General features: G+C 47.8%; 1 protein-coding gene and 1 non-coding gene across 2 annotated transcripts; both read right to left on the bottom strand.

Moving 5' to 3' along the window:
* Positions 1 to 11,310: 11,310 nt before the first annotated feature.
* TRNAQ-UUG (transfer RNA glutamine (anticodon UUG)) lies at positions 11,311 to 11,395 on the bottom strand. The gene has a single exon. It is a non-coding gene; the product is annotated as a tRNA-Gln (tRNA).
* A 34,361-nt stretch (positions 11,396 to 45,756) lies between these two features.
* Positions 45,757 to 97,314, bottom strand: DCLK3 (doublecortin like kinase 3). Its single transcript, XM_053904041.1, has 5 exons — positions 96,824 to 97,314; positions 72,384 to 74,218; positions 54,182 to 54,314; positions 51,034 to 51,201; positions 45,757 to 48,938 (listed from the first exon to the last, which is right to left on the bottom strand). Exons 1-5 carry the CDS (start codon positions 96,888 to 96,890, stop codon positions 48,745 to 48,747), a joined length of 2,397 nt encoding a protein of 798 aa, XP_053760016.1. The 5' UTR covers positions 96,891 to 97,314; the 3' UTR covers positions 45,757 to 48,744.
* Positions 97,315 to 118,744: the final 21,430 nt, after the last annotated feature.

Genomic DNA, 118,744 nt, shown 5'->3' with positions numbered 1-118,744 from the left:
GCATGTGAACTGGCCCAAGGCACGTACCTTGCACAAACCACCTTCTGCTGGTGCACTTACACACTTGCCTGACACGTGCATCCTCCCTATATTGTTGGGAAGACGAACAATCAGCAGCTAGTTAAAGCTGATTTTGTGACTGTCCGAAAATCTTGCACAGTACTACATCAATATACACATATATAAGTAAATAAATCTGTCATGTCTTTAAAATGATGATAATGATGATGTTGGTGATGATGATAATGATTGATAATGATGATGACACCTCCCGCCACAAGATCAGAGTATAGTGAACTATTTTACCACCTTCTTATAGAAAGTAAACACAGGAAACTATACAATATGGACTTTTTTCAGCAATTATGCTTCCTATTCTCTCCACTTCAGATACCCTAATGAGATGCGATAGTCCGTATAGCCAGTGGGCATAGGGTGGGTGATATGCAGAGGATAGGGTGCTCAATAGGTTCCATAAATATTATAGTGTTCAACTTGGAATTAGTTCCCAATGAATTGAACATGGGAAAGTAGAGAACCATTCATTTGAACATTTGCAGTAAACATCAAGAAGCCTAGTTACGTACAATTATTTTTTTCCTGTGTGTCTCAAAATATCCCGTTTTGAACCAAATGAAAATTTTAAAGGAGTTTTAGGTGCAGAATACAGATAGTCCTTTTCACATAGTACTACAGACAATTCTTGAATATTTATTTTATATTGAAAAAAGTTACTTACATCGCTTTATTATGTAAAATTGGCAGATGCAGTTATGTGACTTCAAAGGAATTTCATAAAGTCATAAATTCCTCAGCCTCTGCCTACCTATCTCAAGCATCCCATGTTTTCTCACCATTACTTATCCAACTATGTTTTATATTAAAAATAATGGCAACGAGAGAAGGGAACCAGACCTCCTGTACAAAAACAAACCCATATTTCTCTTCTCAAAAAAAAAAAAAGGAATTGTCTATCTCCTTGGGAGACCAGGCCGTTCTAATGAATTACGAGGTTCTGAAAAATCCCAAACCTCTTTTCAACCTCAAGTTGATCATCTGTGTGACTCATTCACAGTAAATCTATGCCTGGACATATTTAATTTTAACCAAATGGTGCCTCATTATCCCCAACCTGTAACTACGCTGAAAGCTCAGCCAACCTCTCGCTTTCCTTTGACGACAAAGTTGCCAGAAATACAGTCACTTCTGAGTGACCTTTTTATCACTCTTTGGCTAGTGATTACTCTCAGACTCCTCTGCCTTTGAGATTGTGTTCTTGCTTTGAATATGTGTTCTCCTCTCCTCTTCTTTCCCTGGCTGCTAGCCCTCCACCTTTGCACACACATCGGTCCACAGACTCAGTTCTGGCACCACCCTCGATGCTTCCCTGCAAAACCAGAGAAGTCCAGGGGCTGCCAGTGGACTTGGGAGACCAACTTCTTCAGCCCCGAATTTTAGGTAAAGGCTGAATGCCATCCCCTCTCCCACCAGAGGCCCTTGAGTACCTGAGTTTGACCGTCCCGTCTGGGGGTCTGGAACCAAGAGGGAAATTCTGCTGTGGCCCCCCATGACTTGCAGACTGAGTCGTGCTTTCCCACCTCCTTCAAGACAGTCCAGTACTGGACTAGGTCTTATTTCTCCTCATTCAAGCTGAATGAATGACTACAGCCAGAACAACTAACTGATCCTCACATTGTATCTGTGCTGTACCTGCCTCGTCCTCCAGGACACGACGCACTTCCGGTAAACACGGGAAACTATACAATATGGACTCCATGACCTGCTGCAAGGAGAGTGGCCACGTTCTTGCTGAGACAAAGCTGAAGAGTGTGATCCTCACCAGGACCCAGGCCACTTCTCTGTGACAGGCTGTCTCCCTGCTTCTCCTGAGAGGACCCCCACTCCTTCTGCCCTCTTCATCACTCCTGGCCGTCCACCCCCCCCCCCCCGCCCCCTTTGCTCCTGACATGCTCCATAGCTGGCGTCTCTGCCTCACCAAGAGTAACCACCACCTGGGGGACCATCAGATAGGGTGTCAGAGAATACGTCTACCAAAGGAGAAATGGCACCGAATTCAGGCCTTAAACTAGGGTAACTGACCCTTGGCAGAAGGCCGTGGAATCTTCAAAGCCCAAAATAAACATGGTAGCTTGTTGGGGCACCAATCTTACTGAACAGCAGTAACTTCAAACCTGTTAAATATTAAAGTAGGAGTTAATGTGGCGTAAAATACGGGAGGCATATTCTTTTTTTTTTTTTTTTTTTTTTTGCATATTCATTTTTAAAGATAAAACCCAAGATTCGTAGAAGATTTTGAAATCTGGGTGGAAAATATCAGCACGATTCCAGACGGCTCACATCACATCTCGCGCCAACCCTTTACCCCTAGGGGCAGGCATTCACTCTTTTCAATACTGGGAACACTGGAAACACCAGGCCGTATGACTGCTCCCCATTGTTGAAGGTAGCTCCTGTTGACAGGAGTAAACTTTACATCTTATAGATTTGGCTCTTTCCTCTCCAGCCCTGCCACCGACCATCTTCTTGAAGACATTGGATGTTGTGCTTTTGAGAAGAGTTGCAGGGCTAAAGTGGCTTCAGAGTGTTTTCCTCTGGCCTGACATTTGCAGTGGCATTATTTTGCGTGAGGGTTGCAAAGAAATTGATAGCTCAATGATAATTATGGATCATTATAATTTTTCCCCTTTTTTGCTCTATAAACATAGCTGCGATGAACGTTCATATCGTATCTGCGTCTGCATCGTTAATTATTTCTCTAAAGATAACAGGGGAGGTGGCTTTTTCTACAAAGTAAAACTTGACCTATTATTTCTATATTTCTGTTTTGACAAACCGCAGGGCTAGGCCGTGAGTGTGAAATAATTCTCTTGTGCCAGAAAGAAGAACCTGTGACTACCGAGGTTGGACTGAGGTTTCTAGGGTATTATCTTCAGGTCCCCTGGCCATATCTGACCACAGTCCAAATCACTCGAATCTCCCAAATATAATGAGAAACAAAAGTAAGGAGGAGACAGATGTAGGGAAACTAGAACTGGGTCCCAATGCCAAGCCTCTACCGCCATGAATTCCAGTTACTTTTAGTGCTTTGTGCTACATCTAGCTCTAATACCAAAACCCAGACGAATGGTATGGATAAAATTACCGCAGAGAGCAATGCCCTTGAGGGCCACACGAGAAGCTGAAATTGAACAGACAAAATTACACCTTTCTTTCTCAAATTGCAGGTTCTTTTAAAAATATGGAATAGCACGAGAAAATGTGCATGTAACCCATGCAACAATGATATGTAACCAATACTTGTCTCGTTCTTTCCGTGCTCATCCTACAAGCCCACACTCCTGGTTTCACTAGCTCTGAGCATCACCTCCGCCCATAAAAACTGAGAGAGCATTTCATGACACCCCGGCACCCTTTCCCCATCCTGGGAGTGCCTGTTGAATATGTATACTGGTAGGGGGAAGGAACTCAAATTGACATCGGTCAAGTACCAGTGTGCTGGTGCTTCGTACTTGCTGACCATTTTATTCTCACGACCGCCACAAAAATTAATGTTCTTATCGTCACCTTCCAGTTAAAGACACCAAAGGTCATGGTAGGCGTGGATGTGTTGAACAGGTATTAAATTTGACCTGCAGTCCCAAACACGACACAGATACACGATTGTGGAGGCTGACGTACGGGGTCTTTCTAAGGTAGTCATAAAGAAATAAGTAGCCAGGAGCACAGTCATGACCCATTGAAATAGAGATCAGTGTGGCCAGAGTTCAGAGAGGGATTGCATAGAAAATTATGAGAAAGCCCAGAGTCCATCGAAATCTCACAGATGCCCTGTCTGCAATCTTGTTTGGGGCCAAATTATGGCTCTCGATTTATCTGATGAAAGGTAACTCAAGTAATTTTTCAAGGTCAGCATAAGCAGCGCAATCCAAGCCATAGCTCTGTTGCCCCTGAACCGCAACAGGAAATAATTGCACCACATCTAGAGCAGCTTTGCAGCAAGACTGAAAAGAATGTTACCCCCTCTGCTTCCCAAATACCTCAGAAAACAGCAAAGACCAGAGGAATGTGGCATTGCGCAGAACAGCAAAATAACGCAATAGTGTGATTTTTATTTTCAGGTTGTTTAAAGACATCACCTTGCCTCAACAAGCTTCAGGAACTGCCCAGATGGATCCTTTTTTCTCATGACTCATAAATTACACAGTTCGCTGAATCTATAATTCACAGAAACATATCATGGTGTCAGCCTCGTAAATGCCAATGCCAAGCCACCAGCGCCTTTCATTAGATGCTGTGATTATGGCTTAAATGATTTCATAAACATATTGGTTGTTTCACATTTGGTATGAGGCTGTCTCAGAGCCCCTGCAATCTGTCATCGCTGTTAATGAGATATCGACCTCCTTGTAATCCAAGCAAATAAAATTCTCCTTTGAATGTCGGCCAAGAAGAAACTCCAGAATTTCTGCAAATTCCTCTCAAACACCATATGAAGAATGGCCTCAGAAAAAGGGCCAGCAGCATGACCAGATGACAAGGGTCACATCAGTGCAACATAAAGTGATGACTGGGCTCCTTTCTCTCCCCAAGGCAACAAGAACCACCTTAAACAGGTGAAGCCCTTAAGGTAGGTTTCTCCAACATTTCACTTGAAGGGTCCCTCAGAGCAGAAAATGGTGAACTCAACACCCACTAGTCCTGGAGGTAAGGCCTCTAGATCCTACCATAATTTCAAAATGTCCTAGAAATCTTGTGGGATACCTTTTAAATTGTGTCATATGTCTTGCACCCTATTCCACAATATATCCAGACTTAATTTAGTACTTAAGTCAAATATTCCAGAAAGAGGAACAATGTTTATCCCGAACATTGAGTAGGCTCTAGCCTTCACTCACACAAGAGCCCCAGGGATCTACATACCCCCCTTTAAGATCTTTAGTCTTAGGGAGTTTCCTGAAAGGATCTAGTTTCCCTTACTATCCAAAATGGGGGAATTGCCATGATTGAACACAGTCTGTGGTTGCAGAGTATTCTAAACGTCTTCTTTCATAGATGAATTAAGCCATTCCTCTATATTCTTGCCAGATTTCATTTTCAAATGCTGCCTTTGTGTTGCTGTTGGTAGAGCATGGGGCAAAGATCTAGATCACTGGAGTTCTACATACGTGTCTTTTTTAACAGTGAAATTACAGGGTGGGTGGGACTTCAAGAAGAAAGGCCAGAAAGCAGATCAGATGCACTAACCTTCATGTGTAGAACAGTGTTTAGATGAGGGACTCCAGGGTCTTTAAAGGTCTTTGTACCCAAGCATCTGTAAGATATCCTCCAGTTGTATATAACTATGGTGGTGGCCTTCAAGCTTCTTGTTCACATGTTACCCTAAGAGAAATTTGAAAAACACTGCACCTAGTCACACATTTTTCTTTGTAAATTTAAATAATTGCAAAGGATAGAATATCCAGTATATGTATTGATATTTTTGAAATCAGACTATTACATCACTCATTTAACTATTTCCAATGGAAATTACATATCACGTGATTTGATATTAACTCCCACTATTTTTAAAAACTCTCATATTTAAAAACATTTTTTAACGTTTATTTATTATTGAGAGACAGAGAGAGACAGAGCATGAGCAGGGAAGGGGCCAAGAGACGGGGAGACACAGAACCTGAAGCAAGCTCCAGGCTCTGAGCTGTCAGCACAGAGTCTGACGCGGGGCTCGAACTCACAAACCCAGAGACCATGACCTGAGTCAAAGTCGAACGCTTAACCAACTGAGCCACCCAGGTGCCCGAAAACTCTCATATTTTTAAAAAATACATGAACAAGCTCTTGTGTTCTGGTGTCTTCTTTTCTTGAATTTGTATTTTCATCCTATTTTCTCCACAGAATTTTATCTAAATGTGACTCTATATTTTATTCTTGAAAGTTCTGCATTGATTACTCTAATATTGTCCTTTACAGCAAAACAGGTATACAAATAGAAGTTTTGATTCATGTATTTCATTTGGCATACATCTCTAAGTTCATTAAACAGGTTTTGCTATAATAATGCTACATAACAAATAGCCCCAGAATCTCAGGGGCCACAATAACAAATATCTATGTTTCTTCCTTAAGAGCTTCTGGAAGCTCAAGCACCAGGACATCTGAACTTGGCTCTAGATCTTGGTTGGGTTAGTTCTGTTCTCCGTCCTTCTTTCACAAGGGCCACACGGGGCATTTTCTTAGCATGGATGACAAGTTCAAGAGGTGAGATCAAATCACACAAACACATCTAAAAGCTTTACTTGCATCACACCTGCTAAGATTCCATTGGTCAAACCAGGTCACATGGTCAAGTTCACCATCAGTAGAGTGGGGCAATGTACACCCTTCACTGCAAGGATGATGAGTGAAGCACTGAGAACATAAATCCAATTGATCATTTAAGATTTAAAAACTTTCTTCTGGTTGAATTACCATTATAATTATTGAAAATAAATATCAAAACAATAAAAATATATTATAATTTCTGAAAAATAATTGTTAAACATAAATAACAATTTTTATGGAAAACACATCTTTAACGATATGAAATTTTATTTATTTTTTATTTTTTATATAATTTATTGTCAAATTGGTTTCCATATAACCCCCAGTGCTCATCCCAACAGGTGCCCTCCTCAGTGCCCATCTCCCACTTCCCTTCTCCCCCACCCCCCATCAACCCTCAGTTTGTTCTCAGTATTTAACAGTCTCTTATGGTTTGCCTCCCTCCCTCTCTGTAACTTTTTTTCCCTTTCCCCTCCCTCTCCCCCATGGTCTTCTGTTATGTTTCTCAGGATCCACATATGAGTGAAAGCATATGGTATATGTCTTTCTCTGCCTGACTTATTTCATTTAGCGTAATACCATCCAGTTTCACCCACGTTGCTACAAATGACCGGATTTCATTCTTTCTCATTGCCAAGTAGTATTCCATTGTATATATTAACCACATCTTTATCCATTTGTTAGTTGATGGGCATTTAGGCTCTTTCCATACTTTGGCTATTGTTGAAAGTGCTGCTATAAACATTGGGGTACAAGTGCCCCCACGCATCAGCTCTCCTGTATCCCTTGGGTAAATTCCTAGCAGTGCTATTGCTGGGCCATAGGGTAAAGTCTATTTTTAATTTTTTGAGGCACCTCCACACTGTTTTCCAGAGCGACTGCACCAGTTTACATTCCCACCAACAGTGCAAGAGGTTCCCGTTTCTGCACATCCTCACCAGCATCTATAGTCTCCTGATTTGTTCATTTTGGCCACTCTGACTGGCATGAGGTGGTATCTGAGTGTGGTTCTGATTTGTATTTCCCTGATGAGGAGTGACGTTGAGCATCTTTTCATGTGTCTGTTGGCCATCTGGATGTCTTCTTTAGAAAAATGTCTATTCATGTCTTCTGCCCATTTCTTCCCTGGATTGTTTGTTTTTCGGGTGTGGAGTTTGGTGAGTTCTCTATAGATTTTGGATACCAGCCCTTTATCCTATATGTCATTTGCAAATATCTTTTCCCATTCCATCGGTTGCCTTTTAGTTTTGTTGATTGTTTCCTTTGCAGTGCAGAAGCTTTTTATCTTGATGAGGTCCCAATAGTTCATTTTTGCTTTTAATTCCCTTGCCTTTGGAGATGTGTCGAGTAAGAAGTTGCTGCAGCTGAGGTCAGAGAGGTTTTTTTCCTGCTTTCTCCTCTAGGGTTTTGATGGTTTCCTGTCTCACATTCAGGTCCTTCATCCATTTTGAGTTTATTTTCATGAATAGTGTAAGAAAGTGGTCTAGTTCCATTCTTCTGCATGTTGCTGTCCAGTTCTCCCAGCACCATTTGTTAAAGACACTGTCTTTTTTCCACTGGATATTCTTTCCTGCTTTGTCAAAGATTAGTTGGCCATACGTTTGTGGGTCCAATTCTGGAGTCTGTATTCTATTCCATTGGTCTATGTGTCTGTTTTTGTGCCAATACCATGCTGTTTTGATGATTACAGCTTTGTAGTAGAGGCTAAAGTCTAGAATTGTGATGTCTCCCACTTTGGTTTTCTTCTTCAATATTACTTTGGCTATTCGGGGTCTTTTGTGGTTCCATACAAATTTTAGGATTGCTTGTTCTAGCTTCGAGAAGAATGCTGGTGCAATTTTGATTGGGATTGCATTGAATGTGTAGATAGCTTTGGGTAGTATTGACATTTTAACAATATTTATTCTTCCAACCCATGAGCACGGAATGTTTTTCCATTTCTTTATATCTTCTTCAATTTCCTTCATAAGTTTTCTATAGTTTTCAGCATACAGATCTTTTACATCTTTGGTTAGGTTTATTCCTAGGTATTTTATGATTCTTGATACAATTGTGAATGGGATCAGTTTCTTTATTTCTCTTTCTGTTGCTTCATTATTGGTATATAAATATGCAATTGATTTCTATACATTGATTTTGTACCCTGTGACTTTGCTGAACTCATGTATCAGTTCCAGCAGACTTTTGGTGGAGTATAATGATATGAAAATTTAAAAGATATATCCTGTATCTGCATAAATATTATAAACACCAAAACAGCAAGAGTCAGTATTAATTTCTTAACTAATTTTCATTTTTATAGACAAAAGCATTGAGAAACTTTGTTTACATAACTATAGCTATAAAGAGATTTGTATAGCAGATGTACTCAATTCTTTGAACTCTTTGTTATATACCAAAACTCACATGGTGATTCACCATTAAAAACTAATTTTACCAGGGCCACTTGGGTGGCTCAGTCAGTTAAGCATCTGACTTCAGCTCAGGTCATGATCTCACAACTCGTGAGTTCGAGCCCCTCATCAGGCTCTGTGCTGGCAGCTTAGAGCTTGGAGCCTGCTTCAGACTCTGTGTCTCCCTCTCTCTCTGCCCCTCACCCACACATGCTCTATCTCCCTCTGTCTCTCAAAAATAAAAAAATGTTAGAAAAAATTTTTTAAAAAGATTGTGGGGCGCCTGGGTGGCTCAGTCAGTTGAGCATCCAACTTCGGCTCAGGTCATGATCTCACAGCTCATGAGTTCGAGCCCCGCATCGGGCTCTGTGCTGACAGCTCAGGGCCTGGAGCTGCTTCTGATTCTGTGTCTCCCTCTCTCTCTCTACCCCTCCTCTGCTCATGCTCTGTCTCTGTCTCAAAAATAAATAAAACATTTAAAAAAATTTTTTAACTAATTTTAGTGACCTATATGGTGACAACTTAATTTCAGTCTTCCTTCAATTTTGCTGAAAGCAAAGAATAGGAAACTATGTTTTTTGCAAAATATTTTATTACACAGCCATTATATTTATTTACTTTTTCAGTTTCTAGAATGTACATGTAAGAGATTTTATCAGGACCTGTCAAGTGACTGTTAATTATATCTGGTTATTCCTGATACTATCATTATGGTCGCCTTGTTTAACACAGTATACTCAAAAAAGGATGGGGAAATACAACATAGCTAATTTTAACTCAAATTTGCTAAGGCAATGTTTTGTGAGGGGATGCTTTTACTTTATAATTAAACTTGTAGCAGCAGGTAAGCTATTTTCATATAATCTGATGATAATGCCAGCCCTGACATTAAACCAATCACCAAATCAGAGTTCCTTTCTATGAAGTTAGACAGTCTAACTTCATTTTTCAATTCAAATAGACATGTTAATTTAGGACCCAATGACTCCTATCTCAATTTGGAATACAACAATAGTCTAGATTTATTAATATTGACCAATTTAATGGCATCATCCAATGGTATATGCTCTTTGGAAATCAAACTTTGGGTGTGCGGAAGATGGTGTTCCCAAATATAAGGAGGATTTAAACCACAGATATGAAGACTAAAACTGGTGTTTGCCCAGGCATTGAAACACTCAGTGAGGAGAGAAACTTACATACTCTTTTTGGCAATTCCTTCAGCAATTTTTTTTTTCTCCTTCTACCTTCTTTGTCTTTCTCTCTTTTTTCTATGGAGGGAATATCATCATGCAATGAATTTTCTATTTTACAAAAATTAAAGATCTTTATCCCTATTATCCTATTTTACACAGCTGAACATGAGATTCAAGACTCAAGGGATCTTGCTTTCAACGCGCAAAGAGACTGATCACCACATTACCATTAACCATTATCACCAGTCCTGGTTGGCAGAATTCTAAGATGACTGTGAACTAACATTTGCTCTAAGTCCTGCCCTTTGTAAGTAGGTGGAACCTGTGAATGTGGTGAGAGATTCCTCTCATGATTGAGTTATGTTATATGGAATGGTAAACTTTAAGAAAGGGTGATGGTCGGGGCGCCCGGGTGGCTCAGTCAGTTGGGCGTCCGACTTCCGCTCAGGTCGTGATCTCACGGTTCCTGGGCTCGAGCCCCACGTCGGGCTCCGTGCTGACAGCTCAAGCCTGGAGCCTGCTTTGGATTCTGCGTCTCCTTCTCTGTCTGCCCCTCCCCTGCTCACGCTGTCTCTCTCTGTCTTTCAAAAATAAATAAATGTAAAAAATAATAATAATAAATAAAATAAAAGAAAGAACGGGAGACGGTCCAGATGGGCCTCACTTAATTACGTGAGTTCCGTAAAAGCAGAGAGTTTCCTCTGGCTGATGGCAGAGCAGGTCAACAACCCAAACATCTGGAAGATCCCACTTGCCTCTGTTGGCTTGAAGATGAAGAAGGCTGTGTGAGAAGACCCTACAAGCAACTTCCAGTTGCTGAGCGTGAGCTCCCACCAACAGCCAGCAAGAAAACAAGATCTCGGTCCTACGACCGCAAAGGACTGGCGTCTACCAAAAACCTGAATAAACTTGGAGACTGAGTTTCTTTTCCCCGGAGCTTCCAGGTACCAACGTGCATGTGCGCCCCTGAGCAGAGACTGCAACCATGCCTCCCACAGAACTGTGAGCTAATAAGTAGGTATTGGGTTACATTTCTAGATGTGTGGCAATTCGTTATGCAGTAACAGCCGGCCGATATCCCTGTCGTGGATTTAAAATAAGTGTAGTCACACGAATATAATAAGATCAGGGGGAAAAAAAATTCAAGAAACTTGGTTTCTCCTGGTAATTCAGTGACTAGACATGAACTTATACACCCTGCACGTGCTAGAATTGGCTTAGGGAAGGAGTTACCTATTGACAGGTTGCACAGTTGCTTTTTTTTTTAATGTTGAACGTTTATTTAGAGACAGAGAGACAGAGCACAAGTGGGGGAGGGGCAGAGAGAGAGGGAGACACAGAATCAGAAGCAGGTTCCAGGCTCTGAGCTGTCAGCACAGAGCCCGACGCGGGGCTCGAACCCACCAACCGTGAGATCACGACCTGAGCCAAAGTCTGGCGCTCAACCGACTGAGCCACCCAGGCCCCCCAGGAAAACACGGTTGCTTTCAAATAGTATGGGTCGTTGACGATCACCCCTTCTGATTCTTGATTTACAAATATTGAACTTTTGAGGGGAGAAGCAAAGCTTCAAACCCAAGTAGTAAATGCTTCGAGAGCCAAAGAGGACAAAGGAACAGGTTGTTTTTTTTTTTTTTCTGTATATCGCATTTGCATTGGAAACACGGGGGTCACTAGGAATATTCACAGTTGTCATGTTTACGTCCAAAGTTCACACGCCACCTGTTCGAAAGGTTCGGTTGCTAAAAGAGAAAAGTCAAACATGTAAAAACCAAAAAAAAAAAAAAAAGTAAGATGGCGGACGTAAATCTCCAGTTTTAGCAGCTCGGCAGTAAATAATAGGGAGAAGGGTGAATATGTCCTGAAAAATATCTTTAACTGTCATTCCTGGGATAGTAAATTCAACTAACTGTAAAAACGTGCCTCTCAGAGAAATGGCTTTGTGAAATGATTCTCCAGGAAATGTGAAACTTGGTACGTTCGTTCCATCAGGAGAGAATTTAAAGCCACTCATCCGTTGCCAATTTACAGATAATGAGAGATGAGGGTCTGTATCAATAATAACAGATACCCAGCAAAGGTCAAGTTGCTTCCAGGACGACAATGCCAAAAAGGAGCCCGGTAGCAGATCCCAGATCCCAAAACATCCTAGCCATAGGGAGGTTGCTGGCTCACAAGGCAGGCTACCGTAGCAGAAGAGGAAATTTCTCCGGGAAGAATCCTCCCAAACCTTCATTCTAATCTTCAGTGGTCTTAACTTCCTTCCACTAGAGCTATCTAGTTATAAAATACCAACAGAGATATATGTCTTTATACCACATTTGTTATATTTATCTTTGGATGTGGTTCAAGAGCAAACCTACATCATGGACCATTGAAAGAATGTAATCAATGCATCATGCATATTGAATGAATATCACGAGTTCAACTTCTGGAAATGTTTCCTGATTTATGTCCCCTTGCCAGTAAGGCAGTTTCTCTGCCTGCACCAAATCTATTATGCCCAAAAAGAGAGCGGGGCAAATGTTGTATCCGCAAAGGGGATGACGTGGTGGCGGGGAGCCCACGCCCAGCCAGAGAGAAAGGGAGCCCACCGAGTCAGCTCTGGAAGACTCGGGCATTTCATAGTATCTTGCAGGTGAGGAGGCTCTGGAGGAAAGCTGGATCTGTACGTAATAAGAGAAAGAAGTGAGCTTTTCTTTCCACATCTGAGTATGGTCTGAGTAAATCTTGACAGTAGATTGGACAGAGGGAAGGGGGGGAAGAATGGAGTCACCAATGGCCCACAGCAGTAGAGTCAGAATGAACTCAGAAGGAGTCAGGGTTAGTGCCCAGTTTGTGTTAAGTGATCCACCTTGACCGACTAGTCCTGCTTGCCTGGGAATTTTCTGGTTTTAGTGCCCTGTCTCAGGAAAGCCCTCTGTCCTGCGTGAATCCGTCTGTATATATCAGTGTGCAACTGTGCTTTACGAGTGACTCTAATAGGAAATGCAAGACAGAGGAATTTAATTAGATTAGATACCCATTTAACACAGATTTTAATAATGTGGCATTGCTAACCTTATCTTCAAGCTTAATACTCCTCAATGGATACTCATTTAAACTGCCTTTTGAGAAGTGCTTACTGTCAGAGTTTTGGCATGAGGTCTGATTTCTTAAGCCCAAAAAAAAAAAAAAAAACAAACCACAACAACAACAAGAAGTCTTAAACTCACCTACATTGTCCTGACAAATCCTTAAGATAACACTCTTTACATTAATTGCACCAGGATAACATACATATCTGTTAATTTGTATTTCCTTTGGCTGCAGGACACCTGAAACATCCAGAACGGGGGGACCAGCAAGCTGGAATCACAAAGGCAGTGACCACAAATGCATCACTCTCATGACTACATTGGGCAGGAGAGGAGTGTGGGAGGAAGGGGTCAGCTTGCCATTCCATCAATGTCCTGTCTACATGCAGGAAAAAAGGAGCAGACGGAGGGTAGGTAATGGAAGAAGGCTTGAAGGCCCTGCCTCCTCCCATGCCCACTGCCTCCAGCTAGAAATGTGAGCTTCTAGAACTGATCAATAATGCGCTTTTCTCCCATCATCCGAAACCAATAATAAATTTACCGACAGCATCACTGCAGATTATGACTACTTTTAGGGAAACGTGTCCCCTTAAGTGAGTCACATTAATGCAAATGCCATGTGGAAAGGGTCAATATATAAGAAGAAGAAGCTCGTTATTAACTAAGCTCATTTGAATTCTAGGCCCGTACTCAGGATTAGTTTCTCTCGTTTCACCTCCCAGTCCCCTGGGAGATGCGATCACTAAAATACAATGGCATCAAACCACACGAGTAATCAAAAAACCAAAATCGTTACCTTCCAGGAAAAATACATTTTTTTGTAAATAGATTTTGTATATATTTCCAGTACATACATATATTTTGGAGACAAGAGATATGCTCACCTGCTACAATCTTGGGCTCTGACCCAGTGAGAAGCGAAATGGGCAGTCCCATGACCTTGTAGATAAAGGACACAGTGGACTGATGGTCTCTCTCCAGAGCAAAAATGCAAAGCGTTGTCAAGAAAGCGTGTCTTTTCTATTTCAAGTATGAGGAGAGGGGCTGTGGGCACAGCCTCAGATTGGAGAGAGAAACGAAAATGGAAAGGGCGGCCACAAGGTTCAATCCTGCTAACACTGCCCGTAACCACCATGCATTTTCAGTACACAAGACCCTAAGGGGACATTTGCTGCCAGTGCTCCACCCAGATCCCCTGGATCTTCCCACTGGTTACACATGCCCTTTCCCAGATTCTGCATCCCTCACTCCTAACAGTTTACCTCTGGGGGTCTCTTCAGAGTGCTGCCCTTGAGCTATTAGAGCTGCGCAGTTACAACATAAAGAAAGAAGACCAGAGGCTCCCAGGGTTCGTATCCTCTCTACACAGACCATGGCCAGTGATTGGCAGGTAGACAGGTGTCAAAGTCTAGCTCCCTCCTTGAGGGTGCACACATTCTGCTGTGTGGTTTACACCCCAGGACCCCTCTCAGAATTGAGTTGAAGCGGGACTTCCCCTGACATCACACCTTTGCTTGGCTTCCCATACTCCCTCTCCTCCATCTCCTGGGAGAAATTCCTTCATAAATCACTTGTACATGAATCCTTGTGTTGAGATCTGTTTCTGAAGACCCAGGACTTCATTCCAATGTTTCTTTTTTGGAGAAAGGGATCTAAAGTTAGATGTGATAAGCCCGCATAAGCCTCAGTGGTATTTCCGATGGAAATGCTGATTGAATTTTGTGTGCAAATTTTGGTACCTGAGAAGAGAAACTAGACATAGCCAATGAGCCAGCTACTACCTTCCATGTAGAATTAAAGTTCTGTATCATTCATAATTATTAAGGGGAAAAAATATCAATCCAGATCACAAGGTGACAAAAGAACCAATCTTCTACAAAGGTGACCTCGAGGTTCAAAGTTAGGCTGCCTTCCAAGAGCTCAGAGAAGGAAAGTGCCAGCCTTTCCCTTTCTTCAATAACATTGAACACGTCAAGTGTTGTTGTCATACCTAAGAATATAGGCCCTTTTTCCTCCCAGTGCTGTCCAAAGATGGCCACATTCAATGGGAAAATCATGGGATGGGCTGGAATCAAAACCGTTGTTGTATACCAGCAATGAACAATTCAACTTCGAAATTCAGTAAGAAATACTATCACACTACATCCAACAAACGAAATATGTGGTTATAAGTCTAGAATAAAATATGCACTACCGATGCAGAAAAGTTATGAAACTCTAATGAAAGCAATGAGAGAATACCTAAGAGATATTCATAATCATGCATTCGAAGAGTCCGTGCATGCTATTGGTATTGGTGAAAAGAATACAGCTATAGATCTTTGGGGAAGGATACAGAGTACAGAAATAGATCTACACAAATAATATCATACTGTAAAGAGGGATGAATAGGTGAAGCACAGGGGATTTTTTAGGGGGGTGGAACTATTCTCTAAGATTCTGTAATGGTGGACCCATGACTCTATGCATTCATCAAAATGCACTGAAATTTACAGAACAAAGAGTTTACTGCATGTAAAATTTAAAAGTTATTTGGAAGGTCAAGAGAATCCTAGAATGGGAAGCAGAATATATTGAAATAACCTAAATGTATTTACAAACGTAAGAAATAACTTCACTAAAGGGGTTGGAGGGGAAAGATGTTGACCTGAGTGTCTTTGGAAATGAGTAGAGTGGGTAAAACTAAAGGAAAACACACACACACACACACACACAATATACATAAGCACCGTACTCTGGCTGATAAAGTAATTTCCCATAGGAATAATGCGTTAACAATTCTGATTCTGCATACATATATCCTGGACTTGAACAATTAAGTAAATGGATGGCAGATGGGGAGCCAAGTTTCTCACTGTCGGTGTGGGGAGTTACAGTTAAGATTAGAAAGGAGGCTAGAACGATCCATGTAGTAATAGAACACAGTTGGAAACACCAGTATGAGCTTACTGGAGCTTCATATAGATCCAGATTGTTCCACAGAGAATCATGTATGGGTATGCATAAATAGATGGGTTAGTGTATACACACACATCTTCTTGCTCAGTCAGCTTAGAAGACCTGGCAATGACACCCTGGTGGCAACTAGCACACCCGGCCCCCAGATCTTGGCTTCTAACCTCATTCTCCAATCAAAGGAACCAGGGCTCTTTCCTCGGGAAAATGGGTGGTTCTGGGCCTAGGGCAGAAAATACACAAGATGAGCTTAAAGCACTTTGTATCGTCAGCAAGTAAGGCGGTAGTTACACAACGATGGGAGTGTGTGAAAGGGACACAGGAGTCAAGTGAAAGGACTCCTCATAGAGCTGGAAAAATTGAGCAGCAAAATTAAGTAGTATCAGACTATAACCCAAAGTATGAAGTAACTGTCCTTTGAAAAAAGGATTTTATTATCTTTCGAAAGCAAAGGAGAAGACTTTCCCAGATAAACAAAAGCTGAGGGAGTTCATCACCCCTAGACTTACCTTTAATGGTAAAGGGAGTCCTGCCAGCGGAAATGAAAAAACAGTAAATACCAAAACAAAAACATGGGAAAATTAAAGCTCATTGGTAAAGATAAATATATAGGCAAATACAGAATATTATCATTCTGAAGTGGTGATCCGTAAAGCACCTCTTAAAATTTTTTTTAAATGTTTCTTTATTTTTCAGAGACAGAGACAGAGTGTGAGCAGGGGAGGGACAGAGAGAGAGGGAGACACAGAAGCCGAAGCAGGCTCCAGGCTCCCAGATGTCAGTACAGAGCCCCACGCGGGGCTCGAACTCATGGACCGTGAGATCATGACCTGAGCTGAAGTCAGACATTTAACTGACTGAGCCACTCAGGCACCCTTCATAAAGCCCTTTTAATTCTGGTAACTATAACTCTAAAACTGTGTTAATTGGATACACAATATATAAAGATGTAATTTGTGACATCAATAACATAAGACGGGGCAGGGCAGGGAGGTGTAAAAGAGCAGAGCTTTTGTATACAAGTGGAGTTAAGTCGTTATCAGCCTAAATTGATTGTTACAATTATAAGATGTTTTACATAAGCCCCCACGGTAACCACAAAGAAAATACTTGTCAAAAATACAGAAAAATACAGAAAAAATACAAAAATACAGAAAAGGAAATAAGAAAGAAATCAAAGCATGTCAATACTCCCCCCCAAAATCAATGAAACCTAAAGGAAGGCAGCAAGAGAAAAAAACAGGGAAAAAACAACTACAAGATAGACAGAAAACAATAATAAGTCCTGCCCATCAGTAACTACTTAAAACATAAGTGGATGAAAGTACTCGATCAAAAGAAAGAGTGGCTCAGTGTAAGCAAACAAACAAACAAGATGAAACTACACGCCACCTTCAAGAGACTCACATTAGATGCAAAGACACACAGGCTGAAAATGAAAAGATAGAAAAAGGTTTCCTGTGCAAATGGTGACCCAAAGAGAGCAGAAGTGGCCATACTTACATCGGGCAAAATAGACTTTAAGTCAAAAAAAAAGAAAAAAGAAAAAAGTCACAAGAGACAAAAAAAAAAGGACATTATATAATGATAAAAGGATCAAGTGACCCAAAAAAATAACAATTATAAATATATACGCACCTCACATCTGAGGTCCCAAACACACGAAGGAAATGTTTCCTTCAGTAGGAGATTTTAGTAGCCCACCTTCAATGACAGCTAGAAAAACCACAGAGAAGGTCAGTAAGGAAACAAATGACTTACACAATACTAATTGGATCTACAGGTGTAAACAGAACTGTCCATGAACCAGCCGCAGGGGCTCGCATTCCACTCAGGCAAACACACAGAACGGTCTCCAGAGAGATCACATGTTGGGCCATTAAACAAGTCTTAACAAATGGAAGAAGATTGAAATCATACCAAGTATCTTTCCAACCGCAGTGGAATGAAATTAGAAATGAATAACAGTAGGAAAACTGGAGATTTCACAAATATGTGGAAATTAAACAACGCAGTCTTGAAAAACAATGGGCTGAAGAAGAAATCACAAAGGAAATTCGAAGATATCCAAGACAAATGAAAACAAAAACACAACATACCAACACTTCTGGAATACGACAAAAGCAGTTCTAAGAGAGAAATTTACAGCGTTAAACGCCTATATTAAAAAGGCAGGGATCAACTCAACAATCTAACGTCACACTTTCAGGAACTAGAAAAAAAAAGAACACACTAAACCCCTGTTAGCAGAGTGTAGGAAATAATGAAGATTAGAGGAACAATAAACAAAACGGAGAAAAAAACAATTGATAAAACCAGTAAGAGTTTCGTTCTTTAGTAGATTTGCAAAATTGGCAGGTCCTTAACTAGATCAACTAAGAACAAAAAGAGAAGACTCAAGGGGTTCCTGGGTGGCTCAGTGGGTTAATGGGCCCAACTTCGGCTCACGTCATGACCTCATAGTTGATGAATTTGAGCCCCACATCAGGCTCTCCACTCAGCACAGAGCCTGCTTTGGATCACCTGTCTTCCTCTCTCTCTGGCTCTCTCTCGCTCTCTCTCTCTCTCTCAAAAATAAGTAAACATGTAAAAAAGTAAAAGAGAAGACTCTAATAACTAAAATCAGAAATGAAAGAGGAGACATTATCACGAATACCACAGAAATGCAAAGGATCATGCAACTTTTATGAGCAAATATAAACCAACAAATTGGATAACCTAGAAGGAATGGATCAATTCCTGGAAAAATACAGTCTACCAAGACTGAGTCATGAAGAAAAAGAAAATCTGAACAAATCTGTAACTGGTAAGAAAATTAAATCAGTAATCAAAATCCTCCAATGAAAAAAGTCCAGGACCAAAAGGCTTCATTAGAGAATTCTACCACACATTTTAAAAAAAGGTTTTTTTTAATCCTTCTCAAACTCTTTTTAAAAGTTGAAGGTGGAGGGGGTGCCTGGGTGGCTCAATCAGTTAAGCATCCAGCTCTTGGTTTCTGCTCAGGTCACGATCTCACGATTCGTGAGTTCGAGCCCCATGCCAGGGGCTGACGGCACGGAGCCTACTTGGGATTCTCTCTCTCCCTCTCTCTCTCTCTGCCCCTCCACAACTCACTCTCTCTGTCTCTCTCAAAAACAGTAAAATATTAATAAATAAATTGAAGATGGAATACTTCTAAAATCTTTTATGAGGACAGAATTATCCTGATAACCAAAGCCAGACAAAGGTACAAGAAAAACAGCAACAACATCAACTATAGCCCATATCCCCGATGAACATTGGTGCAAAAGTCCCCGACAAAATACTGGCCAACTGAATTTAACAGCACTTTAAAGGGTCATATGCCATGACCAACTGGGATTTATCCCTGGGATGCAAGTACGGTTCAAGATACACAAACAAATCCGTGTAATATACCACAATAACAGAATGAAGGGCAAAAATCGCATGGTCATCTCAATTATGCAGAAAAAACATTTGACAAAATTCAATACCGTTTTATGGTAAAACACGCAACAAACTAGGAATAGAAGAAAAGTACCTCAACGTAATAAATGACATATATAAACAGCCCACAGCTAACGTCCTAAGCAACGTTGAAAACACTGAAAGCTTTCCCTCTAAGATCAGGAACCAAGTAAAGATGCGAACCCTTGCCACTTTTATTCAGTGTAACACTAGAAATCCGGGACATAGCCACCAGATAAGAAAAAGGAATAAAATCTGATGAAATCGGAAACTAAGAGGTAAACTTCCCTCTGTTCGTAGATTGTTGTTGCTACAACACAGATGAACCTCGAGGTCATGACGCTAAGAGAAATAAGCCAATCACAAAAAAGACAAATAGTACAGGATTCCACTTACAGGAAGTACCTAGAGTAGTCAAATTCATAGAAAGGGAGAGTATAATGGAGGTTGTCAGGAGCTGCAGAGAGAGAGAGAAATGGGAAGTTGTTGCTTAATAGTATAAAGATGCAGTCATGCAAGATGGTAAACTTTCACAGATCTGTTGTAAAACAGTGTGCATATTGTTAACTATATCGTACTGTATACGTAAAAACTGTTAAGATGGTAAATTTATGTTATGTGTTTTTTCCTACCATAAAAAAATGTATTATTATTTCAGTGATTATGGGGGTATAAATGATACGGTAAAAAGGTAGGGCTTCAAGAACTTTCCATTAACTTGAAAGAACTAACAAAACTGAGAAACCACTAGCCAGTCTGATCAAAAAGAAAAAGGAAAGGACCCAAATAAATAAAATCAAGAATGGAGGAGGAGAGATCACAACCAACACAGCAGAAATAAAAACAATAATAAGAGAACATTATAAGCAATTATATGCCAATAAAATGGGCAATCTGGAAGAAATGGACAAATTCCTAGAAACATACACACTACCAAAACTGACACAAGAAGAAATAGAAAATTTGAACAGACCCATAACCAGTAAGGAAATCGAATTAGTAATCAAAAATCTCCCAAAAAACAAGAGTCCAGGGCCAGATGGCTTTCCAGGGGAATTCTACCAAACATTTAAGGAAGAGTTAACACCTAGTATCTGGAAGCTGTTCCAAAGAATAGAAATGGAAGGAAAACTTCCAAACTCTTTCTATGAAGCCAGCATTACCTTGATTCCAAAACCAGACAGAGACCCCACTAAAAAGGAGAACTATAGACCAATTTCCCTGATGAATATGGATGCAAAGGTCTTCAACAAGATATTAGCCAACCGGATCCAACAATACATTTAAAAAAATGATTCACCACAACCAAGTGGGATTTATACCTGCGATGCAGGGCTGGTTCAATATCTGCAAAACAATTAACGTGATTCATCACATCAATAAAAGAAAGGACAAGAATCATATGAACCTCTCAAGAGATGTAGAGAAAGCATTTGACAAAATACAGCATTCTTTCTTGATAAAAAGCCTCAAGAAAGTAGGGATAGAAGGATCATACCTCGAGATCATAAAAGTCATATATGAACAACCCAATGCTAATATCGTCCTCAATGAGGAAAAACTGACAGCCTTTCCCCTAAGGTCAGGAACAAGACAGGGATGTCCACTCTCACCACTGTTACTCAACACAGTATTGGAAGCTTCGCCTCTGCAATCAGACAACACAAAGAAATAAAAGGCATCCAAATCGGCCAGGAGGAGGTCAAACTTGCACTCTTTGCAGATGACATGATACTGTATATGGAAAAACCCAAAAGATGCCACCAAACACTGCTAGAACTGATTGATGAATTCAGCAAAGTTGCAGGATATAAAATCAACACGCAGAAATTGGTTGCATTCCTATACACCAACAATGAAGCGACAGAAAGAGAAATCAAGGAATCGATCCCATTTACAATTGCATAAAAACCATAAAATACCTGGGAATAAATCTAACCAAAGAGGTGAAAAATCTATACACTGACAACTATAGAAAGCTTATGAAAGAAATTGAAGAAGACACAAAAAACTGGAAAAAGATTCCACGCTCCTGGATAGGAAGAACAAATATTGTTAAAATGTCCATACTACTCAAAGCAATCTATATATTCAAGGCAATCCTATCAAAATAACACCAGCATTCTCCACAGAGGTAGAACAAATAATCCTAAAATTTGTATGGAACCAGAAAAGACCCCGTATAGCTAAAGCAATCTTGAAAAAGAAAACCAAATTAGGAGGCATCACAATCCCGGACTTCAAGCTATACTATAAAGCTGTAACCATCAAGACAGTATGGTACTGACACAAGAGCAGACACTCAGATCAATGGAACAGAATAGAGAACCCAGAAATGGACCCACAAACATATGGCCAACTAATCTTTGACAAAGCAGGAAAGAATACCCAGTGGAATAAAGACAGTCTCTTCAGCAAGTGGTGCTGGGAAAACTGGGCAGCAACATGCAGAAGAATGAACCTGGACCACTTTCTTACACCATACGCAAAAATAAACTCAAAATGGATGAAAGACCTCAGCGTAAGACAGGAAGCCATCAAAATCTTTGAGGAGAAAACAGGAAAAAACTTCTTTGATCTTGCCCACAGCAACTTCTTACTCAACACATCTCTGGAGGCAAGGGAAACAAAAGCAAAAATGAACTACTGGGACCTCATCAAAATAAAAAGCTTCTGCACGGCCAAGGAAACAATCAGCAAAACTAAAACGCAACCGACAGAATGGGAGAAGATATTTGCAAATGACCTATCAGATAAAGGGTTAGTATCCAAAATCCATAAAGAACTTACCAAACTCAACACCCAAAAAACAAATAATCCAGTGAAGAAATGGGCAAAAGACATGAATGGACACTTCTCCAAGGAAGACATCCAGATGGCCAACCGACACATGAAAGAATGCTCAACATCACTCTTCATCAGGGAAATACAAATCAAAACCACAATGAGATACCACCTCATACCTGTCAGAATGACTAACATTAACAACTCAGGCAACAACAGATGTTGGCAAGGATGCGGAGAAAGAAGATTTTGTACTGCTGGTGGGAATGCAAACTGGTTCAGACACTCTGGAAAACAGTACGGAGGTTCCTCAAAAAACTAAAAATAGAACTACCCTACAACCCAGCAGTTGCACTACTAGGTATTTATCCAAGGGATCCAGGTGTGCCGTTTCAAAGGGACACGTGCACACCCATGTTTATAGCAGCACTAGCAACAATAGCCAAAGTATGGAAAGAGCCCAAATGTCCATCGATGGATGAATGGATAAAGAAGATGTGGTATATATATACAATGGAGTATTACTCGGCAGTCAAAAAGAATGAAATCTTGCCATTTGCAACTACGTGGATAGAACTGGAGGGTATTATGCTAAGTGAAATTACTCAGAGAAAAATAAATATCATATGACTTCACTCATATGAGGACTTTAAGAGACAAAACAGATGAACATAAGGGAAGGGAAACAAAAATAATATAAAAACAAGGAGGGGGACAAAACATAAGAGACTCTTAAATATGGAGAACAAACTGAGGGTTACTGGAGGGGTGCTGGGAGGGGGATGGGCTAAATGGGTAAGGAGCTTAAGGAATCTACTCCTGAAATCACTGTTGCACTATATGCTAACTAATTTGGATGTAAATTTAAAAAAATAAAATTAATAAATTATAAATAAATTTAAAAAAGAATTGTACATTCATGGGTTATTTTTCCTGTAGATATTTTAGATAAGAGCTTTTTTTAAATAGTTCTATCCTATAGTCGCAAAATTAAATACCACTGGGCTCATTTTAGTGAAATTTAATAAACTGTATCATTTTATTTCACATGGCTGTTGGGCCACACTAATGCCCATGTTTCCCTTTCACCACCAGCTTATTTCGTAGCTCCGGTCTTCTCACACATTCTTATCACTTTTGTCCTGCTAAATACCCACCCGTGCTGAGTACTCACCACTTGCCGCGCCCCAGCTCTTGTCCACCTGTCCCTGCCCTGCCCTTGACCCCAGAAGGCTGACCTTGGTAGAAAGTATCACCCAGACTCTTTTTCCCTCGGGCTTCTGTTGGCAAATGGAGGTACCACCAAGCAACTGAAGGGCAGGGGAGAGAAGTTACGTATTTAATCCCTAGCTCCCTCCCAGCTAGCAAATACCTTGACGAATGTCTGCAAATGTCTGCACCAAGTTACAGCTCCTTTCAAACAGCTCCTCTCCGACAGTTATAGGTCTTGCCAAGTTGCTATTACCATCCCCCGCCCATCGCGGGAGGCAACTCCTTCCCATTGATTTGGGCCTTCCACGCATCACCATCTTTTGTCGGTGCCTTTCACCCTAGGTACCCTTTTTCGAACACTCACCATCTCACTAATCTCTCCTAAATTACATTGGCAAGTGCCATCTGTTTCCTGTAGGACCCTGCCCAATCCACCGCTGGTACGATACGGCAAGCACAGAGCCACCCCAACGAAGTACAACGTTTTCCTACCTTCACGGAGCAAGCACCACGTTAGCGCCAACATCTCTCCCCACATTGCAAACCAAGCTTCCCCAGAAATCGATCACATCATTTCCAATCTGCATTATGAAAGTTTGTGCTAGAGAGAAATGTCCGTACGGTGAAATCCCGCCACGAAGGACTGAGTCTGCAGCAAGGAAGAAATATTCCAATGTCAGAGAAGGCTGACAGCGACGGGCGGGTGGGGGGCTTGCTGGAGGAAGCCAGCCTTCAGCAGGTGGTGTCGGGGTAGGTCCGAACCAATCGTGAGGTGTTAATTCAGGCTGTTCTGAACGGCTGGCCCTAAGAGGACAGTTCAGAGCAGGTGACTCTCACAAGCAACAGGGCAACAGAGGGTCCTCATGGTGATTAATGAGAGTCTCGGCGCCTGACTTCCTAAACTCACAAAGAAAATTAAATTTCCCACCAGATCTCTCTCCTGCCTGGGGCCAGAGAAGCCACTTGTTCATCCCCTTGAGATGTAGACAGAGAAAACAGTTATCGTAAGAATATACAATTACCTGGGTGTCTGGGCCTGCGTCACACTTCTCTCCAACTGCCAAGCCTCAGTCAGCTAAGCCACAACGGGGAAGGGGAGAGGGGCAACCCGCACCAGGCCTCCTACCAGGTGCAGAGCACCTTGCCCACATCGTCTCCTTCAGGACGACGTTCCACATAACCCGGCAGGATGGCCACGGATACGGGAGCCCTCCCGGCCCTCCTGAGGAAACAGAAGTCAAGAGGCAAAGCCACCCTAGTTACTATGCCAGGGCTGTCGAATTGTGTCCTGCCTTTCCTAATCCATTTATCACAACAGAGCTGGGGGGGTTGGGAAAGGGGGGACTGGAGGGTAGGTGTGAGTCGGCGAAGCACAAGAGATGTTTAGGGTGGTGAAACCATCATTCTGTACGAAACTGTAATGGTGGGTATATGTCTGTACGCGTTTGACAAGACCCACAAGAACTGTGTGACACAAAGAGCAAACCTTTGTGTAACTGGGGATTATAGTTGATAGTAATGTATCAGTGTTGGTTCATTGAGCATAACGAACGGACCACACGAACCCAAGAGGCCAACTACAGGATAACCGTGCTTGTGGGAGAGGGGCGAGGGGAAGGGTTGAACAATGAGTACCCGGAACTCTGTGTACTATCCGCTTAATTACTCCGTAAATCTAGACCTGTCTTGAAAAAATAAAGTCTATTAACCAGAAAAAAATTGTAATAATAATAATAACCCCACACACTGCCCAGCTGCCCTGCCTCTTGCCTTGTAGAGCATCTGGTCTTTCTCCCAATGGAGGAACAGGCCATGTTGTGACCGAGACTAATGACTGATATATACATGCCAGACGCGGGGGATGGTCCAGCGTCAACACGTACAGCCGCAACGGAGTGTCACAAGATGCTGAGAAGCCAGTGGTGAAAAGTGGGAGGAAACCTCCTGGTCAGACATCTCTGAATTAAGGCTGAAGGTCGTAATGACAGGAGGACTCCTTCCCGATAACACTGACAGCAGGTGGCAGAAACTGGGAAGGGCTGTGAAATGTTCCTGCGCTTTGTTTCCTTTTGGTTTTTGATTTATATGTGCTTCATTCATGAGTGAATATTTCTGAGGCAGGGACGAGATAACTGTGTCCAGACTCCCATAATGTAACCGTCATTATGGTGTTCAAAAAATAATAATAAATAAAAGCCTTAAGATTTTCGGAGCCAGACCTGCCTCTGGATTTTTAAAGATATTCCAGGAACCCAAGGAGTTCCTTAAAAAAGTCTCGTGCTGCTTTGGGTTCTCACAAGGGCAAAGCTGAGACTGGGGTGCAGCCAGTTTATCAGAGGCGTGACCCCAGGAAGTACAGGTGAGGGGTGGGGAGAGACAGGAAAGGAAGGAAAATCGATACAGGAAGGATAAAAGGGCTTAATGTGGGCAACTGATTGTGGACAACAAAGAAACGTCCAGACTCTCAGAAAGAATCAGATAAGGCCACTCACGGGAGGACAAGACAAAAGCAAGACCACTCCATAATCATGACTAGGCACAAAGGTAAGGACGCTGTGTGATCACGAAAATAATCAAATATCCCCTTTTTTTCTGACATAAGTGAGTCCTGCTCCTTTATCAACAACACCCCGAGCTCTGCTTTGCTGGTCCTGCCTGTTAGATAAAAATTCTTAAAATACCAACTCATCAAATTGCCTTCAGCCCCCAATTCAGCACTCAATTCAGGGGGAAAAAAAAACCAACTCGCTTCTTACAATCTTTTTCAAAATCACCCAACGTAAGTCCACACCTTTATCTACAAAAGTCTCTCTCTCTCTCTCACAGTTGCCCATGGTTTGTGTTCTCCCTGTTGAGGCAAACTAATCAACCTCGCCTTGCTTGACTTTGGAAGGGGTCCTGTGGTCTTTGGCTGATGGACATTGACACCGATAAAAGATGAATTCCTGAGTTAATTTCCATTGTGGGCCGCTGGGATTCAATGCCAGTGTGGACTCTACAGAACTGCATAGGACACATCTCAGAAGTAATTGTGCCAGAAGATGGAAGGCACCAGAGAATTCGTGGCGGACTCCCATTCCCTTTCCTTGAGGGTCATCCCTGGGGCACTAAGTCCTCGGCGTTTTTGGGTTGTGCCTGCGTGAGGTTGGGCAGCCTCCCCGGGAATCCCCGGGACAGCAAAACAGAGAGACATCTCGAGTTGTGCTCTCAAATGTGTTCTGGGGACGCTGACAAAGTCTGTGGAAGTGTCCATCAGAGGCGTGCTGATACCAGCTGGTCCATGGTGCGGGGTCCTGTGCTGGGGACAGTCCCCATTAGTGATAATCCCCCTTTGACAGATGCAGAAACTGAGACTCGGGTTGGAAATGTTGAACTGGGGGGCGCGTGGGTGGCTCGGTTGGTTAAGCGTCAACTCTTGATTTCAGCTCAGTTCATGGTCTCATAGTTGGTGAGTTCAAGCCCCTCGTCAGGCTCCGCAGTGACAGCGTGGAGCCTGTTTAGGAATCTTTCTCTCCCTCTCTCTCTCTGTTCTTCCCCTGCTTGTGTGCTCTCTGTCTCTCTCTGTCTCTCTCTCTCTCAAAATAAATGAATAAACGTAACAGAAATGTTGAACTGGGGTCAAATGGCCTTTCTCTCAATGTTAAAAAAACAACACGGCTAAATTTTTTTTTTTTTTTTTTTTTTTTTTTGCCAGAGACACATTTCTGTTCATCTCCCCTGGAAGTGTTTCTATGATCCCGTAAACAAAAAAGAAATGTGTTAAGCCCCACTTCTCACTTTATCACATTGCAGAATGGGGTTTGGAGATTATCTGCCATTACAGACCGTCTTAAGGAGTGTGTAAAACGCCGTGGAGCAGTGGTTTGGAAACTCCTGCTAGTTGTGAAACCCTTTTTTTTTTCTCTAGAGGGAATTTTATGGGAAACATATAGCAGAGATGAGGCCCAGAGCCTCCCTACCTCATGACCTCAGTCTCCTCCAAGAATGCCCAAACTCCATACAGCATAGGAGTAAAACAAAAAAACAGAGACAGAGACAAACCATAAGAGACTCTTAAATGCAGAGAACAAACTGGAGGTTGCCGGAGGGAGGTGGGTGGGGGGGATGGGCTAAATGGGGGATGGGCCTTAAGGAGGGCCCTTGTGTGGAAGTGATGAACCACTGGGTTCTACTCCTGAAACTAACACTACATTGTATGTTAACTAACTTAAATTTTTTAATAAATAATTAAAAAAAAAAAAAAAAAGAAGTAAATCGAAAACAAAAGACGGGGGCGCCTGGGTGGCTCCGTCGGTTAAGCATCTGACTTCAGCTCGGGTCATGATCTTGTGGTTTGTGGGTTCGAACCGCACTTCAGTGTGTGGAGCCTGCCTGGGAATCTCTCTCTCTCCCCTTGTCTCTCTGCCCCTTCCCCACTCTGCAATCAATTAACCAATTAATTAATTAATTAAAACAAAGCAAAAAAAAAAGATGTATTTGTCTAGGGGGTGAGCAGAGGAGGGCTATAAAAAGTTACAGAGAAAGGTACCGAAGGAATCCCTTTACATCTGAGTGCCAAGCTTAGGGTAATGCAGAAGCAGCGATGTTTTCTATACAATGCACAGAAGAGTCTCGTTCACACTGTGGTAGATTACATTTGGGGGGGGGGGTATTTTTTACACCTTCCTGTAGCCACACCCCTTCCCATCTGACTTTGCAGTTCCCCTGTGTAAGCATGAGTGAGTGCATTTCCCCGCCCCTTGACTTTGGGATCAGCTACAAAACTTGCTTTGGCCAATGGGATCTTAGGAGATGGGACACAAAGCCAGCTTTTGCTGGGGGGCCCTCCCTCTTGTATTTCTGCCCCTGCCATGAGAAAGACGTGCCCTGGGTGGGTTGCTGGTCCAGAGAGGATGAGACACACTGCCAGAGACCCAGAGACTCGAGTGAGAACTGGAGTTTCCCTAGCCATCACGGACAAAGCCTAATGGCTCAGCCATGCCCCGCTTTGGTTAGACAACCTTCAGCCAACTGGTGATGCATAAACAAGTCAGGCTGAGATCCACAGAGGCATCTAGCTGACCCACAGATGCAGGAGCCGAAAAATGCTTTCTGTTGTATGCCACTGAGATTTGTTTGTGGTTGCTTGTTACACAGTGATAGCTGACTGATGCACTCACCATGCTTCTCTCTCCAAAAAACTCAAGGAATTTTGTCAAGGAGACTTGTCAATTTGTGGACAACCATGGGCACCTGGGAGCTTAATTATTTGAGGATTAGGTCTCCCTTCTCCTCATGGAAGGAAGGGCAGGACAGTGCTGGTGACAAATGTGGAAAAGGCCTGTCTCTAGGTAAGATAATATGTACACATTCCTCCTGTGTATTTGATTTGGCCTAACTGTCCCTACCTAGAAAAAGCAATGCTTTTTCCTAGACGTGAGAAGCATTCTAGGAGATTCTGAGAAACCTTCAACCAATCCTGGGAGTTGGCCAAAAACTTCTCCAGAAAACTAAACATCCTGAGTCCCAAAACTTTAGACTCTCTTACACACACCTCCCCCCAACACACACACACACACACACACACACACACACACACACACACACACCTTTCAAACCTAAATATTTCTATGGCTTTGCATTGCACAGGGATAAAAAACACATTCTCGCCATAGAGAATTATTTTATAACAAATCTGTCTTCTTCAACATACGAAAACTCAGGTTTCTGGACCCATAACCAAAAGTGTGTCGTGAGTACATTTAACACAATTTAACTCCAATTTGAAAATGTTGGCTGACCCTTAACTCTTTCAGAAGGTTAAAATGGTATAAGCCTCACAACTGTTAGCAACTCTGTTATTAGGGGGAAAACAATGGTACAATTCAAACATTTCAGCCCAAGATCTTATCTCCTTTTCGTGACAGCTGGTTCCAGGCAGGCTTGGGCAAAGTAGCCATAAACATTTATTGCTTCCCGAAGCCAGGAATCAGTGCAGTTACCTATTGAAAGAGAGACATGGCTGTTCCCAGAACTGACATTCAAACCCTGACCACCTGTTTCTTTCTCACGGATGGAGAGTTAGGCGGACATGAACCCAGACTGCTTTGCACCTCCAAGTGTGGCCACAGCCCTGACTCCTGCCCCCAGCCCACCGGCGTGTGTCTCAGGTAACCCAGGAAGAGACGGTCCCCCTGAGTCTCCCATGTGATGAATCAGGACATTTCAAGGCAGCGATCTGGAGGGCTCTTCAAACCCTTAGGATGATTTTCTTTGGCCTTTTAAGGCGTATATAGAAACATGGACTTTATGAAAGTATAAAAGTGTTCCTTTTTGCATGTTTACAGAGTATGTGCACGGGCCCCTCCCACAGTTGCACCCCAGCCTTCGGTGTCCTGGAATCTGAACCTTTCCCCATTAACAGACCCTTCCTCTGACCCCCCAACGGCCTCAGCTCATCCCTCCCATGGTCCCTTATCCAAGCTCTAGTCCATGCCTGGGTCTGTCCATCCACGCTCCCTACCACCCCGACCTCGGGGGGCAGGGTGAGCAAAGTCGGGGAGTCTAGGTAAGGATCAGGGCAGAGCTACATGCACACTTTAGAGCTTATCCACGAAGCTTTCCACTGCCAGGAGCAAGAACATCTTGTTACAGTGACACCGTCCTTATCTCGCCTGACAGAAACATCCCATTTTGAGAGACTAAACCCAGCAGGGCAGAAAATGAGAAAGATACCAAACCCAGATTGTCTGGGAAAGCGTTTATCAGGAGCCGATACAACACGGATCCCTCAGGTACAGGGTCAGGACGCAGCAGCCAGACTGCGCTTTGTACAACGGAGGTCATTCCTGATCAGAGCCAAGCTGGCTCCCCAGGCCCAACACACGGTGCCCTGGGGACACGGGCCCATCGGGGCCTCCCCGCGGAGTGGCCCACAGCGACGCTGCTCACAACGCCACCTGGTGGCTCCTTGACGATGGACCAGGCTGCAGAGGCTAAACATACGAGCGAAACCTCAAGGAGGACTCAGAAAAGTCAGACTTCGCTCTGTCTTCAGTTATGTCTCCCACCTGCTCACTCCTGTTTAATTGTCCGGATTTTCCTGGTTCTGGTGATGGGCGCGGTGAGAAAAAAACGCCGCCAAACCTCGGTTCCGTTTGAAATAAAGCCATTTACCCATTTTCTTTGCTGGGGTGCCTTAGACACCCCGTCAGCCAGACCAACCCTGCAAGGTGCCCGCCCACGTGGACGCTGCGTTGTGTGAGGCTTTCCTCCTGGTCCTCCCCCTCTTTGCAAAGGCTGGAGAGCCTTACCTGGCTGCCCCCCGGGGACTGCAGGGTCCTTTTACCCTTCGGATGCGATCTCCAAGGGCCATCCTCAACCCAGAATGAAAATCTACGGCTGCCAAATTATTCCCTGGCCAGTGGCACAGCTTGGAGTTCTCTTTTTACCTTTTCCAGGCTTCTTTCAAATACGTGAGAGCAAACCTCTCCTTACAACTCATGTGCATCGTGGGTTAAAACGCCACAAGGAGACGAGACCCAGCTCTCCTCAAAAATCTTACTGCGAACCCGAGGAGATGGGGGGGGTGGTAACTGAACAGTAATGTGGCTGAAGACAGATGCCCCAGAGAGGATTATGGTGCTGGGAGGGCATGTTGTTTCAGCTCAACTGGGTTCGGGAAGTGACTATTTCCAGGTAAAAATATTCCCTATGCCCCTGCCATGAGAATCCTGATCGTGCCAGAGAAATCACAAACAATGGGGGGTTTGGAACATTCTGCAGAGTGAGCATGAGAGAAAATTCTAGAGCATCATAAGCAAAACAGGCCATCAGGGTACTGTAAACACTTGCAGGGTACTTTTTTTTTTGGAGATATTAGCCTATGTTTTTCTAGGGCTGTTTTTATCTCCTTGGATTTCATGCAAGTAGCCTTTGTAGTTCTTCTCTTGGGGGATTTTTTACAGAACAGGATACAGATGGATCTTGAGGTTAGAAGCTTGTCCTCCTCCAGTGCTCTCTAATGGACCCCTGATAAAGAAATACGAGGTGTCCCAGACGTGGAGCGGACAGAGAGAAGCGAGGAGAGCGTGCAGGGCAAGGGTGGGAATATCTATGAGTCCCACATCTATGATGTTGGGAATGCCTGAGTCATGGGGACAGCACTCTGAGGCAGGTGAGCAGGGAGGTGGGGTGGGTAAGTCATAAGACCTCAAGGGGATACTAGGACGGGGAAGCTAGACCCAAGGACCCAAAGCTCAAAGCCTCACCAAAGGTTCTGGTGTTCCAGGCTGAACCTGAACAGGCCCAATGGGCTGGGACAGTGCATGTCTCAGCATCAACCAGTGTGGACCCATGACCCATGATGGGAGAGGCCCCCTTCGCTTTACCCTTGGGAATAACCCCAGGACCCTGACACAACCCCAGGATAGAGAGATGCCCACGGTAACACTTGGGTGAAACTTCCAGTCACCCCAGCAGAATGGAGTTCAGCATTAGAAAACAAGAAAGGTGGGGCGCCTGGGTGGCTCAGTCAGTTAAGTATCCAACTTCAGCTCAAGTCATGATCTCACCGTTCGTGGGTTCGAGCCCTGTATCGGGCTCTGTGCTGACAGCTCAGAGATTGGAGCCTGCTTCGGATTCTGTGTCTCCCTCTCTGTTCCTTCCCCGCTCGTACTCTGTCTCTCAAAAATCATAAGTCAAGACTTTAAAACATTTTTTAAAAAAGAAAAGAAGAGAAGAAAGGCGATCCTCCCCACACACCCTAGTTAAAAACTCAGATTCAACCCCTCCAAACATACTGACAGGAAGCAGCTTTGCAGGAACCTACCACCAGCATTACAGAGACCCAGGAGGAAATCGAAAATGGGGACTGGAGGCACAGCCTCAGAAGTATGGGATTAAAATCCAAGCGTTGAAAACCCAGGGCCACACGCAGTGCCCACAGAGGACCTAGACAGGCCTGGTGTGGACCACGCGGGTGAGGGTGGCTCCCAGGCTGTTAGGGAGGGCCGCCTGGAGGCATAAACCAGACCTGCGGTTTGCAGCAACAGGTGTTTGGTGTGGCCCCCTTGTCTCCTGAGATCTCAGCAACGCCGGCCAGAGCATCGTCTCCTACAAGCTGTAGGAAGGACGGTGAATTCCTGGGGTTGCACAGCCAGGGGCTGCCCCTCTTAAGAGATCCAGGAGAACTGACAGGGTCGCTCATGTAAGTCTTTGTCCCTTTCCAGACAAGCCTTGAGACGGTGACTTTCTTTCCCTCGGATACAAATTGTATGACTCCATCCTCCTTAAGACTTAGATCTATAGTCAGGTTTGTCCTCCAAAAGCAATTACATGGTTGTCAAAACTCATCAAGCTGAATACTTAAGACTGGTGCATTTTATTGTATATTAAATAGCCCTCGACTTAAAACACACACACACACACACACACACACACACACACACACACACACTTGCTATGGGCATCTCTAAAATCTGGAAACGGACAAATATATATGTCATCAAAGACGCCCTCAGTCTATAAAAATGCGACTGCCACACTTTAGGACACTGGAAAGTTGGATTAGGTTAAGTAACACCGAACCTATGTAATATTCTCGTTCTTGGTGTGGGCTCCCTCATTCTCAGCACTAGGAATTACCTGGGTAGGAGAGAGCAGGTGAGCAGCCCAGAACACAGGGCTGGGATGGTACTGGGCATACAGTTGGGGCTATCGTGGAGGAAAACATTCATTATGTTTTAATTTTTTTTGTTTTTAAGAACTTGAGGGGGACGGGAAAGAGCTAAGCTCATTACCCGCTCACCGTGCCCCCTTGAGCAAGTTTATTTCCCCTCCCTGGGCATCAGATGTTCAAATGTAAAAGAGTTAAGACGCAGAAGGTGATCTCTGCATCTTAAATTTTATGATCGAGTCTGCATTTTATCTGTCTTGAAGCGCTCACGTGGCTTGCATTAAAAATCATATAAGTGAGGCATCCTGTAAGCGACCGTCCCTAAGCAGATGCTGCTATCCCAAGTTTCTGAATGGAAACTCAAGGCCACGTAGCAACTTGAAAATGAAGTGCCTGATGACCGCCACCCCCGTGAAGAAAAACGCACGTGTTGGATTTCCATGTTGCTAAGGGGGAATCACCACCCCTGCATTTTCACAGACTCCCTAGACTGGTGGAGGGCCAGAGCAGACCCGCGCCTTTTCCTTAGCACTAGAACTAACCCGCCAACCTACAGGTGTGGGGTTCTGGAGTAGACCAGGGCCAAGTAGCTGGCTGCCTGTGCTTAAGAGGGTCCAAAAATCTCCTGGCAAAACCATCAGCAGCGAGGGAAGGGCCAGGACTGCTTTCATAGGCTAGAAAAAAATTGAATGCAACCTAACGACCAAACCCCAGCCCCGTCACCAGCCTGTGCTGCATGAGGCTAAACGTGGCCCAGATAAGGTTATCCCAGGGAGAGTGTTTTTAAAGATAAAAAGACAACAAACCTACTGCAATGCAACACCGGCAAATTCTATCCAAAGCTGACCGACGCGCCCTGCGCTGCAGATTCCAAACGTCAAGAGCGCCACCTGCTGCCCAAGACTGGGAAAGGTCTGGTTTGTCTGTCTGCCTGTCTGTCCAGCAACGTCAAACCGAAAGTTGCTTTCATCTCAAACTGGATGGGATGCTCAGGATCCGAAGGCTCTCTCCCAGATCCGTGAGCTGTTTGTATGTTTTCATGATGGCCTAAAAACTTCCTGCAAACTCATGCCGGATCAGGGGACTGATAAAATCATCGAAACAGACGCCTTTGTTTTGCATTCGTGAAGATAGTGCTGGGAAGTTTGTGCCCGGTGCTCCACGTTCATGGAACAGAACAATGGTGGGCTAAGTGCTCAAGGAAGGGGCCCAAGGGCTCAGCTTCGAGCTCCATAGTGATGGTAGAAAAATGGGGTAAAAACAGAGGCATCACAGAGTTCACGATGGTAAGTACACCTAACTCCAAAGAGTGTGGACAGGACAGTAAGGACCGTAGCTGCAGTGAAGGCAATTTAGGGGAAGCAAAACATCACCCACGCCAACAGGTTGCCATAAATTATGACGTAGCTTTATTTGAAGTTAATTTGCAATTTTGTTTTGCTTTTATGGTTGAGTATGAATTATAAGCTTAAGAAATGGATATCCAGCGTTGTCTGAAATATTTATTAAATTAAATAAAATGATTTACTTCTGACTCCTTCTAGCTGCTCTTCTCATTTCTACCCCTCACCCCTCCGTGCACGACGGGCGTGGGCGGAGAGCTGCACGGCTGCACGGTACGCGGCTCCCGCCAGAGGCTCCCGCCACGGCACCCTGCAGGCTGGGGAGGGGAACTTGACCTTGGCAGCTTTGGTCTGCTCAAGGGGACGTGATGGGGAAATGCCCAACAAAAAAGAGGCACTCCCATGGCGAGACGGCTCCCTCTATGGACAGAAAGACTCTCAGCCAGTGTCCAGTGTTGTACAAATGAGACCGGTCTGAGCTGTGCAGATGAGCAAGGGGAAAATGAGCAGAAGGGGAGAGGGCAGGGGAGAGGGCGGAGGAGGGGCAACAAAGCGTGAAGGGGAGGGGGAGGTGCAGGCTTCCAGTTGTGGAGAGAGTAAGTCACGGGGCCGAAGGGTGCAAAATAGGGAATATAGTCGGTGGTACTGTAGCCCCGCTTCAGGGTGACAGATGGGAGCTACGCCAGTGGTGACCCCAACATGATGTACAGTCTTATCCACGCGTTACATTGTACACCTGAAGCTAACGTAACATTGGGTCAACTGCGCTTCAATCAAAAAAAAAAAAACAACCTCACTGGATCTACAAAGTGACTCCGCGGTTTAGAAGCAGTGGCCCGTGGTAATTAAAATAGGGTATATCCGGGGCGCCTGGGTGGCTCAGTCGGTTAAGCGGCCAACTTCGGCTGGGGTCATGATCTCACGGTCTGTGAGTTCGAGCCCCGCGTCGGGCTCTGTACTGACAGCTCGGAGCCTGGAGCCTGTTTCAGATTCTGTGTCTCCCTCTCTCTGACCCTCCCCCGTTCATGCTCTGTCTCTCTCTGTCTCAAAAATAAATAAACGTTAAAAAAAATTTTTTTAATAAATAAATAAAATAAAATAAAATAAAATAGGGTACATGGGTTAACAGGTGAACGAAACTCAATATAGTCGACATATATTGATTTATATGTTGATTGATTTCATGCATCAGAAAAACAAATTTCTTTAATCCAATGGGGTACTTAAAAACTGAGAACAAACTGAGGGTTGATGGGGAGTGGGAGGGAGGGGAGGGTGGGTGATGGGCATGGAAGAGGGCACCTGTTGGAAGGAGCACTGGGTGTTGTATGGAAACCGATTTGACAATAAATTTCATATTAAAAAAATTTAAAAAACACAAAAAATAAAAAAAGGAATTGAATGGGGTAAGTCGAAAAATTATGTCAGGGCAGCTGGCTAGCCACCGGGGGGGGGGGGGGGGGGGTGGGAAATAAAATTGAATTCCCTACCTAATAAAGATATACATAGGAAATAGTTTTAATATTTAATCCTGACGTTTGGGGTGGGGGGTGCCCTCTAGGCAATGTGTCAACATCAGAACCCAAAACAGACAAGATCACAAGATCGGGGAGTCAGAGCACTGGAATACCATCAGGTTTCTTTGAAAGGGAGGCTCACCACGTGTGTGCCCCCGAGCACCGGACAGCAAGCAGGAGATGACACTCAGCGATGGCCCTGGAAGTGCCAGTTCTCTCCTGCCCAGCCCACACCGTCCTCTTGGAAAATCTACCCTCAATTCCTCCTCCGGAAGGTGCCATGTGCCTGCCCCAGCATCGCACACAGCTGACGGGGCTAGGGGTGGACACCTGACCTAAGCAGGCTACCAGAATTCCTTTCCCAGGAATTTGGAGACAGATCCCTGTGGCTGAGTCAGCCAGTTCTGAGGGGACACGCTATAAGGTCACGGAGAGTCCGGAGCCAGAGCTGACACAGCACATGCACCCCTGTGAGCCAGCAAGCCCCAGAAGCTGGGGTGAAGCGGGCTGGTACGCAGGGGAGGAGAGGACACCCAGCCAAGGCTTAGCTGGAAGCCCCTGGTCCACGGGGAGAGGCTGGAGAGTCTGTGCAGGTGACCTCTGGTTCCCATGCGACCTTTTCGGTGGGGCCCCCATGACCTTGCGGTAAGCACCCTCTCTCCCTGAGTCGCTTGGGGGGCGCAGTGCCCTTGCGACATCACGATTCCTGCTGGGGATGCACCTTGCACGGATGTGCATGCTACCCGCTGCCGTGAAGGAAGGAAGGAACAAGTCAGAGCTAAGGGAAGCGGGGGGAGGAGAGGTCACGGCCAGCTCCATTCCGTTTGAGGGTGATCAGACCGAACAATGGAGGCAGAGCCTGAGAAGACCAGACCCACGTGCAGTCACTCAGAGCCCGCAGAAGGTGGCCCGAGTCCCACAGCCTGGCCACGGAAAATACTCAGAAGCCACAAATGTAGGACAAAACGTCCCACGGTGCTTCTGCTATTTTCAAGGGAGTAGGCAAAGCAGAGAAAAAACAGCAATGTTCAGCCCTCGAATGATTCTTAGGAGGGCTGAAAAGCCGTGCAGGGCAGTTTGAAAGCGGCTGCCTCGCAGTTACAAAGGCTGGGCCCTCTGATTCCAGGCTGGGGAACAGCCCTGCTGACTTCTCACAACCTTCCCCGCTTTCCCTGGGACTGGCTTCCACCCCCGAGGGCAAGTTTAAAGAAAGAAGCACCATCAAAGGGATCACCCTCCGGTCTGAAGATGCTGGTGCCTTTGGGCCAAAGACAGGCCTTTTATAAAAACAGAATCAAACTCCTGCGATCACATTTTGGAGAATGGAGACGCTTCTGGAAAAAGGGTTTGCGTTTTTGTTTTTTAATGAGGGCAAAGGGGCAGCGCAGCCACAGCCAGAAAGCAAGCAGGTGAGCCTCAAAGAAATGAGGAAAACGGAAGTAAGAACCTTCCAGCAGGGAAGGGTCCACGCTCGATCCTGCTGTGATGTTTCTTGCCAGGGATGCTTTGTCAAGTGGCCGCATCTCCGCAGCCAAGAATCTGAGCTGAAAACAATTTGGGCGGAGGTGGGTGAGGATCAAGCATCTTCCTTGTGCACACCTGCCCACCAGCTTCGTGTGTCTGGAAGCACAGACGGGAAAGCTGGAACGCTTTTGCGATAGAACCCCACCCTCAGCCTCTGTGTGGCTAGATGTGCCTTTTTTTTTTTTAATATTTATTTATAATTTCTTTTGAGAGAGAGAGAGCGCACAAGTGGGGAAGGGGCAGAGAGAGGGAGAAAGAGAAACCCAAGCAGGCTCCATGCTGTCCACGCAGAGCGCAGAGCCCAAAGTGGTGCTTGAACTCATGAACCATGAGATCATGACCTGAGCCGAAACCAAGAGCTGGATGTTTAACCCGACTGAGCCACCCAGGTACCCCTACATGTGTGTTGGCATATTAATTGATGGTTTGTCCTCCCTGAATTGCCCTCCCTCTTTCCTTCAATTCAAGCTGGTTCTCAAGGTACATGGCAAGACAGAAAAGACAAGTAAACCGTACGATCTTCTGGTTTTGTTTCCAAAAGCCATGGTCAGCTGTAGGGCGAGGCAGGTGAGGCTGCAAAATTTAAGGAGTCACCAAAAAAAAAACCAAACAAACAAACAAAACAAAAAACCAAAAAACTCGGAAATCAGGGTAATTAATATTTTAATGCAATCGTTTAAAAACTCGAAATTAATACCCTAAAAAATCTGCAATTTTTAAGGTGCACCCTTAAATTTAGCAGCTGAGATGGATCCCCATTCACTTCACCTTAATCCCAGCCCTGCCCAGGGGAGAATTTGGAAGATCTATGGAGGGTGTAAGGAAGGAGAAAGGCGCTTACAGAGAGAAAAGGAGAATCCCCCTCCCCAACCATTCCAAGTGGTCCTTCCTGGCTTGAGGAAATAGAATCCTATAGGCTCCAGAAGCCCCAGGGACCCAAGTGGAGGGCCACTGGCGGGTCAAGACTCCAAAGAAGATTATGGACTGTTGAACAAAGGATTCCCAAGCCCTAGGGTGGCAAGGGAGCAGCAGACAGGTGGGCTGGGACGGAGGTGTGTCAGCAGTAACTGATCATTGAAGCCTGCCGCCCTTGACGTGACATTTCACAAGCCCCCAGGGCTGTGATCCAATGCGGAATGAATGGCTGAGGTCACTGCCCACTGTACCCTCAGCCAGCAGACTGGGAGGACACGGTCGAAACGTCATTCAACTGACAGAAAATAAAATGATGCACATCCCTTGTTTCAGACTAATATTCATACCAGCTGCCTCCAGATAGGGAAACTGAGGTCAAAAGGTTAATGAAGCAACTTGCATTACGCGCAGATTAAAAAAAAAAAAAAGATTGCATGAAACTCCATTTGATGGAGAAACATATCGACTTCAACATGTCAATTTAAAATGACTTCCTGGGGCGCCTGGGTGGCTCAGTCGGTTGAGCGTCTGACTTCGGCTCAGGTCATGATCTCGCGGTCCGTGGGTTCGAGCCCCGTGTCGGGCTCTGTGCTGACAGCTCAGAGCCTGGAGCCTGTTTCAGATTCTGTGTCTTCCTCTCTCTCTGACCCTCCCCCGTTCATGCTCTGTCTCTCTCTGTCTCAAAAATAAATGTTAAAAAAAAATAAAATGACTTCTTTAGTTTTAGCAAGAATGCTTATTAAAGTATTTCCTGTTTCCAGAGTTACCTCCATGATGCTCCTGTATAAATCTCTCTGTCAAAGGCCAGGGAGCCCTGGTGAGGGCTGGCGTGAAACGAGGACAATCTAAGAACCGTCCGTCTTCCCCACCCCCACCTTCCTCCCACCAAAGTTCTTCCGGGGAGTTGGAGCAGAGAATGTATACACATGCTTCCTTCTTATCAGATCAAGGGAGGGCCCAAGATCTCTCAAGCGAAATCTACTTTCAGATCTTGATGAAGCTATTGGCTTTCTGTTGACATAAATTACACGGATACCACAACAGACAGAGCATCATTTTCCTCTGTGCTGCACGGTTTTTATAACAGCAGCTGGGTTTCTCAACGTAATTTTTCTTAAGGTCAAATATTCTTTTCCAAGTATATTCGGTGATATGAAACTTGTCAGAACAAATCTAGATATATCTTTATGTTCTCGTATTATTCAATTCCCAGATTCTATCAGGAAGGTAGACAAGGAGGAAAAAATATACCGTTAACAACAAAAGAAATATCTGAGGCTGCTCTGTATGGTATCTGCGTACAACAGAAAGAAGATAACCCACAGGAAAGAGAGAAATCTCCGCTATTTATTCCAGTACCGCTGCTTTCTTGAAAACAATTAGAGTTTTCACTGCAATTCGTTTCCAGATTCTAGGACACCATCACTGTGGGGTATACCCTAGGTTTAATAAGAGCTTTCAAGGGGCAAAGGAGCCTATGTTAAGTGCTCATCAAGCGTAGAATGCACTCCAATTAAAGAAATGTCACCATATGGAAAAGTATCCCTTTTAGAATGAAAGAGAACAGCCATGGAGATTCTATCTCACGGCGACTCAGCTCTTGGTATTTGCCATTAGAGGGACGGCCACGGTGATCCCACCCTGACACCAAAGGCAAAGTCGTAGAACGTAGGATCAAAATACAGAAAAGAGGAGAGGTCTGCGTTCCCAGGTTCTCCAAGCAAGATGGCATGGAGGGAACGGCCATGGCTTCCACAATTATGGGTTCAGATCCCAGCTCTGCCGCTTACCACCGTGTGACGGGGGTCCTCAGGGTCCTCATCGGTAAATCAGGGATTCCTTCGTTCATGCAACAAGTATTTATTACGAGCTTCAAATTGTCCAGGCACTGGTCGAGACGTGGATGATACCTTCGGGAACAAAAGAGAGAAGGTCCCGCCCTTCGCGGTGCGAAGGACAGGGAGGCGCAGACGAGTAGACAAACGAAGCGCTGCAGACACTGAGAAGCTCCTTTAGTGAACTTGAGCGAAACAGGCGGATGGGACGGCGTCTCGGGGAGGCAGCTTCTCAAGGAGAGAGCATTTGAGCTGAACCCTCAAGGGCTGGAGGAAGATCATTCCAGAGAAAGCAAAGAACCGGTGCCAAGGCCCAGAAGGCGCTGACTGTGCTTGAGAAGGCACGACGACGTCTGTGCGAAGGACAGCCGCGCTAGCCCCTGGGAGAGGGGTGGCAGGGAATCGGGAGGTTAGTTTCCTTCCGCTTCCACAGGCCACAGTGAGGAGCTCGGTTCAAAACATAGTAGGAAGCCATTTTTAAATGGCGGTGACATGATTGAATCCCTGCTTCAAAAATTCGCTCTGGCCAGGGATGCAGGGTGAGACAATAAAGCCTCTATCCTGTGGTTGTCTGGGATTCGCTGAGAAGATATCAAGGGCCTGTCACAGATCCCGGCTCTGTGTCCGTGCTCCTAAATGCCCACCGTTACTCATTACACACATGGAACTCTGTGAATATCTCCTCCGTTCCACTTAATACGCTGCATGAAATGATCGGCTTTGGGGCCTGTCTCCCCCACAAGATGGAGCTTCTTGACAGCTGATACGATGCCATATTGCACAAGACGCCATTGTATCCCGGGGCCTGGCACAGGGCGGGACTCAGGACAAGCACCCTTATCTTGACAAGCTGAGGAAGACCTGAATGCACACATGATTTTTTCCTGATGACTGAGGAAGGAGCCCACATCGTTCCTGCCCTTCCACCGTGAGTGTTAAGAGGCGGGAATTCAGCTTCGCAGAGGTGAGTGGTCCGTAAGGACGGTTGGTCCTCCATGCTGGGCACGGGAGATGTGGTAGAATGCCATAGTGGCCGTAGATTCTACCCCCCAGGAAGCTCCCACCATTGAGAGGTCAAGACTGTTTCCTGGCCCCTTAAATCCGAGCTGGCTGTGTGAATCGCATCAGCCAGAAAGGTAGTGTAAGCGATCGCACGGAGTTCCAAAGCTGAACCTGAAGAGAACTGAGAGCTACCAACCTCGTGCTGGGGACCCGTCCGCTGCCATGTTACCAGGCCCAGGCGGGCCTGCGGGAGGGGGAGCAGCCACACGGACTGAGGAGGACCCAGCCATGTCACCTACTCTAACCAAGAACAACAAAGCACTGCCTAGGTCAGGGCCGCCCCGCCCAGCCCAGCCCACAATCCCAGCCCAAAGCCATTGAGTTTGGTTGTTTCGCAGCAAGTGTTAACTAATATAGCAGACTTGGGGTAGAAATCCAGGGTAAGTCAGCAGGGGAAGAAAGGCCAGTTAAAAGCGGGAGAAAATACAAAAGGCAGTGAACTCCAAAGCATGAATTAAATGCCAGACTCCTCCTGGGGCGCCTGGGTGGCTCAGTCGGTTGAGCAGCCGACTTCGGCTCAGGTCACGATCTCGCGGTCCGTGAGTTCGAGCCCCGCGTCGGGCTCTGTGCTGACAGCTCGGAGCCTGGAGCCTGCTTCCGATTCTGTGTCTCCCTCTCTCTGTGCCCCTCCCCCGTTCATGCTCTGTCTCTCTCTGTCTCAAAAATAAATAAACATTAAAAAAATAATAAAAAAAAAAAAGAGTCCGACTCTTGATTTCAGCTCAGGTCATGACTTCACGGTAGTGAGATCGAGCCTTGTGTCGGGCTCTGCACGGAGCATGGAGTCCGCTTGGGATTCTCCCTCTCCCCCTCTCTCTTTCTGCTCCTCTCCCACTCGTGTGCTCTCTCTCTCTCTCAAGATAAACAAATAAACATTAAAAAAAAAAAGAGCACGATGCCTCTTTTATTCCTAAATGCAAATGGCACACCACCCTAAACCATTTTAGAATGGAGAAAGTCCTCATAGCCCCCTGCCTCGCTGAGATGGCTGAATCCTCTCCACCAGTGCCCGTGACTTGTCCAGTTGGCCAAGAACCTGTCCCTCTACAGCAAAGCGCCCTGCCAGGCCCCTCCTACCTCCCTACTCGTCTATAAACACCTGAGCTTCATCAATCCTAAGATGTCCATGGTGGCATCTGCCCTTATTCCCCATCACAACGACCAGAATTCCCCTGCCTCGCTGGACTGGAAGAGATAGAAGCCATCATTTTTCCAAGTTCCCCAAATCAGTCTCCAAAAACCATGCAGGCAGAAGCCTCGGGACTCAGTCTCTCTGGGCCACGTGAAAGCTGTCACCAAATGGGCTCCCCTCTGGGGATCGCACGTGCTCTGACTCCACACGTCGGTGGAAATAGACGGGAACCCCAGTAAGCAATAGTCCCGGGGGATAACTGAACAGCAACCAACAGCAAGCCCCAAAGGCCACAAACGAGTTCCACTGTAATGCCCTGTGGACTCACAAGAGCCATAAAACCTCTCCAGAGTTACTTTGATCCAGTTTTTCTGGTCATCTTTGTCACCCTTACCATGCCCCTGCCCCACCCCCCATGGCTCTGGGGGCTGAAGGGAAATGTCAGCCAGTGGACCAGCTTCCGCATCCCCCCAACCTCACGCCCACACCACGAGCGCCTTCCCCAAATCCTGGAGGTCCTGTCTCCCAGGTTCCTGTGTGTGGCGGCACCCCCACAGCATCCTGTCAGCGACCCAGAGGTCGCCCACAGTGGCTGCTACAGATGCCACCAGCTTCCTGGGACTCTGCGAGAAGGCATCCCCCAGACGTGGAAGCTTTAGCCCCAAACAGGCCAGAAGTGGCAGGGAGTTAACACATCAGGAAAATCCCCCCACCAGCAAAAGACACGAGCTGGTGGTTAAAACCCCAGCTGTCTTGCCCAGGAATGGACTGATTCTGACACAATTTACACGGTGCCTCGAGGAGCCCCTAGTAGACAAGCCTCAGTTGCCCACAGCAGTCCTCAGGCATGGACACCTGCTTTCTGGACCTTTCTCCCTTCCCAGACTCCCTCCCCCACTCCCACCACATTTCTTGGGATGGCCTCCCATAAACTATCCATCTAAATCCTGGCCTCAGCCTCTGCTTTCGGGAACCCCATGCCCCCAGAATTTTCCCAGATGGGGTTAGCCTCCTCCTCTCCAGGCCAGAAGCCTCACCACCTGCTTGAGCTTCCCTTCACTCCACAGCACGGCCCCAGGGCTGGAGCCCAGTTACTCGCACGGGCCCTGAAAGTCTTGCTGACACACTGGAAGTAGTTCTAATCTCCCCCTTGGAAGAAGGGAAACCACAGTTGAGTCTGTGACCCCGCTCTGAGCTTGCCGGTCCCTGGATTCTATCACCCGGCCAAAGTCACCAGGGTCCACTCACCCGGGACGCCTGGACCCAGAGCCATTCTCTGCCCTGGTCCCCTGGGGTTAGCCTCAACGCGGGCAGCCAAGTATCGGGGGCTCCATTCCAGGTCTGGAGGGGAAGGTCCCCCGATGCAGCTGCCCCCTGCTCTTACTAAACTGGGTGCGAGAAACTCACAGACCGTTTCCCAGGAAAGCGGGCTCTGAGGGGAGATGGGTGTGTGGGAAGCTTCCCGGGGACTGTTCTCGGTATCGACACGTTTCAGGGAAGGGGTGTAAGCCACACAGAACCCAGTAGAAGAAAAAATGTGGTCCCACAGGGAGATATGGGAAGGCCCTGAACGGCTGTCCTGAGTTGAAGCAACGGGTCTGGACCTTTGTAATCCACAATGACCAGCCACTGGACACGAGCTGCCCCAGGGCTCACATGAGTGTAAGTGAGGAGATTTAGTTCAGCCGAAGGCAAGTCTAGAAAAGCAAGGGCTAGAGTCCAGGAGCAGGGCTCATAACGCCACACCGTATCCATCACACCGATGTTAGAATATTCGGGGGGCGGCACGTTCAGAGACTGCTCTGCCACCCGGAGCAGATGAGGGCCACAAAGTGACTGCCTCATGATAAGCCCTAAGGAGAGGGCACAAGCCACTTGAGAGCCCCCCCGCCCCGGGGGCTTCTGCACCAGAGGCACCTCCCTGGAAGGACCGACCATGACTGCTAAGCCACCTTGAGACCCACCATCAGCTCTCAACCAACCTGCCGGTGGGGTGGGTCTCGTGAGATGCCCCAGATCCGGCGATACAGGGACTAGTTTCAAACGCGGCCTTTCTGCTCTCACGAAGCAGGAGTGGGAGGGGTTCGTGAAGCCTCTGGATGAGTACCTCTGTTGCGGAAACGAATCTGCCCGGAATCACTCATCCGCAGGCACTGAGGACCCAGCCTTGCAGGATCAGAGCAGAGCGGAGGCTGGGAACTAAAGCGATGGCCCTGGGGTCCATACCTGGCAGCTGGCGAGTGACATTGAGGAAGGGAGGTCACTTCTCTGAGCCACTGTCTCCCAGATGATTAAGTGGGGCTGATAACTATACCTCCCCATGCTATTGGTTTAAGGTTAGAACGAGATACTTAATAGGCATTCACGCCAAAAGCTATAAAGTGCTGGGGCATCTGGGTGGCTCAGTCAGTTGAGCATCAACTCTTGATTTTGGCTCAGGTCATGATCTCGGGGTCGTGGGATCAAGCCCCGTATCGGGCTCCATGCTGAGCATGGAGGTTACTTGGGATTCTCTCTCTCTCGCTCTCTGTCCCTCGCCCCTGCTCGTGCATATGCGTGCTCTCTCTCAAAAATGAATAAACATTTAAAAAAATGCTTAATTCAGAAGCCATGAAGTGCTACACAAATGCCAGAATAGAAAGCAGCTTCTGCGTTCCTACTTTTTGGGTATGGCCAGAGAGTAACATTCTAGCATTAAAAAACAAAAGTCATGTGGGAATCCCTAAGGGAAAAGAGGAAACTTTCATGCATCTCTGTGAGAAGGTAAAGTAATTCAAAATCAACGTGGCCATATCCTCTACACGTGAGAAGTGTAAGTATCCTCTGTGTGTAAGAAGAGAATCTCTCCCGTGTCTCTGGGCACAAGGACACGTATACACAGTGGTGAAGGCAGTGTGTTTGTTAACAATAAACAACGAACAAGAAACAACCTTAGGGCCCATCAGGAGGGGAACCAAGGAGGTTCAGTGGCTAGATTTAAGAAACACTAAGGAAGTAAATTCAATGGGGATGGGCTGGATTTGAGGTGGCAGATGGAGGGATCGAGGATGATGCCAGAGTTTTGAACTTGCCCAGCAGACCCGTTCTGTGCGATAGGGAGCAACGGAGAAGGGCCAGGTGTAGGTGGGGTGATGATCACACATTCTGGCCTGGAGGAACTTGAACCTACACGTGGATGTGTCACAGGGCCGGTAGGACAGACGGTCTGAGCCGAGAAGCCTGGGCTGGAGACATCCTGGGGGAGGCAGGCAGACGATCACCTGCAGATCTACAGCCAGTGAAACTGCCAAGAGAGAGTACGGGGGCAAGGAAGAGGGTCTAGGACTGGTCTTGAAGCAACTGCAACTATATTTTTTAACAGCTTTATTGAGGTGTAAGTGACACACAATATACAGCACAAAGTGAAAAGTGCACAATTTGTTAAGTTTCGACGTGTGTGCGCCCACAGACCCATCATTACATTCAAGATAACAAGCGTATCCCTCACCCCCAAAGTTACCTGGTGTTGTTCCTTGGGGACCCCTCCTCCCTCCTGTCCCCGGGCAACCCCGATCTGCTCTGTGGCTTAGTTTTCAGCTTCTAGAACTGTAGGCAAAAGGGATCACAGAGAACATAAGCTGCTTCGGTCTGGCCTCTTTTGTTCAGTCTAATCACTTTTCACGTTTTTCTTTTTGTCCGTGTTGTGGCTCGTCTCGAGAGTTCACTCCTTGTTATTGCTGAACTGTAGGCACCGCATGGATGCACCATAATTTATACATCACCAATTTACGGACATTCAGGCTGTTTGTACGTTTGAGCTACCACAAACATAGCACCTATGACTATTTGTGCGTAAGCCTTTGTGCGGACACACACTGTAATTTCTCTCAAAAATACCCAGAGGGGGAATGGCTGCATCACACAGTCGGCATACGATTAAAGGAACTGCCAAGGTGCTCTCCAGAGGGGGAGGACCACTGAAAACGCTCCCCTGCCCCTTACGATAGTTCCGGTTGTGCCTGGGAGGCTCAGGGTCAAGCGCCCGACTTCGGCTCAGGCCACGGTGACCTCGCAGTTCGTGAGTTCAAGCCCCGCGTCGGGCTCTGCGCTGACGGCTCGGAGCCTGCTTCAGATTCTCTGTCTCCCTCTCTCTCTCTCTGCTCCTCCCCCACATGCGCTCTCTCTCAAAATAAGTGCATATTAAAAAGAGAGAGAGAGAGTTCCGGTTGCTTCAAATCCTCACCAACGCTTGGTACGGTCAGTCTTTTCACTGTGGCCATTAACTTCTAGCCATTCTCATAGGTACACAGTATTACGTCATTGTGGTCTTAATTTGCGTTTTCCTGATGTTTCATCCTGATGATGAAACAGCTTTTGGCAACTGGAAGGAGGCTGAACCTGGTACAGGAGGCCCAAAGGAGAAGACAGAGAAGCGGGTAAGAAGATCAGAGAAACGTGGCATCACAGAAGTCAACAGGAGAAATGGCTCAGAGACAGTGGTCAGGAGAACCACCTGATATCAACCGACGCTAACGCGAACTGAACGTTCTCACTTGGACTTAGCGCCTCTGGTGACCTTCCAGGAGCAACTGGGCTCCAGCTTCCAGCCTCTTTCGATGTTTGCGGAACAAGAGTCCATGTACCGAGCAGCATCCCCTCCTCAGGTGTGTGGGTCCCAGCTCGCCCTTCGGAGCCCCGTCTCCTGGGAAGCCAACCGTGGGACGGAGATGGGCAGATGTTGTATCAGGGCGTGGTCTCCCCTGTCACCTCCGAGGACAGAAAGAAGCAAGCCTGGGCCAGGCGGATGCTGGGCTGGGAAGCAGTGTCACCGAAGGGCTCAGCCGATGCCCACGAGGAGCCCTGAGGCTGGGATGGCCCTTCGGCATTGTCCCCACGGGGGTGTGGGGGCTGAGCCTTCGTCCCCTGCGTGGACCAGTCATTGGACACAGCCTGCCCCGGGAGGGAGGTGTGACGGCTGAGGGCTGCCAGCCCCACAACCTGTTGGTTCCCTTCGGTCTTCAAGGGGGTTCAGGGCGGCCTACTCAGCATCCGCAAGGCGATTCTCCTCCAAGTTGCCAGGTTCTCATGGCCCAGGCTCTTCCTTCGGTTCCCCACCCAGGATCGGAAGCCGCTTCCTGCCGTTACCGTTGCCAAATTACTTCAGAGTCTCCCGGGTGTTTTTGTAGGTTTCAACACCCGGTTGAGCGATTCCTTACACTAAACGCTCTCTCTGGCTCCTCCCGTTTTCCCGATGTGCATCCTTCACCAGATGACTCCGGCATCATTAGGGAAGGAGGGGGCAGGGGGCGAAACCCACACTTGGGGGCTGGTTCTGTGTCCCACTGGCCGAGTTACACATAACCCAGAAAGGTCCATTCGGGAAACAGGAGAATTACGTTTTGCTTTCAGCTCATGCGTATCCCGCCCCCGAGTCATCTGAAAAGCCCAGCGTTTCCACCCAGAAACCTGGACTGAAATAATCAGAGCACACGCATCCCGTGCCCTCCGTGTGTCTGCCCTGCAGGTAGGAACGTGCCTGAACTCTCTGAGCAACTTCGAGCCTGAGTGTAATCCACTGACTGCATCGCTGACATATTAATGCACTAAATGGCTCCCGGGTGATCTGAAAATGTTAACACAGTCGCAGCCTGAGTGCCTAACTTCATGTGGAAATGACTCAGGCTCAGGTACACTCGGCTGAAAAACAGAATAAAGGGGTACTGAAGGGGCAAGAATAAATCAACGATTTCTTTTTTTTCCATTTCTCCGACAGCATCAGAATGGATTTTCAGGACACGCTGGACAGCGAGACGAGCACATCCCAAATAAACGCGTCCTGCCAGTTAGTCAAGTGTCCGTCACAACATTTACATGTAGTCACATCGGTCTTAGGAAGCATGTCTAAACTAGAATTCCCAGGCTCCCATCACCAGCATTAAGAAGCAAGCAGAATACAACCCACTTCTGTCCGTCAGAGCACGTTTTATTAACAGAGAAAGAGCACGATTTGCCTTGTTAACCTCACAGGGGGAGTTCAGATCCCGGCAAGCACCACTCAGGTAGTATACCATGGACTGGGTTACGAGGAGGAGGCAAAACACAGCATTATTACCAAAAAGTCCTCACCGACGGCCTCCCCGCCCCCCGCCCCCAAAATGTATTAAAGTCTCCAAATATACAAATCTAAAAATATGGTACAACATGTAGCATTAAGACTCAAGTTTGTTTTTGTAAAATATGCTTTAAAACATACGAAGCGTTTCTCCCCCTCTCCCGATTCTGTCTGTCTCCTGGACTTCTAGCTCCTTCTCTGCCCTTGGGGGAGAAGGGCGCTGACCGGCACCCGAGGCGGGGGCTACAAGGCTTTCTCCGCAGACCGCCTGTGCTGGCTCCGCGCGTGCCCCTCACTGCTGGGGGGCACCTCCCTTGGTAGGGTCGCCGAGCTAGTCTTTCCCGCCGTTTCAATCCAGGGGTGCTGAAGGACCTGGTGGGCGGTGTAGCGCTGTTTGGGGTCCACCACCAGCAACCGGCTCACCAGATCTTTGGCAGCTGTTGAGGTGAGAGAAGGAGGGGGGAAAGAAGTGAATGCGGGTGCCTCCGAAACGGTTCTCCCCACGCAGGAGGTAAGAGCACAAACATCCGTGTCAGCACCACGCGAGCTACGCTGTTGCCGCGCTGCCCCGCAGAACTTTCCGTGACGTTGGGAACCTTCCAGGTCTGCACTACCCACTGGGCGTCTGAAATCCGGCTACTGAGACCGGGGAACCGAACGTTTCTTCCGTTTACCTTCAGCTACTCTACACGTAAAGTTCCGGAGCCACGTGCAGCTACGGGCTACCATGTTGGGACAGCAAAGCTCTAGAGGACGACTGTTCATTTCTAGAGTCACAGGCCAGGCCCCACCCGTGATAGCCACGGCGCCCAGTGCAAGGGAACAAATGGGGGCCACCTACCATATGTCCATGGATCTTAAGTTGTGAAATCGATCGTCGGGCTGTTAAGGAAAATATGTTCAATCTCCTAGATTGGTAAATATGCCTTCGCATTGACAAAACTGAGAAACGTGTGAAAGAAACCGGAGTAAAAAAGAGCACAAATTCAAAATGCACTTCATTTTCTGCCCAAGACCAGGAGAAAAGATTTCTCCTCCTGGGACTTGCTGGCTCTCCCTGGCCAGCTCCCTGAGCCTCCTTTTCAAACATGTGAGAACCTTTCTTGGGGGATGACCCTTGGCTCTCCATCAGCTGCTCAGCCACCAATCAGCCCCGCCTCCACACCCCTGTCCAACCACCTCTTGGGCATGGAAGCCGCAGGATTTCTCCTGCCCCACCCACTTCAAGCTCCGCCAACAAAGTGCCCTGGTACCCATCTGGCCAGCATCACTCCGTCAAGGTCCTCAAAAGACTCAGCAGCGAGCAGGTCAGGCTTAAACTGGAAATTCTCGGACTCACATGGACAGGTGTGGACCACTGGACACCTGGCCACATGTCCAAGGTCTCTCTACCCCTCTGAACAGGCGCCCCTTGGCTCACTGTGGGGAGTGGCTGGGAAAAGAGGTCTCCCCAGTCTTGGGAGTGGGCCTGAGCCATTTGGCCAGGGGATTCTGGGGTCCTGATTAAGGGATCTAGAAGCGGGGGGAATCTGGGCTCTGGGGAAACACATGTCCTTGACTCCAGAGTCTCCTCACTCTGTGGGTCAGGTGTAGCCAGAGCAGGGCCCTCTAAGGTATGGGGCTCAGGGCAGGGGCCACCATACCCAAATCTAAGGACACTGCTGCACAGAACCTTCTAAAATGATTTTCAGCTCTTCAGTTCCCAAGTCGCCGTTGGCTTGATCAGCTCAAGACCCTCACTCCACCATTTTTTCAGGAAAAAAATGAAGCTTTCTCCTTCCCTCATCTCCCAACCCCAAGTAAGGAGACTGAGGCTGGGGGTGAGGGCAGTTTGATAACTAATCTTAGATGACGTGGTCAGAGGAAAATCGAGGCAAAGTAAAGTTATCACTGCTACGTTGTAAGCTAAAGACTCACAGACTCAAACTCCCTGAATGTCTAGTTCCCAATTCTACAAGGTCGCTGGGCGATACCAACCAATCAGTAGCAAAAAGGGGGAAAGTTGCATTTGAAAGGGCCAAAAAGACCCCGCATGCTTCTGTTCCACTGAAAGTAGCTGAGGCCTTCACGCCCTACCTGCCAGAGCCCCTGTGTCCCAAGTATACCCCTCCAGGACCCCTGGCTGTTCACGAGCGAGATATGCACTCCTAGTCTGTTCAACTCACAGCACGTCTATATACGAGAGGACTTGGATCTTTCCAAATGAGGGATCTGCGTTGTCAACATTCTTCCGTTCTAAGGGTCCTCCGATGCCTTAAGAAAAAGTATCTAGTGACTGCAACCAGCGGTCAAACTTTTTCACTGAACCTAAAGCAAGTCATGTTTTCAGAGTGCCACACAAAGAAATCTTCAGGAAGCTTCCAGGAGACAAAGGAGGAGGCACCTGTCAAGGGCCCGCGGCTGTGCCCAGTTCTGTAGTGGGCCCTCTGCGCGTCTCATTCCACACCTAAAACCTGCTTTGCGGTCAGAACCCAGGACAGGCTCCAGCTCCCACGTCCCCTCTCCTCCTGCTCGGGGAAGCCCCAATCTCACCGTCAGAAATATTGTCCCAGTAAGGGGCCAGGAACTCGAAGCGGCCCAGCTGGATGATGTTGAAGAGTTCGTCCTGGTCCCGCTCCGGGCTGCGGAAAGGGGGGAAGCCACACAGAAGGATGTAGAGGATCACGCCCGCGGCCCACATGTCCACTTCCAGCCCGTAACCTGTGCGACAGGCAGAGACACAAGCGAAACGGAGGCCAGGCTGGGTCAGATGTGAGGGGAGAAAGAGGGGAGAACTGGGGTTTCAAGGTCACAGAGACCTCAGCTTTCGATAAGCACCAGCCACGTCTAAACAGGAGGGTCGGCTTTGCTACCAGCTTCTATAAACACGGGTCTGCACCTCTGGTACTCAACGTTTGGTCCTCGGACAACCAGCAGTTTGTGATGTTTTATTACCGGTCTGTGATAAAGATCGGCACAGAAATTGAAAATAATTGGAAACTCAGAGCAATTTGTCACGACTGTGATGTCCAACCACATGATCGAGGACACATCTCCATGAAGAGAGTATAGACATCAGAGTTCGGGGGTTGTCGAACACACGTGGTAACTCGCATGTGGCACGAGCAGTGATCTAGTCACCCTGTAGCAGGGTCCCCATTATATTAGAAAAGTTAAAACCTTCACCAGAGATGTTTCGAGAAGGCTTGGTCTGCACCAGCAGCCTCTGCGTCCTAGGCATTCATTGTCTCCTCACAGTTAAAAAGTACTTTTACTGGGGCGCCTGGGTGGCTCAGTCAGTTAAGCATCCAACTTGGCACAGGTCAGGATCTCACGGTTCGTGAGTTCGAGCCCCGTGTCGGGCTCTGTGCTGACAGCTCGGAGCCTGCAGCCTGCTTCGGATTCTGGGTCTCCCTCTCTCTCTGCCCCTTCCCTGCTCACACTCTGTCTCTCTGTCTCTTAAAAATAAATAAACGTTAGGAAAAAATTTAATATGTATTAATATAAATTTTTTTACTGACTCTCTTCTATGATTATAAAAAGACTGACATTACTACTTGTATCTCCCATGAACACACGTTTCACACTTATATTTTCTGTAATAAAATTAAAATCACATTGTCCATATCTTATACCTTATTTCACACACTTAATAGATCATGGTATTTCCTATATAGGAATTTCCCATAAAGAACATTTAAAAATCTTTAAGGAATATGATTTCTAAGAGCTGTTAGTATTCCCTTGATATAATAAATCCTCTCTGATGTAATGTACGTGTTCCCTAATTTTTTTACACTGTAAGTAATTCTGTGGCGAACATCCTTACCTATTAAATATTTATGCACCTCTCTTAGTATATGCTTGAAATAACTTTCTGCAAACTAAATGCGCAAAGAAATAAACAATAACGGTTTTTGCTAGAACTGCCCAATCGTCGTCACAACACTCCGTAAACAGCAGTATATACATCTGCAAACACTTTGCAACTTTTTACCTTTGGAAAAGGAAAACTGTCTACAGCTGTAGGTTGGAAGTTATTCCAAATTAGTAATTCTTATGAATTCATTATTAAGCCCCAGAGCAATGTTGTCAAGACAAATCAGCAGAAAATTATTAGAGAAACAAATCATTCCTGACCTCTTTCTGGCCCACTTCACTGGTCTTTTCTCAGTTCTGTTCTAGAATTCCTGCTCAGGAGGGTTTGGTTCGGCTCAGCCTCCCATCTTGAAATCTGCCCCCCGCCCCCCCACCGGCCTCCATGACATAGTACTTTCCTCTTCCTCTTCCTGCCTCCACTGCCTTGTCCCCCGCTAACCCATCCTTCTCTCGCTCATCCCCCAACTCCTGGCCTCCCTCCAGACTCTTCCCCCAGATGCCCTTGCTGGTACCATGAGGGGCTCGTTACCTCGCCCACTCGGACTGCCATTCCTGAGTCGAGGAGTCTCAAAAAGGCACGGTCAGCCCAGGACTTGACCTCCCCACCAAGTGGGCAACCCCAGTGTCCGTTCTCACATCGCTACCAAGTCGGTGCATTTAAAATTTTAACCTATCCACCCCCATCTCCCCAGGCAGCTTTCTTTCTAACACCCGATCTTAGCTGGTACCAGCACCAATGCCGAGGTTTCCCTAAGCGTCCAGGTAGACTATCCGCATCCCTTCTTCTCTTACCCAGCTCATCGACACCTCCACTAACATTGTCTCTTCTGCTCAGCATTCTCCTGTCTGTCTCCACACCGCCATGGCTACTCTGCCTGGCCACGCTGAGTCCAAATTCCTCTCCTCAGCCTCCCCGCTTGTGGAGACCCCAGGCTCCACCCCATTAAGCCAACTGAACTTCCCTCTGCAACACTGAGAAGACCAGTCTTCCTAATGTCTCTACTACCCAATCCCCACGCACATTCCCATCTCCTTGTCTTACCTTTTCCCCATGCTGCTGCTGGGAAACTCTCTCCCCTCTCCCCACCAACTCCACAACCCATCCAGAGTCTCCCCATCTTCCCCACCAGCCCCACAGCCCGTCCAGAGTTTGCCCATCTTCCCCACTGACCCCACAACCCATCCCGAGCTTTCCCATCTTACATACGGGGCCTAAATGGATCTCTCTCAAAGTGCCATGGGGGCTAAATGGTCATTCATGTATTTGGAGCCATATAATAATAATAACAGTCTCCTTTTATACACTTTACACAATGTGTCACTAAAACCGTTCACAGGATCTTCATACTGTATATACAAACTGGTAATAAATATTACTCACGGGGTTTGAAATGGGACACCTTGTTCCTTAAAATGCAAGGTTGGTGGAGAAATTTGTAAGCTGCTTACCGTAAGAACCACTTCAATTTTCTCCCATTAGAGATATCCTGGGGCCAGTGGCATAAATGGCCTTGCTCGCTTGAGTTCCCCAGCCAATTTTCCATCATTTCATGATCCTGACAACACACACACACACACACACACACACACACACACACACGAATCCCTCCTCTACGAGGGCTGCCCCGATGAGGAAAAAGTCCACGTGCTCTGGTCAAGATCAGCTTCAAATATTCCCGTTAAAATCCAAGTGCCAGCTGGGTGCCAACACGCTGAGATTTTCGACTGCTCCGTATTGAAAAGTGGAAAATATGAAATATTAAAAATAAAACATTTGTTGGTAAGGGAGCTAGCATCCCACGGAGCAATGCATAACACCTACCTTTCTCAGAGAGAATTTCAGGAGCTACATACGTCGGGGTCCCACACACAGTGAATATAGGTCTCACTACATGCTTTGCAAGGCCAAAATCAGCCAGTTTCAAGGTGGTAGATTTGTCCTCATTTCGCTGAACCTGTCAGAACACAAAACCCCAAATCACCAAAACTGTGATGAGAGCGAAGAAGGAAAGTGAACGAGACAACAACCGTGCAAGATCAGGATAAGCAAACAATAAACCTAGAGGAGCTCATCGTTGATAAGCCCAACCTGACTGCAGTGACAGGTGCTCGCTCACCTTTTCAACTAAGAAACGAAGGCGTTAGATTCCCCGTGCTGTCCAACAGGGCAGCACCATATTGCCACAGATGGCTATTAAAATCAAATCAAATTGAAAATATAGTATCTCAGATGCACTGGCCACCTTTCAAGTGCTCAAGAGCCACGGATGGTTAATGGCTACCATATTGAACGGTGCAAATACAGAGCGAACATTTCCATCATCACAGAAACTTCCATTGGGCACCACTGAGCACAAGGATCAATGATTTTTTGAGCACCGACTAGCTTTAGGGAGGACTAGAGAATTCCTGGCGGGTAATGCAGAGTCTGGGCAGAAGAAAAAAAGAAAGGGAAAGAAGTAAGAATTGGAAGGAGAGAAGTAGACAAGCAGTGGAACAGGCTAAGTACAGGCCCTAATTTGGGGGCAGCGGGAGGCGTCAAGGACCAAACAGACCCGGAGTCTTCAATTCCGAATCCCAGACTTGCCGCTGGATGGTCGTGGACTGATTTCTTTACTACTCGAAGCCTCTGTTTTCTCATTTGTTTAAAAAGAAGGGGGGGTGCTGATCGTTTCCAGCAAGAAGGCTTATGTCAGGAGTTCCATTCAGTGTCCATAATCTACCTTGCAAAGTTCTCATCTAGAGTAACCAACGGTCCCAAGCTGCCGGGGGCTGAAGGGTCCCCGGGATGTTAAAACTGGGACAGCCTCGGGCAAATCAGGATGAGGTGGTTGTCCTTGTCTGCACGTAATGCAGAATTAATGCTACTGAACTGTGATTCATTCCTGCGTATGTGAACTGATACACTGGGCTCTGTTAACGTTTTTCCCGAAGGCAAAAGAAGTCAGCCCTGATTCTTCCTTGAGACCCCATTTCCATCGGGTTTTAGAGACGGGCAGAATCAGTCATTTTGAGAACACGGAAAAGACGGCCACCCTCACCACTTTGAAATGAGTGCGGAGAACCGCTGCCCTCCTCTGTCCTCGTCAAAGGGGATCCCGCCTGAGTCTCCCTCTTTCAAACAAATCCTGGTGACTGGCTTTCTGATGGCTGGTAAACCAATTCCCACCGCCAGGTCAATGAGTCCTGTCCTCCTTCACCCTCAAGGTCATATGCGTGCTAGATGATGTGTTAGGAAGAGGCGGGGCTTCACCTAGAAGAAATGAATCTCAACAGGTGAGCATAGCCGGTGTTTGGACCTCCCCGCAGGACCGGATAAAGGTACAGACGTCGTGTGAGGGGGCAAAGCTAGCCTATCTCGCAGCAAGTAAACGATGCATTGGTTCCCTCCATGCTACGGAGGCCGTTTTCCACTTTGCGGAAGGGTTAAATCGGGCACATCAAAACTCCAACCTTCTTCCATACGCGCTGGTACCCAAATAAGCAATGCAGAAAGGCAGCCCGCAGCAGGTTTGTTCGACAAACACATCAGACAATGTTAAGACTCAAGCGGTTGCCTTCCCCATAGGAGTCTCACCTCGACAAAGTCCCAGGCCACCAAGAAATAAAGGCACAAGCCAAAGGGTCCCCACAGCCCCTCATTCCCAGGAGGTGGGGAGCAAAGCACGCCTGGGCGATACCTGCCTGCTTCCCACTCTTCCGGCTGACACGGCTCGGGGCCCCGCGTGGGCCCCGCTCTGGGGCTCCCCCGGCCGCCTGTCCCTGCACACCTGGAAGACGCTGCTTCCACCTCAGGCAGGTGTTCCGAGCCCCTTTAGCAGCCTTGCCAGCCAGCGATCACTCTGACCTCATTTTGTCACGGCAAGAAGGCCGCACGGCCTCAACCGGGGAGCTTTGAAGGGCGGATTCTGCGAGCGTGGTATCTTTTCCTCCGGCCTTGTCTGCCTCTTGGGAAAGGTGCCGGCAGCCCGCACAACCACATCCTGCCTGGCGCCCTGCCCCCCAATAGAAAGGACAATACTTGGGGCCGTCAAGGTCTCAGGCCCAAAGGAGAATTCATCCGTAAGAGGGAAGAGAGAACAGTGGAGTCTTGAAAAACAAATGGAAGAAGTCCAGCTCTGACAAAGAGTAGAATGGTCGCCAGGGACCAGGGCGGGGGTGGGGGGGCTGGGGCACCGGGAAAGGTGGTCCAAGGGTACCAACGTTCAGTCATAAGAGGAATATACTCTGGGGGCGCTGGGTGGCTCAGTCGGGTAAGTGTCTGACTCTTGATTTCAGCCCAGGTCACGATCTCACGGTTTGTGAGTTCGAGCCCCGAGTCAACTCAGAGCCTGCTTGGGATTCTCTCTCTCTGTCCCTCCCCTGCTTGTTCTCTCTCTCTTTCTCTCTCTCTCTCTCTCTCTCTCTCTCTCAGAATGAATAAACAAACTTAAAAAAAAGTTGAATATGTTCTGGGAATCCAATGTACAGGATGGTGACTGTGGGTAATAATTCCATATCGTGTACTTGAAATTTGCTAATAAACATCCTTACCAAAAACAAAACAAAAGGTAAGTCTATGAGGTGATGAATGTGGGAATTAACTGGATTGTGGGAATCCTTCCACAATGTATACACGCATCAGATCATCACGTTGAATACTTTAAGAATATTACTATTTTATTTGTCAATTATACCTCAATTAAGCTGGGGGGAGAAATTAATGCATAGTTTTAATTAAAGCATAAGTTTTATTAAATATAAGATTACATACACTTATATTTTGGGGTTTTTTTCCCAAGGCAAGTTCTCAATAAAACTTTCATTTTCCACTTAAAAAACAAATTAAAGGGCCACCTGGGTGGCTCAGTCAGTTGAGCTTCCAACTCTTGATTTTTGACTCAGGTCATGATCCCAGGGTCGTGGGATTGAGCCCTGTGTTCAGCTCTGCACTGAGTTGTGGAGCCTGCTAGCAATTCTCCTTCTCTCTCTCTCTCTCTCTCTCTCTCTCTCTCTCTCTCTCCCCCTCCCCCTGCTCACATGCATGCATTCTCTCTCTCTCTCTCTCTCTCTCTCTCAAATTAAAAACAAAACAAAACAAAATTTATGGCCCCTATTGCTGTCTTGAAACCCAGATAGCCAGCCAGTGTTCTGGGGATCTTGGTCACACAGCAGAAATGCCCCAGGGACACAGCCCCTAGAGGCATCCTTCCTGGACCCAGCGCCATCTAAGGGGTCCATGGCAAAAGCCCTTTTTTGTAACAACTTGGTAAAATTCAGAGTTGAGAGACGAGCTCTGCCCCCTCCTGGCAGAGGTGTGCCTCTGGTCCCCTTGCCTCTTGGTTCTGCAGGGCGATGGCGGGCAGGGGGGTGATGGCAGGCAGGCGGGGGTAAGGCTTGGGCGGGCTTCCTCATGGCCTGCACGGAAATAACCCTTGGCGGGAAGAGTCAGTGTCACAAGCACAGACTCTGAAGCCCCCCTGCCAGGGTTCAACTCCAGCTCAGCATTTACTGTGTAACTGGCTAAGCAACCTGCCCTCTCTGTGCATCCACTTCCTCATTTATAAAGTGAGGGGTGAATGGGATGTGTAATGACAACTTAATGAATTCATATTTCGAAGGTGCAGGGTGCCTGGGTGGCTCAGTTGGTTAAGCATCAGACTTTGTCTCAGGTCATGATCTCACGGTCTGTGAGTTCGAGCCCCACATCGGGCTCGGTGCTGACAGCTCAGAGCCTGGAGCCTGCTTCCGATTCTGTGTCTCTCTTTCTCTGCCCCTCCCCAGCTCACGCTCTGTCTCTCTCTCTCCTTCAAAAATAAATAAAAATTTAAATATATATATATATATTTCTAAGGCGTTAAAAACAGCGCCTGGCTCCTCAGAACCACGACACGAGTGTTTGTGAAGTAAACCCTATTGTTTTCGCCTTCGTGACCTCTTGGAGAGCAGGACTGACTTCCAGCAAAATGGAAGTGCCAGAAGCCGTCCTTGATATTTTCCCTCTCCAAACCAGGCACGGCCCTGGGCCATTCTCTGCTCCATCCCCAGTCCCCACTCTTACATAGAAGCTGACTGCTCAGGGCACAGGCCAGCTGAGCAGTTAATTACTGAGCGACAGTAAAACAGGGACAAGCCTGGCTGGTATCACCCCAGGCAAGAGGCTCCTTGGGGCCACCTATAGGAGCTGTAGGAGCAATTATCAACTTGTTTGCGGGCACAGGCTCGCACATCTCTACTGGAATAGGGGCGAAGGCCCCCAGTGCTCCCAGCAGTGTTTGGGGGGGTGCCGAGGGCAATGGGAAGATTCCAGCTCTCCCTGAGCCCCAACAGAGCCAAGGGCAAGGCAACACCCAAAAATCCGGGGCAGGCAGCGCTCCCCGGTTCCGCCAGCATTGAGTAAGCTCTCAGAACTTGCTCTGGATCCTGCCAGTGAGCTTACGTCTCTGTAAGCAGAATGTGTGTCTTAATTACTGAGCCTGAGTCACCCCAGGGCCGCCTAATCAATGCCTCCATAATTAACCTAACCGAAGGGGAAGTCACAGACGTAGACAAAAACTCGATTCGGTTTTGCTCTGCGTATCGAGACGGATACAGCCCGGAAGGAGACAGGGAGGTAATTATCAGAGTAACCTAGACTAGAAAATCTAGTTTGGAAGGGAAGGACAAAACATAGTGCGGTGCCGAGAGTTTCCAGATGGATCATCTACATTAATCACATTTGCTGGGTAATCGCTGAGAAAAATACGTCCCTCACAAACATTTGTAAATATTCCCAACCAAATGATCAGCAATAAAAGCATTTGGTTGATTTAATAGCCCACAATGAAATATGTATCCCCATGTGAAAGAAACTATCCCCCCACCCCAACTCCAAAACCTGGCCCAACTGAAGGACCCGCCAGATCCAACATGGTGGAGAGGCCATCTTTTATTCTGGACATTTATTATATTAGATGTCCAGATGCTGATGCCGACAGTTTCATACACCAGATCTGTGTTTTACATTATTCCGTGGCCTTTCTGAAACATATTATGCTGCCCCTGGCCTCTTCCCGGTTTCGTGCTGCTCTCTTGGCCACAGCAAGGATCATGCCCACAGCACCACCAATAACAGGCGCTGGGACCCGAGCGTGGTTAAGATCTGTGGGGCCCCTTGTCCCTTCCAGAAAGTGGCTCGAGACCACTCGTGGTTTTAATTCTCCAGTCTCCAGCTTCTGCTGTCAGCAGGGATGTCACAATCCTTCAGTCGCACATCCTCAGTGGGACTCGAGGCTTCTCATTTATTTCACCTACATGAGAAGCTTAATTGCCTTTAAGATCATGCACTGACTGTGTGAGTTTTGTTTTGTTTTGTTTTGTTAACAGGCACCTACCATTCTTGGCTTCCGAGCAAGACCTATCATAATCTCGAAATCAAATGACTGACATCCTCCCGGGATAATTCTTCCTCCTGGCCTCTGTGGGACTTCTGAAACCACCAGATCTTTCCACCCAGACAGGAGCTTGTAACAAGTACTGTTTGCCTCTGATTGAAATCTCCACCCGGAAAAGATTCCACAACTCGACCCAGCAGTTCAGCCCATTAATGGCCAGCGTGACTTGTGAAGAGGTTCACCCCTACATTGATTCCAAATTTCACCCCCTACCCTGTTTTCTAAGCCTGCCCTCGGGGGTGATGCTGAAGAAGGGCACGGTCCTCCCAAAGATGGGAAACCGGTATCACGATCCCCAGGTCACCTCTGCCTTCTCTAACTTCACATCCGAGGATCCTCACCTGATCCTTATAAGACCTACCCTCCTGGCCATCACCCCTTCCTTGCTCCCTCCCGCACTAAGTTCACTGCTTGAACCAAGAGCACTGTCATTGCCTGAGGGCTGGTTAGAAATCTAGGCTGCCCCAGATCCATGCATGTCAGCAAGACCCCAGGGCGGTTCGTGAGCACAGTCAAGTTCTGGATCGTCTCCCATTTCCTCGATGCCTCTTTTAACAAAGAACACCCAGGAATGAACACTACATGCCAGGTGTGTTTTCATCAGGACAGTGGACCTCAGGCCTCTCAGTGGACGGGACACTGGGTTGCCATAAAGACGGCCAGAGAGGGGCACCTGGGTGGCTCAGTTGGTTAAGCATCCGACTTCGGTTCGGGTCATGATCTCATGGTTCAGGAGTTCAAGCCCCAGGTAGGGCTCCTTGCTGATAGCACAGAGCCTGCTTGGGATTCTGTCTCTCCCTTTCTCTCTGACTCTCTCTCTCTCTCTGCGTGTGCGTGTCTCTCTCTTCCAAAATAAATAAACTTAAAAAAAAAAAGGCAGCCAAAGACTCCACTCAGTGTCCCTGTCTGATGCCCCTTCCTCAGAAAGCCTTCGCAGTGGATCAGAACATTTTACCTCAAATTATGCCACCTTGACATATTCTCTTGAGCTGAAGACCCTTGATAAACAGCAGGGGCAGGCAAGAAGTACTCTCTGACCTTCCCCTTTTTACCTAAAAGCAGGACACAAAGTCTCCGGTGAGGAAGGTGCCCTCCCTGCCCCAGGGCAGACCACTGTAAATCACCAGACGCTCTGGCCAGGCCGGAGAGGCGCTGAGAGAAGACTCCACATAGAAACCTTATTAAACAACTCCTGTCTTCCGCTAGTTCTCCCACGATTTTATTTTCCGTAACTTGCTGCTCCTAAAAGCCTAAAAACCCCTTTTCCTTTACCTTGGCACTTCTCTGAAGTCTCACTGTTCCTTTAAGATGCTTCTAAAAGCCCCTAGTTCCAACTCGCCATTTGGGTTACTCATCACTGAATTTCTCCCACGTGTGAATGATGCACACAGGCCCTCTGTTTTTCTCGTTAATCTGTCTTTTGTCAACTTAATTTCCAGGGCCCTGCCAAAGAACCCAGGAGGGTGGAGGAAGAAAGGTTTTATTCCTCCCCTACACCTTAGGGGGCGAGGTTTGGCTGAGGGCCCACCACAGCCCCAGTGCGCACATCTGAACTTGTCTCACCCACATCTCCATTTCTCTGTATTCTGGCCCATCGAAACCCACGGCCCCGGGTCGTGTTCCTTCCTGGGCTGTGTTTTCAGCCGCCCTCCAACCGCCAAGGTGTTAGGGATGAATTTACATGGCACGGTGCCATCTGGACTGCCGATCCGTCTGCATCCGTCACCTCCTTTGCCAGCCACGCCAAGGTTCCCCGATTTGAATCCGGGTGGTCCATGTTATTTACGTAAGCAGCCATAAACCATCTGGATGGTCTCAAAGATTCAAGAGAAATCCTTCTTTTTCCGAACAATGAACAGCCTCCTCCCCTTCAAAATGGTACCGCCATTTAAATGTGATGTTGTAATGTTCACCTCCGAACAGAAGGTGGCAGCAGAGTACAGATGGTAAACAGCAAGTAAGAAAAACTGAGAGGGGGGTAAGCCTACTTATCTTCTTCTTGATCCTTCAGGGTCCTTCTGGCCTCTTCCCTCCAAGGTTCCATCTTCGACTGGCTGTGTGGACTTAGAAAATCTTAAAAACCAATTCACACTGAAATACCAATGCCTAAAATCAATTTACGTGTCAACAGCAATACAAAAGAGTGACTGAAAACTTTAGTGAAAACAAAGTCTTTCCTGGGAACTGTCATATGACAGGCCAATGATAGGCCTTCATCCTAGTTCTTTTCTACTTAACTAACATCTGATATGCATCCAACAATTGTCTGGATGCCTACTGTGTGCCAGGTACTGTTCTAGGAACTCGGAATAGGGAACGAAACAGATAAAGTCCTCGCTCTCATAAAGCTTTCTTTCTACTAATAAATAATGTTCAAATGAATATGTGATACGTGTTATGATATGTGTGATATGTGAAATGATACGTGTTATGAAAAAGAAAAAGTGAACTAAAGGCTGTGTTGTGCAGTGTCGTTTCTACTAACCACATGTGGCTATTTTTAAAGAAGATTTAAAGCTCAGTTTCTCAGACACCCAAGGTCCATTTCAAGTGCCCATGCAGTAGTGGCTACTGTACCGGGCAGTGCAGGGATAAGACATTTCCATCATCACAGAAAGTTCTACTGGACAGTGCTAGGACTGACAGTGACAGGGGCTGGTATTTTAAATAGGAGAGTTAAGGCAGAACTCACTGAGAAAGGGACGTCTGAAAAAGTCAAGCATGAGCCATAATCCGAGGAGAAAGCTTTTTGGGTGGAGGAAATAGCAAACGCAAAGGTCCAGGGGCATGCTTGGCCTGAAGGAGGGACAGCAAGTAGGGGCAGAAGCAGAATGAGTGAAGGCATCAGTGTTCGCAGTGGAGCTTTAAGAGGAAGCCAGAAGCCGTATCGTGCAAGACCTTGGAGGCCACAGAAATGAACTTGGCTTTTATTCTGAGTGTAACCGAAAGCCAGTGATGGCCCTAAGCAGAGGAGTTACAGGGTCCGATTTACATTTGGAGAAGATCACTCAGGCTCCTTGAGGAAGGTGGCCTTTAGAGGAAGAAGGAGGACCAGCAAGGAGGCTACTGCAATAGTCCCAGCAGGAGATGATTGATGGTGGCTTGGTCTTGGGTGGTAGAGGGGAGGTGGGGAGAAATGTCCCACCTAAGGGTGAAGAGAAGACTTGAACAGGGAGGGTGGGGAAAGGGGCTCCAGGGAGACTCTGAGGTTCCTGCCACGAGCAGCTGGGTGGGTGGAGGCCCCATCTTTGTGACAGAAAAGGGTGGTTTTGACACAGTAGGGGGTGAGAGCCTGGCTGGAGTTCAGGACAGAATGGAACGTGGAAAACTACAAATGGTGAGTACAGACACATGTTTCAGGGTGTGTGTGTGTGTGTGTGTGTGTGTGTGTGTGTGTAGTTCATAAAGTGGGGTAATAACTGAAGGGGGATGTGGAGAAGACAAGGTTTCGTTTTCTTAAGTTGGGAGAATATTACGTATGCTTTTGTGATGACGGAGCCATCCTCTGGGTTAGAGAAGTCCGGAGAGAAGCAGGTTCCGGGTGAAACCCAGCTTTTGACATCCTGGGAGTGAGACGCCCATCACATCAGACAACCAGGTGGTGACCTGAAGTAAGCGGCTAAATGGGAGCCCACCCCGTGTGACCCAGGAAACATCTCCGGCTCACCAGCCACTCCTTCACCAGCGGGGCGGGCCACATCTGAACCAGACACTGGACCACACCCCAGGTTCCGCGGCCAGACGCTCTCAGCTGGGGGACCTCCCGCAAGCCCCTCAGCTTAGTGTAGCCTCAGTTTCCCCACGTGTACATGCAAGTGACGAAGCCTTCCTCAGAGTTGACCTGAGAATTCTGTGAAACTGCAAGATGCAGACAGCAGCGAGCAATGTGCTACAATCACGTGACAGGAAAGTTCTAATGGGGTGTGGGTTCCTGGGGGGGGGAGCACAGAGCGAAGAGTCAACGTCACAGCGTAACAAGTACAGGCAGGGGGGTCCTCCACCACCACCGCCCAGGAGATGCCTGACTGTCTGGAAACATCTTTGCCTGTCACAACTCGGGGGATGCTATTGGCCTCTGGCGGGCGGGTGCCAGGAGGCTGCCAAACCTACGATGCCCAGGACGGGCCCCCACAGCACAGTCATCCTGCCCAAACGCAGGCACAGTGGCACAGTTGAGAATCCTGGTGGAGAACGACAGAAATAGGGCCACAAGCATCAGGTTCAGACTAGAGTGATTACGCCCTGGTAGAGGACACGACGGAGGTAACCAGCAGGATGTTTTCAAACAAAGGCCCGGACTAGCGTGTGATTTCCACACTCTGCTGTCTCTTCGTATGGAAACACGAAGACTGTGCTCCTCCTCACCAGCTTCTCGGTCTCCCCGATACCGGAACCCACCCAGCTCCCCGACTCTCAAGGAGCAAAGTCCACACTCGGGCATAGAACTTCCCAAGGAAATCATTCAACCCAAAGTCAAGCAACGGAACCGTCGAAGATCTTGCAAAGATGCGAGAGACTGCACGCATCTTGCGGAAGAGCTCAGAACTAGGACTGAAACTACCTGGGTCTCGGTTTTAGCTCTGCTCCCGCCAGAAGAGCCAGATGGCCTCCACCTTGTCTTTTGCTGAGCCCGTTTAAACAAAAGCAGGCTGAGAGGAAGTTTTGGAAAGCATTTGAGAGACGCCTTGTCCCACAGGATGAGGAGGCCCAACTTTCCGTGAAGTTGGGAGCCTCCCAAGAGATCCAGAGAAATTACCCACGAAGTTTGGGTGATTCTAGAAACAGAGGTCTGGTGGGCACGTCTTATCTACGGCTTCTTGAAGGGTACAGTCTCCCAGATTTGCCCTACAACCAGCAGTCCCCGAGACCTCCTAAGAGGACTCAGAATCATCCCTATAATCCCACAATAGAGATGGAGAAAAGAGTGAGGGCGGCCACCCCAAAAATGGCCCTGAGCCAGCCCCATGCTGAGCGGCGGAGGGACCCAGAGGGGCCCACGTGGGTGGTCCCCCCTCCCCCACCCACTCCAGGAGCACACTGTCTTCAGTGACCTCAAGAAACAGCTGGCAGGTGGTTTCTACGTCCCCACCCAAACCCTCCAAACAGGGAAGGGTACCTAAGGGCCTGGCCACTGGGCAGAGTCCCCAAGAGAAAGCACAAGTGAACATCTCCAAAGTGTCCTAGGCTAGGAAAATGTGTGTTTTGAAAGTTTCTCATGCCCCATTCACTGTACCTGGTCGGGGGGCCGAGGTGAGGCTAAAACACAGGCCACGGCGTAAGCAACAGGGTGGAAACGTGTAGTGGCCAAAGAACCATACTCCCCGCAGGGCCATGTGACACGGAAACATAGACAGCCCTTCCCTAACTGGCTGGCACAGGAAGATACACAGGCCGGCAGGGCCTGCTGGCTGGGTCACCTCCTCCCTAGCTATGCTGCCGGGTCTAGAAGACACAGAAGTCTGCAGAGGCAACGCACCGTGTGTGCACCCCGTCTCCAGGCACCGCCGGTTCCCAGGCCCACTCTGAGCTGTAGGGCGGCCACGGCTCGTGCCGCTCCTCCCGCAGGCTCCCCTTCCTTCCCACAGAACCCAGACTCCACCCAGCCACCGGGCAACTTGCACGAGGAAAGGTGGGCCCATTGTGACTGGGCCCAAGTCCATCACTGCGACCATGCCTCTTTTCCAAGGGGGGCCCCGTGATGCGTCCTGGCCAACGAGCTAGAATGGGGGGTGTGCCCAGGGGGCAGATTCTCTTCGACTTTCAAAAGGGAGAAGGCCAGCAAGAGTCTACCCCCTACTTTTCCTGCCGTTTATGTGGCTGTGACAACGCGATCCGTGGAGAGCGGTAGACATTTGGGGGCCCTGAGAGAAATGGCAAAAACGGCCTGGACGTGCTTGACCTGCTCCATTAACCATCCCTGTAACCGCCTGTCTCCAAACTTCTGGTCACGTGAGACAACTAGAGGCCTCCGCTGTTGGAGCCCTTGCTCCGCAAGGTGTGCTCTGTGGACCCTTAGCATCCCCTGGGCCTTATTATAACTGCAGCGTCTCAGGCCCCTCCCCACACCCACGAAATCAGCAGCCGCCTCTCATCAAGATCCAGGTGCCTCCGGTGCACAAGACGGGTTGAGAAGTGCTGATTTACCCCACTGTAGTCAGGTGGTCCTGCCACAGCCGGAAGGTAGGTCCGCTGTCACCAGGAGAGCCAGTCAGGGGGTCCTCTCCGTCTCTTTATCCGCTCCTCGGCCCTTACGACGCGTCTGGCTCCCCTGGACGCAGACGCAGGCAGTACCTGCATGGGCACACATCTTTGTGTTCCTGCTTCCAACTCCCTCCCAGAAAAAGCTAATGAACCGACATAAAACACCAAGCCCACAATGACAGGGCCACGCACGTAATTGATCAAACTTCGCACGGTCGAGGTCCTCCCCAGTAAAGAAAGCCAAAGTTATCAGAAACAGAATTATTATTGCCATGGTCGCCATTATTTATTCATGGGCCTCCAGGGGTACCCTGGGATCTGACAAGGTCAAAACATCAGAGACGGTTCCCAGAGGGCCAATTTAGCATCTTGAGAAGGCACCTGGGGCCAAATGCCTGGGCGTGCTGCCCTCATAGATTCTTAGACACATCGTCCTTTAACCTGATTCTACATGTTCTATCCAACCGGCTGAAAGGATTCGAAGGGTTCTGTCCAGACACGGAAAAGTGGACTCTCCTTGCCGATGAAAGGTTGGGGAGGGATCAACAGTATCCATACGCACACAGAATGTCCTGAAGAGATTTGCCAACTTGCTTCCCCAGGGGAAGGGCATTTCGAAAACAGAGATTTTTAAGAAACTTCACGTCAGACCCTCAAATGGCTCACAGGCCATCAGTCTCTTGGAGTGACAGCAACACACATGAACACAAGTATTGAGAGGACAACAGACGGCTGTAATATTAACCTTTACTAAATGATTTGCACTTCAGGACTCCTTGGGGGGAATGAAGTCACAATTCTAGAAGAGATTCAACAAGGTTGCTAACTATGAATCAGGTTTTAAAGGTGCCTCCATTACTGATAATTTACGGTCTGCAGTATATTAGGAGACATCGACCGTTGTTAGGTGACTCTTTCAAAAGGAACAGACGAAAGAAAACCGCGGTTATCAAAATGACCCAGTATCTAGAATTGTGACGACTTAAATCTCCTGAAACTTCCGGCTCTGTGGTCAAGTCACATATGTGGGTTCACTGTATGGACACTTTTTATTTTCCTGGAAACTGTTCACATGGAGGCCGAGAACCACTCTCATGGATACAAACCTGAAGTCGTAACTCTTGACGTCTCCTGCGGAATTCACCCTGGGGTCCTTGAGATGAGTTGGAGCTCTTATAAACCCGTCTTCTCACCGATGTGATCAATACTGGCCAATGGCCTAAAGGCTTGTATCACTGTGCTTTTGCTTTAGTGACTTGGTGTGATTCCTGAAATCCCCATTTCTTGATGGTGCTAAGTATACCTTAACAAGATACGCTTCCTAGCCCTCCAATTTTTAATTAATGCAACGGGTGTATAAATGCATGTGTGAATGCCTAGACCATTAAGGAGAGGACCTGGACACCCGTCTCAGATGCTACGGGGAAAGGAGACGGAAACTGGAGCTGGGACAGAGAAGTCGTGTTGCTGGCGAGGGAGAACTGCGCACCGTAACTGCTAGCAGAGCACTAATCGCTGAGTCCTTCTTGCGCATCAAAGTAGACGTGGGAAAAAGAACTTAGAGAACTAGAGCACACAAAGTGACTGGACAGGGTTATTTCCGAGGGAAAATGGGCAAGATGTGCGTTTGCCCGTTTTTTTAATGTTTGTTTATTTTTGAGAGAGAGACAGAGTGTGAGTGGGGCAGGAGCAGAGAGAGAGGGAGACGCAGAATCTGAAGCAGGCTCCGGGCTCTGAGCCATTATTTTTAACCTTCCGTATCTTCCTTACCACCCTTGGGGATGTCGGTCTCTGACGTGTCCTAGCCACATTCAGAAAATCTAGAAAAGTCTGTTCCCTTCCCAGAACCCACGAGAGGCCAGAAAGAGCACAACCTTTATCCTCGATGAGCTGGGACCTGTCCCCACACCATTTCCCCTGGACTCCAAGGGTCTCTGCTTCAAACACTTCAGGGCGACAGTGCCTACCCCCTGCCTTTCAGCCCGTTTCCAAAGCCAAACCCTGCCCTTCTGTGGGACAGATGACCTCAAATGGCCTGTGCTCACATCTGACATCCCCTCAGTATGTCCCCCCCCCCCCCGCCACACCCTCAGCTTTCTTCGCCAAGGTGTCTCAGTTGTTGGCCGGAAGTAGCCAACAGTAGCCACCCCCTAGGCTGTGTGGGCTGCTCCAGGCCTCCTCACCTCTCTGGCTCCTGTGTGCCCCCTCCCCTCCTCCCAGGGCCCAGTCAACACCACACAGCACATTCCAACCCCACCAAGGGAGCACACGCTGGCAGAAGAAGCAATTAACATTTCTGCAAGCTGGAAATTCTCATAATTAAAACTTCTCTTGCAAGATCTCAGGAGTCGAGATAACCCAAGGGGAAGAGGCGTCTTATCAGGACACGTGATCGGTAGAGACGGATAAACCCAGTAATACAGGCCTAAAATTGTACCCTGGGGCCGAATTATTAGACACAAATATTTCTGTTGATTAAAATAACATGAGAAGCTTGCTATAGTCCTAAGGAGCTCTGGGCACATTCAGAAAGTCTCTAAAAGAAGCAACAGTTATAATCACTCATGGAATCCGAAGTTAGGAAAGCGCTTTCACGTTAGAACTAAGTTTGGCAAAGTCAGATCTTAACTCAGACAGTAGCCATCCGCTGAAGGACAAAGAAAGAATCACCTTGATAACCCAAGGCTCCGTACAAGTGCAAAACACTAAATGAAGGGCACCTGAAGAACATTAATCGATGAACAGTGGCCAGCCTGGTCATATTCAGGAAGAGTAGATCTTAGAAGACCAGGCAAGTTTGGGGCGTGTTTATCATACCAGCACATTTAGAGAGGACGACCTTCTAAACCCAGACCACAAGTCCACTGTCAGATCCAGCACTACCCAGAGCTCTGTCTGAAAAGCCAATAAACACTGGCATTAGAGACCATTTAGACTTCTGACATAACAACACGTTGAACTTGACTCACCCAGAAACAGAACCAATATGGCCTAGAAATGCGACAGACCTGTTCATTTTCAGATAAATGCAACCTGACAAACTGCAGGACAGAAAAGATATTAAAGTATTTCACAAAAGATGGCTCAGATATGTATCTTCTTGCAGTTTCTGAGGAGCCATACGACCACACACACACACACACACAAAAGGTTTTATTAAAAAAAAAAAAAAGAAAAGAAAAAAAAGGGAGGGGGGCACCTGGGTGGCTCACAGGTTAAGCGTCCAACTTCAGCTCAAGTCAAGATCTCATGGTTGATGGGTTCAGGCCGTGCGCTGGGCTCTGTCCTGACAGCTGGGAGCCTGGAGCCTGCTTAGGATTCTGTGTCTCCCTCTCTCTCTCTGCCCCTCCCTGGCTCATGCTCTGTCTCTCTCTCTCTCTCTCTCAAAAATAAATAGACATTAGGGGCGCCTGGGTGGCTCAGTCGGTTAAGCATCTGACTTCGGCTCAGGTCATGATCTCGCGGTCCATGAGTTCAAGCCCCGCGTCAGGCTCTGTGCTGACAGCTCAGAGCCTGGAACCTGTTTCGGATTCTGTGTCTCCCTCTCTCTCTGACCCTCCCCCGTTCATGCTGTCTCTCCCTGTCTCAAAAATAAATAAACGTTAAAAAAAAATTAAAAATAAATAAATAAATAGACATTAAAAAAACATTTAAAAAAAAGAAGTGGGCTTTCTTTGAAATCAGAAAAGAGAGAAGGGTCTAAATACAAGTTACAATCCACACCAATAAATAAGTCATGTACGGAGACTGAAAAATGTGCCTCTCAGAACACACACACACACACACACACACACACACTTCACTACCCTTAAGGGCACTAAAAACACACCTGTACTGACATTTAAATCCATGAAGCGTTGCCAAACGACTTCTCAGAGGCAGTTAGCCTGTCCATGCGGAACATTCCTTGCACGTCTTCTAATTCCTCAAGGAAAAACTTCTCCCCGAAATCTAAACCGCTGCTTTCTCCATTTTAAAAATTGCCAACAAGTAGGGGCATCTGGGTGACTCAGTGGGTTGAGCGTCTCACTCTCGGTTTCGGCTCAGGTCACGATCTCGCAGTTCGTGACTTCGAGCCCCCGCATCTGGCTCTGCGTTGATGGTACGGAGTCTGCTTGGGATTCTCTGCCTCTCCCTCTCTCTCTGCCCCTCCCCCACTCACTCGCTCTCAAAAATAAACAAACAAAAAATTAAAAAAAGTAAAAACTGCCGACAAGTAAGTCCCTTGACACAAGTAAGAGCCTCTGTGGCTCAAGAGATGAGCTGGTTCAGCACATGGCTCTGGGACCTTGTTGAGAAAACGCGAGCTTAGATGACTGACCCCAAAAGAAAACAATCCTATAGGATAAATTATGTCAGTCCACATATTCAAGAACCTGTATCAGCGTTAGAATGCTTTAGTAGGCATATGCCCAAAATGCTCAGCTCAGGGGGACCCACCCGGGCCTCTAAGCAGAATCTCTTCTGCTTAGACAATTCAGTAAAACATCAGAGGCTCATTCCAAAGCGTCCATTATAAACCGCGCACGGCACACCACACATGGAGAACACCGGGGCTCAGACCCAGAAGACAGAAGAAACAATCAGGAAGCAAGTGAAGAGAGGAGGAGAACACTTCCCCAACGCAGAAGGGAAATTTCTTCAAAGGGAGCCATCGGATCGTAATGCAGATCTCGCAGGCGACCAAACTGCTTCTTCGGTTCTCTTAAATTCAGGCAAAACCAAGGTTGCTTGACTGGGTGGTCAACACAGACCCCATTTCGCCAGCTAATTGGCTGGATTGACTCGGTATTTCTGTTGCGTGTGGGAGCAGTCTACAGACAGATGAATGCCCCGTGGCAGCATGTTCCCGGGCTGGGTCTACGGCCACGAAATGAAAGAAAGCAAGCTCACGTGCTGCCAGAAAGAAAAAGTAACGTGGCTCGTCGAAATCGCGTTCCCCATTCCCAACTGCTCTATCTGCAGCAGCGTGGCTTTGGATGCCTGCTCCTGACATCCACCTTAACATCCGAGTCATTTCTAAAGCACGACAGTCGCACCGCTGATGGCATGCTCGCTGTTGTGCGGGCGGCATGCTGTGGTCCGAGTTCACTCATCCGTCTAACTAAGATTTAAAGAAGGTCCAGCATGTGACAGAACTGTTCTGGGTTTGGGGGTAAAGTCTGAATAAAACAAAGCTCCCGCTGGCGTAGAACGAGCTTTCCAGGAAGAGGAGAAAGAAAACAGAAGAATAAATACGGGATGTATCAGGGGGTGACCAGGGCTACGAACGAAGTAGGATAAGGGTCCCAGAGGGTGACCGTGTGAAAGCATGCTGTCCTAACAGAGACCCCCGGGAACACGCGTGCCGTTCAGGAACACTGCATTTACTAACTCGCTGCTACAAGAGAGAATGCACACCACGGGGAGCCAGGCATCCAAAGCAGAGGGTGTTCAAAGGACTTACCTTAGGATTTGGCTTGTTAGGTGACTTGGCGGGGGGGGGTCGAGAAAGCAGGATTTTGCTCTGAATGGGACACTGTCAGGAAGGGAGGGTCGTTCTACAATTCGGTGTCTTAGTAATTCTTACCAAGGAGAAGGGAGGAATGAAATGAGGCAGCCCCTCCTACTAGCTGACGGGGGCCTTACTTGTGGTTTGGGCAATCTTGGTTTTACGTGCATTCGGACACGATGATAAAGGGTTCTTGCTTTTGTCTTAACCCATCTTTATCTGACGGTGGTGTTTTGGGAGCCTATTTACGTGAACCAGGAGAACACCACGGCCAAGCTGAGCATGCGAGGCCAGCTCCCGGCCATCAGGGCCTGCTCTTCTCTTTCCTGTGCCCCGTCTTCCTCCAACCCTGCCAGACAAGTACTATTGCTATTTCTCTTTCATAAATGAGGAAGCAAAGGCCCGGAGAGGTGAAAGACTTATCCTCCGGCAAGCAACTCAGAAAGCCAGGATTCAAACTCGGGACTCCGGGGCCAGCCTCTTACATCCACCTCGCACAGGGGCCCCCCGCAGCGCTGAGCCTTTTGAATACCCTTGACAAGCTGTTACCTTCCAAAGGGCCAGGGGGCATTCCGGTGGGAGGGCGATGCAAAGCCCGCGGGGGAAGCTGCCGCTGGTAGATACCCCCCCACCCCAGACCAGGCGATGCGCAAATGCCGAGAAATTAAGTCCGCCTGGTCACTGTCAAGGTGAAAGCATTTTTCTCCCAGGAATGACAAAGCATGTCCCATTTTATCTAAACTGGAAGGTTTCTTTTTCAATAATCATCAACCCCAACGCATCTCAGCAGCCTGTGACCGACGACCGGGCTTTTAAATACTGGAACGAGAATGCTAAGGCAGCACGAGGGCCACGACCCAGGATGCGGGGGAGAACCGCTAGGAGGCGTACTTGCCGACCGCCAGGCAGTCAGGGCTTACCAGCAGGTTTTCGGGCTTGAGGTCCCGGTGGACGATGCTCTTGTCGTGCAGGTGCACAAGCGCCCTGCACAAGTCCATGAGCATGAGCGCGGCGTCGCGCTCCGCGAACTTCACGCTCTCGATGATGGCGTCGAAGAGGTCCCCGCCCTGCACGTACTCCATGATCAGGTAGATCTCCGCGTCGGTCTCGTACACCTCGTGCAGCTTCACGATGTTGGGGTGGGAGAGGCTCTGGATGATCAGGATCTCGCTGTCCACCATGTCCTCCTTGCCCTTGAGCTTGGACTTGTCGATGATCTTCATGGCGTAGGCCTGCCGCGTCTCGCGGTGCCGGCACTCCTTGACCACGGCGAAGTTGCCGTCCCCGAGCACGCGGCCCGCCTCGTAGAACTTGTGCACGTCGGCCGCCAGGAGGCCCGCGGGCCGCCGCTTCCGGCCGCCCCTGGGCTCCCGGTCCCCGCGGGCGGCCGGCTTCCTGGGCGCTGACGCGGCCGCACAGGTCTGCTGCTCCCGGTGCGTGTCCGGCTCGCCCCCGCGGGGCCCGGGCGGCGCCTCCGGGGCCACCGGCTGCTCCCTCCGCGGCCAGCCGCCCTGCCTGCTCCCGCAGGCGCTCCTGGCCTCCCTCCTCGCGTCCCGCAGCCCCTCCTCTCTGACCGGCGGCGCGTCCCCCGGCTCCCTCCTGGCCTTGGCCGCGGCCTGAGCGTGCCCCTCCTGACCTTCGGGGTCTCTGTCCTCCTTCTTGTCTGGGTGTCTGCCGGGCTTCCTGGGCTCCTGGGTGGGGTTCCTGGGGCTGCTCCTGTGGCTCTCGGCCCTCCCCACTTCCTCCCCGGCTGCAGGGTGGGCCTCGGGCGACCGCCGGCAGCTCCTGGTCCTCACCAGCTTCTCGGCCGCCGCCTCGTACCTGTGGCTCTTCCCCAAGTCCAGCTCGCTGGTCCCCAGGGACAGCCTCTCCCTCTGCAGGCCCTGCTGGAGCTCCCTCTCCCGCCTGCACTTCTCACACCGGATGATCTCACCCGAGGTCCTTTCGATCTCCACGCCCAGGTGCTTCTCGCCGCTCGCAGGTCTGTCCAGAGCGGCTTCCCTGGGCGGCCTGCTGGCGGGCTCGGGCTCCCGCTTGCCCCCGACCCACTTCTTCTGGGGCCTCGCCCTGTCCTCCGGCGCTGGCTCCACGGGGGCCTGGCCCCGATGTCCGGGGGCCGCCTTGGACGCGCCAGCCTCCCCGCGGCCCTTGGCCGCGTCGCTCTCCCCACAGTGGTGACCCCCTCTCAGAGCCCTGCTATAGAGCCTGCTTCGCAGCCTCGGAGAAGGGGCCCGGCTGTGCTGGGTCAGGGTCAGGGCCCGGGCTTTGCTGGGGTAGAGTTCTTCTACGGCTACCTGAATGTTCTTCAGGGTTAACGGTTCTTTGCCCATGGCTATGAAAGCATCCCCTTCCCTGAAGAAATCGGAGACGCTCCTGATCTCCTTGCCCTTGAGGTTAAAGAGCTTCCTCACGCGATCGTTCTTCCATCTGGGAAAGCCCAAGGCCTCGGAGATGTCCGCCAAGAGCTGCTCAAAGCTCTGCACCGACCGTCTATTGAGGAGCAGGGTGACCTTCCGGAGCGGGTGCCCGCCCAGCTTCACCACGGTCACCACCCTGGGCTTCAGCGGGCTGCTCTCGGCGTGGACGGGGTGGAGGCCATTCTGTGGGCCGAGCACGGGCGCGACGGAGCCCCGCGGCCCCAGGAGTGGTTTCTCCAGGTTCCCGCGGCCCGCAGGCAGCCACGCGCCTTGCAGCTTCCGCACCGTGATTCTGGAGCTTAAAGATTTTAGAGAATGGTCACACAGGCTTCCGCGTCCTGCAAGAGGAAAATGACAACACTGTGTCAGTCGTGATGGGTTCAAGGGGCCCACTGGCCTTCGCCAAAACTTTACTGAAGGTCACGGGTTCTATTATGGTCTGTAGGTGTGATCGTGGAGGGCCTGTTTGAAACGATGGAAGCCTGTGCACTTGGGACCTTATCCCCAGTCTCCCCTGTAAGAGACGAGGAACGCCGAACCGAGTCAGCCTCGGGCCTGGGTCACTCCTCTATGCCTCCCAGGAACCCCCAGAATGGGCCACACGTGGAGAGTTCTCACTAGGCTAGGCCTGACCCTGGAAACGCAGCCTCTGCCCCCCTGAAGTGAGCCGACTCTCCAGGATACACAACGGAGATCAAAGGTCCAGGGTTTGCCACCCAGGAAACGCCAACAAGTCAGAACGTTCCGGAGCTGGGAAGAACCCAACTTTCCCCCACCTCTTTGCCAGGAAGAGTTTTCTCAGCTTGACTTTCAACTCACTGGAGGTGAGGTGGTACCTGAAGGGGTGATGACCACTGACTCTGAGACAGACCTGTATTTGAACCCTGGCACAGCCACTGACTACTTGTGTGAATGTGGGCAAATCACTCATGCTTCTGTCTTTTCAGCGAGGACATGGGGATGCAAAGGGTTTTTATGAGGGGCAAATGGGAAAATGATTGCGGTTCACTTAAAGGGGTGTTTGGCACACAGGGAGGGCACAGTAATTGTCAGTGATTAAAACTGTCCTTAGAGTCTCAATATCTCTTTTGTATGGTATCATCATTTTGGTAGTAATATATTACACTGGGAAGGCAGAATCCACTTGGCATCACAAGAACTCATGGACCAGCACGACAGGGTGGGTATTTCTTAAAGCTGTGATTGAGATTCTCTTACACCGGGGGGGGGGGGCGGAAAAGAAAAGAAGGTGGAAACAAGTTCGGTGTAGGTACAGAAACTTTCTTCTCCAAATGGCTTTTCCTCTCAGAAAAAGGGAAAGCTTTAATAGTGAAAATACGCTCATTCTTGGGGCACCTGGGTGGCTCAGTCGGTTAAGCGTCCGACTTCGGCTCAGGTCATGATCTCACGGTTTGTGGGTTCGAGCCCCGCGTCGGGCTCTGTGTGGACAGCTCAGAGCCTGAGGCCTGCTTCCGATTCTGTGTCTCCCTCTCTCTCTGCCCCTCCCCCGCTGACTCTCTCTCTCTCTCTCTCTCTCTCTCTCTCAAAAAATAAACATTAAAAAAAAATTTTTTAAATACAAAAAAAAAATATGCTCATTCTCTATTTACTCATTAACCGCATAAATGAATACAACAAGACACTGTGTTTCCTGATCAATTGTGCCCAGCCAGAATGAAGCAGTTGAGGCACAAGCAGTTCAATTTCCATTTCTGTCCAGGTCAGGAAACAGGAAAACAACAGAATCTGTCACGGACTTCAACCATGAGGGTGGACTGCGGCCTACTTACATTACCCCCAAAGGATCCATATGTCCTACCCTCCATGTAGGAATCTGCCATTTATGCTTCCTTTAAAAAGAAGTTAAAGAGGGTTGCCTGGGTGGCTCAGCTGGTTAACCGTCTGACTTCGGCTCAGGTCATGATCTCACAGTTCGTGGGTTTGAGCCCCGCGTCGGGCTCTGTGCTGACAGCTCAGAGCCCGGAGCCTGCTTCCGATTCTGTGTCTCCCTCTCTCTCTGCCCCTCCCCTGCTCACGCTCTATCTCTCTCCGTCTCTCAAAAATAAAAAAATGTAAATAAATAAATAAATAAATAAATAAATAAATAATAAAAAGAAGTTAAAGATAATCCTTTCTATGTGCATTTGAGTTGTAGCCGGAACCCCAGTTGTGCCAAGATGCGCAATTTGGCCCAACATATTTACACGGAATGCCCTTTGTTTTTCAATTACAACGTACAATCTGTTCTGAGATGATTTCCATCTAGACACAGGTGTCAAATTAGATGACAAGCAGTGGCTGGTACCGACTGATCTTCTCACATGTCATGCATTTAGAAGTTTAGCACTCACATTTACAGTGAGACTGGGGACATCTGGTATACCATTTCTTCTCATAATCTCTGTCATCTGCCTCCATTGCTGTCTGAGAGAGTTTAGAGAGATCTACAGAAGCAATGCCAGTCTGTATTTCCTCATGGGGAACATTAAGGAAGGATGCCAAGGAAGATGACCTTCTCAAAGAGAAGGACCTGCTATACACGTTCGGCACGCTAACTAAATGGAAAAGAGTTCTCTATTCCAGGGAAGGGAAAGGAGAGGGGCTTTCAGGGAAGAACACGGGAAGCATTTGGTGAATACATTAGGGATGTGGGAAGAGTTTAGCACAGAAGGGGGTTCAGGAGGGTCCCAGAGAAGGGTCCAGATGGGATGTCAGGGAACCCATGCTCTCTGGGATGGCTATGCCCAGCCAGATTCAGCAGACCTTACCTCAGAACCAGCCCTGATTCCTGGTGGCTAGAGGAGCAAACTGGGGGGCTAAGAAAACACAGCCTCCAAGTGTAAATATTTTTATCCTCTCTTCCACAAGCCCCCTTTTAAAAATCCTTAGTCCAGAGCAAAGTTTTCTTCTTTAAGGGTGAGAGGATAACATCAGCAGACTGTGAAGGCCTGGTCTTTAAGCACGGGGAGCAAGCATTAGGGAGAGGAACAACATAGCCCGACCTTGGGGCCCTGGGTTCAGCCTCCAGCAACAGCCTCACCTCCCGAGAGCACGGCACAGTGGTCCATTTAGGCTAAGCATAAGCAGCAGTTTCCTGGTACCCACCCCCCATCCATCCGAGCAGAAAGCCGAAGACCAGGCTGTGTCTGCTTATCTCCAACAATTTACAGAATCGACTAAAATGGAACCCGTGAGATTGCCAGTACTTCCATCTTGCCCGGCAAAGAAGCGGAAACGTCACGTGGCTTCACCTGAAACGATCTAGGATAATAACCCCTACCCTGTCCCCACGTCAACCACAAGCAGTTAAAGAAAGTACAGAGAGTAAAAAGTAAACACCCTAAGGCCCAGTCCTCGGTCACCACGCTTGGAGCTCCCCGGAAACGGACGCAGAAAAGGATGCTCTCGTAGCCCTGTTTTTCTAGGTTCCTACAGCGACATCAATTGGCCTTGATTTGACAATACACTGCTTTTGCCTCATATACCCCAGACACAAATATGTGCAGGGTCTCTCCCCAGGGCCAACCTAAACCCCCACACACAGCAGAACAAACACTGCTTTCGCCGAGTCACTCCTCTGCTCAAGAACCTACGGTGGCTCCTTATTATCTTCCCGGAGGGCCAAACCCAAACCCCTCCCCTGGATAGGTAAGGCCCTCCATAACGCGGTGGCCTCCGCCCATCCCAGCCCCACACCACCCTCGGTCCTCACAGCCACCGAAACCTCACCATGTCGGAAGACCTGGGACCCACGGCTACCACCAAACCTTCCCTGACCTCACTTTCACAGTCCACTCCCTCCTCTGAAGCTCGGTTCGTTCCTTAAAGCAACGCTTGGCAGGGATGCTCGAGACCCGAGACCCAATACCGGCGCTTGGCTGCCCCATATCCGGTCTCCTCTGCGGCACGTCTCGGCTACTTGTTAGTTCATCTTCACAGGTGTACTCTTCCTCTCGACTGAAATCAAGCCCCCTAAAGACAGAGACACCATAGACTGTGTAAATCCCCCCGGCATGCCCGGCCCCCAGCCAGTACTGTGGATCTGGGGAGTCGGTTCCCAGCCCTCACATCCAACACAAGCACCGAGTCTCAGTCTGCCGGCTCTCCTTGTAGACAACGGAGTGTTGCTCCTTTCAGCTCTGGCAGACATCACACCCCAGGCCTCCTAAAGAGACTGGAAAGGCGAAAGAAGACACGATCACAGACATCCACTTTACTTCAAGGAAATCTGCCAATGCAGCATTTATAAAGAGGGACTGATACAGGTAGGGGACAGCAGTACATCTCTGCAGAGTTTGTGACAGTTTCGTTCCAGAGGCGTGCAAAGAACACTGGACACAGGGTCAGAGACCTCATTGAAATCCTGGTTCTAGCAGGCTCTTACTTGCCATGCGACCTTCGCAGAGCTATAGCATCTCTCGGAGCCCCAGTCTCCACATCTGCCAACCACGATACCTCGGTCGTGCTGAAGGCGCTCAGCGTGTGTTTGTTGTCTTCCCTCTCCAAAAGAAAACAAGGTCTTGTAACCCTGGCTTTCCCCCAAATCCACGTAGATCTTAAGAGCAAAGAGAACACGATGCTAAATGTGACTCAGTGGGTGAATTTGTCATCCAGGTAGTGACTGAAATAGGAGACAGGAGGAATAGGATACTAAGAGAAACACTCCAGCAAACTGAAGCATACAGCAATTCTGGGAGGATAAGCCAACTTCCTGCTCACTGATCCTAGGTTCTCCGACTGGCGTCAGCCAGTAAACGCGGCAACTGCATAGACAGTTTGCTGTCATTGCCTCCAGTGGGTTTGGCCCCTGACAATCCTGTCTCCTATCGGCTGCCACGATTCATAACCTGATTCTACAAGGGTCAGCCCTACACCTTATCATACTGACAAGGCTACCAAAATGACAGGACGTCACGTTAATCCAGTTTCCTGTGTGATCATTTAATAACACTTTGGGCGGTACCAAGATTAAAAAATATATATATATATATATATATATATATATATATATATATATATATACACATATATATATACATATATATATACGTATATATACATGTATATATATATATACTGCTAAAATTAATCTTTTACTTGTCTTTTTTAATCAGAACAAAACGAATGTACCTTTTCCTACTCATTTTTAAATCATAACCCGTATGTCTAACAAAGAAAAACTGTGTCTGAGGTCGGCATTAACTTTGGAATTCTCACCTTGGTTCCTAGAAGGCTACAATGACCCATCAAGAAAAAGAAATGGGAGAATCGCATCCAAATTGCCGTCAGGCGTAAGTAATCCATAATCACTTTTTAAGCACTGACGAATTAGGAGTGCTGAAAGAAACGGAAATCGGTGTTTCAAAGCATCTGGGGACACGCAATGCAACACCAAAAACTGATGGGAAAATAAAAGCCAACGCATCTAGGGGCACGCAGTCCCCATTCCTAGCAGAGACGCTTCCCCTGAAATGTGTTCCCTTTTATCGACCTCGTATTTCTGGGTGGTTTCACCAGATTGATCACGTGTGGCCCCAGGCTGCAGTGCTGCGAGGCTGTTCGCTTCCATCCTTTTGTAGAAGTTGAAGACGGACCGGCTGGATTCAGTTTCCTTTCCACTGAGTAATCATTTGTCCTGGGCTTTTTCCAGGGGCTGTTTGGGAACAAACTCATTTTGCTCATATGCAGATTATGAGGCAGGAGAAACATTTGTGAACTTACGTTTGATTATGCACACATCCCAAGGAGGGTTTTCTAAACGAATAAAAAATTGGAATGCAGCCTCCAGTCAGTAAGCCTCAAAAGTGCCACAGTTTCCTAACTTGCCAGCCTGGCCAAGGTCTGTATCGATCAAAGCTGGAGATGTTAATAAAGGTAAGGTAATACGACGAACGTGCCGTGCCATTTATTGGCTGTCACTGCTGATGACCCTTCAATCTCTAATTAGTGCTGTCGCTACCTAATCTTTATTACCAACAGGACGTCAACTGAGACACCAGGAACGGAGTGATTGAAAAGACCTTTCCAGCTCTCATCTCAGAGGTGCCCCTGCTCTGGGTTGTCTTTTAATCTGCTGACCTACTCATGCCAATTTCCCTACGTGCCTCCCAGCTTCTTGGCACAGGAACCCTGTTTGGTCTCTGACTGAAGGATATTTGCCAGTCCTTGTAATAGCCCGCCTGACAGATGCCTGATATTTGCTTCCTAAGCTGCTCACTGATTTAAAGATGGAGTTTGCTAAACAGAGAGCAGAATCAGACTCACACACGCAGAGGCCAAACTGATGGCTGCCAGAGGGGAGGGACTGGGGGGAGGGGCAAAACGGGGGAGGGGGAGTGGGAGGTTCAGGCTTCCGGTTACGGAATGAATAAGTCACAGACATGAAAGGTACAGCACGGGGGATACAGTCGATGATATTGCCATAGCGATGTACGGTGACAGATGGCAGCTACACTCGTGGTGAGCGCAGCATAACGTATAGATTTGTCAAATCACTACGATGTACACCTGAAACTAATGTAACATCATGTGCCAATTATACTTAATTAACAACAACAAAAAAAATCAATAAAAAAGAAGAAAGTGCAATGGATACCGACCAGGCAAACTAACAGTTGCCTATATAACCTCGTTATGGGTGGAATAGTCTCCCCCTCCCCCACCCTTAAGTTCATACAAACTCCCCACCCCCAGGCTCTCAGAATGTGACATTATTCTGAGACAGGATTTTCACAGAGGCAGTCAAGTTCAAGGTAAGTCCCTGGGGTAGGCTGTAATCCAACATGACTGGTGTCCTTACAAGGAGGTGAAATGTGGACACAGACAATCACGCAGGGAGAATGCCACGTGAACATGGAGATGGTCACCTACAAGCCAAGGAGAGGGGCCGACACCGGCCCTCAGAAGGAACCGGCACCGCCAGCATCTGATTTCAGACATCTGGCCCCCAGAACCGTGAGACAGTACATTTCTGGAACTTTACCATCGCAGCTACTTTGGAGTCGCAGCGAGTTAGAAAGGGATTTGAAAGTGAAGCTTCCGTATCTGCTCGCTTTCGAAGCTCGTCCCAAACCCCCTCAACAACACTCCTCCTCCCGCCCTTGCTTTTCCCAGCACCCTGCTCTCATCCTGCACACCTACCCATCTCACCGGCACATCGCACTTCTCCCTTCCTCCTCCGCTGCCTGTATTTTGTCTGAAGAACCTTCACGCTCCATGCAAGCCGGAAAGCCTGTGTTCCTCTCTCCCCAGACGTCCCCCGGGACACCCCGTGACGAAGAGGACCAATGACCAAGGGATGGACTTCTCCCCACCGTCACTGACGTGCCTCCTTTGGGCGTCCCGCTAAAGTGGCGAAGCCAGCAGCCCCCGCTGCCGATGCGCCGTGTTCTCCCATGTCTCGTACGAGGGCACACACACCACCTGGGGACCGCGTTCACGTGCAGGTCCTAAGTCAGCCAGTCAAGGTCGAGGATAGCTCCTGAGATTCTGCCTCTCCGACAAGGGCCCAGGTGATGCCCATCTTGCTGGCACATGGACCCCACCGTGAGACACAAGGATACAGAGACGAGTTCCAGAGTATCCTTCTGGGAATGCCGGTCACCCATCGGCAATTTCTAAGTGGGTCCACACACCAACTCCTTAAAGTAGTATTACAACTAACAGTACCCTTTTTTCATAATGCGAGTAGGAAGATGATAGGTGATTAAAACATGACATCACCCGTGCAGTGAAACAAAGAGTCCGGTCAGGATTTCCTAGCCAGGGTCTTCTGTTAAGCACAGCAAACAGAAATGAAGGAGGCGGTGACCACTTTGACGACCCAGGGGGGCCCACGGCACAGCACCCCCCCCCCCCCCGCACAGCTTGTTGGAAGTGCAGGATCGCAGGCCTCACCCCAGACCCACCGGATCCGATTCCGCATCTTAACAACACCCTCAGGGGGGTCTGACGCGTGCTGAATCTTAAGAAGCACCACTATAGACCATCTCTTGCCTCGCCGAGGTGGCTAGTGGAACCAAAATATGCAGACCACGACGGGAGAGATTACGAGGTCCTCGGACTAGTGCATCCCCATTTGACCAACCCCGAAGGCACGGCACGGCGTGACCCAACCCAAGCCAAAGTGGGATCCAGGGTTGGCCCTCGCCCAGTGGTGGGTTTATTCCCCTGCAATCCACATGCGCCGGCTGACAAACGGGCAGGCAAGGAGGGGAATGTAGGGGGAAGAAGGAGGCATTTCATGCGCAGGCATCAGACCCCCGGAGGAAGCAGCAGGATTAGAGACAATGACAAGAGAGACAGTGGAATGGCATCTGCCCCTGCCCTCCCAATCCTTGGAGCACAGGGTTAACAAAGGACACTAAAGAAGCTGTGTGTCTTCATATATATACATATATATATATATATATATATATATATATATAATTTATTGTCAGATTGGTTTCCATGCAACACCCAGTGCTCATCCCAACAGGTGCCCTCCTCAACGCCCACCACCCACCCACCTTCCCCCCTCCCCCACGTCCCATCAACCCTCAGTTTGTTCTCAGTAGTTAAGAGTCTCTTATGGTCTGCCTCCCTCCCTCTCTGTAACTTTTTCCCCCCTTCCCCTCCCGCCCTGGTCTTCTGTTAAGTTTCTCAGGGTCCACGGATGAGTGAAAACACAGGGTATCTGTCTTTCTCTGCCTGACTTATGTCACTTGGCGTAACACCCTCCAGTTCCATCCACGTTGCTACAAATGGCCGGATTGCATTCTTTCTCGTTGCCAAGTAGTATTGCATTGTATACACAAACCACATCTTCTTTCTCCATTCGTCAGTTAAGCCCGTGTGGGGCTCTGGGACCCAGGGGACAAGGTTCAAAGGCAGCCGCCCAGCCTTCCCCAGCACAGCACAGAGGACAATGTGGGGCCTCGGGGACACACTGACAGCAGGGGCGGGGGAGTGAGGAGTGACTCAACCACTGGGGAAAGAACAGGAGCCACCGGGTACCTGAGGACAGTGACATCCTGTCCTGGGGACTCCGAGGACGCTGGCTGAGGTCCTGTGTAAGCAGGTGGGGCCACCGGGCCTCCAAGCCGGGCATTAATATTAAACACGGCCTCGTTTGCTCCCAGGGCTCGTGAGGCCTCAGACGTTCCAGTGGCCGCAAGAATGGCCATCTCACTCCAACACCTCTTCCCCCAGACGAGCCCTTCTCCTCCTGCTTTCCCATTGTTGCCTCACGTGAAGCTTTTATGCTCCTCTCTTCCCCTTCGGCTCTGTGTGCCAACGTTTGCTGAGCCTTGCCCGATGCCACCCTGTCGCTCACGTCGCCCTTCTCGGCAACATCCGATCCTGGTTTACTTTGACACGAGCTTCCCCTGGGGACAGCCTGTCTTTCTGTCTCACCCCTGGGTTTCATGTTTCCTCCCGACACGCCCCAACTCACCCACGAGCCCGTCCCTGGGGCGTCGCCTCTCGCTCAGTAAAATTCCAACGGGACACGGCCCCCAGGCCGGGCTGTTGCGTTCCATGACCTGGATTTTGAATCCTGATTGTCTGCTGCAGTTCCATAAACCTGACTGGGGCTGAATTTCGCTCTTCTCGGTGCCTTTCAGGGAGCCTCTTTGGGTGTGTTCATTTGGGAGGGAAGTATAGTCTCCAGCCGACTCAAGGCCAGCAAGACCTCCTTTTTCTGGTCAGCCTTTTTCTGGCTGGTTGTCACTCCCGAAGGCCTTCCCCGGACCACCGGTCTCCACTGGCCTGTGTCCTAATAACACGGAAACACACCGGCTAGCTAGAGCTGCGCCTCGGTCTGTCCCTATAGGGGAGGCTGTCGAAATCATTCTAAAAGCAAAGGCTGTGTTCTTTTTTTCTAGAGAGACTGAGCACAGCTACCTCGTGTCTACGCCTTCGTGCTTAGGTCTGGCTGGATCTCAGATTGATCTAAAGACCGCTGGAATATTTGACCCACCGCCTGAAAGCGCCTGGCCCCACAGACTCTCACCCCTCATGTATCAGCTGCTTATCGGAGGGGCCAGGGGATACCTCCACTAAGCATTACTAGACAGCGCAAGGGAGGCAGGGAGCCTGTGGATTCTTTAGAAAGCCCTTTTTAAAAGGGTTTGGACTCTTGATGAGACAACCACCATGTACAACATGTAATTAAATAGCAAGCACGTAAAGCAACTTAAGAGGAAACATTTCCGAAAAATTTATAGTTTTCATTCTTATTCAGGAGCGGCGATGTACGGTGTTCGAAAAATACTGGGACTGCTTCTATAAAATAACGATAAGGGAATACTGTGAATTATCCTATGCCAACAAATAAGACAACTTAATAAAATGGATGGATTCCATGAAAGATACATCTTGCCCAAGTTTCCTCGGGAAGAAATAAATAACCCGAGTAGCTCCATGGTGCTATTATCTGAGGTTCAGGTACACCACCCAGAGGAATAACTTGCCATAAATATTCAGGACATGGCCATTACGTGATTGATTGGGCTTACTGGTAAAACTCCTCAGAAATTGCTTCTGTTGAAAAATGCATCCTTTGGATGCATTTGGCCTTGGATTCATCCTAAGAAGGATGCAAAGGGGATCCTAAGGATGTGTGGCAGCAAAGGCTGTGTGAGTGAGAATCTTTGTATGTTAGAACTGAAAGGCCAGGAGCCTCAATTTTTAGATGTAAGGGTAGACAAGAAGGGGTAAGCAGTGGGTCCAAGGCCACACAGCCTGCGAGTAAGAACTAGAACAATCGATGGCTTGAGACAAAATCAGGTTGCCATTCGTAACCATGGAATAAAACAAAGCTCACGGGACCAACCAGAGGAAACAGAGCAGGACACCAACTCATCAACACGGGTCAGTCCCTAAGCAAAGCAGCCTCGGTTTAGCTGTGCCCTGTTGACACAGCCGGCATCCCAACTGGGCAAAATAAAGTCACACGGTGTTCCCGCAGCAGGCAATAAACAAGAGAGCTGTTCCCTGACATCCCCGTAGACAGGCTGATCTGAAAACACAACTCCCCAAAGTGTGTTAGGATTCCAAACAAAGAAGAGGGAAGCAGATCAAGGTACACGCTTTTCTGCCGTTAGGGAATTCAACCTGGGTTTGGTTATCCTCTAATCTAAAAGTACCAAAGTCACCGTGCCAAGAACCTGATTGCAACAGGCATCCAACAGGCACCATAAAGGGGGCCCCGGCACCCACCCCGAGTGCTAGAGCCAAGAGGGACCTCATTTTCAGCCCTGCTGGCAGAGTGCCTGGTGGTCCTCATCACCACGGGAACCTGCATGGCCACCACCGGCCACCCTCCCAGGATGGCGGTAAAGACTGCAACGAGACGACAGGTGTAAGGTCACCTGCCTATGGAAAGCACTCAGTACATCGTGCTTAAACCACACTGGTGACAGCAGCAGCAAGGCAAGCCAGCTCCTCTGCTAAGAAGCCAACCTCAGAGGGCAGAAATGCGTACGGTTCCCTCCAAGAGCCCAAATGCTGCATCCAGGTCTTTTGAGAGCATCATTTATAAATGTCTTGGCGAAGGCTGTTGCCTTCAGAGCCTTGATATGAGTCAACTTTGGCAGCTTCTGCGGTTAAGCTTCTTCGGGATCCCTTGCGAAGCTCTCTCCTGGCATTTGCCAAAAATGTATCATTGGCAAGGACAGTGTCTAGTAAATAAAATGGACCTTGCTTGGCTGGGTCCACAATCATCAGGTTGTCCTGGGTGACCAAAGCAATCCTGCGCTTTCCATCTGTTTCTGCCCCCAAATCTAACTAAAGATACCCAGTCATCCGCATTCTCTAGGACCAGCACAGTCATGGATGCGACAGGTGCCCCACGCTATCCCCCTACCAGGCGGTGGTCCCCACCCACCAACTCTTATGAGCGTTGGCTGTTAAAGGGCCACCGCTGCTCTAGCTTCTGGAATTACCCTCTGTTGACTGGAGTCCCTCACCCAGGAGGTTCTACACCCATCTCCACCTCCTCAAGTGCAGCCCATGATCAGTGACTGATGGGGACAGGGAAGGGTACCAAAGACCAAGCGGTCACCCAGGGGGGACCAGGTCTGTGTGCGGTGCAGGCTCCAGAACTCCCGTGGGCTCAGGCTGAGGTTGTCTCCAGCTGAGACCACATCCTTGCTTAGCCACGTCCCCCGCTGCCCTTGCTACCCTACCTGCCGTCCCGTGGCAGCTCTCCCCTCAAAATCACACGCACAGGGATCCCGATCTCAGGTTCTGCTTCTAGGGAACATGGACCCACACTATCCCCTAAAGAATTATGAAAGTCCTTTAAATCTCAAAACAAGAATGAGCACTGAGGGTTTTGTGGCATGTTTTCTCGAATTCACACGTAGAAGGCATTCCATCGTTCGTGTTTCCTTAAAAACCAAAGGCAGTTAATTACCCAGAGATGCCTAGAGTGTTCATCAAACTATTTCTCGCACACACGTTTCTCGCACTTCCTACCTTTGTTCAGGTCTGCAATCGATCATTTAATATCCTTTCTCCAAGAGGCCCTCCATGAAGACCCTCAACCCGTTCCATCCCCCTCACTCACCAACCCTCCTGCTCCTTCCTCCCTTCCCAGCTTACCACGATGGATGTTGCAATACCCACCTGATGCTCTGACCTCCACGCTCCAGCTCTTTATGGACGGATACAACAGCCTCCAGCAACAAAGGGCTATTTGCACTTTCAACTTAAACAAAGATTACTGTGCCTACGGCAGGTGGCATAGGAGATACTCAGCAACTAAATGTGAGTGAATGAAAAACTAGTTTGTGGTGACCATCAGTGATCTCTCAATGTCTAAGTGGGTAACCTTTACACTAAAAACTGATTATTGTCAAGGGTAGGAAAAGAACTGTAAGAACCTTTGAGAAAAAGTTCCTTAAAAAGCCACGAAAGGATATGACTGTTACTGGTTCAATTTTGAGAGGGTGATAGTCAGTTGTAGGTTAAGAAAACACAATGCCAGCCTCCAGATGGAGGCAGCCGGCTAGCCAGAAACTGCTGAGAATTTCTAACAGTTATTCAAGGCAGCAAGGACTTTCCTTTTTTTTTTTTTTTTTTATAAGTTTTTATAAAACTTTCCTTTTTTTTTTTCCTGGGATGGGCAGGTATTTAAAACTCCACTCCCCCCTCCCAGTAGAATAAAACCCCCCTCATGTAGGTTTTTCCTTTGTTAACATCCTCAATTAAGACTACTTAAAAGCCCACACAACGTGTTTATGGCCACGCAAACATGCGGTGGAGGGGGGGGAGGAAGGGGAGAGGGGCAGATAACAGTCTTTCTCCTTACCCATCCCCCCTCCACCTCTACACCGACACTGCACTTTCCTTTCTAAGAAAACATCTGCTTTGTGCTCATGATGAAGAAAGCAAACTAAGAAAGAGAACCCCGGCAACCACTGCTGTCTTTGCTCTGTAATGCAGACAAAGCGAGTGGGGGGAAAGCAAATAAATAACGGAATGTTCCTGGGAAGGTGGGAACCCCGGGGGTTTTTCAATTGGTTCTCAGAGTTTTTCATTCATTCTCTATTTCTCCTTAATGTGAGTGTGGACTCCTGTTTCCCTTTCACACTGCAGGACATCTTTGGAAAATACCATCTTCAAAACCAGTAAAACATCTTCAGTTATGCGATCCTTGTAGGAAAGATCAACTCCTTTGAATTCTAAATTACTCCTAATGGCGTTAAAGAGAAAGCACTCCAAGGGTCAAATAGCCAGCACCTTAGCAGCTCCCCTCCTGGGGAGGTCTGGAACCACTGGGCATTGGTTGACTCCAAGTTCCCAAAAGAAAACGGAGCTTCAATCTAATGAACTCAACTGCTTTCTCTTTTTTCTTTTTAAATTACTAAGTCCAGGGGCACCTGGGTGGCTCAGTAGGTTAAGCATCTGACTTCGGCTCAGCTCCTGATCTCGAAGTTCATGAGTCTGAGCCCCGCGTCGGGCTCTGTGCTGACAGCTCAGAGCCTAGAGCCTGCTTTGGATTCTGTGGATTCTCTCCCCCTCCCCTGCTCATTCTCTCTCTCTCTCTCTCTCTCTCTCTCAAAAATAAAAATAAAAAAATAAAAAATAAATTATAAGTCCAATGATTTTGGTTTTCTGAACTCCAACACAAGGTGAGACCCTGACCAGGGCTGTGGTGTCCTTTTATCTTGTTTTACATTAACGACTCATAACTAGGCCTGTCTTTTCATCAAGACTCACAGTATAAACATGCTGTTACTAACAAGTGTCGATCACAGTGACAGTCAGAGACACTGACAAGCAACTTTTAAATTCACGAGAGATTATGTCTCAAAGAGAAAACATACTGAATGCAAACTATTTGTTTTCACAGCATCTATAACTCTGCAAGTAGACGGGGCAGGGGGGGCAGAGGGATCCTGATTCCTACCACATGCCCAATTCCTTTGTATACCTTTTCTCTCTACCCCTTTTTCCCTCTTCCCTGAACTTCTTTCAACTCAAGAATCTATCTATTTATTCTGAGTCACCTGGAAAGGTAATTTGAGCCCATGGAACCTCATGAAATAGATTTTGCGTTTTTACTTCAAGATATAATTCAAAACTGGCCAGCTGTAAGGCCAGAAATTTTTTCTAAGTATACATATTTATATTTATATTAAGCTTTCCTATAGAACAGCCATAACCAGTTGGAAAATGTACCAGTTTAAAACGTAACACAATAGGAGTGCCTGAGTGGCTCAGCAGGTTGAGCATCCGACTTTTGATTTTGGCTCAGGTCATGATCCCAGATCATGATCCCTGGTAGGATCCCGCCCCTCACTGGCTTCCATGCTCAGTGTGGAGCCTGCTTAAGATTCCCTCTCTCTCTCTCTCTCTCTCTCTCTCTCTCCCTCTGCCCCCCTCCCCCCTCTTGCACTATCTAAAATTTAAAAAAAAAAAGTAATAACATATATAATGTCAACATATAGAGAATTTCTAGGAATAACCTTAGCAAGCAATGTAAGGAAACTACAAAACTCAGAGAGGAAATAAAAGATCCATTTAAACGGCTATCCATTCCAGAACGTGAAGTCCCAGTCAATGAAACATATCAGTTCTAATCATAATTTGTAGGTTTGATGCCACTTAAGTACTTGTGCAATTTTTGAGGGAGGACAGGAGAGAGATGACAATGAGTAATGAAGACAGCAAAATATATTGCAAGGCTACAATTATAAGATCTTGGTACTTACCCAGGAATAGCTGGGTTTTAGGAAAAAGAAAATTGCAGCCTCAGAATAGATACTACTTGAAAGGAGCATTTAATGTATAATACAAGATCATTACCAACTCATCAGGAAGGTGGGAATCATTTTTATTCAATATTGGAACAACTGGTTAATAACTGGAAGTAAAATACACTTGGGGCCACCCGGGTGGCTGGGTCAGTTGAGCATCCAACTTCAGTTCAAGTCATGATCTCACGGTTCATCAGCTCGAGCCCTGCACCTGGTTCTGCACTGACAGCTCAGAGCCTGGAGCCTGCTTCACATTCTGTATCTTCCTCTCTCTCTCTCTCTACCCTCCTCCACTTGCGTGCTCTCTCTTTCTCTCTCTCTAAATATAAATAAATAAATAAATAAATAAATAAATAAATAAATAAATAAATTTGTATTTTTTTAAGTTTATTTTATTTTGAGAGACAGAAAGAGAGAAAGAGCATGGCGGGAGGACAGGGAGAGGGCAAGAGAGAACCCGTGCAGTCAGCATGGAGCCCGCCATCAGCATGGAGCCCGACGTGGGGCTCGATCTCACAAACCCTGAGATCATGACCTGAACAGACACCAAGAGATGGACGCTTAACCACGCTGAGTCACCCAGGCACCCCTACATCTGGATTTTTATTTCTCCAGGATATACCAAAATAAATTCCGGATGACTTAAAAGCCGTGGACAAACATAAATAAGTTGTAGTCTAGTATTTATCAAACCACTGAAGAGGGAACGAGTTTGGAGCCTGGAAGCACAGGTAACAGATCCCAAGTTCCCCTGCTTCAGTACAGGATGGGGAAACGGAGGGTGGACCGACCTCAGTGTTGGCCCCCAAATGGACAGGGCTGGTGCCACGTGGCAGGCAGGTAGGGGCCTAAACCGATAAATGCCAAGCTCGGCAGCTACCATTAAGAGTTCTTGCCCATATGAATTCCATGTGGACTAAGCAGCCCTGCTCCCTCTCAGACCCTCCGAGGTGGCCGCGGCAGCGGAATGGTCACACCTGAGTGCCCTGGCTCTTACCTGCTTTGCGTGAGAAGTGACACATAGCATTCCCAACCATAGTCTGAGGGCCCTGGTCAGCCCAAAAGGGTCTTGGGTTTGACTCTCCCCAAAGTAAAGCCTGGGATAAGGATTTGGGTTGAATTGGGAAGAGCTCTTGGGAAAGCACCGGAGAAGAGTAAAGAACGGAGGCAGCACAGTGGCACGGGTGAGCTGGTCACTGCTGTGGGCAACCTGGGCTCAGCTCTGAGAGGAACCTTCTGGAAGAATGGGGAGAACCCTGGCCGAGGGTTGTCTCACCAAAGGGGCAAGGTAACTGTGATATTTATCCACCCATTCCCCTCCATTAGGGGTTGAGGGCGGCTCCCAGGGGCATTACCTCCCCAGCACTTCTGGCTCTCTCCAAGAATGGGGGAACCATTCCCCTACAGCCAGAGAAAGCCCTCAAACAGGGCTGCAGTGGGTTGCAGGGGAACCATAAGAATGGGGACTGAGGAGTCGGGGGGGGGGTGCTGATGGCATCTGCTAATGCAGGGGACACATGGATATCTGGGGAGCATGAACAGTCTGCCACAGATGTAGAGACCCGAGGATTCTGGTTCCAGTGCATGTGAAATCAACACAGCATCTGAACCAGACTGAACAACTAGCTTCATCCAACCCATGCCTAGAAGAGACGTTCCGCAAACCAAGCTGTTGTTGCTGGGACATCTGCTCCTCTAACCCAGCCCTGAGGTCTCAAGATGGTTCTTAAAGGTGCCCTGGACTAGCTCATGGGTGTGGAGACAGCTCTCAGGAAAAATGCTTCACTAGTCTAGCGGGGTGGGGCGGGACGGGGAAAGGGGGGGTCCAAGATGAAGAGACACAACGCCTGTCCTCCAGTAGCATGTGGTCTCTACAGGTGACAGGTCAGCACTTGCTTACAGAGTGCCAAAGAGATGTAGTGGGGAGCCGAGGGGGAGGACTACACACCCGCCCCCTGGAGGACCTCAGAAGCTGTGCCATGAAGGTGATGGTTGTACCGAGGCCAAGAGACAAGTGGGAGTCTGTCATGAGCAGGAACGAGCAGGATGGAAGCCGCTTCTGGCAGCTTGCTCTAGGCGCTTCCACCAGGGTATATTAGGTTAATAATTCATACAAAGAGGAGAGGCCAAGTTACCTTTCAACTATCCTGTGCCAATAACCTGCGTTAACACAAGACTCCACTCTGGCCACCACAGGGATCTGCTTTCAGTCTGGGACCTTTTTACCTGTCTGTCTGTTTGGGTGCCCTCGTGTTCTCCCCTCTCTGACTCCCCAAAGGGCACAGTTTCCATATTCCTTGTTACGTAATTACCTAGAGATCATGTAACCCGCACCACGTCTGTTCTCTCCTCGGAGAATTTTGAGTGTCTGTGTCCAAAAAAACAGAGTTGGTGCTCTTAAAAACTGAAGGCACATAACTCATCTCCCCTTATATGGTATGACAGCTTCTCTCTCAGAACCATCCACAGTTTTCTCAAATTGTTTTCGCCTCCTTCAAATATGTAGAAGGCAAAAAGTATGCGCCTGATTAGGCAAGAACGTTGCCAGAGCCCACTCCAACGGGTCAGAAGCAGCAGGCACGAGGGAAAGGCTCACAAAGCCAATCGTGTCGTCCAAATGAGCACTGATTAAATGTCCTGGAGAGGAAAAAATAGATCCTGCAAGATGCTGCAGTTCCTGAGAGACTGGTTCAGGAAAGATCAAGTCAGGTGGGAAAGGCAGGCTGATAAATATGGGCGCAGAGCCTTAGCCTAGAGCGCTCCTGTTCTTTCCACGGACACGCGTGATCCTCACCCTGGTCAGCGGCACCATCGGCCCCCCGAACCCATGACAGTGAGCCATCTCTGGGTCCTCTTCCCCTCCTTCCCCTCCCCCGGCCAATCTCCCAGCCCCGTGGATCCCACCCCCCAAATCTCTCTCAACGGTAGCACCTCCTCTCCATCGCGTCTATTACCTACTGCCTTGGTGCCCACCCTCGCACGTCTGGCTTGAACCACCTGCCTCTGGCCTCCCCACCCTCCCCTCACCCACCCACACCTGAACAAGCAAGGTCTCTGGACCCCAAAGCTGGTCACCGGCCTCCTCCATTAGACACCCCACGGGCATTTCCACTTGCTTCTCAGACTCTGGAGAATCCTCAGACACGTTCCGGGCCGGCTGCAAGTTCTCTCGAAGCGGGTGTGACTTTGTGTTTCATTCCCACGAAAATCTTTCTGAAGCCGAGCCACAGAAAAGCAACAGAAGCACATTCTGGATCGTGTGCACGACCGTGCTATGACCCAGAGCTGCCACACTGTCTCACGACGCATACTCCCGCATTCACGATACGGCAGGTGACAAGAAAGGTTGTGTCACAGGCTAGTAAGAAGGTAACAAATCAGACTTAACCCGGGGAACACCGAGGAGAACTGAGCCATCAGGCGACCCATGTGGCACGGCCCACAGCTTACCAAATTCGCAGGACCTGAACAGCTGTTTTTAGAATCAGAAACGGTGGTTTCGCTGTAGCTAAAATCACCATCCATCACACTAAATTCATTAAGCTGATCTGAATTTCGCCACGTGCAGCCGTGTTGATATTTTACGTAGACATGTGTTTTGGTTTTACAGTCATACGAGAGCCCTAAGCATAGAGTACAGACCCTTTTAAGGCGACTACGTGTATGAAGTCGTTATAATCAAAATAGTTCGAGCCACCACGAGGACTCTCCAACATTTGGTTTCCTTTAAAGGAATTCACATATTGCTCCCATTTGAGAAACTCTGGCCTGCAGAGCGAGGCTCAAGGCCCACTCCGAGGCATACGTGGGAGAGACAGTGATGTTCTCTGAACTTCCGTCCACACCGCCCCCATCGTGTCCCAGCCCCCTCGCAGTGAGTTTTGACCAATGAGCTGTGGCACACAGAGCGACGACTCAGTGCCAGAGGAGCCACAGGGCAGCTCTCCCATCATCTCCTTCTCCCACGCTGGCGGCCACATAGGCCACATTTTCCAAACGGCGTGTCTGCACAAAGGGAAAAGCTCTGCCACCTTGGCCCTCTCTGGCCTGTGAGGGGCACTGAGTGTGAGTGAGAAGTGACCTTGACCGGGTTAAGCTTTGACGATTTGTTACTGCAGGAGAGCGCAGCCCGTCCTGACCACTACATCCCAGCGACGGAGCTTGGCCTCCCTGTCCCAGCCCTTCTCATCATACGCTCCAAACGGCTCTTGGGTCAATGACCCGGACACATCAAGCTGTTTCATGACACCGTGCACATGCTGTTCCTTAATCCTAGAATGCCACCCCTCATACGCTTCTGCTCTCCCCGCACCCCCCACCCCCGCTGTGATTCATCCTCCAAAACCAGGTCAGGCGTCGTCACCAGCAAGAAGTCTTCCTCCCTTTTCCAACCCTCTGACCCCCATGGCCATCACCCATGAACCGTATAGAATGTTTATCTCACCACGTAAAAATCACACATTTCCATGCCGGTCCCCGCCCTACCCCCAATCACACTGTAACAGCATCCGTGGCTTACTCATCTCGACACCCTCAAGACCAGCATGCAGGGGGAGCAGGCACCGTTCGGCCAGAAAGAGCTTCCTCCAGGGGGGTGGTCCTAAGGCACCTGAAGGAAGTTAGACCCATCACCCCTACAGGGAACACGTCCCAGCTGTCTCTGCGCCACCCCCCCACCCCGCACCAGACCAGACCTGCCTAGGAAGCCCCAACCCTCCCCATCATCTCCCCAGCCCTAAGAGTGGCCTATGGCCTAGTACTCAAAGTGTGATCTCCAAACAAGTGACACTTACAGAATTTAGGAGCCGGTGAGAAGAGGAGAATCTCAGGCTGATGCCAGACCTCCCGGATCAGAATCTACGTTTTAGCAAAATCCCCAGATGAGTCCTATGCCCAAAAAATATTTAAGAAGCACTGGCCGAAGGCACCCAAATAGCATCTGTTCAGAGTAAAAGGTAACTTTAATAATACTTTCCATTTCGGGGCACCTGGGTGGCTCAGTCAGTCCTCTCGGCTGAGGTCATGATCTCGCGGTTCACGAGTTTGAGCCTCGCGTCGGGCTCTTTGCTGACAGCTCAGAGCCTGGAGCCTGCTTCCAATTCTGTGTCTTGCTCTCCCTCCCTCTGTTCCTCCCCCTCTCGCGCTCTGTCTCTCAAAAAATAAATAAACGTTAAAAAACATTTTTTTAAAATACTTTCCATTTGTAGTAATCGCCGTTAAGCGCTTTAGGTCACTAGACCCTCAGAATAATTTGATCATGCCCTTTTTACCAAAGAGGAAACTGAGGCTCAGAGTAGCTGGGTACCCTGCTGAGGATTATACAGCTTCGAAGATCAGGACCAGGATTTGGAGGCAGCTCTAGATGGATCAAGAGCCCCAACCCCCATAAGGACGCACTGCCATTTGCAAAGTGTTATAAACCCAGCCCAAGCACCCCGGCGGACCTCCGTACCCCTTCATACAGCCACTGAACCGGTGCCTCTCTCCAGCCCATCACCTACGACCTACAGCACAATGCCCTCACCACACACCACTGTCCCAGAGAGGCTGTCCGTTCTCCCTCGGTAAGGATCTTACGGACTCGCTCGGTAATGGTTTGGTAAGCCAATGAAAATATTTCCCTTTTGATCATCAAACAACCCTCTGAGATTAGACCGTTATTACTAAGTAAAGGAAGTTGAAGGGGTTCCTGGGTGGCTCAGTGGGTTAAGCTTCTGACTCTTGATTCCGGCTGGAGTCATGCTCTGTGCTGTCAGCATGGAGCCTGCTTGGGATTCGCTCTGCCCCTCCCCTGCTCCTGCATGTGGGTGTGCGCTCTCTCTCTCTCTCTCTCTCTCTCTCTCGTAAATAAATATTTTAAAAAAACAAAGAAAGTGGAAGACACTGAGGTTCCCAGAGAAGTTGAGTGACTGGTCACCAGGAAGCCACAAACCTCTGAGGAGGGAACCCAACGGCCTGACTCCCCAACAGGAATGTCTTCCTTCCCCACTTTTCTACTCTCCCTGCACTGCCCCCTTACGACCTACATTACCAGGCAATGAACAAACATCCATTCCAAAGAAGCCCCCCACAGACACGTCTTCAAAAGGGGCTCTGGTTCACCACCAGAAGGGCCAAATGTAGAGGTTGAAGGGGGCCACCAAAGGAAAAGGGGGGGGGGGGGGAACCATGGGTACCAGATACAATGAGCCCAGCACTGAAGCCGGACAGCCCAGCATCCCTCTCTCCAAGCTTTGCCCAAAGACTGGCCATGTTAAACTAAGACTTCCTCTGTTAGTCTGAGTCCTTATGGGGTTCTCATGCAGGGATTCTCCCCCTTCTCCTATTCTTTCAGCTTACCATCAAAGAACATGGCTCAAAGACCTTTCAAACCTAAATGAAGAGAGTTACTGAGTATCTCTGAACAATCCTTCTGTGCTTCTCTGCTCTTTCTCCAGTGGGGCATTTTAGGGCACCACCCAAAGCAAGCCAAATATTAAGTTAAAATGCTTTTTTGAAGTTGGGCTGCCCCGCACGCCCAGCATCCCTTTACTTTTTTACTTCCTGGGGCCCCTGCCATTTGCCACCTTGTCCCTTAAGAAAAAGCACAATGCTTGACTACGGCTGGAGCTGCCTCCTTAGTTGTGATGTCGACTGTCAGCTCGACACCGGCCCAGCAGACCACGTCAACCCAGACTGACTTCACAGCTTGTAACGCGGTCGCGGAGGCACGGGACCACCCCATGCCAAGATGCTTCCAGAAACACAGTGATGGTAGCAGGACCGGCTTCCATTTGACCGCTGTCCTCTTGGACAACACACGGAGAAAAGGAAGGAAATGGAGTGCAGGGGGAAGGTTGAGGCAGAGGGATGACTAACCTTGGGCGTGAATACTGAGTTCCCTCCACTTCTCCTGACCCCCCACTCCCAGCAGAGGGATCCTCTGAAAAGGTGTCCCCAGCCGCCTCTGCACGGCCCTGGGGCAGTCTCCTCTCCACCTCCCAACACCTCGCCCCCCAGAACCAGACGTGGAAGGCAGTGTAAATGAGGTCCTAGATTCAAAATTAAGTGATGGGGGATTTCGGGAACTCGTTTGCTTCTGTGAATTCCCCGACGCTTCGCCTGTAGCCTTTATCCCAAAGGTCGTTACTTCTTCCGGGTGTCTCTGTATCTAGTTCTAAGGAGTTCCCTTCCTTTTAGCTGGGTCGGAGAGCTCTGGAGACCCGGGTTCAAAGCCCAGCTCCACGGCTACCCAGCCCAGTGACCTCGGGCAAGTCGAGAGTTCCGGGCACCGCTGCTTCTCCTGGGAGAAATGGGGATAATTCCACTTTCCCTACAGGTTGTGAGAAGGAGGGCGGGAGGCCAGCTCCAGGCAAAGCCCTGGCGCCCCGAGGCGCTCACGACGTGTCCCCTGCCTGCCGGACGCCCGCACTCTTCCGCAGCCCCACCGCGCCTCGAAGGTCGCCCACGCGTTTCCCGGGAAGCCCCCTCTGGCTGGCGACGGAGTGGAAAGCAGCAGCCGACAGCGTTATCCCCCTATCCCCGGCGAGCGAGTTCCAGTGGGTGTAGACGCGCGCGCGCGCACACACCCAGACACACGGACACACACGCGCGCGCGCGCGCACGCACACGCAGCGCTCGGGGCACCCCCGCCGGACCGGCCCGGGGTCGCGGCGCCCCCCGACCCGCTGGGGCCCGGGGCGCGCGGCACTTACTTACCCGGGGCGGGCGGCGCGGGCCGGGCCGGGGGCGGCGGCGGGCGCGGGGTGGGCGCGGCGGCGGGCATGGCGGGGCGGCGGGCTCGGGCGCCCGGGGGGCGGCGGTGGGAGCGCGGGGCCGCGGCTCGACGGCCGAGCGGGCGCGGGGAGGCGGGGCGCGCTCTCTCTCTCTCTCTCTCTCTCTCTCTCTCTCTCTCTCTCTCTCTCTCTCCTCCCCCCTCCCGCCCCGAGCCGCGCCGCGCCCGGCGACGGCCACCGGCAACGTCTCCGGGGGCGCCGGGCTTAGCAACCGCGCGGCGCCGCAGCCTCGCTCCCCGCGCCGGCCCGGCGTGCGCGCCGCGCCGGGCCCTGGAGGCGGGGCGGGGCGGGCGGGCGACCGGCGCCCACACCCCTGCTCCGCCCGCGAGGGCCGGGCGGCGGCCCTCGGGGGGCCCCTGGGCGGCCCCGCCCCCCGCGCCCGGTCCAGCCCCCTCCGCGCTCCCTCCGCGCTCGCTCCTGCCCCGCAGGGCGGGATCCTGCTCCGAGCCGGAGGCTCGCCCCCGTCCTCTGTAGGCGGCAAACCGAAGACGTCCCCAGGACCCCCACAGCCCTCGCGCCTCCTGGCAGATCGGCGTCCAGACTTCCCGCAGCCCTCCCTCCGTCCCACCCCACTCCCACTCCCCTAGCACCCTGACCCCACGTCCTGCAGCCACCTACATCCTCCCCCCCCCCGCCCCCCCAGATTCGGACACCTGCTCACACTCTGACCACACCCCTGGCTTCTAAGGCACAGCCTGCAGAACAGCCCTCAGCCTCACGTCTCCCCGGCACCATCCGAAGGCTGCTCCATGCCCCTTGCCTTGTTATACCCCTTCCAAGCACCGTACGCCCAGTCCTCATCTTTGCACGTATCCCAGGTCTGCCTCACTGTCCCAGGTGACGCGTATCCTCAAGCACTGGCTCGGCCCCTCCTGGGAGACATGATGAATACAGGGGACCACCGTGCACGCACCTGTCCACACGGCCCCTGACAAGATTACAGAAGCGGTCTTGATTTTGCCCTGATCCATCGGGTCACAGAGTGGCCCTGTCCAATGCTGGTGTTCTGTGAAATTGTTCAGGTTCAACAGAACCCCGAGGCTGAGCGGATCGTCCCAGGCCAGGTCCCAGATGTCAGCATCTGTCTTTCTCTCTCACACATACCTAGTCTAAAAGAAGACTGTTCTGCTGCTCAGGGATGACCTCGGCACCAAATCTCTTTCCAGGCTCCCACAGGCCCGCCTTCAACATGCTGGCCTTTCTCCTCAGACTCAGGCTGTTGCCTGGGGGTCACAGAATGGCTGCCGCAGCCTTAGGAAGCCATTGAGTGAAAAAGCAGCTTCTGCTTCCGGCTGGTTGGATGACCGGACAACCCAAAGCAATCATCGAGGACCATATTCAGTAATCCAGTTCACCAATAATGACCAAAATGACAAAGGACCTGCCTTCAAGTCACTTACCTTCTAGTGGGGGGGAGACAGATAATGAAATAATCAAGTGTCATTATAAGTGATATGGAGAAAGGAAGTAAGGAAAGGGGGATGTTGTTATTTTAAGCTGGGCAGTCGGGAAAGGCCTCACTGACAAGGTGGCATTTAAGCAAAAGCCTGAAGGAAGAGCCTATTTGGAAATTTCTCTAGGTGGTAAGTGCCCTTCAGCTACTTAAATACTTTCTTTTTAGCAGCCTTGAGCAGTCACTCCTCCTGGCCCTATCATTTATATTTTAAGAGTAAGTAAAATTTAAACTGAGTTTGAGAAAAAAAAAGCTTTAACCAGTGGAAGAGAGATCATATGACTTGTATTTTCTTCCTTGCAAAAGCAACAGTCCAGCAGTGTTTAATTACTGGTTAGATAATCATCTATATGTGCATTAGATACACACATTAAACAAGTACAATGAACACCTTCACCGAAGTTATCAGATTACCCTGCAACAGTAAGAGATAAATATGATACGTCTTTGTCAAACACTTTGCAAGACATTATCAGTTTCCTCCTTAATACTTCTTCCCTCTCTCTGACCTAGAAACACACCTCAAAGTTTAGCTGAGCACATTGCAGCCTGGAATAAAGAATATATATCCTGGGCTCCCTTGCACGCAGGAATGGCCATATGGAAAGTTTCTGGCCAATGAAATAGAATAGGATGTGTTGTGTGGGAGTTTCAAATGGGCTCCTTTAAAGACTCTGATGTGGTTAACAGGTACAGTCCTTTGTCCCTCTCAACCTGTGTCTTTTGTCCAGGGTTTCACACATGTCTGTGGTTGGTTGGATTATTATTTCAACTCTTCACCCCGCCCCTTGATAGAATTAAACAACCCTGACAGAATTAGACAAGTACATGGAATGTACTTCCCAAACCCAGATTTGAGACTTGACCATTTTCCTGACTTTGGCCAATGACATGCTATCAGACGTAACGTGAATGGAAGCATGGAATGTACCCCTGTGGTTTGCTTTGCCCTTGCATGCTCCTGCCAAGGGCCCAGGTGGCAGCTGGTCCAAGCAAAATGTCAGGAAACGTGCAGCAGACCTAAAGTTGGACCTGCTGCTATGTTCAGCCAACCTGCAGACCAAAGCAGAGCCACCCCATCAGACATTCAGACCTAGGAGTGAACAAACAAATGCCCATTGCTGTAAGCTATGGAGTTCGGGGCTGCTTTGTTCCTCAGCATTATTGCAGCAAAAGCTAGCTAACATGATGGTTGACGATGGCTGGAGCCTCGGCAGCCATCTGGGGTCATGTGCTCACCTTGAAAATGGAGGCCATGCCTTCAGACTTGCAGAGCGGAAAAATAGGAGCCTGAGTCTCTTACAACATCATGGAGCTACCATACCACCCCTCAACTCTCGACTTTGGCCTTTCCTTTTAAGAGAGAGTAAATCCTCGCACGTGTCAGTTACCACTCTCAGAGTCTGTTGTTTTGGTCGCTAAGGGATGATTTGTATCAATTGGCTCCCAAAGGAAATCACTTTAGTTTCGTATTAAGAGAAGCACTGACCACATACATTTGCAATCTTTTACGTCAAATGGTCAAATGGAACACAGAAAAGAATCATCATGCTTACGGGTGATCTACTTCAGGAGCAACTCACTTAGCATAGCTGAAAAGAAGGGAGTAACAGTCCCCGTGGTCTGGACGAGGCCTCAGAGCTATTTTGATGGCAAATGATCAAAAGTCACTCAAGCGGCTCAAGGCGGCAGGCAGCGCAGGATCCGAGGAAATCTCACAAACATCCAAAAGCAGGTTGGCTACCACCTCGGGACCTGACTCCCGAATGTCCCCTGCAATTGCCGCCCCTGAGAATCCAGTTTGTCCAGGAAGGAATATCCTCAGCCCAGCTTATTTATTCTGACCAGGCTCCTTAAACCACTGGCCCACCGTTGGATGGGCTGCTTTGGGGTAAATGTCCATCCCCGGTGGCAACAGCCACGGATCCGCGGGAAAGCAGCTGGAAAGGAAGCAGAGGCTGAAGGTGTGGAATGGGGGCCTCTCTGAGGCTGTGCCTAGAATATTCTAAGCCTGGAGGGGAAATTGCTAACGGCAGGGAAGCTGACTGACAGATCCAGGACACCGGGTCGGCTTTGCTAAGGAGGTAGCTGGGAACATTTCGGGGAGGTCAAGCCCAGGTGGGGTATCACTGCCAGACAAGCTTGCAGGAGAGACCTACATAAGGGGGTGATGAAGCCTCCAGGAGCAATTGTTCCGCTTCCCAGCGTTGCCCGGGCTGACGCCAGATTGAGATGGAGGAAAAGGAGAAAAATTGAGAATCTTAACACAGACCACTATTCCAGCACATTTGCAGCGTGCGTTCTCCCTGTCATATGGCTAGGACGTTACACTTCTCCCTAGCATATGGATAGGACGTTTCCAGGCACCTCCCCCCGCCCCCACCTCCTCAGACCTGCCGCAGTGGGCCTTGTTTCCTCTCTTTCTGCCTTGCTGATTTGACTACCCCGCTAACGACCTTGTCTGCCAGGCTCCGTGAGCGCCACACAGTCCTCGCTGTGTTTCATCGCACTGCAGCGTGCGACCGGCCTTGGAACTCTCTCCTCTCCTGGCTTCTGTGGTGCCAGTTGCTTTTCATTCCACCCCACCTTCCAAAAGCGAACATCTTTACTGCTTCGTGGGTCTCTCGTCCTCCACTCAGGCCTTAAATTGCTACGGCGTGGGGCTTTGCTCTTGGCTTTGGGAGACTCACCCCAGGCTTGATCTGATCCAAGCCTTAGTTCTAACTTCAGGCCAGTTTCGCCTTGCCTCCCCCAAGATCAGCTCAGTCGCCTCCTGGACAGTCCCTCGGGGGCCTCTCATTGGCACCCCTCACAACATGTCCAAAACAAAGCTCATCGTCCGTCCCCCCGGATCTGTTCTTCCTGCTGGATTCTTGGTCTCATTTAATTCAGGGTTCCAAGCCATAAGCCCAGGAATGACTATCAACTCCACATCCATTCACTAAACCCTGTCCTCTCACCACCACCCCCCCCGCCATTGCCTTGGTCACACTCTTTCCATCCTTATTCCCAAATCACCAGCCTTACTGGAGCCAAGGAAACCTTTCTCCATGTGGCTCTAGACGTTACATAATTTCGCCACTAAAAATCTGCCAGTGACTCTGAGTGCCCAGAGAACTAAGTTCCCGACCCCTTAGAATGATCTTCAAGGCTCTTCAATCTCTGGTCCTGTCTACCTATTAACTCTCATGTCCTGCCGTTCCCCCAGGGGCACTCTGGGCTCCAGCTAGCACACATTCCTTGCTTTGTCTTGACTGCCATGTTTTTCCATACACCGCCCCATCTGTCCCTCAGCAGTCCTTACTCCAGTGTCACCTCCCCACAGTAAGCAAGCTGCCAAGCCATGACTCAAGCCCTAACTCGTCGGCCCCCTCTACCAGCAGAAGAATAAGAAAGTAGGGTATGAGAAATGACTGCAACATGGCCACTGTGATCTCGCACCCGTGCTGACAACTGACCCAGGCACTGGCACCTTCCGTTCGGCCAGTGATTCTTACCTACGGGAAGTCGTTCCAAATGCCTCCATCTGGCTTGGCCTGAGTCAACACTAGTGATAGGTTTCAAAAGGGAATGAAGTCAAACCTGCTGCCCAAGACAAAATACAGGATTTCCTGTGGATGTCCTTCATGCCTGTAATCTCGCTTCACCCTTTAGTCCTCTTTGTGTCACCCTTTGTGTCAGCTCTGTGTAGACGTGATTGGAGGAAGAGATCCAAACTGTTAACACATTTTCCGGATACAAGCTCCTGCTTTTAAATGAGTGTCTTTCCAACGTCTGCTAAAATCTCCCTTTAGGCCCTCCGGATGCCCAAGAATATGGCACTCGGTGCTGCATTTTCACAATAAAAACAAACCCATTTGTGCGGCGCCTGGGTGGCTCGGTCGGTTGAGCGTCCGACTCGTGACTTTGGCTCAGGTCATGAACCCAGGGTTGTGGGCTGTAATCGAATTAGATTACAGTAGCTAGAAAACTGGACTGGGCCTCAGTCTGAGAAAGCTAGACTGTAGCACAACAATATGTGTAATCTGTATTGAATCACCACACTTGCCTTCAAAAAAAAGAAGAAGCAGTAAGTAAATGACATCCAGTCCTAAGATTCCAGAATAAGACATGTAGGCACGCAAAGTTAAAAATGTACATAGGCCCATGCGCATTTGCAAAATGTATCCATATGCATGGTTCATGACTATGTATGGGACACTGACCCTGACAGAGCTATGATGAAATTGCTAAATTGATGGCCCAGATCCTATCTAAAATTTTAAGACAAATGTATCAATGACTCCATTGGCCTTAAATAAATCCTTTCGGTTTGTCTAGATGTCAAATGAAGGATAGGTGACCTCAGGTAAGGTTGCTATCCTCAAAGATAAACAGAGAAAGTGGACGGAACGTTCCTGATTCTTACATTTAGTCGAAGGCTTGTTGCTCTAAGGCAGGGATCCGCCTACACTACATGGAACACTACATGGAACTCACCGCCAAATCTGGCCCTTTGCCAGTGGGTGTAAATAAAGTTTTATTGGAATGCAGCCACATCTGTTCCGTGTATTGTCTACGCTGCTTTTGAATAGTTGTGACAGACACTGTGTATTCTGCAAAACCAAACATATCTATTGCATCTTTTTCTTTACAGAAAAAGTTTGTGGACCCTTGTATCGTCAACACGTTTCTGTGGTCTGCCTTTGGATGAAATGGGGGAAAAAAAAAAAAAAGCAAGCCCCCAAAGAGTACTTATTTGTTGCAAGCTTAATAACGTTGAAAACTTTTATGGAAAAGAAGTGAAAGCTCCTCATTCTCAGGTTCAAGGCAGTCATTCTGCTTTACTCCGGCCCTTTCAGTGTCCAACCGCTCAGTAGATTTACCCCCTCTCTGAACATTCTCAAAATCCCTACCAAGGAGAGAAGCCCAATGCTAGAGGGGAGACGAGCATTTCTGATCTATCAGGAGCTTCCATGAAGGGACACCTCTTGTTAACCCCCTAACGCTGTGAGATAGTAGGGTCATCTTACCGTTTGTCTCCATTTTCCCGTATTTTTAGACACTTAGGAAAGCTGAGAATTGGAAAGGTTAAGAAACTCATCCCAAATCACACAGCAGCCTTGTCGGTGGCAGAGGTCAAATTGGAACCCGGGTCTGTCTGACATCAGTGCCCATGTTCCCTCCACCGTGTCTTGCTGCCTGATAGATTTATCCATGTATTCCTCCAGTAAATAATTAGCAGGCCCTTCAGGAGTATCTACCGTGTTCGGTGACTATGTCACCATGCCAGGCATGGTGAGGACACAAAGATCCTCAGAAACAATGAAGAGTGACCGCTAACCACAGTAAGATACATTTCAAGTAAGATTGCTGAGACCCCTCCCACCTCAGAAGCCCCCTCAATCCACAGTCTAATGAAACAAATTAAGAGTAACTATATCCTTACGATAGTTCCATGATTTTATTTTTCTAAACGATACAGTGTTGAGTGTGCAGATCGTATCCATTATGTAGGGACTGTCGGCATCATGTCAGAGAATGGCTCATGAAATCTGAAGCAATTTCTCCAACGATTCAGTTTTTCTTTATCTAGATTACCTTTGAATTTATATTAACCACCACTCCAGACATAATTCTGGCGTCCTGTTGGCGTGGAACCCACCAGACTGTGATGAGTCAGACACAGTCACTATGCTGGGTTTTCTAACTTGGGTGTCATTATTTTTTCAGTATGGTCTTAGGCAATCTTTCTTGTCTAAAACTTAAGAAACTGGAATTTTATTCTACACTCTTGGTAGAGCATCTTAAATTTCCAGTGACAGCTCTGGTTACTTAAGATAATTATACTATTTCTTTCTACGGACCTTTCATAGCCGTATGAAGCCTTTTGTAGAAGCCTAAAAGTGGTAAAGAAAATAGTATCGTAAACGTTGCCACTCTAAATAATGTTTTAAATGTAAATAGTGGGCACCTGGGGGGCTCAGTCGCTTAGGTGTCTGACTCTTGGTTTCAGCTCAGGTCACGATCTCAGGGTTTCGTGAGTTTGAGCCCCGCGTCCGGCTCTGTGCTGACAGCATGGAACCTGCTTGGGATTCTTTCTTTCTACCTCTCTCTCTGCCCCTCTCCCACTCACGCTCTCTCTCTCTCTTTCAAAGTAAATAAATAAACTCTTTTTTTAAAAAATGTAAATAGTGAAACTCCAGTAGAAGCATCCAATGTGAATCTGTCTGTGACAAGTGAAGGATGCTAGGGAATGATGTGTGGTTTCACACACATGGGGGGGTTTTCTGCAAGTCGGAGGTTCAACGGTGAAGATGTAAAAGCTTCCCTTCACTGGAGCATCAATCTACTAAACCCCAATGCTCAGAAGCAATCTGTCTTGAACCCCTGTTGAACAGATGACTGGAACTTGTCGACACTTTTCATCATTTTCAGACGAAGCACAGTGAGAGCCACAATTACAGGCTACCCGGTTTCTCCGCACCCTCCCCAGAATGTTATGTGTCCCAGTGTGAAACTGACAAATTGTGAATTAATGGCTGAAAAAAAAGACTAAAGGCTGTGGATGTGTCACTCCCTGCCGTCCTCCTCCCAGCAAAAACAGGAATGAATGTCTTATAAAACCAGCCACAAGGATCAAGAGAGAGTTATGCCTGAGGAGAAAGCAGAGAGGGGTCGTAGCCAAAGTCCCTTAGCTAATGACAATACAGGGAGTCCCGTAAAATCAGCAGGATACAAGAGGAAAGGGCAGTCTGCACTGTGTGTGTGCGTGAACGACAGAAGTTCTTTTGGCCTAGATTTGGACAAAGCACTGAAGGGTGGAATCAAGCTCTTGATAAAAATATGAGAGGAAAGTTCTCAATGACCCTCACGCTCCAGGAGAAGAGATTTTCTTTTTTTTTTTTTTTTTTTGGCACCTGTGCTGTGAATTGGAAAACAAGTGTCGGACTCAAGACTGATGGAGCCTCAGCCACATGGGAAGCCAAAAAGAATATTCAGGGCCAATCCATACACAGCTTGATCAACAGAGGATTGTCAGCGGTCAACAGCCTGCCCACTGGTCCTGGTATCATGTCGAAGGAGCCAGTGAGCGTCATGAACATGATCAAATTAGAGCGACCTACCGTTTGCTTTCTCAGCATGCTGTGACAAGGAACCGGCAACAAGAACAATTCTGCTTTTCCCACACTCAAGGGTGACTCAAGAAATGTGCTCCCATTAAATTACAGAGATGGAGATCGTAAAAATGGCTTTTTCATGCCATTGATAATATAAAAAAGATCTCTTCTCTGATTCCAAGTGGCAAGGGTCAGTGACATATTCAGCATCTTAGAGAGGCTGAACTTACAACCTCAAAGCTAGTAAATATATAGCAATTGGAAAGATCAAAGATAAGTTAGCAGAATTTCAGAGAGAGGTTGAGCTGTGGCACAAATGGGTCCATCACAGAATGGGATTTTTACCCAAAGCTTTATTTTTCTTCATTCATCAGAGAAAAGTCATTGTCATATAATTGAACATGTTGAAAGGTCACATTCAAACACTGCACCAGTCCATGAAGAAAAATCTTTCCTGGGCCAAGAAGTCAAGCAAGAGCAGAACTGGCATGCCGGTGGGAATCTCTTCCAAGTTCAGACACCGACCCTCCAGGGCTCAAAGTGCAATGCCACTCACAACCTAACAGACTCTGAGTATAATCTTCAGCAAGAAATTTTCTGGGTGATAGTCCAATTCCAATATCCAAACCAACTAACAGAGCTATCAAACACCTGCTGGTATCCTGAATGCCTGCGATGGTGATTTAGTAGAAATAAAGGAGTTAGGAAAGAAAACAGCTAGAGAGAGAGTAAGCCCGACCTCCTGTTCATGCCGGGAGATAAAGATGCTCTTGTGAGAAAACAAAAAACACTCTTCTCCTACATGATCTGAACCTATTCCTGTATGTCCTGACTTTTTAATGTCATGCTTTGTAATATTTGAAAATTGTGATGATTTTTTTGAACCTTAAGTTGGTTAAGTTGCGTGATCCAAATCCCTAAGAGTGGTCTAAATTAAAAGACAGAATAAATTCCCAAAAAAAGCATGTTAAAAACAAAAATACCACCCGTGGCACAACTATGTTTGCAATATAAAAGCCGGGCAGTTTACTGCTGGGTCTGGATATCCATTGTCTTTTGTATGTAGTCCTTGAAGTTGTCTTTACAGTTGCATAGAACCTTCCTGGTTTGAAATTTCAAGAATGTTCCAAGTGTTCCATGAATCTTTAGACCATCCCACTTGCACTGAGAGTGGGTGGAAAACATGAGACCCGGGGAAATGAAACAGCCTTTTCTGTGTCACCGAAAAGACTAAGGATGAAAAAAAAAAAAAAAATGCCCTAACTTTGTTTTGGTTCACTTTGAAGAATATCATTTCTTGCAGCATTTAGCACCAAGAAAATTGGACAAAACCCCCTCAAATTAAGTTTCAGAGACGTTAGAAAAATGTAGATTTTTTTTAAAGCTATTTCCAAGAAAGCATTTAAAAAGCACAATTATCTAACAAAGCAAAACTGATAATTATGTAATTCTACAGCACTTGGCAGCATGGTAACTTTCGTTCAAAGGAATGGGTGGGATTCGTTTTATTCCTTTGTGTCTACAGAGCTTCGTGCCTCAGATCTCCAGAGATCTCTAGGGCAGATCTCGAAGGTTATCACCAAGGAAATGTCTTCCAGGAGCAGCCACTGTATTTCAGTCTTTAGGAAAACAGAAGTTGAAAAGTGCAAATGGAAATTAATGGTAATGAAAATAGTCAAGATACAGTTTAAAGAATGTTTTCTCTGAAAAACGAAAGCAAATGACATACAGTGACAGGAGACTTGGTTCCCAGAAGGATGGCTCCTCCTACACCTTGAACTTTAAGAAGGTCTCACCTTGGTTCTTAGGCAGGACCTCAGTTACAGAGCATCTATTTCATACTAAGTTCTGTCTTGCTAGTTTTACATGAATTGTCCTATTTACTCCTTACAACAACCTATTTGTGGAAATTGTCATTCCCGTTTCAAAACTGAATCTGATAAAGTGACTCTCCAAGATCACATGGCTAATAAGCAACAAAAACAGGATTTGAACCCAGATCTGCCAGACACCAAAGTCTACGTTTGCTTACCACACCACACTGTTGCCGGCTGGGAAATGAGTGTATTGGTTAGTTTTCACTGTGTAACAAATAACCCCAAAACCCCAAAATCGCAATCACTTATTTTGCTCATGATTTTATGAGTTAATGGTTTAGGCTGGGTTCAGATGGGCAGTTCCTCTTATGCTGGCTGGGCACCTGCAATCAGCTGATGGGTTGGCTAGAGGCTATCTGGTCCAGGGTGGCCTTGACTGGCATTGCTTTTCTCTGCTCCATGAGGTCTTTAGTTATACAACAGGTTAGCTCAGGCTTGTACACATAGTAGCTGCTCAGTGTCCCAAGAGACAAGTGGAAGTGTGTAAGACTTTTTGAGACCTAGACACATCATGTCATTTCCAGCACATTCTATTGCCCACAGCAAGTCACAAGGCCAGCTCACATTCAAGAGAGGGCACATAGACTTCACTTCAAGAGAGGAGTTGCCAAGCCACATCGTGCACCACCTCTGTGATTCTGTTTCCAGAAATCCACGGCCTTTCTCTCACCATGAGAAAGCATCGCACAAACCTAAATTAAGGAACGTTCCTCAACATACCTGACCAGTGCCCTTCAAAAGTGTCAAGGTCATGAAAGATAAGGAAAGACTGAGGAACTGTTACAGATCAGCAGAGCAAACCCAAGGAAGCATGGCAACTAAAAGCAACATGGGTTTGTGAATTGGATCCTGAAACAGAAGAAGGGCATTGGTGGAAAAACTGGTGAAATCTAAGTAAATGTATAATTTTATTAAGATGTAAAGTGTACTGTTTGTACAGCAAGTTATAAAATTACCTGCTTATTCCTGACCTTAAAAAGAATGCTTTCCCTATTACATCATTAATAGTTTTAACTGATGGCATTTATTAAGTCAAGAAAATTCCTGTCTATTCCTAGTTTACTAAGAGCTTTTCATAATAAAGGTATGTTGAATTTTAGTAAATTTTTTCTGTATCTACTAGAACAATCCTATGGTTTCTATTCTTTGATATGTGAATAATTGACCATATGTTAATTTATTTAATTTCCTAGAATTAAGACAATGTTTTTTTAAGACAATTTTGTATTCTTCGAGTAATTCAACTAAATAACAGTGTATTAATTTTTTTTCAGACATTGCTGAATTTGGTTTGGCATTATTTTCTTTAGGATATGTGCATTGCTATTTATGAGTGAGATTCATCTATACATTACCTTACTTCATTCTTTCCTTATAAGAGTTTGACAGAGAGGTTGTACTAGCCTGCTTCTTAAAAATGAACAGAAGTATTCCATTTTCTTATATTGTCTACAGCACTAAATATAAAATTAGAGTTAATGTTATTGCTATGTTTTATAAAATGTTACTGTGAAGTCAGCCAGGTCTAGTATTTTCTTTGTAGGAAATACAAAGAAATGCTTGATTCAATTTATCATAGGACTATAAGACTATCTAGATTCTCTGCTGCTTTAAGAATAGGTTTTCATAAGTTATGTTTGCCTGAGAATTCACCCATGAATCTAATTTTTTAAATGTGTTGGCATAAGTTAATTCATAAAACACTCTCAATTTTCCATTCTAAGTATTTTCTAAATTCCATCATGATTTTTTTTTATGAACAGAAGTTGTTTAAAAATGGGAGTCTTTATTTTTAATCTCCAAATGTATGATTTTTCTAGTTATATTTTTATTATCGATTTCTAACTTAACTGTGTATAGGCATAGTGCCATTCTTTTAAAAATTGCTGTGGATAGCTTTATGGACTCACCTGCAGGCAACTTTTTTACATATTCAACATATCCTTAAAAAGAATGGACATTCATCAATTCTGAATGCAATGTTCTATATGTGTCTTCTAGATGATTCTTATTAACTGTGTTTTTAAATTTTATATATCTCTAGTGATTTTTTTTACTATTTAATCTATTAATTATTGACAGTTGTATTTTCTAATGTTGCACCATGATAGTAGATATCACAGCAATTTTCAAACATTCTCTTTTAAAGCAGAATACTTTTTTCAACTGAAATCTTACATAGAATTAAATTCTTTACCAGAATGTTCTTGGTAAAGATTCATTTTATATAGTCAGATTTATAACATACTCATGGTAAAATTAAGTGATGAACACAAGGAGACATTTTTGAGAACACAAAATTTTGAAATCAGAGCTTATGGAAGATAAGGTATTATGTAAGGCCCAGCATCCAAACGGCAAGGTGTCCCAAGATACAAAAGGGAAGGTGACCCAGATGTCTGTGGAGTGTGAAAAGTTTGTGGGAAAATGTTCAGCTTCAGTCACTCTCAAAGCAACATAATGCACTGGGGAAAAAACAATATAATGACAGAACTTCTTTTTGCCCAGAGTACTCAGTGCTGACCGACGCGCAGTGAGATGAACACTCACAAGTGTTGCTTTTATACTGGTACAATCTCCAAAAAATAATTGGCTCTGGGGGCACCTGCGTGGCTCTCTCGGTTAAGTGTCCGACATCAGCTCAGGTCATGATCTCACGGTTCGTGAGTTCGAGCCCCGGATCAGGCTCCATGCTGACATTATGGAGCCTGCTTAGGATTCTCTCTTCCCCCTCCCTCTCTGCCCCTATCCCACGTGCTCTCTCTCCCAAAATAAATAAATAAATAAATAAATAAACTTTTAAAAATAATAGTAATAATTAGTTTTGAGAGTCTGCAAAAAAAAAAAATATTTACATCCTTTCTCTCAGAAATTTCTTTTCTAAAGCTCTGTCCTGGAGAAATAATCTTAGGTACAGAAAGGTGAAAGAAGCTAATGTTTACCCCATGCCTACTCTGTGAGACGTTTTGCTAAGGGTTTAAGACCCCGAAAAACCATGCGTTAGATATAAAATAGATACTATTGATTCCGTCTTATACAACGTCTAAGTAACTTAACTCACATCACACAGTTAGCCATTCTAGTCCAGCTTTATCCCATTCTGAAGACTCCAACTCTGTGTCTTTGAAATTTCTTGACGATCAAGAACTGGTAGTCAGAAGAGCGGCCGTCCCTCATACTTCTTGGTATCACCTTACCTTCCTTCCCTCTTACCTGGAGTCACAATGGCTCTGAGAAGCTGAGTGGGAATTTGAGGTTTCAAGAGACACAGCTGAAGCCCTCAGCTGGAGGACACCGATTACCTCCCACACACATGTCATCAGATGAAATTTTGCTTTATTTCCATTTGGGAAACTGTCAGCAGAAAACATCTGCATGGAAAGGAAATTCCGGGAGAAACCCAAGAGGGCAACTGTGGGAGCTCCTCGTAAAGTTCTCAGTTCTCAGTGAAAAGTCCGTCTTCAAGTGCATAGAGACAGACGTCAATGTGTCTTGGGAATTGCCCACAAGAAATCCACTCAGTGGGAAAAAAATGTGTTCCGGAGACATAAAAATAATGCTGCTGTTAATAGTCATCAGCGATTCCCGTGAGACCTAAATCATGGAACATCCAACGTGACTCAGGGATATTCCAGGGAATAGTGAATAAGATTTCCAAAGCCCTTTCTTTCTGCTCAGTCAACATGAGGCTGACGAGGCCCGTCAGGCTCCAGTGCTCTGGGTAGGCGGGGCAGGGGAAGAAGGCACTCCCCCCAAGAAAGGGACCCAAGGGAATGCCAGGCTACATCCTCCATTCCGACGTGGACTTTGTGGGCAAGAGCACTCTGAGTGACGGCCGATGTCCGCCATGCCGGTCTTGGGGTGGGAGCCAAAGATCGCTCAGGTGCGCACTTGCCTTGTTGAAAGTCAGAGATAAGGTCTGTTCTCCTGGTTAAGATCAGGCTTTATACCTTGGAAAGAAACAGTAATTTTTGGCTTTTCAAAAAGAATACAAAATACGAAAGACAGCGATGGCCACTCGTGACCATAGCCTATTTGAGCTTTGGCCAGGAATCAGGGTGCTGCCTGGCCTCCCTAGTTCGCCACCCTTCTCCTTACTGCTTCTCACACCCTCAGCTCTGCCGGCTTGGGAGGAGGGCTTTCTCAGCACGGGTACACTTAAGAACTAGGGGGAACCTTTGGATTCCCATAGGATTTGCATCCTTCCGAAAATCTGCGTGACGACAAGCCACAGAAAGAACAGGTCATAAGGAAATCTCCCGGAACACTTCACCCACCAGCCAGACCCACAGTCCCCAAAGGTTTCTGCGTTTCTGAGAATTCCCCCACGACCAACATAATAGTCATCCAGGTCCTTGCATTGTTTCATCTATGAGTCATCCGAAACTTTAAAATTCAGAGGCGCTAGAGAAGAGCAGAGAAGCATCAAATAAAAAATGAATAATAAAAAGGTCATATTCAATTGCTGTATTGTTTCTTTTTTCCAATTAAAACTTTCTTCTTTGGTCTTTGGAAAGTAACCAAAAAAAAAAAAATCTTAAAAGAAAATATATGTAATGAAAGCAACCTAAATATAGAAGGAAGGGGATGGCGGGTTCACGAGAAATTTTCCAGCCACAGTTTTTATGCCTCTCTCTCTCAGCCCCTGCATCTAATACACCACAAGTCCTGCCAACTTGCCTCCAAAGAGACGCTCAGATGATCCGTCTCCGTCTCGACTACCACCATCGTCTTCCAATCTGTCATCACAACCTGCCCCAATCACTTCCACGACCTCCTAATTCCTATCCCTGCTTAAATTTTCATTCGTCACCCACCTATCCCACACCAGAAGCTGAAGAAGATTTCTTAGAACACAAATATGATTGGATCATGTTCCTGCGTGAAAGTCTCCAGCGGCCAATAAACATTCGAAAAGATGTTCCCTTGTTTACTCATTAGAAAAATGGGCGTTAAAAACACACTGAGGTGTGCCGGGTGGCTCAGGGGGCTGAGTGGCCAACTCCCGATTGCAGCTCAGGTCATGATCTCGCTGTTGTAAGACCGGCCCCCGGTTGAGCTCTGCACTGAACGTGGAGCCTGCTTGGGATTCTCTCCCTCCCTCTCTCTGCCCCTCCCCTGCCTGTGCGTGCACACATGCACGCTCGCTCGCTCGCTCTAAATAAACAAATCAATAAACATTCAAAAAAAGAAAAAAAACAACCACAATGAGATACCACTACAAAACAACCAGAAGGGCTGAAAACAAACAAAGATGTAAAATGCCAAGTGTAGGTGAGTGTGGAGAGAGAGGGCTGGAATTCTCGTACTTGCTGAGGAGAACGTAAAATGATGCCACCGCTTTGGAAAACAATTTGATAGCGTCTACCGAAACTGAACATATAGCCATGCTGTGACTCTGCAATTACACCATTAAGTGTATATATCCAACACTAACCTGCATTTCTCTATTATGTTCACGCATGTTCTGCACAGCACGGTTCACAACAGCCACCAGCTAGAAATTTCCCCAGTGCTCATCCACATTAGAATAAACCAAGGAGTGGCTCAGTGGGTTGAACGTCTGACTCCTGATTTCGGCTCAGGTCATAATCTCACCATTCGTGAGTTCAAGCCCGCTTTGGGCTCTGCGCTGACAGCACAGAGCCTGCGTGGGATTGTCCCTCTCCTTCTTTCTTTGCCCCTCCCCTGCTTGTGCTCTCTCTCTCTCTCAAAATAAATAAATAAACATAAAAAAAAGAATAGATAAACCAAGTGTGGTATATTCATGCCATGACAATGACCAATCTACATCTATGAAAATGACAGATGAATCTCATAGAGATATTATTTTGAGGGAAAGAAGCCAGAAACCAGAGTACATAATTGTAGCTATTACTACATCTTGTAATTCCATTACCTATTGTAATTCCATTTATATAATGGACAAAAACAGGCACACGAATACAGTATACGTTGTTGAAAGTCCAGATCGTGCTTACTCTGGGAAGGCAGAGTCAGGACTGGAGGCAGGCACAGGAGGAATCTCTCTTGGTTTCTGGTAACGTTCTATTTTCTGATCTGGGTGCTGATTATATGGATATGTCATTTGTGAAAACTTCAGCAAGCTGTGTGCTTACGTGCACTTTTCCGTATGTGTTTATGGTTAAATAAAAATTATTTAGATGACTCCATCCCTTGCCATTAAGAAGAAATTCCAAATCCTCAGCCTGGCCACAGGACCGTAAATCATCTAGCAGCTGCCCACACCTCCAGCCTTCTTGTGAACCACTCACCCCTGGCTTACTAACTCTAGCCACTCTGACCCGGAATCAGTTCCCTGATGGTACCTCATGACTTCCCACCTCAGTGGCTTTGCACCTGCCGTTCCCTTGGCCTGAAATAGTGGTTGGCAAACTGTAGCTGGTCCACAGGCCAATCCTGCCTGCTCCTTGTTTTTGTAAAGAAAGCTTTACTGGAAGGCAGCTAACCGTGCCCATTCGTTTATATATTGTCTACAGTTGTCTGGTAGGACAAGGGCCACGGAGATTGTAAGACGTACAAAATTGAAAACATTTACCACCCGCCCCTTTAGAGAAAAACCTGCCAATCCCTGGCTCCAAACACTCTCGCTTGCCTGTTCCACCTTCATCCGTCTAACTCCTGGTCACCTTTCAGAATTCAACACACGTTCTTTGCTCAAGGAAGCCCAGATCCATATCTTACATGTTCCTGGACCTTTCTTCTACGGCTCTCCCCTCCTTCGGGTCCTCAAATGGCTTCTCTTGCTCTCAGAGTAAAATGTCAGTTGCTCACAGCCTATACCCTCACATGATTTGGCCCATGTGTACCCCTCTCTGGCCTTTTCTCCTACACTTGCTCATTTTGATCTGGTCTGAACGTTGGCCTCATTTCAAGACTCGGTCAAGTTCTTCTATACCTCAGGGTCCTTGCCCAGCCTGTACCCTCTGCCCCAAATGCTCTTGTTCAGCCTTCTATCTAGACGACATTTTCTCCTTCCTCACATGTCAGCTCAGTAGAGATCAGTCATAAGACAGGCTACCCCCTCGCTGGCTTTAGCACAGCCAAATGCCGGCAACGGCTCCTCACTGGGGTTGGGGCCGTGAGGTCCCACCCCCTTCCAATTTTGAGCCCCCTTCTTGACCTTGCCCACACCCACCCTTGAGTCCTGCTTCCACTTTCCCCTCAGCAGAAGCTTGCCCATTCCTCAGACACCACAGTCCCTCACAGAGAACCCACCTCTTGACTTCTCAGAATGGGCCTCCCCTGGGCACCACCCCCCGCTGATGACCTTCAGAGAAGTACCTCCCATGGTATCTTGCCCTCTGTCCTACCCCAGAACCAGTTATGCCCCTCACTAGGAAGGGGACAGAGTTCCCACAAGGAGGGGCTCTGGGCCTTCTTTGTGCTTCAGACGTAGAAATGAACCACCCAGGGTCTCCACTGAGAGAGAACGTGTTGCCTACATCATCATTTCCTTTGGGGGTCATCTGCAGAAAACCCCCTCAGCTGAGAAGGGCTGGAGAAGGCCCCCTTCCTGGGGTAGCCCACATCGGTGACTGACTGAGGTAATGGATTTCAGTCCAGGCAATTCAGGCCACCTCAGGATACTCACTCCAGGACACCCTGCCAGGGTGGCTGAGACCTTGTTGGCCCAGCATTGCAGTTTGACCTCTCCCTCTGCCCAATCTTGCTTGACCCCCTTCCCTCGCCAGATTTTGACTCTTAGTACACGTCTTGGACTCCACACTCTGTCTCGGCATCTCCTTCTGGAGAACCCAACGTGCAACACTTATTTATGTGGTATTATGGAGTGAGCGCAGAAGTTGGGGTCAGACAAATCTACGCCTGAATCCCACTGCTGGTTCTCAATGGCTGGATAGCCTTTGGAGAGTAATTTAATGTTCTAGCCTCTTCCTCAAATGGAGATGATAATACCTTCATTGCAAGTTGGCTTCTACGATTAATGGAAATTGTATTATGTGACAGATTGTTAATATGGAAGTTAGGAATGAGATCCCAAGCTTACAAATATCAGATATCAAACTGAATTGAAGGACAGGGCTTCCTGCAGGACTTTCAAAGTAGCTGTCCCAAAATGGACAGCCTGATCCTTGGAATTCCTCACACGTCAATTTATAAACAATATGACTTCAGAGTACATCTTAAAAGAGAGTAATTTTGAGACTCACTTCATTCCTGGAGGTAAAGACAAGTGGCACTTTTCACTTTGCTTTGAGACAAGAAAGAGGGGTTCAGAACGCTGATTCCCCTACAGTTATGGAGATACGGTGGCCCTTCTCCCATCCCCATGAGGGAAATCAAGGGTCCAAGAGATGGGCTGGATGAAGTGGATGGGGGAGAGCTTTGACTGTAGTGGAATTATCCTACACTCCCTAACGGTGTCCAGGTAAAGAATGCGAGAGTATTTCTCACAGACTGGGTCTGGGGCCTGCCCAAGAAAGAGCCAGTCTAAGAATTGCCTTAGGTATTGTCTAAGAGGGAAACCTAGAAAGAAAAATGGAATTTAGCTCTGGAGAGGCTGAGGATACTGCCTGAGGGTCTAACTGTGTGACCTACATCATCTTAGCTGACCTTGAGAAACCAAGCGTTAACAGCTACAGTAAAGAAGACTTTACCTGGTTCAAGAGAATTGCGGGTTCACCCAGAGATGGGGCTTTATCCAGAAAGCACTCTGCAAGAAAAGGAGTCAGCGTCTTATGCCTGCCACATTCAGAGCTGCAGAGACCTGTATCTTACAAAAGCCCTAGTTCTTTCCTGACCTTTCTACCCCTATTCTACTCTAGAAGGGCCAGAAACCAATGTTATCAGACAGGGGCAGCAACAGAGATATGAGCAGAAATGTTCACACACCAATGAGCGTGAATTAAAAAAACAGAAACAAAAAACCCTGATAATAGCAAATGCTGGTAAGGATGCGGAAAAACTAGAACTTTCATACAGTGCCGGTGAGTGCAGAATGGTTTGGAAAAGAGTTCGACAATTTTTTATGAAGTTAAACGTACACATCCTGCATGAGCTCACCTACCACGGTTAGGTATTTATTATCCAAGAGGGGTGAAAACCACAAAGGCTTGTACTCGAATGTTTACTACGCTTTTACTTTTCCTCGTCCCAACCCGGAAACCCCCCAAACACCCATCAACCGGCGGACAGAGAACTTAACTACAGTACATCCGTGTGATCGACCACCAGTACAATGGAACGAACTGCTCTGTGCGATGCCACATGGATGATCCTCAAATGCATTTGCTAAATGAAAGAAGTCAGACACAAAAACTTCACGTGGGTGGTTTCATTTCCGTGACAAATGGAAAGGCAAAACCGTAGGAACAGAAATCGCATAAAGGATGGAAATGAAGGGCAGGATTGGCTACAAAGGGCACAAGAGCTCTTTTCTCAATTACGTAGTAAACAACAGCACTATGGAAATCAGAGAGCAAAATGAAAAATTGAAAAGCGGCAGAGAACTTGAAGGAAACACCACATTTGAGAGTGTTAAGACAGAGCTACCCTTAGTGTAATTTATCTCCTCAAACAAACCTAAAGTATGACTCATTAAGAGATAATTAAAAGACTGGTGGGCAACTCTGAAAAGTGAGGGGATTCTCATCCAAATCAGATAACGAACACACCAACTCATATAGGGGCTCAAAAATGTTCCCGTGCTCTGCTCGAAAAAATTTTCAGGGAGGAGGAAGCTTTCGTGCACAGAAATATAGCCGAATCAACCGTTAGAATCAATAACGGAGTTCATCGTGGTTTTCAGAAACAGCTGGTATATAAAAACCAATTATAAGGGAGACGGCATAGGGAGATGATTATTTGATGAGTAGAGTTTCGGTTTTACAACATGAGGAGAGTTCTGAGATGGAAGGGACTGATGTACAATAGTAGGAATGTATTTAATACCCCTGAGCTGTGCACTTAAAATGGTTAAGGTGGTCAATTTTATGCTATGTGTATTTTACCACAATTTTTAAAACTGAAGAAACAATCAATAGCAATTCACTTTGGGGCAGTATCTACTAAAACTGAGCATATGTAAACCCTTTGATGGAGCACCTCAGCTCCTGGCTGTATGCTTTACAGAAACATGTACAGATGTTCACCAAAAGATATGTTTAAAAATGTCTGTAAGCATTGTTGTTCACAACAGCCCCCGAACCACAAGCCACCCGGACGCCCGTCAGTAACAGAATGGACTAAATAGATGGTGATATAGTCACATACTGCACGTGACTGTATCAATGAAAGTGAATGATTCACAACCCCAAGCGACAATATGTATGAATCTCACAAACACAAAATTGAGCGAAAGAAGCCAGATATGCATTGTCTGATTCTTTTCACACAAGGTATAAAAATAGGCGAAACTAACAGAGGAAGCCCGAAGTCAAGGCAGTGGCAGTTATCACAGATGGCGTTGTGACTTGAAGGAGGCACAGGCGGGTGCTGGTCACGTTCAGATTCTCCATCTGGGCGCTGGTTATGCGGCTGTGCTCAGTTGGTGGAAATTCATTGAGTGGTCCCCTTATGTGCTTATTTCTCTGTGTGGTGTGTTTAAAAGAGATAATCCCATTTCTTTACATAAGCAAAACCCAATTAGATAATCTTCTAGGAAATAAAATAATATTAAAGGGGATCAGAATATGCCACCCTAAAGTATGCCGCCTTGGCATAAGGATGAGTTTGGGTTGAAAGCAATTGAGAGGAAACAGACACAAAGGAAGCTCTCTACCCTCCCCCCATCTGCCTAAGGGCAGGGTATAAATTTCCCTTTGTTAAGGTAACATAAATTTCTCTTTGTAAAGGTATCTCCTCCCTTACCAGGAAGGGAGGATGAGTCTTAGATTCTTAATCACCAACTCTTATCAGTAGAGAAAGCAGGGACTTGAATCTACATAAGACATCTTACTGAATAATCATTATTTTCCATTAGTTTCCCCCGTATATTTACCTTTCCACATTTACCGCTCCTAAAAGAGCAGAGTCAAAGAAAGAAAAGTAAGAGCAAATGCCACCACCCCACCCCTCCCGAGGGGCAGAGAGGGCTCCCACACAGACCCAGACGGTAGTTTCCAAATTAAAGCCTGGGAGGCTTACGGAAGAAGTCGACTCGGTTCCTCCATCACCTGCATTGTTTTATCACCTGGATCACAAGGGGCCTTCTGCTTCTCCCTTGGAGAGAACTCAATGCCCTGCTGTCCGAGAGTCATTCCCTCATGCAGCGGGTGCATGCAGCGGGTGCATGAAGCGGGTGAGTGCAGCGGGTGAGATCCACCCGCAGGGAAGTAACTGGCAGACTCAGCCTGAGCAGCCCAGGGGCAGAGTGGGCCTGCACGCCCAGATGCAAGAGACTGACACAGGGCCTGGGAAGGGCAGAGGACCAA

Source organism: Panthera pardus, unplaced genomic scaffold, assembly GCF_024362965.1.
Source record: "Panthera pardus isolate Hobbes unplaced genomic scaffold, ASM2436296v1 HiC_scaffold_16, whole genome shotgun sequence".
Lineage (NCBI taxonomy): Eukaryota > Metazoa > Chordata > Mammalia > Carnivora > Felidae > Panthera > Panthera pardus.
The sequence above is the reverse complement of the archived record's forward strand: the minus strand, read 5'-3'. Positions and strand labels throughout refer to the sequence as shown.

What these genes read in the sequence shown, in the direction of transcription:
- DCLK3 (XM_053904041.1), bottom strand. Translation starts at nt 96,890, where the DNA reads ATGCCCGCCGCCGCGCCCACCCCGCGCCCGCCGCCGCCCCCGGCCCGG. An exon ending in GCCCGCGCCGCCCGCCCCGG is followed by an intron (nt 74,219 to 96,823) that starts GTAAGTAAGTGC and finishes TTCCTCTTGCAG; the next exon opens with GACGCGGAAGCCTGTGTGAC. An exon ending in TGAAATTCTCTCTGAGAAAG is followed by an intron (nt 51,202 to 54,181) that starts GTAGGTGTTATG and finishes CCTGTCGCACAG; the next exon opens with GTTACGGGCTGGAAGTGGAC.